Below are 144,179 nucleotides of genomic sequence, written 5' to 3' on the forward strand. Positions count from 1 at the left end.
GAGGTTGAGGCTGTACCTGCTAGCGGTGAAGGCTTAACAAAAACCACTGCAACTAGCCAATTTCACCATGAGTCATAAAGGTTGTGGGTTGTCCGTCTCTATCTTCCAAATCACCACCTCCATTAACTGCAAACCAATCAAACACCGCCTCAGAAGGATGAAGGTTCAGTATATGATGGAACATATAGCATTGCAAAGCCCACAATGAAGCCATCCATGCAGAAAACGCTTCTGAGAGATGAAAGTATGGGCAAAAGGGGAAAATATAAGAAAAAACAGAGACCATTTTAAAGCTGGGGTTACCTGGAATGTTTACAGTGTGAAATGTGTGTTGCCATGAATCAATAGCACCTGCTTTGCATGGCGGCCAGATGTTCAATGTAGTTTCCATATGGATGTAGTATTTTAACAACAACACCGGTGTGGACTTTCATGTTCCATTCACTGTCTGTGGAAAATTGTCCGATAAAAAAATTGGTCCATTGAATATCGCAAATTAAAAAATCGTGTCAATTGAAATGATGAGACACCAACTTTCCTCTTTTCATAGTTTTGACAGATATCGAAGTAATGATAAAATTTTATAATTTTATTTTCAGCGTAATTTTTCAAATATATGTTATAAATCAGTTACAATATTTTTTAATATTATAGATTAAAAATGAAATTTATCATAATTTGTCATTTATTTTTTACTTTTAAAACTTGTGTAAAGAAGCAAAAATCCATTTTTAAGGATTGAAAACTAAATCTTCATAAAAATTGATGAATAGTGCGAGCGAAAGTTGGATGGAATAGTTTCTTAATTCATTAAATACTCAGGTTCAGGGCTTCCTGTCTGCAGGAAATATATTGAAGTAACCAAAGCATAGACCAGTCACTATTTAAATAATACTTAAATTAACTTAATATTAAAAAAAAATTTATTTAAATATTTTGTTTTTCAAAACATACATTCATATATAATATTATTTTTCTAATAAAATATTCATTTATCCATTTAATTTTCTATATTATTATATGTCTTAATATTATATAATATTTTTCTATAATAAAATATTTTTCATACAAAAAAATTTATTCCTATTTTATAAATTATTTTATTGTAATTAATCAAATTTAATTAAATGTATTAAAATTTATTAATATAAATAATAATTATATCTAAATAAACAATATTAAAATTTAAATATTTTATCTTTAATTTAATTAATAATTAAAAAGGGAAAAAACAAAAACAAAAAACTTTTTAATAATTTCGTATATATATTAGCATTTTATTTACCATTTTAAAAATAATTCACTTACAACTTATATATTATCATTTTATTTAAATTATTTTTAACATTTTATATATATTAATATGGTGTTATATTATTTATTTATTTATTAAAATAATAATAATAATAATAATAATAATCCTGTTGAGAAATTCAATGGATGTTTCTCCATTTATGGATAGCATTTCTAAACAAATTTATTAATGTAGATGAGTGCACTTGACCAAAAAAAATTACAACTTTTCCATGGTTTAACATTACAAATTGGTTTTATTTTTTATTTTTTCATAGTATGTAAATTTAATTATTTTAAATGTAATTGGTTCAACTGTTATTTTGAAATGATTACATTTGTATAGGTTAGTTCACCATATTTTAATGATGTGTACATTGTCACTTTGATGTCAACCAAACACAAACACAAGTACGGAAATTCATGATTTAGCATTCGAATGGTTCACCCCTATTATAGATTGATGAATGAAGGCAATATGGTCATGCCTTCAAATCTATATGCCCACCTTCCTTAACGATGGCTATTGCCGGTTGATGCAAGGCCAGAAAGGTTGGATTTGGTGTCGCAAAGTTACTAGATGCAGATATATTTGTGATGTTTATTTTTAGCATATTCAGATGTATTTGTGCAATTGTAATATTGTATAAAAAAATAAATTGATGAGAGACAGTATATATATATATTTTTTGTTTGCAGTTTTAGTTGGCAAAATTCCAATGCAAGATAACATTGAGACTTTTAAGTTTAAGTACTAATCTTATCCACCTCACACATTTATCTTCTTGTTATTGTTGGCTATTTTTTAGCTATTATAAACATGATTGATGCGTTGTAAATTTCTAAGTAATGAACAACATTTTTTTCACATTTCAAAATTCAATAATTAAACTGAGCGGCAAGGAACACTAGCTATGCGGCCTTGTTAAGTTCTTGGTAAGAAAATAAACATAAACAACCTAAAAAAATCAACCTGTGTATCTTGAAGATGAACCAGAAGAAATCCGTGAAACAAATTGAAGTAAATTTTTCGAGAGGTGAGTCATGGTATCTATTTTATGCTTATTTTTCCCGCAAGTTCAATACAATGGGGTGACTGTGATTGCAGTACTGTAAAGTAGCAAGTTCACTACAATGGCGTGATTGTGATTGTAGTACGACTACTATAAATTAGCAGAAGTCACCATTACGAAATAAGAAGTGAAAGAAGGGAACTAATTATATTAAAGAAAAAAAAAATTAAACAATCTATGATATGAATCATGGCTTGTTAAACTAGGCTAATATGCAATAATATGAAACTAGAAAATATTTAATATATTTGACCTCAACTGCAGACCGAATGCGTAATCCTGCTAGACGAGTGAGACAATAAGTGCTAGTTATTCATTATTATGTCATGTGAGTTTCCCGTTGTAAGTGTAAATATTCTAGTCCAATGTGTGAATAATAACCATGACGATGGGACACACTTTTGTGTAAAGAAAAATAATAATGATAGGACGCATCTAATTGTCTAATTGTGAATAACGAATAATAATAGTTAGACACGGTTATATATGACATTTTGAAATAATTTTTTTCATATATATGTTTTAGATTAATTATTAAAGTTTGATTTGCAGTAATATGAAAATTTTAATATGGTGTAATTATTGTGTTAATTCGAGATATTTACGTAGATAGTTATTGAGATAGTGATATTATTATTATTATTATTATTATGATGATGATGATGATGATGGTGGTTGATTAAGTATATATTTTATACGGTATTTTTAAATTTTTTTCTTTTTATATGATTTTTATGTTTATATATATATAAATAAAAAGATAAACAAATATTTTTTAATTTAAATTATTATAATTTTTTCTTCTTATATTTAATAATAAGTTTTATGAAATTTGATTCATAATATTATAAAAATAATAATTAAAATGTTTATATAGATAATAATTTATTTATAAATAATGATTAATTTAATGTGAAAAAAAAATAATTTTTATTGCTATAAAATTTCTATTATAGATATTTTTGGTAAAAATATTTTATTATATTGATATATTTCTTTAATAAAATTTCTAAAATTTTAATTTAATTATTAATAAATATTAAGTAGTTATGTTTTTTCTGTCTTTTTAAGTAAATATATTAATTTAAAAAAAAATCTTATAAATAAGTGTGATATAAAATGAGTTGTGCCTTTTTGCACATGTGGTATTGATAGGTCAAGGTATTGTAATAAAGCTTATTATATGAGGTGAATCTCCATTTGTTCCAAGCTTTTCTAAAATATAAAAAGGTTTAACTCAAATATTAGTTCTTTTTATAAATAGTAATAAGAAGTTATAATTTAGTTAATTTTTATGTTTCTTTTCCCTAATTGGGGTGTTGGAATTTGGGACAATGGATGAGGGTGGCTGGGGGATCATGCCACCCAACCATCTCCCATCGCATTTAGGAGGGGGAGAGCGGTGATGTGGCGAACCTACTCCATGCATTCACACATGCAAACAACAATTATTACCTTTCAATCTCATGACATACTAATCTATGTTCGAGTGCTTTGGTTTGGCAGACCTTGCTCCCATGTCTTTTTTCTATGTTTGTGACATCTCCCTGTCGCAAGTGGGATAATTCATCTATGCAACAGGCAATGTGGGGCTCGTATCTGGCAACGAAGAGTCAAGGTTGTGTGGCAAACTGTGGGTTTCCATTATGGTGTGGAAGACGACTTATCTCCATGGCCATGGCTCTAGATACACGGGAATTCCTAGAGGCTTAGCTTTTGGGTATGTGTATCTCCAAAGCACATGTTGGTTTTTGAGCAATATTGAGGGGAGAATACAAAGGATAAAGTGGTAGCACTCTCTTGGACGTTTGTGACAACCACAATGACAACCATTGTAAATGGAGGGATGCAACAACCATGAATTCGCTCCCATGATGATGTAGGTTCATGCTTGGAGGACCGACCAGCATTTTTTTTTTGTAAGCAGGCATTTCTAAATTATATTAACTAAACAAAATATACATCATGTACAACTATGAGGTCTATCTATGCCTTAGTGCAAGGAAACCAAAGTGAATGACCAGAAGATCTTTGCCCTTAAGAGGGGAAACCGAAGTTTACATTTTCCAGAGAATTTAGCAAAAAAATTGTAGCCATTTGAGTTAAAAAGGAGGGCTAAGCCTCGCGGCGCCTGGACAATTGACTAAGGAATAGGGATAGTGGCGAACTCCAACGAGACTAGGAGCTCCTCAGTCCCAAACTTGGCGCTCTTAGGTCGAACAGGAAGGGTGTTGTCGCATTGGTGGTCACTGAGCCAAAACAAGATTATTTTGCAAGCCCTCAACCAAAACGAAGGAGAAGAAACTGACCTTATGTTGCTCATATCTTCAGTAGATAGGACATGCCACATCATTGCCGAGCTGGGGCCTCTGTGAGCCTGGGTGTTGCCTCGAGCCTGCATAGGGATGGGGGCTACCGGGAGATCCTTTAAATGTAACACCCGTATGGACTGGGTCGAGGGTGGGGTGGGGGAGAGAGGGGGAGCATCATTCGTCGATGGGGAAATGAGGGGCGCAATGAGAGAAGGAGGAGATTTGCGAGGGGGGAGGGGACGAGCTGGAAGGAGGGGAGTGAGGGAGATATATTAGGGGAAGGGACGTTGGGAGGGTAGACAATGCAGAGGTCTTTGGCCAATCTTTTCAGTGAGGAGGACGAATGGATAACATGCACGAAGAGCTATACAATCCAGTTGGTAGCCTTAGATTTTTCCTCTTCCTTGTCCTTCAAATGTTGGGCCAAGATCTTACGGAGAGCCCAAAGGGACAAGCGTCCCCTGCGGGTCTCCTCTTCTTCCATAACCACTACCTTTCTGTAAATGTTCTCAGGAATGTTGTGGTCAAGCAAGATGGCAATGGAGGTGTCATCTAGGGTGGTTGGGGGTCGTCCACGACATTTTCCCCAACCTGGGCGATGCCCTTGCCCTTTGTCACTGTTCATGATTGAGTTGCACAGGTTGGGACACATAGGGTTAAGGTCAGAAGGAGCAGTGTGGAGCCTGGAAGCAGGCAACTAGAGAAGGAATAGTCGAGATGCTAGACAACTACAATATATAATGTCATGGTTGATAAGGTGCGTTCCACATTCCAAGGGGATGGGACGAGTGCAATAATGAGGACGGGTGTCTGCCATGTGATGAAGGATGCACTCCACGTGCTTGCTGTCATCATTTTGCCAAGGAAATCGACGTCTAGTCACCCAAATTTACAGGGCGGAGGTCTCGCTGCTTCAATTGTAGGCATTGAGGGAATCAGTTTGGGAGGATCTCAAAGGTGGGAGGCCAACATGTCTGAGGTAGATGGTCTTCGATGCCTTTGTTGGCTAGAAAGTCAACAAGTGCATTAGATTTTTGTTTAACATGAGAGAAGATGATGGCTTCCTGGTGGGATAAAATATGAGCCAGATGTTGAACATGATAGTCGATACGCCAAGCAAGGATCTGCTTTGTAGGAAGAGAGTCATTGATGATTCGACTAACCATTTTGATTATAACTTGGGAGTCTCCTTCAACTATGAGAGGAAGGAGATTATTTTTTTGAGATTTTTGAATTCTTTCAGTGAGTGCCTTAATCTCGGCCATGTTGTTTCTCTTAAAGTCCAATGTGATCCCTATAGATTCCAACAACTTGTCCTGAATTATCTCTCAAGACTCCTCTAAAGCCAACTTCACCTGGATTACCCTGAGAGGCACCATCAAAGTTGAGTTTGTAATAGAGGGAGGGAGGGGGACTCCAGGAGGAGGGGGGGGCTAGAGGTGGGTGGGGGAGGGCAGTGAAGGAAAGGTTGGGGGTTTAAGGTTCCACCAATTGAGAATTTCCTTTTCAGATGGAGGGGCAAGAAAATCCTGGGCAGTCCAGTTGATGAGAGCAATATATTCCTCCAAGTGCTTATGCATGAGAAGCTAGACTCCCTCCGGAGGTTTACATATGTTATTAAAGATTCAATGATTGCGTTATTTCCAAATTTCCTAGGCCAAAAAGAGAGGAGCCACAATCCAAATGTAGGTTAGGATGGGATTGATGGAGGGGGGGGCTAGCCTAAAGGATTTGGCTATGTGGTCAATTTCCACAATGGATCTGAGGAAACTTGCTCAAGTTCATGCCACAAGTTTTTGGTAAATGGAAAAAAGAGGAAAAGGTGGTCCAAGGTTTCTTGTTTTTCACCACAAAGAACACACCAGGAGGGCCCATGAAAGCCTATTCTGATCAAGTTGTCCCTGTGAGGACTTCGTGTCTGGATAAGAGCCATAGGAAAGTTTTTATTGTGTTCAGGCTCCAAATCTTGGTCCATAAGGGGTCTTGTACAAGGAGATCAGGCTAGGTGAGAAGGTTGTAAGCTTCTTTAACAAAGAATCTTCTTGAGTTGTGATATCCCCACCGGAGAACATCATTGCCATCTTTTTGTTCTATTATTCTTTTGGCCAATTCTTGCTACAGGAGGGAACGAGTATGATCATTTTCTTCCTCTAGGCATAGTATGTTTTGGGCCTAATTGCAACCATTTAGATCATCAAGATTTGTCCAGAATTGAGAGATGGAGAGGCGACCTGTACTGAGGGCATGAGCCTGGATGAGAGGGGTGGGGGGATAGAGTTTATGCTTGGTTTTTGTTGCTAAGAGTCGTTCCAGTAGTCCACCAAGTGTCCATCTCAAACTTCCCAACAATTGTGTGACTGTATCAAGTGTCTGTTTTGATTGGCCAACTGCCAAATTAGAAAGTTTAAGGAGGCATGAGATAATCAAATGAATTCTTGATGTGGCAGATCGCTTGCATATTTGGAATATCAGAGCTTTGCCCATGGTTCCTATTTGTGTTTAATTCACTTCCATCAAATCTTGGCCCCCTTAACTTTTTCAGGATCTCAGATTCCCAACCCACCAAAAACCTTAGGAAGGCACAGGATATCCCATTTGACCAACGATCATTTGTGCTTAAGATCAACTCCTCTCCAAAAGAAGGAGCGTCCAATTTTCATGATGGCTTTGAAGTCCCATTTGGGGGCATCTAGAACTAAAAAAAGGTAGAGAGGCATGGCTTGAGGACATATTTGAGAAGAATGAGTCAGTTGGCTAAGTTGAGGGCTTTGTGGGTCCAACAATTGAGTTTTGAGGAAAGCATGTTTAAGAGGTCTTGCCATGAGGAGTGCTTGATAGCGGAGTCTGTGAGGGGGGCTCCAAGGTATTTGGAAGGGAGGGAGGCAATGCAGAAGCTAAGGATGTGCTGGATGTTCCTCTAGGTGATAGTGGGGGTATTGAAGAAGAAGATTTGGGATTTGTCAAGGTTGATATCAGTGCCTGAAGCCATGGAGAAGAGGTTGAGAACAACTTTGATTTCCCTGACTTCCTGTACCAAAGGGTGGTTCATGAGGAGCTTATCATCAAAAAATTGTTGGTGGGTGTGGGTGGAATCATTGTGGATGGTGAGGCATCCCATGCATTTTTCCATGAGGATGAACAGAAATGGGGAGAGGGGGTCTCCTTGTCTGATGCCTCTAGATGGGAGGAAGTTGTTAGAGGGGGAACCATTGACAAGAATGGAGAAGAAGGGGGTAGTGATGAGTGACATGACCCATTGTGTCCATTGAGTGCAGAATCTGTAAGATCGAAGGGTGCTTTCAATGTAATCCCAACTTAGTTTATTGAAAGCTTTGGACACGTCCAATTTTAGCAACATGCCGAGTTTCTTGAGGGATTTGAGAGAATGGATGAGTTCATGGGTGAGAATGATGCCATCAAGGATTTTCCTCCCTTCAATATAGCCAAACTGCTCGGGGGAGATGAGGAGGGGAAGGAGGGGAAGGAGGGGAAGGAGGGGTTTGAGCCTGTTGGCTATGATTTTGGATGTAATTTTGTAGATGACATTGCACAAGACTATAGGTTTGTACTTACCTGGAAAAGTCACATTGTCCTACTTAAGGATGAGGGTGAGGAAGATGGCATTGAAGGCCTAGAGAATAGATCTGGTGGTTCTGGATTCTTCCACAATGTCATGGACTTCATTGCCAAGGAAGTGCCAACAACTCTTAAAGAAGGATATTGTGAAGCCATTTGGTCCTGGAGACTTATTGTCTACCATTTGAGAGAGGGCTTCTTGGATTTCAGCTTCTGTGATAGGTCTCATGAGAGCGGCATTGTGATCATCGGTGACTAGATGAGGGATGTTGGAAGTAATTTGAGAGATTACTTCTCTTCATTGAATAGGACGCTCTTAGAGCATGCTGGAAAAGTGGTTTACCAACTCTTGCTAAATCTCCTCTTGAATTTCCACTATATTGCATGTTTCCATTATGAGGAGAGAGATCCTATTACCGGCTCTATGCTAGATAGTAGATTTGTGGAAGAAGGAGGTGTTGCACTCTCCTTCTTTGAGCCAATGGATTCTAGATTTTTTTTTCCAGTAGATTTATTCCTGCTTATATCATTCCTCTAGTTGTTGGAAGAGGTGAGATTCTTGAACGTTGGTGGCTTTAGAGAGACCATGGAGAATGATTTCTTGTTGAAGGGAAGTCGTGGCCTTTTCAAGAGCTTCTTTCTCTTGAAAGATGTTCCCAAATTCCTCCTTGTTCCATTTTTGAATACATAGCTCGACTTGTTTGAGTTTCTGCTAAAAGAAAAACGTTTTGGAGCCCTAGTAATGGATCATCCCCTCCACCAGCCTTCTATTTTGGAGATGAGGTTAGGGTCAGTGAGCCAGAACTGCTCAAATATGGAGGGTTTCCCCATGGGTTTTCTTAGGGTTTGCCAAGAGAGGGCAATGAGCTAGTGACCAAAGCTAGAGGAGGGGAGAATAACGGCAAAGAGCTCATGTCCTAGGACCAAGATATCCTCGAAGACCAGGAATCTGTTAAGGTGGGTAGAGATTTTGGCTTGTCCGCTTCTTTTTTTGTTCCAGGTATAGAGGCCATTGGTGGTTTTGATGTCAACCAGTTGGAGTGATCCAGGTGGATATTGGTGGCCGCCTGCCAAATCCACTTAGACCCCCATCATTGTTCTTTCAACTTTTCAGTTTCCTTAATTGTAGCCCAATTAACTATTTTTAGCAGTTTTTTCGGGTCCTGAACTTCCGGAGCCGTTTTGAGGCCCTAAACGACCCATGTTGCTCTTCCCAAAGTTGTAGATAGATCTTTCTAACGAGATATTGTGCACGTCAAACGAAGATCGTATGCCAAAGTTACGACCCTTAGAAGTTGATGTACCAATTTACCCAAACGGGGCCCACAGTTTGGCGTTTCATCTTCTAGGGTTAGGTTTTGGAATGTTAAGGGTTTTCCATTGTTTCTCAACAATAAATAGGCCTTCGAGCCTCATTGTAACACAGTTCAGAGGCAGTTAGCCGCCACATCTCTTCTCAGAGATAAGCTACCATCGCCCTAGCTGGTTTATTTCCAACTCTGTTTGTAAGCATATTTCAGTATTTTACATTAATGAAATGAAGTATTATTTCCGCTACATCTCTGTGTTTATGGTTATCTTTGTAATTTGTTGCATTCCTGTTTAAATTCAGATCAGTGGTATCAGAGCGGTCTGCTTTTTCTCTGTTTTTCTTTGCATGTCCCCAACGAGGTCGGGATATAAGGAGTTAGGGCTTGAACTAGTCGAACCTTTGCAAGACCAGCCTCACAAATCTCAACGGCCTCCCATGGCGGATGAAAAGAAAGATGAGTGGGCAGGAGATCCTATCAAAATCTTTCTCGAAGAAGCTCTCGAGTGACAAAGGAACACGACGATGGACAACTTCACCCAGATCCTTCAGCGGCTACCCAGGGGCGACACATCGGCTTCCAACAGCTACTCTAGAAACACCACACCATTTAAGGTACAAGTTAATTTTGAAATCCCCATATTCGAGGGTCAGATAGACATAGATGTCGTCGATAAATGGTTAAATCTGCTAGAGGGTTATTTTTCTGTTCATGATTTTTCCAGTCGAGAAAAGATTATTTTCTCTCTTCTCAAAGCAGCCCCCCACGTCAAGGACTGGTGGGAAACCTACTGCGAGTAGAAGGATGAAAGTACAGGCTCACTGCTTTCAACCGCACCCACTTGGGATTCCTTCTGAGAGGCCATCAAGGGCCAGTATTACCCTGTCGGAAGCTATGAGGATCAATACATAAAGTGGACCATGCTATGGCAGGGAAGGGACCAAGACATGCCGGAGTTTACTAATATTTTCCATACCATTCACACAAAGTTGGGTATCAAGGATTCAGAGCATCATTTGATACTCAAATACCGCGGTTGCCTGCACAAGTACATCCAGGAAGAAATAGAATTCCTGAACATCCCCTCGCTCGGCACGGCATACTGATATGTCGTCAAGGTTGAACAAAAGTTTAAATAGAAGAAGCGAGACTTTGGATCTGCGAATCCAAAGCAAGGGAAAGGTATCCCCAAACCGCAGAACAAAGGACAAAGCCAAGGCGGGGCGGCCCAAGAAAATCCGCCAAAGTTGTAAGCAAAAAACAACGTCGTGAAGCCGAAAAAGGACACAGGAAAGTGGTGTGAGTTCCATAAGAGCTCCACTCACAACACAAGTGAGTGTTGGGCCAAACAGTCACTGGTGGCCGAGCTAAAGGTTTTAGAATCAGATGCATGTTCCAACTCTGAGTCAGAACCCGACAAGGGGAATGACAAAGGGAAGAAGATTATCGATGCGGAGCCCAATGCCACTGTTGCCACCATGAAGATCCAGAAGGAGGAACCCGAAGATCCAGAGGAGGAGGAGCGTCTCTTCCACTCCCAGATGTGGGTAAAGGGCTCCCCGCTACAATTCATTGTCGACAGTGGGAGCCAAAAGAACCTCATTTCGGCAAAGGTCGTGAAGCGGCTGGGCTTACCAACCACAACACATCCACAATCGTACACCATCGAGTGGCTTCACCAAGGATGGGATCTTCACGTGAGCTGGCAATGTCGCCTTCCATACAACATCAAGCCCTTCACGGATGAGGTATTGTGTGACATTTCTCCCCTTGAAGTTTGTGATGTATTATTAGGACAACCTTACTTGTGGAAGCGACATGTTGTGTATGAATCAAGGCCCCGTGCTGTTATTGTTACTTTGGGAAATAAGTTGTACAGGATACCAGAGGTAGCACCGCCTACCACCATCTCTTTGATTACTGCAAAACAATGCAGTAAGCTCATTTCCAAAACCGGGAAATTTGTTTTCCTGATGATACGCCCTCAAGGAACGAAGAAGATGGTGGCCACGACCTCCAGACAGGGCCCCTCCACACGACAACTACAGATGGACAAGGTCATGGAGGAGTACGAGGATATCTTCACCTCCCCCACAGGGGTTCCTCTACACTGTCAGGTCAAGCACTCCATCGATCTGACCCCAGGTGCACCACTGCCCAATGGACCAATCTATCGGCACTTTGTTCTGGAGAATGATGAAATCAAGAGGTAGATTCAGGAGTTGCTACAGAAAGGTCACATCCGTCCAAGTTCATCGCCCTGTGGGAGCCCGATCGTGTTGGTACAGAATAAGGATGGGACTTGAAGACTCTGTATTAACTATTGGGTGCTGAACAAGATCACTGTCCGTAATAGGTACCCGATCCCATGGATTGATGACCTCTTGGACCAACTGAAGGGCGCAAAATATTTCAGCAAGATCGATTTAAAGTCAAGATATCACCAGGTACTAATCAAACCCTCTGATGTGTGGAAAACTGCCTTCAAAGCCAAGGAGGGCCTTTTCGAATGGTTGGTTATGCCTTTTGGATTGACGAATGCTCCTGCAACCTTCATGAGGCTAATGGATGACATCTTGCGGCCATTCACCAACTCATTTGTAGTGGTATACTTGGATGACATCCTGATATTCAGCCATAGTTGGGAAGAACACCTCCACCACATCCGACAAGTTCTCCAGACACTGCGGCAACACAAGTTATGTGCCAATTTGGAGAAATGCACTTTTGGCATGACCCAGGTTCAATATCTGGGATACATTATTGATGAACAGGGGGTACATGTGGATCCATCCAAGATCCAAGTCATTCGAGATTGGCCATCTCCAACCACTCTGACAGAGCTTCGCAACTTTCTAGGTCTTGCCAACTTCTACCGCAGGTTCGTGTTGGGATTTTCTCATATCACTTGGCCCTTGAGTCAAGTCACCAAGGGAGGAGCGAAAGCCAAAAAAAATTGGTCTGAATCTCAACAGAAGGCATTCACAGAGTTGAAAGATCGCCTCTGCACGACACCAGTACTCACATTACCAGACTTGCAACAACCATTTGAGGTCGAGACAGATGCCTCTGACTATGCTATTGGGGCAGTCCTCACTCAACACGGGCATCCAGTGGCATAACACAGTGAGACACATTTAGACACTGTCCGGAAGTATCCCACTTATGACAAAGAGATGTATTCCATTGTGCAGGCCTGCCGACAATGGAAGCATTACATTTTGGGGAAGGAAACGGTCATCCACACAAACCACCAACCCCTGCAATTCATACAGACCCAAGGGAAATTGCAGAATGATCGCCATTAGAAGTGGTCCACATACCTGCAACAGTTCCATTTGAATATCAGGTATAAGAAGGGTAGCACTAATAATGTTGCAGATTACCTTAGTCGACCACCGATCATGGCGTTAACCACTGTGTTCAACTCTTGTGGGCACGAGACTTCTGATTGGCCACTTCTCTACAAAAGTGACCCAAAATTCGGCCACACATACCAGACACTCTTGGAGGGTCAGCATGTTCCAGATTTTCACCTCCAGGATGCCCTGTTATGCCACCTGGGTCACCTTTGTGTTCCTTCAAGCGAGCATGCCAAGATGATTTAGGAAGCACACTATAGTCGGGCTGTTGGGAATTTTGGGGTCGAGAAAATGGTGGCAGTACTGTAGAAGTATTTCTATTGGCCGAATCTTCGACAGGATGTCAGGAAGTACATTAGATAATGCATTGCATGTGCCATTTCCAAACCAACCATCAAGAAGCAAGGCCTCTATACCCCGCTGCCTACCCCTAGTCGACCTTGGGAATCCATCTCCATGGATTACATGTCAGGCCTTCCTTCCACTAAGCATGGAAACAACTATGTTTTTGTGGTCGTCGACGGGTTCTCGAAGATGGCCATTATGGCTGCTTGCATGAAGAATATCACAACAGAAGCCACTGCTAAACTCTTCTTTGAACAAGTGTGGGTACACTTTGGGATCCCACAATCTATCATCTCAGATCGGGACAGCATGTTTCTTAGTACATTTTGGTCCAGTCTCTGGTCGATGCTCGACACCAAACTCACTAAGTCCACAGCCTTCCATCCTCAAACTGATGGCCAAACAGAGGTTGTCAACAGGATGATCGTACACATTCTGTGCAAGTACAACTCAAAGCATCCACACACATGGGACGAGAGCCTCCCTTATGTTCAGCATAGCTACAACCGGGCTCTCTACAGCTTGACTAGCCACAACCCTTTTTAGGTGGGCTTGGGATTCCAACCACTATGTCCCATTGGTGTGGCCATGCCATTTATAGCTACTCACACAGATTTGGTTCATGTCCAGTCCGAAACAGATAAGGAAAACAGCTTCATTGAGCACATCCAACATATTCGCCAGCAGGTCCATGACATTCTGGAGAAATCAAATGCCAAGTACAAGTAGCGACATGATCAACATCGGGTGCCACACAAGTTTCAGGTGGGTGAAAAAGTCTGGTTGCATTTGCAAAAGGAACGCCTTACCGGAGCCTATCAGAAACTCAGACCACTTCGATATGGTCCTTACACCATTACCAAGGTTGTGGGAGACAATGCATTTGAGCTCAGTATTCCCCCATTCCTTGGTCTGCACCCAGTGTTCAATGTGGACCGCCTTTGGCCATACTTTCCACCATTACTAGACACATCCGACATTGCAGAACAACTCACACCCACAGATTTAAATCCAGATTGCATGGAACAAGCTGTAGTAGATCAGATCATGGACACACAGATCAAGCACACTCGCCAACAGAATATCCAATTGTATCGAGTTGTCAAAGCAGGCCAACTCCTTCACCAGGGCAAGTGGCTCACCAAGGACCAAGTTCAACAGAAGTTTCCTCATCTCATGGAGGAACTCAACGCAATGGGGACCATTGCTTCCTAAGGGGGGAGGAATGATCCAGGTGGATATTGATGGCCACCTACCAAATCCACTTGGACCCCCACCATTGTTCTTTTAGCTTTTCAGTTTCCTTAATTGTAGCCCAGTTTACTATTTTTAGCAGTTTTTCGGGTCCTGAACTTCCAGAGTCGTTTTGAGGCCCTAAACAACGTTTTTTGGGAAAACTGGGAGCGACAACATGTTGCTCTTCCCAAAGTTGTAGTTCTCAGATAGATCTTTCTAACGACATACTGCGCGTGTCAAACGGAGATCGTATGCCAAAGTTATGACCTTGGGAAGTTGATGTACCAATTTACCAAATGGGGCCCACAATTTGGCGTTTCATCTTCTAGGGTTATGTTTTGGAATTTTAAGGGTTTTCCATTGTTTCTCAGCAACAAATAGGCCTTCGAGTCTCATTGTAACACAGTTCAAAGGCAGGTAGCCGCCACATCTCTTCTCAGAGATAAGCTACCATCGCCCTAGCTGGTTTATTTCCAACTCTGTTTGTAAGCATATTTCAGTATTTTACATTAATGAAATGAAGTATTATTTCTGCTGCATCTCTGTGTTTATGGTTATCTCTTTAATTTGTTGCGTTCCTGTTTAAATTCGGATCATGGAGTCCTCAATGAAGGTTGAGAGTAGCTCAAATTATTGATCTAGTTGTCTATGCCCTCCATTTTTCTCTTGAAGAGAGGTAATAATATTGAAGTTTCCCCCTATTTGGAAGGGTTGAGATGGTTCTTCAGGGAGGTTAGGTGTTCTAGCATTGCTTGTTTTTTGGAAGGGGCCTGGGGCCCATAGATATTGGATATGGTTCCTCAAAGGTTGGTCCCTAAAAGGTGGAAAGATAAGGAAAGAACAACAAAAGGGAGAGAAAGGGGTTCCATACCTATAATGGAAAGGTTCCAAGAAATACCGAGGCCTCCATAAGCTCTTTCTGCATCCACCGCTAAGCCTTTCACATGTCTCCAGATCTTGGAAATTATGCTTGCAAAATCTATGTTGGGGCATTTAGTTTCTTAGATGAGAAAGATGGTAGGAAGTTCCTGTTGGATCATCCTATGAAGAAGACGATGCTTTGAGGGGTTTTTCAAGCCCTTAATATTCCATGAGATGATCTTCATGAGGAGAGGTTTGGTTGGGTGGAGTAGGTCTCTGAGATTTGCTTATATTGGCTAGATTCCACTAGTTTGCACCCTAGGGTGTCCAACCATTGTAGCGTGGATTTCCTCCCTCATTTCTTAAATTCCTTGCCACTTTTATTGCACATCCTTGTTGGTGATGGTTTTCACTCTAAGTTGCATTTTTCTCTCTTTTTGAAGAGTCGCTACCAGGAGATGGATTTGTTTGTCAAGAATCAAGTTGGTTGCATTCTGGCAACAAATTTCTTCCATGGCTATCAGGTTGAGACCACCTAGATCAGCGAAGTCCTCATGTTTTGTCATAGGAGTGTCTTCTTCCTGAGGTTGCAAGTCTTTTGGGTCTGGGTTGTCCATGGGCTCTGAGCATTCCTTTTTATGGGGCCGCATGCAACTCTTCTGTCATGCTGGGTCTCTCTGCTGCTTGTCCTACGGTATTGTTAATGTTATCTTCCATGAGGTTTTCAAGCACTTTGAAGCTGTTGCTGGAAGAAGGTTGGCTAGGTTATGGGCTAGCGCTTTTTCTTCATGTGCCTTTGCTTGGTGGGGACTTTGGTGAAGCCATCTCCATCCATTGGACTGGTTGATCCAAGTGCATATTGGTGGCCACCCACCTATTCCACTTGGACCCCCACCATTGTTTCTTTTCAATTTCCTTAATTGTAACACAACTTATTATTTTTGGCAATTTTTTCGGGTCCTAAAATTTCGGAGCTGTTTTGAGGGACTAAAAGACGTTTTTAGGGAAAATGGAGAGACCGGAAAAGTCCCAGACCAATTTATTAGATTTTTTTTGGCCCCCTTCTTGAGATCTTCGAAACAAGGTATTATTATAGCCAAACAGAGATCGTATACCAAAGTTACGACCCTGGGAAGTTGATGCACCAATTTAACCAAACGGGGCCCACATTTTTGGTGCTTCATCTCCTAGGGTTAGTTTTTTAGATGTTTAGGGTTTTCCAATGTTTCTCAACAATAAATAGGCCTTTGAGCCTCACTGTAACACAGTTCAGAGGCATGTAGCCGCCACATCTCTTCTTAGAGATAAGCTACCATTGCCCGAGCTAGTTTATTTCCATTATGTTTGTAAGCATATTTCAATATTTGATATTAATGAAATGAAGTGTTATTTCTGCTGCATATTTGTATTTATGGTTATATCTATAGTTTAAGTTCAAATCATTGGTGGTGTTGATGTTAGACTTGGGATCGTCGAGGTGGAAGTCCCTGAACAAGTGGTCATTCTGGTGCCATTTTCTGCATCTAAATGACACATGTTCATAATCCAACATTTGGGGTCAGTCCTTGTCTTCAGATTCTAGGGCTATGACCTCTGGTCGGGAACCTGATATGTCCATGTAGACACACATTTGCGAGTATGCAACATAAATTCCTTGGTGGGTTTGTTTTGAGAGGTAGACAAACTTGCCTAGGTTGTTCCCTATGTCGTGGAGGGTTTCAAGGTCCCAGTATTCATAGGGGAGGGAGTAGAGATCCGATGCCCAAGAAAAATCCTCCTTCTCTAGGATGAAGTGGGGAGTCCATTGTCAGATGTAGATCCCTACAAATTTGAGGAAGTAAGGGTTGACCTTCTAGGACTGACTTGAGGTCATCTTGGTGGGTGAAGATGTTAGAGAAGAAACCCTTGGAGCCCAGTTTAACGTCATAGTGAGACTTGGGCTTCCACCTGAGGGAAATTCATTGGAGGGGGGTTTTTTCAGTAGGGTGGACTTCGATGAATTTGTTGATTAGTGCATAGTCCTGCATGTATTGAATGCTGTTATTCAGTCTTACTGGGGGAATGTGCAACCTGTGAATCTTTTATGATTTGGTTTTGCAAGTGCTCGTGGTCCTTTGTTCTAGTTCGAGGTTGTCCAAGGGTTTCCTGCATAACTGCATTTGCAGATTTGTCATTTAGTGGTCTATCTTAAGGGTTCTGAGTGGTGCAAGTTAGAGGCTATGGAAACTGACTCATGATTATGGGGATTGGAGGAGTCTGGGGCTCCTCTCCCAACTTGAACCATGAGCGGTGTGCTCAGTCACCGCGGGTGTGAGAGGCAACACGAGAGGAGGGGTGTAAAAGAGGAGGGGTGATCAAAGGAAGCCAAAGCAAGGGGGAGCGCAACATAGAAGAAACAACTAACCAACTACAACATGACGTGCAGTGTTGCAAGGGGAAAGCAACATTGGGTAGCTCTTCCTATGTTTAATTCCTTCTGCTTTGACAACTTCTTTATTGGTTTAACTTATGTTTCATGGTTGCTAGTATGTAGTGCTCATAACACAATGGGGGAAAGTGCTAGTTTTGGCCTTGCTGACTCTCGATGGTTATTGGACCTTGCTCGAAATCATTTTTTTCCTCCCCTCAATTGCTCCATTTCACTAGAAGTCATCACAAACTTCCCTAACAATTCATTTCTCTCTAGGATTTGCCTATATTTGGCTTTCTAATTGACAATCCTCTTGGTTTTTGGGTTCTCTAGATGATATTTTTATCTTGGTCCCTAGCAACATGGTGCAACATGCCCCGACAAAGGATGCGCTACCACTAAGGGTTTTGTGGAAGAGGTCCTCATGGTTGACCGTGAGCCCAAACCCAAGTTCAAGATGCAATAGCCATTTTTCACTCCTCCACTCCTCCGTAAATTCAAGAGGAAATTCCTCAGCTTGAAACCTTGACCACTGATGATAAAAAACCCTGCTTAGATTCAAAAATTCAAGATGAAGTAGCCAATTGGGTTCTTGATCCTAGACATACTAGGGGAAGATGGAGCCAATACTTGAATTCCATTACCCTCCAATTGCAGATGAAGGCACTCTTGGGTAGAGTCTTGAAGGAGAAACATGAAGATCACAATGATATAATATATCTCTTGAACGAAATCCAATGTGTTCAACGTTACCAATGCTCCTTGTTAGGGTGGTTTAGGTAACTTGACACGATCAAGTTATCGGTGGTTTTCAAGCTCCAGTTATATGAAAACTCATGGTTTTTCCAATGGTATTCATCTATGATGTAGCCTATTTAAACACCGATCAAACTCACGTTAATTCGTCCTGCTAGCTAGTGGGATCAAGCAACAATGTCATTAGATACCACCACTTCTCCCAATGCTCTGTTATCCTAACATTTGGTATCAGAGCAAAAATTAATGGAAACATTCTTGAGATAAGCAATGTGATGGTCTATGGAGTGGTCTGTAGAAGAAGTTGATCTGATGTAGTGGTGATTTGGCATAAGGTGTAGTGTCACAATAATACGATAAGAATCTGCAACGAAGCGATGGTGAGAAGGGCCAAAGTAACCATCAATGGGTAAAGATCACAACTGATCATGATAATCAAGAAGGAGAAAATTTATGAACATGATATGTGCACCAAGTCTAAAATCTGAGCCCTTTTGGACTTGATTTGCTAGAAATTTGTGTGCAATAGAGATGTTGCACTGTTGATTTACCAAAGAGCTGTAATTTTTGAAGTTACAGATAAGAGTCACTCCACACGTGTTGAGTGAGTCAAAGGAGGTGGTGAAAGTCTCTGAACCTATGGATATAAGAGGAAACTAAATCGAGATTTGACTTCCAAGTTAGGTGAAAAGAAGCAGATAAGACAGAGGTTGTGTCTTGGAGTTCTCATGGCAATGACAGAATAGAGGAGCTTGTAGTACTCATATTGGACTCCTTGCACAAAGAATGGAGGCTTGTGGTGTGAACATGTTCATCCATAAAGTGTTGAGTGCGTAATGGAGTGACCTACAAATTGCTTAAAGAGGAAATGAGAAGACCAAAGGAAGCAACACAATCATTGAGTGCAATGTTGCTATAGGTATGGTGTTTGAATGGGAGCTAGGAGAATAATTAGTGTTAACATGATCTTGTTTTTTTATTATTTGTGTAAAGCGTGCATGCCTGTTTTGAATAAAAACCCTCATAGAAGTGGAAAGTGGCAACTACAACAATGATTTGACTAATGATTGCGGGTGAAAAGAATGAAAGAAAATTATTTTAATGTCCACAAGGCTAAAGATAGCCTATGGGACAAATTGCTTCTTCATCTAGTTGATGTATTCAACCCTTTTCCTATGTAGCCTCACAATAAATGATCCCATCTTCTCGATAAAACCTTTGCTAAATAGATTATCCCAAGAGCTAGTTGCCAAAATATTTGCATAACTTTCCCGTTGTCTTTGAAGACCTCACATTCTAAAATGAAATGCTTTTCTGTTTCCACTTTTCCGAAAGAACAAAAATACATACTCTTTCCTCCCACACTTCTTTTGGCCTTTTCGAGTGCCTTGTTTCACAGTGGTTTCACAACGGAGTTGATGAGAATTAGTCCTTAACTGAGTAACACGAATTTTGGATCTCCAAGAAATATTGGCCTCTATGTACACTTTTTGTTGATGAATACATCCAAAGACACTTTTTGTTGGCCAAAATGCTCTTAAGAATACATCCGATGGATACCACGCGAAGTTGAACATGGGTGGTATATATATCAGAACCAAGGACAACACTGTGAAGGCATAAACTATGTTCATGCAATGTAGAGGGGTGAGCGATGATGAAGACAAAGGAAACATTGTTGTTTCAGGTTGATTAAATATAAGTGCACTCCCAAAGGTTGTGATCAATAATAATAGATTGATTAGGGATTTGAGGAAGAGTTGGTCACCTCTGTGCAATTGAGCAAGGGAATTATGCAATGTAGCTAGGAAGTGGTGCATGTATTGAATGGAGTACCTGGCTGTAGAGATAAATCAAGTAATGAAAAGGCAAGTGAGCATGCAATAGAAGTGTCTAGAAAGTACAGAAAAATACAAGCAAGATAGAATGGTCCATGAGGAGGCTTGAAAAAGGCACTGAGAAATGGTGCAATTGAAAAAAGAAGATGAAATTATGACCTAAGAATGAGCCGTTGCGATGTCTAGATATACGAGAGCGAGGTTAATGCATAGATTGAGGAGAACCCAAGGATCGTGAAGATCATGATGCAGACGCAGACCAGTGATGCAATAGAGAAGCTACCAGGAAAGCATTGTGTGGCTATGGTAGACAAGATAAAAGAGAATGACAAAAGCTATGAGTACAGGTTGTGTTGCAAAGCCAAGTCGAGGTATGGATCAGATAAGATAAAGAAGTTGAGAGAGTGGTCACATGGATGAATAGAACAAAGATAGAGTAAATGGTGCTGATGTTTAGTGAAGTAGTTGGTGTACGATGTGTGAACACCCTAAGGGTTTTGGTCCAAGGCATTTCCTTAGGAGGTTGTAAGACCTGATGTTCAGGCAGACATGTCGCACGAGAGAATCCAGTGTTGTAAGGCCTTAAGAGTTTGCTTAGGAATACATGTAGTGTAGTGGCACATGAAGTCATCAAGTTGTGGAATAGACCACGTGGAGAGGTACCAAGGTCGTAGGTGTATTGGTATCCTGGCTTGAGGGGGGGAATGTGATATCTCATGTTAGATGGTTGCTGAACCATATATGTGAAAAGGTGTTCTAGATAACTAGCTGATACAACGACTAGTTACCCATGTAATTCGATAGACATTTTATTTTTTATTTTTTATATGGACTTCAAACGAAAATGGTTAGGACTAGATTAATCTCCCTAAGTCAAGTTTAAGGGGGGATTGTTAGGGTGGTTCAGGTAAACTTGACTTGGTCAAGTTATTGGTGGTTTTTCAGGCTCCAGGTATATGACAACCCATGCTTTTTCCCATGGTATTCATCTCCAATGTAATCTATTTAAAGATAAAACAAACTCATGTCAAGTCGTTCTGTTGGCCAATGAGATCAAGCGACGATCTTATTGGACACCACCACTTCTCTTGGTGCTTTATGATCCTAATGCTCTTGTCTTGCTAGTTTGGATGCTTGGATTGCTCACGTAGAACACCATCTCTAATGTGGTCTGAAGCCTCCAACACCAACATGAATTAGTGATCTAGATTCGTCCTTAGTTACTTCATCTAATTCTTATGTTCTCTTTAACCACTTGATGCTTTTCTTTTACTTATTGTAGTCCAATTTATGTCAGTTGTTATGAACTTCATAGTGATAGTTGTTGACATTTTGAAACATCTAAACTATTGTCCATAATCAACTATGATCAAACATAACATAAACAATAATATCTAATATTGTATAAAAATATTTTGAAACAATATAATTTCAAATTTACAAAATATATATATATATAAATCTTAACAACAAATAAATATTTTGATGCTTATAATATATTCATGTCTATTAACCTTTATTATACTAATATTTAACTCCATTCCAATAAAATTTAAACAAAAATCTTATAACCATATTATTATACTAATATTTAACTCCATTCCAATAAAATTTAAACAAAAATCTTATAACCATATTAAAAAATACACCAATAATTTTACCGCACTTTAAATTGTCAAAAACTAACTCCAATTTTCCCTTTCAAAACAACAGATCCTCTTCGTTTGGTTTTGTATGACAATACTTCGAACTAAGAAAAAGCAGGCGGAAGAAAAATTCTCTCACTTCATGGCTCTCAGGACTTTCTTAACCCGGCTTCCTATTCGTACCAAATCCCCTGCATGCCCCGGCTTTCTTCAGCTATTCTCGCCATGGCCTCATTCTTGGAAGTTCAGAAGAAGCAGTAGCATAGGATCCCGACTCAGTACCAAAGCTTCCAGCAATGCAATCGATCAGGCTGTGCCGCAGCATCTCTCTCTGTCTGAGTTGTGGCGTCTCGGTTACATCCCGGAAGTAGAAGGAGCCGAGAGGGCCAACGAGTCGCAGGAAGAAGGTAGAAGCGTAGAAGAAGACGGTCCCGACCAATGGAAGCGAAGAGGAGCCGAAATTCGCCGAGAGATTCTTCCCATCACGCGCTTTGTCAAGAACATCCTCCATTCTAAGAGGCAAGCCCTCCGCACCTCCTCTGCTCTGCTGAATTTAGCCGTTTAGCAGTAATATTTCTTCATGGTGGGAGAATGTGCGGAATAGACTATAAAATGGTGTGATGGATGAGAATTAATGCGAAGCCTTATTGACAAACTTCTGCCAATGTTTTGCATTTTCATGGGATTTTTTAATTTCTTTAACGGTAGAATTCCAACGTTGGGGTTTCTAGGTTGATGGTATCTGCTCTCTTGGTTCCTTCCAATTGTTTGTTGTGTGTCCTGGAGTGTTTGTGTTTGAACATAAATACCTTTTTATTCAGAAAAATATTATTTCACATTGGTTGATAGAAGTAGTCCAGGACCACATATATAGTTCTAATATACTATAATTCTTATGCTATTGAGGGCAACCACAAAGGAATGTTGCCTCCTATAATGAAATGATGGATTGTTGATTCATGATGGATTGGCTGTGGTGTGATTACGCTTATTGTTAAGCTCATTAGCATGCCAAAAATTTAAAAATTCTCTCATTAACAGTACTGCATTGTAAACCTTGAATGAGTTGGCTCTTCAAAACATGGTGCCTTTAGTACAAGAGATAAGGAAATTCAATTAGCCTGGGCTACATAAATGGATTGACGAAGAGTGTGGTGCACATTCCGTCTCTGCCTACATCAAAATCAAATCAACCAGGTCAGACAGTGAGATTAGATGCATCCACAAATTTATGAAACATGGTGATTTTAGTACAAGAGAAGGAAATTCAATCAGCCTGGGCTACATAAACGGATTGATGAAGAGTATGCTGCACATTCCATCTCTTCCTACATGACAACCAAATCAACTAGGTCACATAGTGATTGGGCACTCTTTACTTGTATTAGATGCATCCACAAATTTATGAAACTTGGTGCATTTCAAATTTATGAAACTTGGTGCATTTAGTACAAGAGATAAGGAAATTCAATTAGCCTCTGGGATGTTGATTTTTTGTGTAGCATTGGGAGGTATTCCCACATGCCAAAAAGGCCTCCCAATTCAGCCAAGGAAAATTATGAAAATGGAAAATTAAAATTTATATGGTCGGGCTTCATGTATGCCCAAAAGTGTCAAGTCGGCCCCACAAATGAGTGGGTGTGACTTTTAGTCAAGACCCACCCATTTGACAAATATAAATACACAGAGACTACCTCATTTTGACCTCACAAAACAACATATCTTCCGAAGCAGCTGTAGAGAGGAGCAGATTAGAGGATGAATTGACCAAGTATGACCATATTTGAAGTTTGAATAGAGTTGACCATTGACCTGATGTTTGATCGAGTTGACTGGCTGTATTTGACTGAGATTTATGGCTGGCTTTGACCGCAGAAAAGAGCCTGAGTTTGACCACAGTAAAGGGCAGTTTGACTGTAGGTCTGAAGTTGACCACAAGAGATAGGTTGACCAGGCTGAAAGTTGACCAGAAGTAACTATTTTGGGGTTTGACCAATGTTGACTAAATTGGAATTTTGACCAGGTTTGATTGGTATCTTGGACTTGGATTTTAGCATAGATTTCTAGAATATTTTTGAATTGTAAATATCGCTGAAGAACAATTTCTCCTTAGAAGAATTGTTGCTGGGTTTTTCCCTAGGTTGGGTTTTCCTAGGGTAAATTTTGTTGTCTCTATTATGCATGACTGTCCCTTTATGATCCTACTGTTTTCATTGCATTACTGTTGAGATTTTCTGTGTATAGTTGCTTAATAATATATCACAAGATAACTTGATTGGAAATCATTGGAATGTAATTACCAGATCAGAAAATCAGTTTCTACTGTGCATTGTTGTATAAAATTCAACGTGGTATCAGAGCCTTGATAAAGGAACAACCATTGAAATATCTTGAAGAGGCTGAGTTTAGGAGAAGCCAAGTAGAAGAAGAATGACGCCTGGTCTGAGCCAAAAATTTCGGCCCTCCAGAGGCCTGTTTGGACCGAGTTTTTAAGGCAGCCAAAAAGCTTGTTTAGGGCACAGGAGGTGGCAAATTGACAGCAGAAGGAAGGCTGAATTTTGATGGATGTCTAGGCCAGATTACAGAGATCATTAAGGGCTTGTTTAGAGGGCAGTTTGAGGACCTCTTGTGATGCATTTTAAGGGAATTTGAAGGGATGATTAAGGTTGGTTGCATGGCACCTCCAAGGGCAGAACTCAGGAGCCAAGGAGGTATTCTAAGGTGGCAGAAAGTTTGACAAGCATGACCAGACTTCCTACAAATTAATTTGAGGTATGAATCTTTTGTTGAATTGATACTATAAAAAATAAGGACAGGTACCTGAAATTGATCAATGGTCTAATTCCAGTCTAGGGATAATCCGCTTTTGTGGAATGACCTGAATTTTGAGATTATGCTTTAGACATTCTATAGTATGGATGATAACTTATTTTCAAGCATGACATGTGGTGTGATGACAAGCAAAATCCTACATTTGACATGTAATCAAACCCTTGTTTATTCTTCATGTTAGATATGGCTAACTTGATTATATGGAATTTAACTAAGTACATCTCTCTGATTTGTCCACCAAGGAAGAGCCAGAGGGAGCTGAGGAGAAAGGCTCTTTCACCTACTTTTATAAAGCAAGAAAAGAGCCTATCATAACTCTTGTATTAAAGTATGTGCCTCTCTTTGCAATCTTTATGGTTGTATGGTATAAGAGTTGGAAGACTTAGGGTTTGTAAACCCTAGAAGACTTGGAAGTTATGGCTTGTATTGAAACCTTGGATGAAAATGTCCTAGGGTTTGTGAGATAAATCCCTAGAGCAAGACCTAGAGTGTTGGATGCAAGTGGATTTGGTGTGATAGCACGAGGATGAATTGGTATTGATGCTAGCTCGCTGTTGGGCCTTTGGTATGGCTAGATAACTCGATGAATCCACAGGATGAAGAAACCCTAGCTCTTTGCAGAAAAAGGAAAGCAACATGCATCAAGTTTCAACAACTAATGTTGAGGATGGGGATGAGCATCCACCTTAGAAGAAGACAAGGAATTCAAGCTTGATGAGATTGCAAATGGACTTCATTGATTTTTGCAAGAGGCAAGGATCAAGAGGGAGCCAACAATTCCATACAACTCTCAACAATTTAATCAAAAGATAAGTAATTCATATCTTTCTCCCTTGATTATTATTATTTTTATTTAGTTAGCTTCTTGTCCTTTCATTTTTTTTTATATGGCCTTGATATTTCTTTTTTACTTTCATTATGAATTTTCTTTTTCCATGACCTCCTGAATGAGGTTTATGAAAAAAAATAGGTCCATTGCGAACACTGCCATTACATAGGTGGTAACATCAAGAAGTACAAGGCAAGGTTGTGACAAGAGGGTTCTCCTAGTAAGGGAGAGTGGACTACGAGAAGATTTTTGCTCCTGTCACAGATGGTCGTATTTTTAAGAATGTTTAGAAGAAATTGTACAGATTAACATCCAGGATCATGTTTGACAATAGGAAGAGCTTCTTGTTCCAAGGGAGCTGATACTCAGGTAAAGTGGAAGGAGCAACCTTCCAAAAAGATATCATGGGATTGATATTGTCAGACTAGATGCATAGAGACAGGTCTCTAGGAGCAATGTATTTTCCCAGAGTAGACCTTAGCAGAAGGACTTGCTTGCGTGACAGAAGGAGCAACAATGGTAGGAGTATTTACTTCCATGATAGAGGGAGCAACCAGGACTACCACAAGAAGACCTACTTCATTGTCAGAGGGATTTTGGCCTCAGAGATTGAAATGAAGGAAATTGGCTGATACACTATTTCTTGGGATTGGAGGTTCAAATTTGGTGAATCTCACGATGTACAAGCATTTGCTTGGATTCATGATGTACTTGGTTAACAATAGACCATATATGCACTTTGTAATAAATACCTTGAACCAGCTTATGGTTGAGCCGAGGCATATATAGTGGGTAACAACAAAGCATGTGGTACCTATGTTGTACAATTGGATGCGATTTGAGATATGTCTAATGAGGTGAAGTGAGTATTTGCAATATCACAAGTCATGAAGTAGTGAGGCTTCAAACGCTTAAGGTCATGGTCGGGTCACTTCATCTGAGACATGATGCAAAGAGAAGCAATAGATTTCCAATACGTATTGTTAAATTTAGGTATGTTCTATGCTTAGCGCAATTTACTTCAATTTTTCATATTAGCCCGATGACAATATTCAGATTAGCAATCACATCAGCATGATAGTAAAGTGCAAATAGAACATAAACATAAACATCAGAAGACAAGCCAACACAAGAGGACACAAGATGTGGCACCAACCAAGGACAAACCCCAATGTGGGGAAACCCTTGATCAATTCTTCTTATATTCTTCAATAGTTCAGCAGAGAGAGAGATAGTACAAATACATTTGAAGTCAACACTTTGACTTGCCAAAATAAGAGATCAGACATCAGAGATCTTCACCATGAAGATGACACAATGAGGTTGTAGATCTGATGACAAGGACTGCAGTTCTGAACTCAGGTGAAGGCATACTTATCAGTCCTCATTCTTCAACTGATTCTCCAAGGTGATTCCATCACCATGCTGCACCTTGCTAGCTGACTAATCCTCAACGCAATAATACTAACCCATGACAATAGCTCTGTCCATCTCATATTACAGCAACATCATACAACCCTCCAATAGTCATCAAAATAGCCTTAGATCTCAGCAGTATTATCTCACAAGACAACTCCTAGATTATGCTGAAGATCTGGGCATATATAGGCCCTCATACACTCATACGAAATGCTTGACTGTGGTGTTATGGCCTACGGCCTAACACACAGTCTTCAGGCAACATATTCATTATGCTTGTCCCTTTAATAACACCCCAACAGGTCTGATACTATGCTCCTCTAACTCTGTCCTCTTGCAAGAAGAAACCAACCTTGTACTGTCATAAAAGAGATGTGCAAATCATGCCACTTTCATGTTGACAACCTGCTGGGATTAGGGTACTTTAGGTCTCGGTTAGGCCTTCTCTATACAACGTATAGGGGCCTCTTTGGACAATGATTAGGTCCACCTTTAACTGTTGATTTAGGGCCTCCTCATTACAGTGTATAGGGCATGTTTCACTACTGATCAATCCTCCTTTCTCTGCGGCTAGATTGCTCCTTGATTGGACAGCGAATGAGGGCACTTCAAGAGCAGCAAATCAGGCCTGCGGTTAGGGCACTTAGGACTGCGGATATGAACCTCCTTTTAGGCCTCCTTCACTATGATTAGGATAGTGGCTAGATGCTCCTCTTGGTTGCGGATTAAGGCCTCCCCTTTTACTGCGTATAAGTACCTCCTCTTGCTGCATACAAAGTTACAAACTCTCATTCGTTGCGGCTTAGGGCACCCTTAAATGCTGCCGCTAGGGCACCCTTAACTGCAGCTAAGTCTCTTCATTATCTGCGTCTAGGGTAAGACTAGTATCCTCCCATTAGGACTACGGCTAGGGCTCTTTTGGAGCTTCCTTTGGCAACGTATAGAGGCTCCCTTAAAGCTTCTCCTTGCTGCGTAGAAGAGCTTCCTTTAGGACAGCGTAGGAGCCTCTCTTCATTGTGATAAGACTCCTCCATGATTGTGTCTATAGGTCCCGCGTCTAGATGTCTCATCACTGTAATTTAGGGCAGCGTAGAGATCTCTCCATGACTGTGGCTAGGGCACTCCCTCTAGATCTCTCTTTCATCAAAACCCAAACAAAATGAAGAGAGAGATCACAAGAGGTGTGTGTGCAAAATGACTTGAAGACCTCTTCTATTTATAATAAAACGTTGAGGATAGATGGGGGTAATTTGGTTGCTGGCCGACCTTGACGAATTGTCACATAACACAAATAAATTCATATCTCCATGAATACATGTCGGAATCGGATGATCTTTAGATCAATCCTACACCTCTCGACGAGAGGAATCCAAGAAAAATATTAGCTGCCATAAATAAGATGACTCGCATGGAGTTTGGCCCTAGTTGCCAATTTTAACACATATCCACAATTAAGTAGATTTGTGGACAAATACGAGCTTAGTATGATGCTGAATGTGTCCCTCATTAGAAGGGAATGATGAGGTCTTTGCAGGATTGGGCTAACCATCTCCTAAAGCCATAAAGGACTTTGGTTGGGTCATAAAGGACTTTGATCAAGAGGAGATGAATACATTCACCTTTAAATCTAGAAGGACTTGGCTATGTCATAAAGGACTTTGACTAGAAAGATGAATGGCCCAAGGTAAATTATGGGGGAAAATTGTAGGATACATTCACCTCTGAAGCCAGAAGGACTTGGTTAGGTCGAGAAGAGGTGAATGTCCTAGGGAAATTATAGGATTGGACATATCTTTTCCTTAGAAGCTAGAAGGACTTGGCTATGTCGACCCAAGGTGATAGATGTAATTCACCTTTAAAGCTAGCTAGGTCATAAAGGACTTTGACCAAAACCATGAATGTTCTAAAGGAAAATTCTCTCCTAAGAAACTAGAAGAACTTGGATGCCAGAAGGACTTGGCTAGGTCATGACTAGAGGAGATTGATACATTTGCCTAAGGAGCCATAAAGGACTTTGGTCAAAAGCTGTGGATGCTTGTGTACATATGAGAGAGTTACATTGCCCACTCCATGATGGAGTTATTTTATAGACATGCATCAACATGACTAGCTCATGAACTTTTCTTAAGGAAGGAGAAATTTCAACAAGGGAAATCTGTTGTAGAGAATATCTCCCTCACTAAGAGTTGATTTTTTGTGTAGCATCGGGAGGTATTCCTGCATGCCAAAAGGCCTCCCAAGTCGACCAAGGAAAATTATAAAAATGGAAAATTAAAATTTATATTTTTGGGCTTCATGTAGGCCCCAAAGTGTTAAGCCGACCCCACAAATGAGTGTCAAGTTGGCCCCACAAATGAATAGGTGTAACTCTTGGTCAAAACCCACCCATTTAACAAATATAAATACACAAATGCTACCTCATTTTGACCTCACACAACAACAACATATCTTCTGAAGCAACTACAGAGCAGCAAATTAGAGAATGAATTGACCAAATTTGACCATATTTGAAGTTTGACTAGAGTTGACCATTGACTTGCTGTTTGATCAAGTTGATTGGCCTAGATTTTTGGTTGACTTTGACCACAATTATAGGCTGATTTTGACTGTAGAAAAGAGGTCGAGTTTGAACACAATAAAGGATAGTTTGACTGTAGGTTTGACCACAGGGGTTAACCAATGGTCCGAAATTGACCGCAAGAGATAGGTTGACCAGGTCAAAATTTGACTAAAAATAACTATTTTTAGGGTTTGACCAGCGTTGGCTGATATGGAATTTCGACTAGGTTTGATTGGTCTCTAGGACTTGGATTTTAGCACAGATTTCTAGAATATTTTCGAATTGTAAATATTGCTGAAGAACAATTTCTCCGTAGAAGAAAAGTTGCTGGGTTTTTCCCAAGATTGGGTTTTCCCAGTGTAAATTTTGTTGTCTCTATTATGCATGGCTGTTTCTTTATGATCCTACTATTTTCATTGCATTACTGTTGAGATTTTATGTGTATAATTGCTTAATGATATATGTGACATAATATAACCTAATTGGAAATCATTGTAAAGTAATTATCATATTAGAAGATCAATTTCTACTGTGCATAGTTGTAGAAAATTCAACACGTGACATGTTTAACGTTATACAATAGCCTAAGTGAGAAAAAATTTCCAATGAATTAGCTATTCAAAAATGGAGTAAACAACCTCCACATCTTGCTCCAATGGCCTACTTGTTCAGAACTATGGCCTAAGATATTTCACCCTTTCAAGCTTTCTTGTGCCCTCTAGCATCATGTCTAAACGATGGGCTACATAAGCGAATTACGAAGAGAGTGGTGAACATTCCATCTATGCCTACATCACAATCTAATCAAGTAGGTCATACAATGATTGGGCACTCTTAACTTGGATTCAATGCATCCACAAATTTATGAAACATGGTGCCTTTAGTACAAGAGATAAGGAAATTCAATAACCCTCTAGGGCATGTTATGTGTTAATTGTCCAAGAGTTTGAGCTTGGTGGTAAGCAAACCCACACATCATCATCATAGGATATTTTTTCTAGAACAAGATGGAATGTATAGTGTTCAATGAATTCTTCTTTTTCTTCATAACCAACATCCCAACACTTCTAAAATTGTATGATCAAACTTGCAACTAAAGATATCATCCCAACACTTGCAAAATTTCATGATCAAACCTGCAAGTCAAGATATCTCCTTTGAAATACAATCATAAAACCACTCCAATACTTCATTATCCAAGGAACAAACACATGTTTTCATCATGACATGCTCATGAATAATGTTAAATATTGAAATGAATTCAAAAGATGTAATATGTAGTGGAATAGAATCGATATGTTTAGGAAACTTTGGAATGTGCTTGTCCCAAACTAGATCAATGAATTGATTAGGATACCTCCGGATATTTGAGAAATCTAATGGATCAAACTATAATTTCACCTGTCATTCTTCTAAGAATGTCATACTTCTTTACTTCAAATCTTCAATATGATACATTGATATGAAATTTGAAAAACATATAATTATCACATTTCATTTCCATAGGAGTGGAGTTACTAGGTGAGTCTTAAAATGCTTTCAAATCTATTGGATTCCCTCACCTCTACAAATGACAAGTTCACTTTATATCTCTTGGAAAAGGGCTTCACTCCTTCGTGGAGTCTTTAGATGAGAATAAGATCTTCACTTAAGTGCCCTCATCAAATTACAACCAATCTATTGAACCTTGGGAATTGGACTTTGTCCTTTGAAATCACACCAATTTGTTACCTCCCAGACCTGGACTCAAAGATATTCAAGTCCTTGAATGAAGTGCAACCTTAGATTCACTTAGGAATATTTCCCATTGTCACCACAAGAATGCTTTCTCTTAATCTAGGCTAGTGTAATGTCCCTTTCCGGAGAGGGATATTGATTTAATTGTTCAGTATCACTTAAGAAGAAAAACAAAATTATAAAATGAAAGTGAATAATTAAAGATAAATTATTTTATATTATTTTATTATTTAACCAATGTGTTGATATGGTAAAAAAAGAGAATATTTTATTGATGTATTGATTCGGTCAAGGAAGAAAATGTTATAAAAGGAGATTGAAGATCACTCCTTGATCATGCATTGGTTATTGATTTTGATAATTGTTTCAGGAGCTCTAGTAGCTTACTGTGTGAGGGGAAACCCTTGTGGAGATCCCAATTTCGGTGGTGAAACTATCCACCCTAGTTGGTGGTGATTAGTTTTGGTGCTAAAACATCCATCCTAGCTAGTCAAGAGGGAGAACCACTTCAGGTTCTTCATTGTCCCTTAACGGAGGAAGGAGGATAAAATCACAGTAGTTTCTAGAAGTTCAGAGAAATAAATTTGTAGCAACTCGCATCACTATGAGTGGGCTGAATTGTCTTCTAGGGGACAATCTACCAAGTTTTGTCAAATAATTTAATGTAAATCTTTCTGAGTATTTTAATAAAAGTTGGTTGGGTTTTTGGCTTTGGTATTTTTCTACAAAATTTTGTGAATCATGGTTTCCCAATTTATTGTTGGAATTTATAAAAATTTCAGCAAAGTTATTTCTAGCAATTTTTTGAAGAAACTTTTGGTAGGAAAATTATAAATTAATAAAAGGGATATTTCAGTGGTATCAAAATTGTTTTTCCTGCCATCTTGTGGGGTTTTTAGTATAGAAAAAAATGCTTCCAAATTAGTGGTAGTGGGAGTTAGTTTCCAAAATAGAAAATGTGAAAGTAGAAATTTTGCAAGCCTTAGAAAACTATAACAAGAACCTCACAAAGGTGATAGAGTAGGTTGGAGCATGGGCATTATCAGTTGAGACTAGCAAAAGGAATTATTACAAGGTAGGAAATCATAAAGACCATGCAATAATAAAGAGAAGAAAAAATTGTAGGTCCAAAAGCGATAGAGCTGCAACTAAAGCCCATCCTTTGGATGAAATTGAGGCGTCACCTTCTAAGGTTCGTAGAATGGGCATTCCTTGTACGCTTGAAATTGAAGTAGCCCAGGAGGCATTTGCATTAGTTCTTAGAAGGGCATACTCAAATGAGAAGTGTTACAGTCTTGATGAAAAGATTCCCAACTCTATTTCTGAAGAGACTAAGGAAAGAATCAAATATCTTACAAAAGGCCTTTTTGAACAAAGGAGAAAATCAAGATGCTTAAGGAGTCCATATTATAGCAAGATCACAAGCTTAAGGCCTATGGCTCTAGGAATGCGAGGACAATTGCTAGCCTTGCCAAATTTGAGGGACATTTAGAAGTGCTAAGGAGGCAACAACAGAAATCCACTTTTGAGTTGTGGAGAAACCCTCTTCAACAATACATAGACAAGGCTTGCAACACCATAAGTCCACATGAGTGGTTTTCCAACCCACATATAGATGAATTGATGACACATAAGAGTGGGATGGATGGCTGGTATGAGGAAGCAGGAGCCCAATATTGAATTTGCTTCTACAAGATGACTATATTAGTATTCCAATTATCATTAGAGTAGCGTAGTGGAGGCATGATGGAATTCCAATCTGGCAATGGGATCCCAGTGGATTACTGCACCATGTGACAAAGTTTGACAAAGTGATCAGGGTTCACTATATTTTATAGATGCAGCAGGGATTCTTCAAATTCATTTGGGATCTCGGAATTGACACACATGTTCGGATTGCCTAGGGACAAGCAATCTCGGGAAGGGAAGGTTGTAATGCTCTTTTAACCATCGAAGCTAATCGCCACTAGCTAGGGTGTATAGTTTCAACATCGAAGCCGGGAATTGCACAAAGGTTTCCCCTCGCTCAATAAGCTACTTAAGCTCCAAGTAAATTCACAATCAATTCTCACATACATTTCCTCAACCCTTCGCCTTATTTTATAACTTTTTTCCTCCTCAAAATACCATGGGTGGTTATCAATACCATGGGTCACTTTATTTTCTAAAGTGACTTACCACCTTTCATTTAATTATTAAATCAATATATGATAATTAGTTGGTCGACCCCATTTTTTCTTAACAATAACCTACGAGGATCAAATAGGTTTTTGAGTCATCTCCCTATTGCTATGGATTGGAAAGGGACGTCACAATCATCCCTTCCCTTTTGCTTGTCCTCAAGCAACTACAAATTGGGATGCTGCAATACCAGTTCGCCTTCCCAAGTGGCTTCTTCAATAGGTAGGCCGTTCCATTTGACTAAATATTCCTTGATAGTCTTGCTCCTTAATTTCCTTTCCTTGGTGTCTATGATCTCTTTGGAATTAGGACCAATTGCCCCTCTTTGTCCAATTAAGGTAGTTGGAGAACGTAGAATGGCATTTTTAAGGAATGTCCCTCAAATGGAGCTAAGAATGGGGAATCACACCAATCATGACTTCCATGTGGTGGGATTAGTTGATACCAATGTGGTGTTGGGAATCTAATGGCTCATTTCCATAGGAAAACACTGGAATAATTATTGCACTATGGAGATGGAGTTCGTCACACTAGCCAGACAATAGGTGCTATTGAGAGGGACTGATGATGCTTCGAGAGTGGTCACAACCAAAACTATGGAAGGTATAATTCGACATGTTGACATAAAATGGGCTGCACAATGCATGGTAACAAAGTAGAAGCTCTTAGATAATGGTAGGCAATACCCAGTAGACATTCAAGCACTATTAAGCAAGCATCAGAAGGTATTAAGAGAAATCCCACTAGGTAGACCTCCAGACAGGGGATTCGAGCATACAATAGAACTGAAAGATGTTGAATTTCTACAAGATGTACAGTAGAATACATTTTTCCTTTAGATAATTACTTCCTAATGATTTCCAACCGTTATTTTATGCCACTATTATCATTGAGTAATTACACTTCAGAAAATCTCAATAGTAAATACAACAAAAACAATAAAGATCATAAAAAGGCAACCATGCACAATAGAGACAATATTTTACCCTAGAAAACCCAACCTTGGGAGAAAATCCAACAACTTTTATTTAGGAGAAATTATTCTTCAGCAAGGTTTACAAATCAACAAAGTTTGTGCCAATATACTAGTCAAACCTAGTCAAACAACAAAATGACACTGGTCAAAACCAATCAAACCAACTCAGTCAACCCTAGTTAAAGAGTCTAACTTTGAAGTCAACTTCGGCCCTGTGGTCAATGGTCAACAAACATGCGATTAACTTGCACGTGCGACCTTCTTGTAGTCAATCGACGGTTGGTCAAACCTTCAGTAAACGCTAAACGGACTACGGTCAAATCTTAGGTCAAACAACTCAGTCGAAGCAATTCAAAGTTCGGTCAAACTTGTCTTCCCTCTCCACACATGTGGTTGTTCAAGAGAGATAAGGGAATGGTGAAGAGATAAGGGTTTTGATGGCACCCATGGTTTTCAATGTTCATTACAACTGAGGATGCTGTGAGAGAGTGTATTTTTTAATTTTTCCTCCTCCAAGCTCCATCGTCTAGGGTTTTAGTGTCCGCGACTCCATGCAAGCTATTTTGAACTCCAGGCTTCCAACGCCACTAGAGTTCGAAGTTGATTACTATCAAACTTAAAACCATTTACGAAGGGTTTGTCACCACATTTTGAGTAATGATTTTTGAAGTGATTCTCAATGTTGACTAGCATTAATTTAGGTCTAAAACTTCTAGGTGAGATAAGTGGCTAGCACTAGTTCAGTTCTAAAACTCCCTGTTGAGGTAAATGCCTCGTTCCTTGTATACATGTGTTCAGTGACATATATTTTCATTTTTACATTTATTTATTATACACTTTTTAATTTTTTTTAGTATATCGAATTTAATGCCAAATTTTATTACAATTTTGTTAAAATTGGCAACTAGGGCCAAACTCCACATGGGTCATCTTATTTATGACAACTGATATTTTTCTTGGATTCCTCTCTCCGAGAGGTGTAGGATTGATCTAAAGATCATCCGATTCTGACATGTACAAATGAAGTTATGAATTTATTTTGATTATGGTCAAATTGTCAAGGTCGGCCAACAAACTTATGTAGGCTCAAAAGCCCAACAATCACGTCTATTCATCCTCAACGTTGCATATAAATAGAAGGTGACTTAGCCTCATTTGGACACACTCATCTTCACACCTCTTTCTCTCTCTCCTCATTGATTGGGTACGGATTTCTGGGCCTCTCTCTCTCTCCACACGTTCGAAATTTCAGGAGAGCGAAATTTCAGGAGGCCGAAATTTCAGGAGACCGAATTTCTGGACAGTTTGACCAAGTGTTGACTAGCATGCGTTGACCTCTTTTGATTACGTTTTTGTGAGGGCTATCTCTGTTTGGGCAGTGCGCATTTTTGGGCACAGAAATTGAGGCTAAACGTTGACTGTTGACCAACGTTCACTGCAACTAGGGCTGACCGCAGGTGGGCTGTTTGACCAAACTTTGATTGGGCTGAATTTGACTGTTTTGAGAGTTGTTTTATCTTGCTGTTTGGAGGTCGAAGTTGATTGAAGTTGATCGATTTGCTGAGCGTCAAATCTGCCCTGTTGACTAGCATTGACTTTTCTGGTTAGGGCTCTTTTGCTGCTGTTATAAATTATCATATTTATAAATTGTACTCTCTCTCTGCTGAACTATTGAAGACTAAAAGAAGATTTAATCAAGTGTTTCCCCACATTGGGGTTTGTCCCTGGCTGGTGCCACATCTTGTGTCCTCTTGTCTTTGGCTTGTCTTCCATTGTTTATGTTTATGTTCTATTTGCATTTTACTATCATGTTGATGTGATTGCTAATCTGAATATTGATACTGGGCTAATAAAGAAATTGAAGTAAAATTGCTCTAAAGCATAGAACATACTATTGTTTCCTAAAATTAACATGGTATCAGAGATGAGGTGAAGACAAAGCCCAAGCAAGAGTGAAAAAGAATCACCAAAGACAGCTGGACAAGGACAAAAGGTTCAATGGGTTCCTGATCCTACTTCTCGGCTGAAGACAAACTCCATGATAAATCTGACTATCATAGATGGAAGATGTCTCTTGATTTGACCTTGGAAGAAAAATAAGTGATGGACTATGTGGAGGGTAAAATCCCTGAATCTCCTTCAAATGCATCGACTGCTGTGAAGACCAAGTATAATAGGGCTGAAGTCAAAGCGAAGAATATTATCAGGGATTCCATTGACAAGCATCTGGTGGCCTACATCTTCGAATTGAAGACCTCCAAGGAGATCTATGATAGGTTGGTCGACATGTTCAAGGTTAGTAATGCTAATCAAATTCTATTTCTCAAGAATAAGTTGAAGGATATTAAGAAGGGCAAGGAAGAGGATATTCAATCCTATTTTTTGAAGATTACTGAGATCAAGAATGATCTACTCTCAATTGGAGAAGTCATTCTTGCCAGGGAACTTACTCTCACCACCCTTGGAGGACTCCCACTTGAGTGGTATGTATTTAGAACCACCGTCCTCAACAATGATTGAATTCCAGGGTTTGAAGAATTGATGTCGAGATGCATTCAAGAAGAAACAAGAATGGTGGAGCAAGAAATGCCTTCTAATAGAAGCAACCCCACTGCATTCTCCGCTCATGCCAAAAGGAGAAATAATGCAGGGTCTAAAGGTCATTTCCATGGAAACCCTGGATCTAAGGGAGGAAGGAAGGGCAGGTGCTTTGTTTGCAATAAGTTTGGCCACTATGCAAGGGAGTGTCCAAATAGAAGGGACACATCGCATGATGATGATCACAATCATTCCAGGGGAAACTTCAACAACAACGATCAAAGGAATGGCAGGTCCAATGGCAAAGGAAAAAGGAATGCAGGACATCAAGGAAATGGTCGACCCTCCAAGAAATCAAGGAACTCCAGGTATGAAGAATCAAATGTTGTTAACAATAAGCAAAAATAGTACTATCTTATATCAGCCCTCTCCACTGCCTCTCCTCCAGACACTTTGGGAAATTGGCTGATTGATAGTGGTGCCTCAAGGCACTTCACCGGATACAAGGAAGCCCTCTCTAATTTGATAGAAAAGGAGACAAACTTGGAGATCATCCTTGGAGATGATGCCACCTATCTCGTGAAGGGAGTAGGGAATGTTACCCTTCAATTGAATCAAGGTAACACTATTCATTTGCAAGAAGTACTATATGTACTTGATCTCAAGAAGAACCTAGTGTCCATTTCAGCCATGGAGGACAAAGGATTCAAGGTGGCATTCATCTATGGAAAGGTACGTGTTTGGAAAATAAATTTTAAATATGCTTTTACTCTTGGGTTCAGGGTTGACACTTTGTATCAAGTTTGAGGAAGTCCATTGGGAGCCATGTCTTGCGACACATCTCTACAATCTGAATTATGGCACCGGAGGTTTGCCCATCTTCATTATAAGATCCTACACGATGTGAGATAGATGGTGACAGGTATGCCTAAGTTCAAAGTAGAGCATGAAGATGTATGTCTGGGATGTGCCAAAGGAAAACTTACAAGGGGACCATTCCCCTCATGTAATAGCAAGACCACAGATATATTGCAATTGATCCACTCCGTCATATCTGGTATGATGCCTGTAAACTCTTTAGGAGGATACTTATATTATCTCACCTTTACGGATGATTATTCTCGCAAGACCTGGATCTATTTCTTGAAGAAGAAGGATGAAGTGTTCACCTGGTTCTGACACTTCAAATCCTTGATCGAAAACCAATCCGAGAAGAAAATCAAGATATTGAGGACTGATAATGGGACCGAATACGAATCTAATGAATTCTAAGATTATTGCAGAGAAGCTGACATTAAGAGGGAGACTACAATTCCATACACTCTTGAGTAGAATGGTGTGGTTGAAAGGAAGAATTGTTCTATTGTAGAAGCAGTTCGTGCCATGCTTCATGATTAAGGCCTTTCGAAATTCCTATGGGCTGAAGCTACAAATACCGCCGTGTATGTTCAAAACCGATGCCCTCATCAAGCATTGGATTTCAAGACTCTCGAAGAAATGTTCACTGGTAAGAAACCCAATGTCTCTCATTTTAGAATTTTTAGAAGTCCCGTATATATTCATGTGCCGAAAGAGAAAAGAAGTAAATTGGGTGCATTTGGGAAGAAATGAATCTTTGTGGGCTATAGTGATAAGTCTAAGGGATATAGAATTTATGTGGTTGGTCAAAAGGAAGTTGAGATAAATCATGATGTCACCTTCGACAAAGATATGGCCATCAGGAAGATAAACAACCTTCCTATCCCAAGGAAGGAAAAAGAAGCTGACACCAAAAATCAAGGTGCAAAAGACAAAATGATGCCTGATGTTGATGAAACTATGGATCCTATTGATGGTCCTCCTCATGAGCCCTCCTCCTCCAAAAGGAGACCCTCATGGCTTAGGGAGACTCTCGAAGATGCCGAGAGACACATTGCAACAAGGGAGACTTTCCGTGAAAGCAAGAAGCCAAACAGGTATCAAGGATATTTGACCGCGATGAGCACTATCATTCAAAATGAGCCTTTATCATTCGAAGAAGCTATGAAGCATCAAGTATGGAAGGATGCTATGAATGAAGAATACAAGTCAATTATGAAGAATGATGTCTGGGATGTGGTCCCTAGACCCTAGGACAAATCGGTTGTCACCTTTAAGTGGCTCTACAAAATCAAGCATGGCGCTGATGGAAGTGCAAAAAAGTTCAAGGCTCGCTTTGTTGCTTGAGGCTTCTCTCAAAAGGAAGGTGTAGATTACGATGAGATATTTGCACTGTTCCCTGATACACCACCATCCGCTCGATGATAGCCCTTGCTGCCTCGCAAGGATGGAACCTACATCAGATGGATGTCAAGACCGCTTTCTTGCATGGTTCAATCAAAGAGGAAGTATATGTGGAACATCCCGAGGGGTTTGAGGTTCATGATCGAGAATCTTATGTATGCAGGTTGAAGAAAGCTCTGTATGGATTGAAGCAAGCACCTCGGGCTTGGCATGAGAAGATCGATAACTATTTGATGAAGTTGGGATTTGCTAGAAGTGAAGCTGATCCGAACCTTTACTTTAAGATTGAAAATGATAAACCTCTCATTCTGGTACTTTATGTCGACGACCTCTTTCTGACAGGTGCAAACCCTCTCATTCTAGTACTTTATGTCGACGACCTCTTTCTGACATGTGTAAACTCTCTCATTCACAAATGTAAGAGGGAGTTGGCTTCTGAATTTGAGATGGACCTAGGACCAATGCACTATTTCCTAGGGTTGGAGGTCTGGCAAAAGCCAAGTGAAATTTTCTTTTCTCAAGGAAAATATGTTGTGAAGATATTGGAAAGATTTGGGATGGTGGACTGCAAGCTTGTGACTACTCTGATGGAACTTAACTTTAAGAAGTTATGTGGTAGTGTTGCTGGACCTTAATTGGGAAATGCTTTTGAGTATCATCAACTCATAGGGGCATTGATGTTCTTGGTGAACTCCTGTCCGGACATATGTTTTACAGTTAACACATTGAGCCAATATATGGTTGAGCCTCATCATATTCATTGGATTGGTGCGAAGAATCTTCTGAGATATCTTCGGGGCACAGTCACTCATGGATTGAGATACATTGTCGGAGATGTGAGGCTGCATGGTTATTCTGACGCTGATTTGGCTGGTAGTGTGGTGGATCGCAAGAGCACTTCTGCTTCGATATCCTGGGTGAGCAGGAAGCAGAAATTGGTTGCCTTGAGCATCGTCGACGCCGAATACATAGTTGCTAGTATGGCCGCCTCTGAAGTTGTCTGGTTGAGGAAGCTCTTCAGTGCGCTGTTTGGACATGTGCTGGATACCACCGTGATCCTTTGCGACAACCAGAGTGGGATCCGATTATCAGAGAATCCTGTGTTTCATGATCGCTCCAAGCATATAGATATCAAGTACCACTTTATTTGGGATATGGTACAATGAGGAGCAATAAGGCTCCATCACATTGGGACTGATGAGCAGGTCGCCGATATTTTGACAAAGCTCTTGGGGAAGGTCAAGTTCTTGGCCTTCCGAGAACGACTTAGAGTCATGGAGAGACCCTCTTATGAGGGTCCTGTATGAGATGAACATTGAGCTCTGGGAGCTCCGGGGGGCTTGGGGTACTTCTTGGAGCGATGAACAACCATAGGGTGAGTGGTTCAGCCTTCCCTTGCAATACCCTTGGTAACATGCAGGTAGGATGAGTGGTTCATCCTTCCATTGCAATACCCTTGGTAACATGCAGGTAGGATGAGTGTTTCATCCTTCTCCTGCTGAGACATCTTATCCATGCAGTCTAGGACTCATGGGAAGTACCTTTCATCTGGCCAATGAGTAGGGAAATGAGGATAGGGACCATAGTACTACGGATGGATGTATCGTGTACTACCGTACTCCCTATTCTAGGGTGAGCGATATTGATTTGGGATCAATTGGAATTGACTTTGGGTCAGTAAGAGTGGTATGACACACTCTCCTTTGATTGAGACTGACTTCGGGTCAATAGAGAATGGTATGATACATTCTCGATCACTTCTTCTTCGTCATAGTTCAACAGAGAAGAGCAGTGCATTGATGTCAGAGATAGTACAGATTGGCAGATGGATTAGCAGATGGAGTTCTCCCTAGTTGAGAGGGAGTGTTAAAATTGGCAACTAGGGCCAAACTCCACATGGGTCATCTTATTTATGACAACTGATATTTTTTTTGGATTCCTCTCTCTGAGAGGTGTAGGATTGATTTAAACATCATCCAATTCTGGCATGTACAAATGAAGTTATGAATTTATTTTGATTATGGTCAAATTATCAAGGTCGGCCAACAAACTTATGTAGGCTCAGAAGCCCAACAGTCACGTCTATTCATCCTCAACGTTGCATATAAATAGAAGGTGACTTAGCCTCATTTGTACACACTCATCTTCACACTTCTCTCTCTCCACATGTTCGAAATTTCAGGAGAGCGAAATTTAGGAGGCCGAAATTTCAGGAGGTCGAAATTTCAGGAGACCGAATTTCTGGACAGTTTGACCAAGTGTTGACCAGCATGTGTTTACCTCCTTTGACTGCGCTTTTGTGAGGGCTATCTCTATTTGGGCAGGCCGCATTTCTGGGCATAGAAATCAAGGCTAAACGTTGAATGTTGACTGCAGCTAGGGCTGATCGTAGGTGGGCTATTTGACCAGATTTTGACTGGGTTGAATTTGACTATTTTGAGGGTTGTTTTATCTTGCTGTTTGGAGGCCGAAGTTGATTGAAGTTGACCGATTTGCTGAGGGTCAAATTTGTCGTGTTGACTAGCGTTGACTTTTCTGGTCAGGGCTCTTTTGCTGTTGTTACAAATTATCAGAGTTGTAAATTGTACCATCTCTCTCTACTGAACTATTGAAGACTAAAAGAAGATTTGATCAAGGGTTTCCACACATTGGGGTTTGTCCCTGGCTGGTGCCACATCTTGTGTCCTCTTGTCTTGGCTTGTTTTCTACTGTTTATGTTTATGTTCCATCTGCATTTTACTATCATGTTGATGTGATTGCTAATCTGAATATTGATACTGGGCTAATAAAGAAATTGAAGTAAAATTGCTCTAAAGCATAGAACATACCATTGTTGCCTAAAATTAACAAATTTATTTTCTTGTTAAATTTGATCAAACTTCAAAGTTGTCGAACTTGAATTCAAATTCGAACCAGATGACATAACCTATATTACCCTAGATTTCTACAGCTTTAAGCCTAAATCTCTTTAGCAAGCATCCAGAAGTAATTATTGCTTATTTTATTCCATTTCCTAAAGTCTTTAGAAGGTTAAGGTGGGTTTGTAACTTTGTATACTAATCTTTCTAATGATGAATTGTTTAGTCTAAATTTAGCACCTTAAGGTTATGTATGGTACCCGAATCCAATGGTTGGCAGATATGCGCTTTGCCTAAATGAAAAACAGTCATATGTGTTTCAAAGACTGAGCTGGTGATATGGAGTCTCTGCCTTGGTTCGCAGCCAAGCTTCTTCAAGCGAGCATGAGATCAATCTTGGTTAAGGTTCCTTGTGTGCACGCTGTTAATGAGACTGCCCTTCACGTTGTAGAGTGCCTCTAGTGCCATTCTAAGTTTGTTTATATGATTAGATGGGTTCAGAGAGGGCCGATTCGATTAGTTGTCTTGTCTAATCCTGATACTTTGTTTCACGGGAACAAAGGGACTGGGATAATCCCTATAGCTGCTCTCTTCCATGTTTGTACTCACTTTGTGATATAAATTGGGGGCGACGAAGGAGAATAGGGTTGTTGTTAGTGTTGTCATAGTTATTGAAGAAACAATGTAAAACCACTTGTGTGAGTTATTGTTGTAATGCAATGTTATTGGAACTGGCTGGTTTGATTGTTTTGGGGGAAAAACTGATCCGAACAGGTTCAGAGATCGGTTCCGCCGGTCTGGGGCCGTGCGACTCAGGCATTAAAAAAATGCGGGGGTTTTTTATTTATATTTTTTCTAGTTTCTAACGATACTCTAGCCCCCCTAAAGCTATTTAAACACCCCCACCCCCTCTATTTCACTCACACTATTCGTTCGAGTCTCTTGCAATTCTTGCGCTGAGGTCTGTGAGGAGAATTCAAAGAGTTTTTTGTAGGGTTGTTATGAGGGAGATTTTTTGCATATTTGAAGAGCTGATTGGAGTCTTGGAGAGTTGTTGGGTTGGCAAATTTTTGAGGTACTTAAAAGATTTTTTCCCCTAGAGATCTTTGGGTTTTCTTCAGTGGTTTTTGGAGCTGGTGGAAGGTTTTATTTTTTATTTTTTGGGGCTGCTACATAGCTGATTTCAGAGGATTTTGGAGCTGATTTTCTCCAAAAAATTTAGAGGGTAAATCAAGGAAATTTTTGCCATTTTTTTTGTTCCATTTTTCTCCAAAAATCAATTTTTTTAATCTCAAAAAATAAAAACCCCAGTGTTTTTATGCAAATTTGTAGGGGCTGCTCCAGAGCTGATTTTGGAGGATTTTGGAGCTGATTTTCTTTAGAAAATTAAGAGGGAAATTCAAGGTATTTTTTTCAACCATTAATGTTCTATTTTTATTCAAAAATCTATTCTTTTTTTCCCTAAAATTTTTTAAACTCTAGTGTTTTAATGCAGAATTCAGATTTGTAAGTTTTTGTTGGAAAAAATTGTGGCCGTTATTTTCTTCTATTTTTTTCAACAATTATTGAAATTTGCAAGGCTATTTTGAGGGATTTCGTTGGAAATTTTTTGAGGGAGATTTTGGAGCTGATTGAAGAGTTTATTTTCAGATTGGTTGGAGCTTCTTCTTTTCTCAAAATTTACAGATCTTCCCCAGGTATTTCATTGCCTCTACTCTTTTATTTTTCTCTAAAAAAATGTCATAGAATTCTAAAAACCCTGGGGTTTTCTATGCAGATTTTTCATTTCTTCTTCATGGCCCCCCAAAACAAGAATGATCCAGCTTGGGTTCACTACCATTTAAATGAACAAGGGATAAATTTCTACAAATATTGTGGGAAAAAAGTTAAGGGTGGGTGGATCCATAGAATAAAAAAACACCTAGCACATTGGAGAGGGTAGGTAAAACCTTGTGAAAATGTTCCCGATGATCTTAAAGAAGAGATGCAAGGTTTAATTGAAGCCTACAATGAAGAAAAGGGGAAAAACAAAAGAATTAAAAAGGATATAGGCAAAAGTCAAAAGGATGATGCTATGCTTAGTGACCTTGATTTTGAAGAATATGTGCCCAATTTTGAAGATTCCTCTAGTTTTCTTGCTAGAGTTGGAGAGGGTAGTCCAAGTGATTTTAACTTGAAGAGGACAACAACCCGTAAAGGGATTGACTCCTCCTTTGTATCCCGCACCACCCTTGGTTCTCAACCAACACTTGATGCTAAATGGAAGAAGATAGAGAAGGAGGCTGCATATGAATGCATTACTAGATGGTGCATCATACCTTTTAATGCTACTAATTATGCAAATTAACAACCTATGATTGATGCTATAGCTTCATGTGGAGTAAGGCTTTAAAGACCCTAACTTTCATGATATCAAGGGGCCATTTTTACCAAATGAGGTTCAAAGAATACAAGAGTACCTTACAGAGTTCAAACAATCATGGACCAAAACATGATGCACAATTATGTTTGATGGATGGACTGATGGTAGATCTCGCACCATACTGAATTTCTTAATTGCTTGTCCAAAATGTACTATGTTTATCAAATCTATTGATGCATCTGATCAAGTGAAGGATGCACAATTGCTATTTTGTCTTTTGGATGAAGTAGTTATGGAAGTAGGGGTTGAAAATGTTGTATAAGTTATCACAGATAATGCCTCTAACTATGCTGCAACGGGAAAGATATTGGAGGAAAAACACCCTACCATTTGGTGGTCTCCATGTGCAACCCATTGTTTGGACCTCATGCTTGAGGAAATGGGCAAAATTGAGTGGGTGAAGAATTGTGTGGAAGATGCAAAATCCATAACCAGGTACATCTACAACCACTCATGGGTTTTGAATCTTATGAGAAAGCACACGGGGGGTAAAGAGCTTGTTCGATCAGGCATCACACGATTTCCAACCAACTTCCTTTTGTTGCAATCCATTGTTCAACAAAAATCGAACTTGAGGAAGCTGTTTTCACGAGATGAATGGAATTCATCTCAGTGGAGCAAAAAGGCTGAAGGGAAACATATGATTCACCAAGTATTTGACAAAAGATTTTGGTCAAAGGTAGAGGAGATTGTGCTATTTAGTGAGCCTCTTGTCAGAGTTTTGCGGATGGTGGATAGTGATAAACCTGCCATGGGTTTTGTTTATGAGGCCATGGATCAGGCCAAGGAACAAATAAAGGCAGCATATGGGGATAAAATACAAAAGTACATTCCTCTATGGAGAATCATTGATGAAAGATGGAACAAACAACTCCATAGACCTTTACATGCAGCTGGACTACTTAAATCCAAGGTATGTAATTTTGGATTTCAATGCTCATTGCTTATAAGTTATAAGTTTTAACTTTTAATTTTGTTGACTTGATGAATATGTTTTTGTTTTCTGAATTTTGAAGGTACCATTACACTACAAATTTTGAGGCTAATGGGGAGGTTTTAGGGGGATTGTATAAATGCATTGAGCGCATGGTCCTAGATTCCAAGACTCAAGATCAAATTCATAACAAGCTCTTGAATTTCAGTGAGAGTATTGGTACCTTTGGAATTTCTATGGCTATAAGAAATAGAGCAAAGAGTCCCCCAGGTAAGAACTGTCAAAATTTGCGAATTCTTATATTAATAATTTACTCATTTCAATTTGAATTTTGCAATTGTTGAGCCCAAGTTTCAAGTTTCAAATTCATTTGCTAATGCCCTCAATTGCAAAAATTTGCAATTTGAATTTTGAGCCAGACATGTAGTGCCTCAGGGTGTGAGCAGAATTAGAGTGTGCTTGAGTGTATGCACACTAAGAAGAGGAACCATTCGGAGCAAAATAGGTTGAATGGCATGGTTTTTGTTCAGTACAACCTTAGGTTGAGGTGCAACTAATTGCTGAATAAAACCCCTGAATCAAGCAACATTGTTTTGGATGACTTTGATCCAACATCAGAATGGGTTGTGGAGAGTCAAGCACCAACTTTTGGCAATGAAGACCTTTCTTGGTTGGACTTGGACCCACCTCCAAAGGATGTAGAGGCAAATATATCAGAAGCACTAGTAGCAGCTTTAGGGCCAGGGGAATCAAGCCATAATCCCATTGCAAACTTGGATGCTACTCATGCATCAAATGAGGATGAAGAGGATGATCATGAATTGGATGATGATTATGATGATGAATGATGATTTGATCATTGATTTGCTATAGCTATAGCTTGTAGTATTGTAGGTTGTAGTATAATACTATGATCTATCTTGTTGTTATTTTGGACTATAAAAGCCTTTTAAAGCCTGCTTGTTGATGTTTGTAGCATTTTTGGTTCAACGATGTTTTGCACTAAGTGCTTTTTTGGTTATATGCACTATTACTTGCTATATAAATGAGAAATTTTGCATATTTGTGTATAAATGGTTTGGATTCATATGGATGCATATGAATATATTTGTTTTTTCTTTAAAATATGAATATTTTATGTGTTTTTTGTAAACCTTTCTTTTCTAGTTTTTTTTTTTTTTTTTTTGGTTCCCGGTGACGGTCTGGTCTGTCTGGTTCCCGGTCCACAAGGTTTTCTGGTTCGATGACCAGTTCGGTTCTGATAACACTGCTGTAATGTGATATGTGTAGATTGGTGATATTGCTATAATATGAAGAGACCTTTTCGTAATATAAATTTGAGTTTTTGATTAATGGTATTGTTGCGATTATTTTCTTATGCTTGTAAGTAGATAGTTTGATGCCTAGTTGGGAAGGGCCAAGGTCGCTTCATGTTCTAGTTGGGAACATGAAGCGACCTTGTATTTTTTTTACTTAGTTTAGTTGTAGTGCTAAGTTATGGTTTCACTTCTCTATAGTGTATAAATCATTCCAGTTGACTCATTATAGTGCATTTGATCACTATAACAACTCTGTGTGCTTAGATCGCTTGCAATATTTACTTGTTTTGTTCTTGAGCAAACAGATTTGAGTTTCACATAAGTAATATGCTGTTCCTTTAATTATTTTTCTAGCCCCACTTTGATTAGCATGAATTGTGATTGTTATACTTGTTATTTGGGATCTGGATTAATCACTTTTTACTAGTATAGAAGCATACATAGAGAAGCTGTACTTTGTGCCTTTGTAAGATCAGGTCCACAAGGACTGATAGCCAATTTCATTGTGCTCTTTAAATACTCTGTTTCAACGATATCTAATTTTACATTACAGTACTATGTCTTATTTGATTACAAGTAGCACTTAGAATTCTCTGGTATCTAAGTCTAGCCTTCCTTTTGATGACAAGAACACATGAATGAATTAAGTGAATGATTACATATTGAGCCTGTAAGGAGATTTTGAACAGAGGACTAATCATTGGTTTTTGAAAGTGATGTGTTCCTTTGCATTTTAGTTTCTTCCATGCACAGATAGCCTAAACATTTGCTGACCAACATTTAAAGATAAGACTAGGTTGATCTACAAGTTAAATAATTTGTGACATGATATAGAAAGCTCTTGAATCCTGGTTGTGCTCAATGTAAGTTTTGTGAACGAGTAAGACTGTCTGAGGTTTCTTCTTTGAAGTAGTTTTCTTTGATTTTAATAGATTATAGAAAAGTTTCTTCACTTTGCAAGTGACTAGGGTAACTTAGAATTCATCCCTTTGCCTGCACATATTGTGTTTACAGATCATAAGCTTACGAACCAGATTGACAAATAAAAGGTTTATTGAGTAATAATTAGATAGCCCAACAAGTGGCAGCCCACCTTCATTCAAGAAGAATGCCATATGGTGCGAGGTGCATGACCAGATGCAAATGGTGCAAGAATGTAGCATATCATCATCCTTGAGCAATGTGTAGGGCTGTTGGCTAGCTGGCTAGCTGGCTGTCCAAGATAGGAGAAAAGGTTTTCTCCTATAGGATTACCCTTTTTGGTGGGTAACAGGGACCAATTTAAATAATCTAATAATCTGTAGGCTCTTCATGCATGGATCTATCTTGATCTAATTTATGTTTTGTCTGTAAAATATTTATCGTTATCTTTGTTGGGGTTTTTCCGTAAAGCATATCATTTGAATAAAGTTGTATATTTTATTGAACCTTTTTGCAGTTAGAATTATATCCTTGTAATGGTTCAAATGAGTAATATTAAGTTTGCAAATTTACAAATGTTATAAATGCGTTTTAATTATGTTTTTCATTCTAGATGCTTAAGAATATATGTTAAAAGTTTCATGTGCAACAAATGATTTGTTTCAGTGTTTTAGGACAATCTCCTCGTTTGATTAATATATTCAAGTTAAATTTGCTATATTACCAATTTTGTAAGTGCATTCAAGATAATGTGTGCTACATATTTAGTTATCAAGATTTATATCTTACCTTTATGTTAATGTCTTTGACATATTCAATAGTTGGGTTTGTCTCTGATGGCAGGTATAAAGATGGTGATGAATTAACACCTGAAGATGAGAAGAAAGTAGTTGAAAAGCTACTTCCACATCATCCATCTTCGCAAGATAAGATTGGTTGTGGTGTTGATGCTATTATGGTATGTCTAAATTTTCAACAAACTTTTGGCTTGTCATTTTTTGTGTCACTTCCTAAAATTTTTGTTTAATGTTTCTCTTTTGACTCAAGAACGTGATATTTGAATCAAATCCTTGAAGAAGTATTTTCTCATACATGCACGTTCTCCTTCCCCTCTTTCGTGCACACTGACCTTGAGATTGGGTGTGAGCCCTTGACCCTATGTTAGACCTAACCCTAGGGTTGAGCGCTCAACCCTACCCTTGGGTTTGAGCCCTCAACCTTGCACATTGATCCTCACATGTTTAATTCATCCTTGTTTTCTCATCTTTCTTGGACTTGTGCATTTTCCTTGTTACCCACCACTTGCGGGTAACATATATAGGAGAATTTTTTTTTCTCCTAGATGGTCTTCAACTAATAGTTAGCAACCCCTTGCAGCCACTAGATAGCTCGATGTGCCATTATCTCCGCCACTTGAGCCAACCATGTGGTCCCTCACCCACTTGTTATGATTGTATGTTTGAAGGTGGGCCTCCTGACCCTGAAGGTATGGCTTTTCATTGGTATAGTTGAGTAATTTTTCTTACTTGTCATGAGCAATTTTGGGCATGGATTGGTGGGGGGTTTGGCAGAAAGAGTGGGCTAGATTTGTATTCTTGTCTCCATTGCTTAATTCTGTGGTTAACCTTGTATCCTAGTCTTGTGGGATCTCCTTTAATGGCCACTTGCTTTGGGGTTGGCATGACATAGGAAATCTTGATTTTGATTGCGTGTTTCCGCTTCCTGACACCATATACATCATCCCCACCACTCATTCTAGCCCCATTCATCTATTTTCCCATTTGGGTCCACAGTGTCCACTGGGTCCACATAGGGTTAACTTCCCCCTCCCCTTGTCCACACCTTGGTTCGGGCCTGGAATGATGCCCCAGAAGCATAATTTGGCCCCTCTCAAGAGGAAATGTACCACAAAATGCAAAAGATGGTAGGGACATACAAATTTAGCACGTGGGCAAAAGCCAAACACAAACTCTACCCTATATCCATGGCCATCACTGTAATATCCCTTTTCAGGGATATCCCTCAAACACAAGCAAACTCCAACCAGAGATGGATTGGGAGGGCGTTTACCAGATATATCGCCTCTGAAAAGAGGACGAGATTTGGAGGCTACTTGGCCCTTTTTAGACTCTATCTAAAAGTATAGGAGAAAAACACACAAGTGGTATAGTAGCTGGGAAGCTCAAAGAGATAAAAATAACAGTAGTGCAACATGCAATAACGTATACATGGAATATAAGCAGATACTCAAGAAATGCAGAGAGAAATGCTAAGCCATTTTATTATACTGAGTAATGGACAGAGTACAAGAGGTGATCAGAAAGATAGCACCTCGACTTGCACAAAGCAAGTGAAGAAATACACTCAGAATGGTAAGGAAATGGCCTCTCTCTGAACTGCATCCAAGCTGCTGGAGAACTGCTGTGCTGCTGCTTCTGCTGGAATCAAGTGAGGATTTGGGGCTGTTCCCCTCATCAGAAAATGCTGAAACTCTGGAATCAGCCTCTGCCCAATAAACCTAGAAAAGCCCAGAAAGCTTTTCCAAAATAGCTGACCCCTGAACATCACCCCCTTGAGGATCTACACTATTCCTCAAGGCTCTGCACTGCCACTGAAGAGAATCCTCCAAAACTCTGCCCGAGACTCTGCCAAATCCTCCAATACGCAAGGGCTGATCCCTTGCTTAGCCTCCAAGCTCAAATCCTACACATAAACCCATTTTGGAGCTCCTACCCAAAGAGACTGCGTCCTCCTCTCTCAAGACTGCACAGTCATAAAAAATGCTCAGCTCCTCCTCAACTCCAAAAAATCGATCCTCCTGCAAAAGACTAATGAAACTACCTTGCCCGAGCAGGCACTCGAAGTCCCCCGGGGCTAAGGGTGAGATCTTCGAACGGAGACACTCGATGCACTATACAGTGCTATAGACAGGCTAAACAGCCAACGTGCTCTAAGTCGAAGTGACTAGCTCAAATGCAACATAATCGAATGCCAAAATGAGGAGGCTCCTCTCTCCTTTATAGCATTGGCCTCTCTCAAAACCTTAAGGCCCACCTCCTCCAACGTAGCCTCTCTCTTGCCACGTGCTCCTCTCCATCTGCGCAGTCCCTCCAAGTGTTTACATGGGCCCCCTTCTCTACGTGGTCCTTTGGCCCCCTTGGCTCCCTTTTTAAGTTACAACGTTGTGCTACTAGGGAGTGACTTTATTCAAAAAGTGAGTTATGCCCCCTTTCTTCACCTTTTTCTTTATAAATAACTATAGAAGGAAAAATTGAGCAAAATCGAATATTCGAATTAGCCATGGCTAATTAGGAATGTTATAGTCTCCCCCGGCAAAATGTTGCTTGTCCTCAAGCAACTGAAGTGATGGATGCTGCAAAATTTTCTCACTCTCCCAAGTGGCATCCTCATCCGGTAAATTCTTCCACCTCACCAAGAATTCTCGGACCGTCCTGCTCCGCAGTTGCCTCTCCCTAGTATCAATAATAGCCTCTGGCTACAACACCAAATGCCCCTCATCATCCGTGGGTGGTAGCTCATCTGTCACTGTCACCTGCTTCCCCAATGCCTTCTTCAGGCATGATACATGAAAAACGTTATGAATCTTGCTGCCTTGGGGCAACTCCAACTCATACATAACCTGTCCAATCCTGTGTATCACCCTGTATGGCCCATAAAAGCGGGGCTTGAGCTTCTCAGCCCTCTTCTGCTTCAGTGATGACTGTCAGTATGGCTGTAATCGTAGGTAGACCAAGTACTCTACCTCAAACTGTCTCTCCACCCGACCCCTATCAGCATATAGCTTCTGCTGGTTCTGTGCTGTAGCCATATTATCCTTGAGAGCTCGGAGAATATCCTGACTGTCTTGGATCCAAATCTTGGCTCTCGGAGCCTTACTAGCACCAAACATCACGTCAGCAAAAGATAAAGGTTGATATCCATACAAAGCATAGAATGGTGACATACCAATGGACATGTGATGTGTAGTGTTGTAGCAGTACTCCCCCAGATGCAGCAACTTCAACCATGCTCGCTGTTGCCCACTGACATAGTTACGCAAGTAGCCCTCCAGCCACTTGTTAACTATCTCTGTCTGCCTGTCCGTCTGTGGGTGATAACTGGTACTCGGTGTCAACTTCGTCCCCACCAACCGGAAAAGCTCCTGCCAAAACCTGCCCATGAAACAACTGTCCCTGTCACTAGTGATGGTCTTAGGGAGACCATGCAGCCTGAAGACCTCTCTGAAGAATAGCTCGGCCACCTGCGATGCTGTGTAGTGTGCGGATATGGCGAAAAAATGTGCGTACTTTGTCAGTCGATCAACGACGACAAAGATACAATCCTTGCCCTGTACCATGGGCAACCTTGTGATGAAGTCCATTGAAATACACTCCCATTTCCCCTCTGGAATGGGAAGAGGCTGCAACAATCCTGCGGGATGGCTCATCTCCCCCTTGTTCCTCTGGCAAATATCGCACTCTCAGATATGCTGGAGTACGTCCTCCTTGAGGCCCTTCCATGAGAACCTCTCTCTAATGGCCCTGTAGGTTTTGGTAAACCCCTGATGGCTGGCCAATGGTGAATCATGTGATGCCTGAAGTATCTTCTTCTTGAGCTGAGATCCCTCAGTCAAGAAGATCCGGTCCCTGTAGTAGATGATCTCATCGACCACCCTGTACCTGTCATCCGCCACCTGCCCATCCAGAACCTCACATGCAAATTTGTCCTTGGAGTACTCTACTAAGAGTCGAGCCCTCTAGTTTGTGTCCAAGCTCATAAGAGACAACGTGGCTGGTCTACGTGAAAGGGCATCTGCTACCACGTTGTTCTTACCCTTGACATACTCAATGTCAAAGTCATATGCTTGGATCTTACTGATCCACTTCTGCTGCCTCTCCTATAGCTGTTTCTGCTCTAAAAAGAACTTGAGGTTGTTGTGATCAGTCCTCACCCTGAATCTGTTACCCATTAAATACTGTCGGAACTTGGCCAATGCATGCATAATGGCCAGCATCTCCTTGTCGTATATAGAATACAACCTCTCGTGCGGAAGGAGCTTCCGACTCTCAAAGGCTATAGGGTGACCTCCCTGCATCAACACTGCGCCGATCCCCTCTCCCGACGCATCACACTCCAAAACAAATGGCTGCGTAAAATCCGACAATGCAAGCACTGGGCAGCTACTCATAACTTCCTTGAGCCTGTCAAAGGATCGTTGTGCTGTATCCGACCAACTGAATGCCCCCTTCCTCGTCAAATCTATCAGGGGTGCAGCAAGCTGTGAGAAACTCTTGATGAACTTCCGGTAGTAAGTACAAATGCCAATGAATCCCCGAAGTTCTGTCACGTTCCTCAGCTCCGGCCAATCTCTGATGGCCCTGATCTTCTCCTTGTGGACTCTCACTCCGTCCACCCCTATGATGTGTCCTAAGTACAACATCTCCGTCAACCCAAACTCACACTTGGAGAGCTTGGCATAGAACTGCTGCTCCTCCAAGATGCGCAACACTGTCTCAATGTGCTGGAGATGCTCCTCCCAAGTCCTGCTGTAAATGAGGATATCATCAAAGAACACCAACACAAACTTCCTTAAGTGACTGTGGAAGATGTGATTCATGCAGGACTGGAATGTAGCTGGGGCGTTGGTTAGCCCGAAGGGCATCACCAAAAACTCAAAGTGCCCATAGTGACACCTGAAGGTGGTCTTGGGAATGTCCTGCTCCCTCACACGAATTTGATGGTACCCAGATCTCAAATCAATCTTTGAGAAGAACCGTGCTCCTCTCAACTCATCCATCAACTCATCGATCCTGGGTATGGGGTACCTGTTCTTCAGTGTCTTCTTGTTCAGGGCCCTGTAGTCAATGCACATCCTCAATGTGCCGTCCTTCTTCTTCACCAACACCACGGAAGAAGCAAAAGGACTCGTGCTCGGCCGAATGTGCCCAAGAGCCAGCGACTCCTGAATGGCCTGCTCAATCTCATCCCGAATCCCGATAGGCCTTGGGATGCCTATAGGGGTTAGTAATCACTGCTTGTATGCCCTGCTCAAGCTCAATGGTGTGCTCAAACCCCTGGTTCGGTGGCTATCCCGACAGAATCTCCCCAAACACTGTGGCATAGTGGTCAAGGATGGACTATATCTCTGGGTGCACCGTCTGCCCTGTAGTCCCTGCCTCTGATGCACGCAACTCTACTGCCCACTCTACGTCTCCCTTCCGGAAGACTGCCTCCATCCGATGAGCGGAAACAGTCTGAGGCGGATATGTGTGCTGTCCCCATATATTCTCATGCCTCCCCATCTTCTCATCATCCCAATCCATCTCTAGGGCCTTCCAATCTGTCGTGACCTTCCCTAGAGTGATAAGCCATTGAACACCTAGTATCATGTTGGTGTTCGAAATATTGACCACGAAAAAGTGGTCAGTCAGTGTGTAGGTGCCCATCGTCATTGATAACTCTGGGACATAACGAGCACACACCATGGTCTGATCTCCTGGGACCAAAACTGAAAATCCATTGAAGCTCTCTGTTTGTATACCTCTCCGCTCAACCATCTGTGCATCGATGAAGTTGTGGGTTGCCCCATTGTCAACCAAAACTGATAATCGCTGGCCACATATTGTCCCCTGTACGCGCAACGTCAAATACTTAGGAACTCCTTGCAATGCTGCAAGGGCCCCTCCGGTAGGTGCAAAAGCTGCACCACCTACTGGTGGTGGTGGAGGTGGCAAAGGATCCTGCGTGGCATGACTATCTCCTGCTTCCACATCATCCTCCTCATCCTCTTCCCCGCTGCTCTCGGAGAAGACCTCAATAAAATGTGTTTTGCCAGCAGCGCATCTATGTCCCGGTGCCCATGACTCTTGACAGGTAAAGCACAACCGCTTCTTCTTCAGCTCCCTCTTGGCATCATCATCAATCTGTGCTCGTCCTGGATTCCCCTTTGGAGGCGGAATCCTCACATCCTTCCCCTTAGGCTGGAAAGCCTGTCTCTCGGGGTAAGGTGTCCGGGTCTTGGGTAAGGCATCTTGTAAGTCTCGGGTCCTACTAATAGCATCCTGGAGTGTGGTTGGTCTAGTGGATCTGACTAGACCCCGAAGTGGCTCTGCTAACCCCTCAACAAACATGTAGATCCTCCGTGCCGTAGATAGATCTGGCACCATCACTGAAACCCTCAAGAAGTCTGCAATGTAGGTCTCTGGGCTCCTGGTCTGTTTGAGCCTCGTCAGCTCAACAAAGTGCTGTTCCGGATCCCTCCGGTCAAACCTCTCTATCAATCTCCTAGTGAACTCGACATATGTCGTCACTGTGGAGTGTCAGAGTGTAACCAATCCATGGAAACACTAGTCCTGGGCCTCGCCATCCAAATGTAATGTCGCCACCTTGATGGCCTCTGTCTTCGACATCTGGTTAAGTTGGAAATAGATGTCCAGCTTCTCCACCCAAGACTTTGCCAAACTGCTTGATGAACCACCAAACATAGGCAAGTGGAATCTACTAGCTGTGCAGTGGGTGTCTCCATCATGATAATGCCGGTATCCTCTGTGATGATCGCGGGGTCTACTATCCCGCTGGAGCTCAACAAAGTCTTTGAATGAGAGAGCATCCCTAAACTCTTGCCCATAGGCCTGGTACTCTGCAAAATAATCGCCCATATGATTTGGCTCTGCCTCCTGCTGGGCTTCGGCTCCCGTGTCTGCTCCTAGGAAAGTGGCCATGGTAGAGCGTGTAGGGGCATGTGAGGCCATCTGCTGAGTAGTATCATGCTGAGTGGCACCCTGCTTTGGGAAATGGCGGGATGTACCCGATCCCTCACCAACCTGGAAAACTCGTGGGTTCTCATGCTGTCTAGCCTCCATCGCCGTGAATCTCTGCCCCATCACCTCGATCTGCCTCGACAGATCCTGTACTAATTTGAGGAGCATGTCTGCAAATCTCTTCCCGTCCTCATCTGCCATCGGATCCTCCTGCTCTGCGTCCACCACAGGCTCCTCCTGTTCTGTGTCCACCACCCGAACATAGTTTCCCTCTTCGTAGGTGTTCTCCAACCCACGCTCAATATCTTTGTATTTCCTACCTCTGTAACAGATGTAGGGCTTCTCCCTCGGTGTCATAGACTGCTAGCTCCACAGGCTGAGCCAGATCTATGCTCTGATACCACTGTAATATCCCTTTTTAGGGATATCCCTCAAACACAAGCAAACTCCAACTAGAGATGGACTGGGAGGGCGTTTACCAGATATGTCGCCTTTGAAAAGAGGACGAGATCTGGAGGCTACCTGGCCCTTTTTAGACTCTGTCTAAGAGTATAGGAGAAAAACACACAAGTGGTATAGTAGCTGGGAAGCTCAAAGAGATAAAAATAATAGTAGTGCAACATACAATAATGTATACATGGAATATAAGCAGATACTCAAGAAATGCAGAGAGAAATGCTAAGCCATTTTATTATACTGAGTAATGGACAGAGTACAAGAGGTGATCAGAAAGATAGCACCTCGACTTGCACAAAGCAAGTGAAGAAATACACTCAGAAGGGTAAGGAAATGGCCTCTCTCTGAACTGCGTCCAAGCTACCGGAGAACTGCTGTGCTGCTGCTACTGCTGGAATCAAGTGAGGATTTGGGGCTGTTCCCCTCAGAAAATGCTGAAACTCTAGAATCAACCTCTGCTCAATAAACCTAGAAAAGCCTAGAAAGCTTTTCCAAAATAGCTGACCCCCGAAAATCACACCCTTGAGGATCTACGCTATTCCTCAAGGCTCTGCGCTGCCACTGAAGAGAATCCTCCAAAACTCTGCGCATGGGCTGATCCCTTGCTCAGCCTCCAAGCTCAAATCCTCCACATAAACCCATTCCGGAGCTCCTACCCAAAGAGACTGCGTCCTCTTCTCTCAAGACTGTGCAGTCATAAAAAATGCTCAGCTCCTCCTCAACTCCAAAAAATCGATCCTCCTGCAAAAGACTAATGAAACTACCTTGCCCGAGCAGGTACTCAAAGTTCCCCGGGGCTAAGGGTGAGATCTCCGAATGGAGACACTCGATGCACTAAACAGTGCTGCAGACAGGCTAAACAACTAGCGTGCTCTAAGCCGAAGTGACTAGCTCAAATGCAACATAATCGAATGCCAAAATGAGGAGGCTCCTCTCTCCTTTATAGTGTTGGCCTCTCTCAAAACCCTAAGGCCCACCTCCTCCAACGTAGCCTCTCTCTTGCCACGTGCTCCTCTCCATCTGCACAGTCCCTCCAAGTGTCTACGTGGGCCCTGTTCTCTGCGTGGTCCTTTCGCCCCCTTGGCTCTCTTTTTAAGTTACAACGTTGTGCTACTAGGGAGTGACTTTATTCAAAAAGTGAGTTATGTCCCCCTTTCCTCACCTTTCTATTTATAAATAACTATAGAAGGCAAAATTGAGCAAAATCGAATATTCCAATTAGCCATGGCTAATTAGGAATATTACAATCACCTTGGTTCCTATGGGCCCTAGATGAGCCCTTTCCATCATTAAAGAACCCATGATTGTCCCAACCCTTGGTGGGCAATGAATCGCCTCACTTTAAGGGAGTTTCCACTACTATATACTACACATCATGCTCTCATCCCCTGGAGCCCCGAGAAATTATGAAGAAAAATCAATCAAAGGTAGAAGGTATATGAAGAAGGGTGGAAAAACAAAAGTCAGGGTAACTCATGTACCATGATTTGCTCCCTCCTACACTCATATACCTAGGCGTGAGCTTCCCCTATTATAGCTACCCTTCCACCATGACATGTGGTCTGGATGATTCCCCTGATCCCCATTCCATTCCATTACTATATCATTTTCCACCTACCACTTTAAGGATGTACGATGGACATGTCACCCCCTTTAAAGGTTGAAACCACCTAATAGGATCCTTGATTAAGCCCCTATTGAGCTTAGAGACATTTTTATATGCCAAAGCCCACTATGGAAGGGCATGCCATCATGAAGAGCTGGATTGGTTCCATGACTTGTAAGCTCTTTTACTTGATTATTCTGATGATTGGTTGTATTGGAGGAAAAGGGAAAGCATTGGATCTTATGCAGGGTTGCAGGTGGGTCTCCATTTGGGGTTTGGTCTCCCTATATGGGGTCTTAGCCCTCTAGAGGGCCACATTGGCACTTGTAGGGTGAGCGTAGAGAGCTATTGGACTCTACCATAGTAGAGTGTACTTCATAGATCCCCAACACCACTTGTTGATTGCTTGTGTTCTACCTTTTGGATGACGATGATGCACCTGGTTCACCTTGCCCAGTCAAATCCACATATGTACCATAAACTTGGCAGATGTTCCAAGGTCCAGAGGGTGTCTCTCGCTCCATTTGGAGACCCATGAGGATGTCCTTGTGCACCCACACTCACTTGGGAGCATAACAAGTTCTTGCTTGGAAAACAAGGGGCGAACCCCTTATTTACTATGTTTGGAGTCCAGTTCTACATCATGGCACCCCTTGGACTTCATTAGGCCTCCTCAAAGGCCCAACGACTCACTATGTTGATCATTCAACCCTCTAGAGAGGCTTATTCTTATGTTATTGTGCTATTTGGTGGGCTTGTCACCTTTTTGTTATCATGCACATTATTTTATTTTAGGGGCATTATTAGTCCAAATTAGGCCATTCGAATCCCTTAGAGGATTGTATAAATAGAAGTGAGATGATTCATTTTGATCATCATCACTTGGATTTGGATCATTTATATCTCTTGAGATTTTCGCTAGCCTTTTGGATGGATGAATTGGAGAACTAATGAATTTCGATGTTTGGAAGATCTTGATTTTTCTATCTTGGAGTTTTGTTTTTCTTGCACTTGATGATTGGAATAATTTCAATATACATTGTGAATACTCTTTTCATGCTTATCTTGTAATTTTGTCTCATAAAATGATTTATGGAATGTTTTTGTTCATGAAGATGGTGTAGCTGCTCTTGGGCTTTTGCGAAGTTGCTGACCTTGTCTTTGTGAGGGATTTTTCATGTTGATTGTTGAAATGTATGGTGGATTATTGTCCTAGAGATACATGATTGCTCATGCATTATCTTGATAAGTCATCATTTGCACATAATTAGAAATGTAAATTTCCCTTGTAACCTAGTTGTTGCCTTTGTTATGCAAAGTTGCTGGGGAACTCCTTGATTGAAATTAAGCTTCTTTAAACATTTTTTCTACTAGACTCCATTCTCCCAATAGGCTAGGCATTGATCTAGTCCAAAGGTGATCATAAAAGAGCATTATTCTTCACCTTTTCTTATTTTTCTAGGCCTAACCCTAAAGGTAACGTAGGGCATCAAGTAAAATCTTTTGTAGCCATCCAATCACCTTGAAAATTTGTCCACAACTACTCTGGAGTTTTCTCAAGAGGTCCTCCAATTTTGAGCTCAATTCGACGATGGAATCCCGAGATATTGTAAGGCCTAACTTGAGGACCGTTTCTTTCCCTAGGTTGATTTGGGTTAGTGTCCTCATTTGGATCATTGAATTCAAATTTCTAAAGAAAATTAGTCCTTTGATCCTATTCTCCTCCCTAATTAGGTCAAACCTCACTTTGAGTGATCAACTCCATACCCTTGACCTAGTTTGGGTTCACTTGGATTCTTTGTGGTCTCACAACTTTACAACTCAAAAACCACGAAGATTTACATAGAATCCATTCTTCTATAAGGATCCTTAAGTCAAGGAATCCCCTTGCCAAAGCATATTCCCAAAACCTAGGCTCAAGTAACCTCTTAGCTCTTCATAGAGAGCCCATCACCTTGCTTTTGAAGCAAGCAATCTATCTAATTGAGCCTCTCTTGTGAACAGGCCTTAGGAATTACTCTCTATCCATTCAGTGATACATCCTTTCTGGTGATTCCCTTTATACTGGGTCTCCTCCCATCAGTGAAAGTTCGTGAAGAGCAAGGAGCCTTAACTGAGGTGACAGTGGGCTATCACTCAATTGTTGCCGCTTGACCTAGTAGTTGCTCTATAGGACCCCTACTAGTTTGAGTGGTAACATTTTGGCACTGTTTTCGGGGAACTAAGACGCGTGTTTTGTTCCCCATATGACATATTGACATATCATTATTGGCGACTCCATTGGAAGAACGAAGCCCTAGTTCTTCATTGAGCTTCAAAGTTAATGCTTGTAGGGTGAAGCAAGCATCTATCAAGGCACTTTAATTCACCCTGGCGACTCCATTTTAATCCTAATATGCAAATCATGAAAAATGGACTATTGTAAAAGAGAGATTAATCTTGGTTCTACATTTGCAAAACTCAATGACCAAGACATTCAAGAACTGCAAAAGGATGTGGATAAATATGCTGAATTTTATCAAGATTTATTGGAGGATATGGATAAGGAATTCATGCTCAGGTTTCATAGGTCAACACAAAAGCAACTCTACATAATGAGGTGTGCCTATGAGAAGGATCCTAGTCGTCTCCTTGACTTTGCTGGCCTAACCTGTGCTTTTAATATTCTGACTGACCTAATCAATGACAAATATTATAATCAGTCGCAAAGCCCCACAAAAGGTAATCAATTGGATGATCAAGGTGACATTGAAGAAAGTTCAAGTGTGAAGGATCATCATCAAAGTGAGGAATATATGGAAGAGTGGAATCAATCTGACGAAGTTGGAGAGGACCTTGGGGACCTAAATAATGAGCAAAAAGATGAGTCCTCCTTGGGTCCACATGATGAAAAGGATGATTTTGTGAACACATGTGTTGGGGAAGATGAGGCTATGGAAAGTGAAGTTGAGGCTGACCTTACCTTTCTCAAGGATATTACTCCTGATGACTCTCCTTTTGAGAACCTTGGGGAAGGTGATCCCATTAGCCCCTTGGAAGATTACATTGAAGATTACTTCTGCATTGAAAAGGGGAAATGGGAAATTGTTGGTCCTCAATTTGATCTTGCTCCCATTTATGATACCGATAAGGAGGATGATGTTGAGACTGGTCTTCCATTTCTCTTGAGCATTATTTATGATGACATATCTATTGATACCCTTGGGAAGGAGAATTATTATTTTCCCTTGCATGAAGAGGGGCAATTGGAAGTAATCGATTCTCCTTTTAGGAAAGACCCAATCTTTGATACTAATAATGATGAAATCGACAAAGCTCCCACCTATCCTCCTTATGATTCTATATTCAAATCACTTGAGCCTTTAAATTATGATTTTGAGGAGGAAAAATCGATTGAATATGAGACTTCACCCTCCCCTTTGCCTTTTTCTCTCGTTCATCATCTTGAGTCTTCCACAAGTGATTCCCTCACCCCTTTTCGTATGATCTCCAATGACCATGGGCCCTTTCACCTCCCTAGGTATGATGTTGAGGAAGAACCATCCACTAGATGCATCCCTCCTTCCCCCTCATACCCTCAGGGTTGTGAATACAATCACTCCATTGAGCAACCAATATGTTGTCCCCTTCCATGTCCCAAGTCTCCTTTCTCTTCCCATCATGACCTTCCGAAGCATAATATTATGAGCAGTGATTGTGATAGGGAGTTCTTAAGGGTGATCATTCATTCCACCATTGTGTACTTAGAGGGAAAGCCCCACACTTTTGGATTGACTTATTTTCCTTCTCCTACGGCTTCCTCTTACCTCGCATGGAAATCATATTTTCCCACCTCCCACCCACTTCATCCTCCATGTGATTGTCTCTGCATTCACATTGGGATTTGTTACATAAGTAATCATATAGGCAGGCATGTGCTTATTGAATTGATGATGGATTGGTTGCACTGAATTTATGGTTATACTTAACTTTAACTTTGTTGTATGCATGTTAGGGTAGGATGCATTGCATGCTCATTTTCTCATTAGAACTAACATCATATGATATTCTCATGATAGATTAGTTGCATCTAGATTAAATTTGCATTTTAATTTCTTTTTGATTTTTACAGCCTAATACTAAGCATGGGTGATCATAAGACAACAAAAAAGCATGCTGCCCCGTGTGCTTGGTCTTTAATATGTGTAGGTAACAGGTCTGCGGTACCAAGAGATTGTTGGTGTTCTCATGCAACAGATGCGGGAGTGGGGAGCAACATTTTCAAAAGCTCCCGGTTCGGGAGTGAAGTTTTATATAATATACATTTTTATATATTTTGATGCATATATGTCAACAAAAGCATGTAGAATGATGAATTTGATATAAAAAGCATAAAAACATAGATTGAACCATATAACATCAATCATCTAGAAGTTATAATCTTCATCAACCATGTCCACAAGTTAGTAACATACAACATATCAAGTCTCATGATTCATCAATCTTAAAGTTTCAAGCGTTCAAAACTCAATACATAACATTTATCATCATTGATCACCAAAATTATATAAAAATTCTAACATGAAATGAAAGGCTATAAAATGAAATGAAATGAAACAACTTTCAACTTTCACAAAGCATCATATTCATAATTCATTACCAAATGAGTTATAATTGCCAACTTCAAGCTTCAAACTTAAATTATCATATATTGTTTACAAAAAATATCATAATAAATATGAAAGAGTCAACAGATATAAAAACTACTAGAAACTAGAAAAGACAAGTAAATCTATCATCTATTGCTTCCTCTTGCCACAAGAAATGTCTAATTTCTGAGCAGGTCGTGGTGGTCTTCTAGGAGTCTCCTCCTGCATAGTTGCATGACCAGAACCAGAAGGCACATGCCCTCAATGTGAGGATGTAGATGGAGGCGGTGACAACAAAGGAACAATTGTTGGAACTTGAGCACCATTACTGGATGGTGGGGTGGCATGGCTGTTGTTGCCTCATCATCATCTCTCAAAAGTTCTTCTTCCAATTCTTCTAGATGTATAGTTCCATCCTCCAAATTATCGTCCTCTGGGTTGTTGTTCCAAATTTTATATGATGTATTCTCATAAGCCCGATCACAATAATGACTCAACAACCTCAAGTTTTAGTGCACATAAACCAAGCTTTCTTCCCGGTTTTCATTGAGTCCGTTTCTTCTCACATTATGGATGAAGCTGTAGGTGCTCCAACACCTCTCTGCAAAAGAAGTATTTATAACCTGTGAGAGAACTTTTTTTGCCAATTTTGGCAAAAGTCCCATGCTGACATATGCTTCCCACCGTGTGAGAGCATCAAATCTATCTTTATCTTCCATTGTATGCAAAGAACCAAAGGAACCAGTGCAACTAAAGTATCTGCCTAATTCAAGACTCAGATTAGCACTCTCCTTCTTGTCAGGGAGCAACTTGTCTACTGCTGCCATATATCCTTTAGATACCTCTGGATCTATATGGGGTTTGATCTTAACCCCATCCCCAGGTGCAGGTTGGCCCAACCAAGATGGAGAGTAGTAATTTGGCAGAAGGATATATGCCAAGGCATGTAGTGGAACATTAAGTTTATTCCACCGTGCATACACACAATTGTGAATCATTGTATGCAAGTTGGGATCATTTTCCTAAACAATATCTTTTATTTGCCCCAACATGCTATCCATTTGGTCATACACCCCCTAATCACTGGTTTTTCTGTATTTGCAAAACGAATCATACTATAAATGGGCTTGGTGAATTGCAAAACTCCCTCACACATGCCCAAAATAGACCATCAAGAGCGGTCTCCTCCACCTGTTCCATGTCCTTTAATACTTGCCAGTGTTGACTTGATACCATGCTAGCCAATGACTCTCTTATCTTCAAAAGGCACCTAAAGGTGAGGTAATAGCTAGCAAATTTAGTCTTCACAATCTTCAAAAACTCCAATCTTGAGTGATTGCGGAAAATCCCATGGGTATTGCTATGCTTTGTAATAAATATTATCATTTTTCTGCCTCTCTTGTACAAATCACCAATCCATTTGTATTGATGGTTTTTGTTCTTAATAATATCATGCACCAAAAGGTTTAGTGTGAACCAAACACCCAGACCAAAATATGTTGGAGTATCTATCCTCAATAATTGCTCCCACTGCCTTACAATTAGCAGCATTATTAGTGATGACTTGGATGACATTGTATGGCCCAATGCGTTCAATTGTTTCAAGTAATGGTTCTGTAATGTTGATGGCAGTCTTGAACTTTTTTGAATAATCATACGCTGAAAGGAAGATTGCACCATTAACAGACACAACAATAACACTTATCAATGGCTTGCCTTTTACATTTGTCCATCCATAAGATACAATGGACACCCCATGCTCATTCCAAGAATTTGTCATTTTACTCAAATAATGTGCTATTTTTGCTTTTTCATGATCAAGTCCCACGGTTCTAGATTCGTCATACCCAAGGCTCTTGTATCCTTTGGGGGCATTATTAATGGAAGAAACCATTTCATGCCAATAAGGTGAGCGAAGAACATTGGATGGTATCCCACATGCATAGAGAAACAGGTAACTTTTTGAATCCACATCATTCCTACACCCTTCGTCAAGGAAACCTGATATGGTTCTACACCTTAAAGAGATGTTTGTCCCTGTGCTTCCATATCCACTGCCATGGGAGGATGCCGATGAATTTCTTTGTGCATGTGATTGTGGGCTATGTTCAAAGACACCCTTTGATCTTTTAGATTGTATTGGGCTTCCTCCCTTATGTATTTGGCTCTTTGTGTTGTTGACACACTTACACAAGCTCTTATTCCTATTTGTTTATCTCCATCCCATGGCCTTTTCCCATAGAGGTGCCTTCTGGCACAGGTGTATGAACCCATGTAAGTGTTTTTGCAATGGAGGCATGTAAATTTAGTGGTTCCACCCCCTTTCCCTCCTTCAGGCCTAGAAACATATTTCCACAATGGGGTTTGGTTTAGTTTGGTTTTTGTGCCCTTATCTCCACTCTCCTCTTCCACCTCACTAAGGTACTCCTCTTCAGGGATTTCATCAAATCCACTAAAACCCACTTCTTCATCCTCTTCATCATGATCAACCCTCCTTCTACTCTCCATCACCATAATAACAAAAAAGGAACCAACAACAAGAGAATGCCAAGGCATATAGCCATGATGTTTGAAGTTTTTTTGTTAATTTTAGGTATGTTCTATGCTCACAAATCTTTCCAGATTAGCAATCACATCAACATTAGAGTAAATTGCAGATAGAACATAAACATAAATCGTAGAAGACAAGCCAAGACAAGAGGACACAAGATGTGGCGCTAGCTAGGGACAAACCGCAATGTGGGGAAACCCTTGATCAATTCTTCTTATATGTTCTTCGATAGTTCAACAGAGAGAGAGAGAGAGAGATAGTACATTTACAACAGAAGTCAACACTTTGACTTATCTAGATAAGAGCATAGATCATCTCTAAGAAGATGATACATGAGATCAATTGAAGACAAGCTGTTTCAACTGATTCTCCATTGTGCTGCATCTCATCATCATGCTGCACCCATTCACTGAGCTGCTCTTGTCAAGAAAATGCAACCAATCATGGTTGTACCCATACATGCTGCTGTACACACTGCTTCCACTATGCAACAATTGTACCTATACTTGCTGCTGTACATATTGTCATCACTATGCTGCAATCATTACATGTTGTTGTGCATACTGTCCACTAACTGTCATGCTACATATAACTGCTGCATCTAGATGAATAGCTCCTCAGTCTTCATTTTTCAACTGGTTCTCCAAGATGATTACACCACCACTCTGCTCCTTGCTTAACTGATTGATCCTCAATGAAATACTTCTAACCTTTGACAATGGCACTGTCCATCTCTTATTACAACAGCATTATACAACCCTTAGTACAGGGCTGAGGCAACCTTTCTGAAGGACCATTCCATCCTTTATGAGTTCTCAAATAGCTCCCTCTATCCTCAGCCTTCTAGCAGGATACACAACCTCCTCTTCAGCCCTTCAGTCTTCCTTTATTACACAAACACCTACAATAAACACACTGTCCCTTCCTGTACCTTTAAGACACTTTCTTGCTGCGTTCTAAGGCTACCTGTGTTGCGTCTTACGGTCTTTACATGGCTGAGTATTAGGGCTCCATTGATAGTGGCTTTAGGCTTCTTTGATTGCAAATATAGAGCTTCTTAGGACAACGGATTTATGGCCTCTTGGGACAACGAATTAGGGCTACCTGTTTGCTGCGTATTGGAGCTTTCTTGACAGCAAGTAGGACCACCCTTGACAATGTTCTAGTCTCCTTTATGACTGCGGATTAGGGACTCCCTTTAGCTGTGTTTAGGAGCTCTCTTTATAGCGGATTAGGGCCTAAGATTAAGGCACCTTTGACCTGCGGCTAGGGCACTTTTAGGACAGCACATTAGGGCTTCTCCTTCAGCTGTGCATAGGCGTCCTTTACTGTGGCTAGATCTCCTTGTTTGGACAGTGGATATGCTTCCTCCTTGAGCTGCGAATATGTCTCCCTCTTGACAATGAATAGGGGCTTCTTTGAGTTGCGTATAGGTCTCCTCTAACCTGCGAATGGATCTCCTCATAAGGCTGTGGCTAGGGCTCTTTAGTTGACTGCGTCTAGGGATCTCTAAAAAGACCCTTTCCACTACGTCTGCTTTGAGAGAGGACAACCCAAACAAGTGGAGAGGAGAGATCAAGAGAGATGAGAGTGTGTTATCACATGATTCAAGGCACCTTTATTTATACTAAAACGTTGAGCACAAGTGGGGTATTTGGTTGCTGGCCGACCTTGACAAATTGTCCATAACACAAATAAATTCATATCTCCATGAATACTTATCGGAATCGGATGATCTTTAGACCAATCCTACACCTCTCGATGAGAGGGATCCAAGAAAAATATCAGCTGCCATTAATAAGATGACCCACATGGAGTTTGGCCCTAGTTGCCAATTTTAACACTCCCTCTCAACTAGGGAGAACTCCATCCGCTGATACATATGTCCGACAGTACTATCTCTACCATCCGTGCCCTGCACTGCTCTGCTTTGCTCTACTCTGCTCTGCTGAACCATGAAGAAGAAGAATTGATCGAGAATGTCTCATGCCATTCTCTACTGACCCGAAGTCAGTTTCATTCATCCCAGATCAATATCACAAGAGACTGTCTCAAACCACTCATACTGATCCCAGATCAGTTTCATTGATCCCAGATCAATGGAGGTCATCCTAGCATACGGAGTATGGTAGATACAACGATGCGTCCATCGATAGTACTACTATGGTCCCTAACCCCATTTCCCTGCTCATTGATCAGATGAGAGGTACTTCCCATGAGTCCTAGACTGCATGGGTAGGATGCCTCGATAGGAGAACTAATCATCCTGCCCATAGGGGAACGAATCATCCTGTCCTGCAGTTGCCACAGGAGAACTAATCATCCTGGCCCATAGGAGAACTAATCATCCTGTTCCATAGTTGCCATGGGAGAACTAATCATCCCGACCCATAGGAGAACTAATCATCCTGTTCCATAGTTGCCATGGGAGAACTAATCATCCCGACCCATAGGAGAACTAATCATCATGTTCCATAGTCGCCACGAGGTATCATAGGGAAAGGTTGAACCTGTCACCCTGTACATAGCGCACCACTAGGGGAGGGTGAGTCGCCCTGTGGTCGTATGTCGCTCCAGTAAGTACCCCAAGCCCCCCAGAGCTCCCAGAGCTCAATGCATGCAACATGCAGGACCCTTATACGAAGGTCTCTCAACGACTCCAAGTCGTTTGGGAAAATCACAGATTTGACCTTTCCCTGGGGCTTTGACAAAGTGTCTGCAACCTATACATCAGTCTCAATGCGATGGAGCCTCCTCGCTCATTGACTTACCATATCCCAGATAAGGTAGTATCTGATGTCTATCTGCTAGAGCAATCATTGAACACAAGATTCCTCAATAATCGAATTCCCCCTGGTTGTCACAAAGAATCACAATGGTATTCATCATGTGTACAAACAACTCACTGAAGAGCTTCCACAACCAGGCAGCTTCATACGAGATCATACTCGTAGCTATGTATTCGGCCTCGACAGTGCTTATAGCAACCGACTTCTACTTCTTGCTCATCCAAGATATCGAAGCAGAACCCAAAGAGAACCAACACTAAGAAGTGCTCTAGTGATCCTCCACACTACCTTCCCAGTCAGCGTTCGAATAATCATGCAACTTCATATTTTCGGTAGTGTATCTCAATCCATGAGAGATTGTGCCCTGAAGATATCTCAGAAGATTCTTGGCACCAATCTAGTGAGGATCAACCAAATATGAGCTCACTATGCTAACTGCAAAGCATATATACGGACATAATTTTACCAAGAACATCAATGCAGATGGGTTTATGAAACTCAGAGGCATTTCCCAAATCTGGTCTGGCATCACCACCATATAACTTCTGAAAGTTTAAGATCCTTGAGGTAGTCACTTATCTCAATCCATGAGAGATTGTGCCCTGAAGATATCTCAGAAGATTCTTGGCACCAATCTAGTGAGGATCAACCAAATATGAGCTCACTATGCTAACTGCAAAAGCATATATACGGACAGAATTTTACCAAGAACATCAATGCAGATGGGTTTACGAAACTCAGAGGCATTTCCCAAATCTGGTCTGGCATCACCACCATATAACTTCTGAAAGTTTAAGATCCTTGAGGTAGTCACTGGCTTGCAGTTTACCATTCCATATTTGGAATCCAACTCCCTCTTACTTTTGCAAGTTAGAGGGTCTGCACCTGTCAGAAATAGGTCGTTTCTCAAAAGGTGCTGGTATGAGAGTTCTATCATCCACAACCTTCAAATAATTGTTTGGATCGGCTTCACTTTTAGTGAATCTCAACTTCATCAGATAGCTATCAATCCTCTCATATTAGGCCCGGGGTGTTTTACTTCAAGCCATAGAGGTATTTCTTCCACCTGTATACATGAGATTCCCAATCATGAATCTCAAATCCCTCCGGTTGTTCCAAACCTTTGGACCTGCTACATGAGGGGAATGGTCCCCTTGTATGATTTTCATTCGGTACATCTCAGACATGTACCTTCATGCTTTTCTTGAATTTAGGTATTCGAGTCACCATCTGACTCACATTGGTTAGGGCCTCATAAAGTAGATTTCAGGTGTTATAGATGAGATATGTCATGATCCCCAATGAACCATCCTGCAACTTGACACAAATTACCAACACTGAACCCATGAGTAAAAGCATCTTTGAATATTTCATTTTCAAACATGTACCTTTCCATCGATGAATGCCACCCTGTAACCTTTGACTTCCATTACCGAAATGGACATCAAGTTCTTCTTGTGATCAGGTACATAAAAGAGATTCTGTAAATGAATCGAGTTACCCTCATTCAATTGCGGGGTAACATTCCCTACACCCTTTCCGGGATAGGTGGCATCGGCTCCAAGTATAATCCCACAATTGTTTCCATCTCTACCAAATTAGAGAGAGCACTCTTCTATTTGATGAAGTGCCTTGAAGCACTATAATCAATAAGCCAGATTCCCAAAGAATCTGAAGGAGAGGGCCAATACAAGATAGCGCTTCTTTATCTTATGAGAAACAACATTTGATTCTTCATACTGGGGTTCCTTGCATTCTCTGAAGAGTCAGCCGTTTCCTTGATGACCTGCATTACCCGTCATTCCTCTGGCCATTGAAGATGTCCCTGGAATGATTGTTATCATCATCAAGTGATGTGTCCCAGCCATTCGGACACTCCTTCACATAATGGGCGAACTTATTGCAACCAAGGCATCTGCCTTTCCTTCCACCCTTAGATCCGGACTTACCAATGAAGTGATCTTTAGGTAGGCCATCAGAAGCTTCCGCTGCACTATTCTAATAATATTCTTTGCTTTGATTTCACCCTTGGTGAATTTGAAGAGGGATAAGGAATCCACTGATCCTTTTGTCCTTTTTCAACTGTCTTCAGTGATTGCTCTTTCACTCTTGCTTGGGATTTGTCTTCACCTCAGCTCCGATACCATGTTAATTTTAGGTATGTTCTATGCTTAGAGCAATTTATTTCAATTTTCACATATCTTTCCAGATTAGCAATCACATCAACATTAGAGTAAACTGCAGATAGAACATAAACATAAATCGCAGAAGACAAGCCAAGACAAGAGGACACAAGATGTGGCGCTAGCTAGGGACAAACCCCAATGTGGGGAAACCCTTGATCAATTCTTCTTATATGTTCTTCAATAGTTCAACAGAGAGAGAGAGAGAGAGAGAGAGAGAGATAGTACATTTACAACAGAAGTCAACACTTTGACTTATCTAGATAAGAGCATAGATCATCTCTAAGAAGATGATACATGAGATCAGTTGAAGACAAGTTGCTTCAATTGATTCTCCATCGTGCTGCATCTCGTCATCATGCTGCACCCATTCACTGAGCTGCTCTTGTCACGGAAATGCAACCAGTCATGGTTGTACCCATACATGCTGCTGTACACACTGCTTCCACTATGCAACAGTTGTACCTATACTTGCTGCTGTACATACTGTCATCACTATGCTGCAATCATTACATGTTGCTGTGCATACTGTCCACTAACTGTCATGCTGCATATAACTGCTGCATCTAGATGTGTAGCTCCTCAGTCTTCATTCTTCAACTGGTTCTCCAAGATGATTACACCACCACTCTGCTCCTTGCTTAGCTGACTGATCCTCAATGCAATACTTCTAACCTTTGACAATGGCACTGTCCATCTCTTATTACAGCAGCATTATACAGCCCTTAGAACAGGTCTGAGGCAGCCTTTCTGGAGGACCGTTCCATCCTTTATGAGCTCTCAAACAGCTCCCTCTATCCTCAGCCTTCTAGCAAGATACACAACCTCCTCTTCAGCCCTTCAGTCTTCCTTTATCACACAGACACCTACAGCAAACACACTGTCCATTCCTGTACCTTTAAGACACTTTCTTGCTGCGTTCTAAGGCTACCTGTGCTGCGTCTTAGGGTCTTTACATGGCTGAGTATTAGGGCTCCATTGATAGTGGCTTTAGGCTTCTTTGATTGTGAATATAGAGCTTCTTAGGACAACGGATTTAGGGCCTCTTGGGACAGCGAATTAGGGCTACCTGTTTGCTGTGTATTGGAGCTTTCTTGACAGCAAGTAGGACCACCCTTGACAACGTTCTAGTTTCCTTTATGACTGCGGATTAGGGACTCCCTTTAGCTGTGTTTAGGAGCTCTCTTTACAGCAGATTAGGGCCTAAGATTAAGGCACCTTTGACCTATGGCTAAGGCACTTTTAGGACAGCACATTAGGGCTTCTCCTTCAGCTGTGCATAGGCCTCCTTTACTGTGGCTAGATCTCCCTGTTTGGACAGTGGCTAGGCTTCCTCCTTGAGCTGCGAATATGTCTCCCTCTTGACAATGAATAGGGGTTTCTTTGAGCTGCGTATAGGTCTCCTCTAACCTGCGAATGGATCTCCTCATAAGACTGCGGCTAGGGCTCTTTAGTTGACTGCGTCTAGGGCTCTCTAAGAAGACCCTTTCCACTATGTCCTCTTTGAGAGAGGACAACCCAAACAAGTGGAGAGGAGAGATCAAGAGAGATGAGAGTGTGTTATCAAATGATTCAAGGCACCTTTATTTATACTAAAATGTTGAGCACAAGTGGGGTATATTTGGTTGCTGGCCGACCTTGACAAATTGCCCATAACACAAATAAATTCATATCTCCATGAATACTTATCGGAATCAGATGATCTTTAGATCAATCCTACACCTCTCGATGAGAGGGATCCAAGAAAAATATCAGCTGCCATTAATAAGATGACCCACATGGAGTTTGGCCCTAGTTGCCAATTTTAACACTTCCTCTCAACTAGGGAGAACTCCATCCGCTGATCCATATGTCTGACAATACTATCTCTGCCATCAGTGCCCTGCACTGCTCTGCTTTGCTCTACTCTGCTCTGCTGAACCATGAAGAAGAAGAATTGATCAAGAATGTCTCATACCATTCTCTACTGACCCGAAGTTAGTTTCATTGATCCCAAATCAATATCACAAGAGAGTGTCTCAAACCACTCATACTGATCCCAGATTAGTTTCATTGATCTTAGATCAATGGAGGTCATCCTAGCATAGGGAGTACGGTAGATACAATGATGTGTCCATCGATAGTACTACTATGGTCCCTAACCCCATTTCCCTGCTCATTGATTATATGAGAGGTACTTCCCATGAGTCCCAGACTGCATGGGTAGGATTCCTCGACAGGAGAACTAATCATCCTGCCCACAGGAGAACGAATCATCCTGTCCCACAGTTGCCACGGGAGAACTAATCATTCCGGCCCACAGGAGAACTAATCATCCCGGCCCACAGGAGAACTAATCATCCTGTTCCATAGTTGCCACAGGAGAACTAATCATCCTGGCCCACAGGAGAACTAATCATCCTGTTCCATAGTCACCACGAGGTATCACAGGGAAAGGTTGAACTTGTCACCCTGTACATAGCGCACCACCAGGGGAGGGTGAGTCGCCCTGTGGTCGTATGTCACTCCAGTAAGTACCCCAAGCCCCCCAGAGCTCCCAGAGCTCAATGCATGCAACATGCAGGACCCTTATACGAAGGTCTCTCAATGAATCCAAGTTGTTCGGGAAAATCACAGATTTGACCTTTCCCCGGGGCTTTGACAAAGTGTCTGCAACATGTACATCAACCTCAATGCGATGGAGCCTCCTCACTCATTGACTTACCATATCCCAGATAAGGTAGTATCTGATGTCTATTTGCTGGAGCAATCATCGAACACGGGATTCCTCAATAATCGAATTCCCCTCTGGTTGTCACAAAGAATCACAGTGGTATTCATCATGTGTACAAACAACTCACTGAAGAGCTTTCACAACTAGACAGCTTCATACGAGATCATACTCGTAGCTATTATTTGGTCTCGGCGGTGCTTATAGCAACCGACTTCTGCTTCCTGCTCATCCATGATATCAAAGCAGAACCCAAAGAGAACTAGCACTGAGAAGTGCTCTAGTGATCCTCCACACTGCCTGCCCAGTCAGCATTCAAATAATCATGCAGCTTCATATTTCTGGCAGTGTATCTCAATCCATGAGAGATTGTGCCCTGAAGATATCTCAGAAGATTCTTGGCACCAATCTAGTGAGGCTCAACCAAATATGAGCTCACTATGCTAACTGCAAAGCATATATACGGACGAAAGTTCACCAAGAACATCAATGTAGATGAGTTTATGAAACTCAGAGGCATTTCCCAATCTGGTATGGCATCACCACCATATAACTTCTGAAAGTTTAAGATCCTCGAGGTAGTCACGGGCTTGCAGTTTACCATTCCATATTTGGAATCCAACTCCCTCTTACTTCTGCAAGTTAGAGGGTCTGCACCTGTCAGAAATAGGTCATTTCTCAGAAGGCGCTGGTATGAGAGTTCTATCATCCACAACCTTCAAATAATGGTTTGGATCAACTTCACTTTTAGTGAATCTCAGCTTCATCAGACAGCTACCAATCCTCTCATATTAGGCCCGGGGTGTTTTACTTCAAGCCATAGAGGTCTTTCTTCCGCCTTTGTACATGAGATTTCCAATCATGAATCTCAAACCCCTTGGGTAGTTCCAAACCTGTGGACCTGCTACATGAGGGGAATGGTCCCCTTGTAAAATTTTCCTTCGGTACATCTCAGACATGTACCTTCATGCTTTTCTTGAATTCAGGTATCCGAGTCACCATCTGACTCACATCGGTTAGGGCCTCATAAAGTAGATCTCAGGGGTTATAGATAAGATATATCGTGATCGCTAATGGACCATCCTGCAACTTGACACAAATTGCCAACCCTGAACCCATGAGTAAAAGCATCTTTGAAAATTTCATTTTCAAACACGTACCTTTCCATCGATGAATGCCACCCTGTAACCTTTGACTTCCATTGCCGAAATGGACATCAAGTTCTTCTTATGATCAAGTTCATAAAAGAGATTCTGTAAATGAATCGAGTTACCCTCATTCAATTGCGGGGTAACATTTCCTACACCCTTTCCGGGATAGGTGGCATCGGCTCCAAGTATAATCCCACGATTGTTTCCATCTCTACCAAATTAGAGAGAGCACCCTTCTATCTGATGAAGTGCCTTGAAGCACTATAATCGATAAGCTAGATTCCCAAAGAATCTGAAGGAGAGGGCCAATACAAGACAACGCTTCTTTATCTTATGAGAAACAACATTTGATTCTTCATACCTGGGGTTCCTTGCTTTCTCTGAAGAGTCAACCGTTTCCTTGATGACCTGCATTACCTGTCATTCCTCTGACCATTGAAGATGTCCTTGGAATGATTGTTATCATCATCAAGTGATGTGTCCCAGCCATTCGGACACTCCTTCACATAATGGGCGAACTTATTGCAACCAAGGCATCTGCCTTTCTTTCCACCCTTAGATCTGGACTTACCAATGAAGTGATCTTTAGGTAGGCCATCAAAAGCGTCCGCTGTGTTATTTTGATAATATTCTCTGCTTCGATTCCACCCTTGGTGAATTTGAAGAGGGATAAGGAATCCACTGATCCTTTTGTCCTTTTCCAACTATCTTTGGTGATTGCTCTTTTACTCTTGCTTGGGATTTGTCTTCACCTCAGCTCCGATACCATGTTAATTTTAGGTATGTTCTATGCTTAGAGCAATTTATTTCAATTTTCACAAATCTTTCTAGATTAGCAATCACATCAACATTAGAGTAAACTGCAGATATAACATAAACATAAATCGCAGAAGACAAGCCAAGATAAGAGGACACAAGATGTGGCTCTAGCCAGGGACAAACCCCAATGTGGGGAAACCCTTGATAAATTCTTCTTATATGTTCTTCAATAGTTCAGCAGAGAGAGAGAGAGATAGTACATTTACAACAGAAGTCAACACTTTGACTTATCTAGATAAGAGCATAGATCATCTCTAAGAAGATGATACATGAGATCAGTTGAAGACAAGCTGCTTCAACTGATTCTCCATCGTGCTGCATCTCGTCATCATGCTGCACCCATTCATTGAGCTGCTCTTGTCATGGAAATGCAACCAGTCATGGTTGTACCCATACATGTTGCTGTACACACTGCTTCCACTATGCAACAGTTGTACCTATACTTGCTGCTACACATACTGTCATCACTATGCTGCAATCATGCTGTGCATATTGTCCACTAACTGTCATGCTACATATAACTGCTGCAACTAGATGTGTAGCTCCTTAGTCTTCATTCTTCAACTGGTTCTCCAAGATGATTACATCACCACTTTGCTCCTTGCTTAGTTCACTGGTCCTCAATGCAATACATCTAACCTTTGACAATGGCACTGTACATCTCTTATTACAACACCATTATATAGCCCTTAGTACACGTATGAGGCAGCCTTTCTAGAGGACCGTTCCATCCTTTATGAGCTCTCAAGCGGCTCCCTCTATCCTCAGCCTTCTAGCAAGATACACAACCTCCTCTTCAGCCCTTCAGTCTTCCTTTATCACACAGACACCTACAGCAAACACACTGTCCATTCCTGTACCTTTAAGACACTTTCTTGCTGCGTTCTAAGGCTACCTGTGCTGCGTCTTAGGGTCTTTACATGGTTGAGTATTAGGGCTCCATTGATAGTGGCTTTAGGCTTCTTTGATTGCGAATATAGAGCTTCTTAGGACAACGGATTTAGGGCCTCTTGGGACAGCGAATTAGGGCTACCTGTTTGCTGCGTATTGGAGCTTTCTTGACAGCAAGTAGGACCACCCTTGACAATGTTCTAGTCTCCTTTATGACTGCGGATTAGGGACTCCCTTTAGTTGTGTTTAGGAGCTCTCTTTACAGCAGATTAGGGCCTAAGATTAAGGCACCTTTGACCTGCGGCTAGGGCACTTTTAGGACAACACATTAGGGCTTCTCCTTCAGCTGTGCATAGGCCTCCTTTACTGTGGCTAGATCTCCCTGTTTGGACAGTGGCTAGGCTTCCTCCTTGAGCTGTGAATATGTCTCCCTCTTGACAACGAATATGGGTTTCTTTGAGCTACTTATAGGTCTCCTCTAATGTATCTCCTCATAAGATTGCGGCTAGGGCTCTTTAGTTGACTGCGTCTAGGGCTCTCTAAGAAGACCCTTTCCTCTACGTTCTCTTTGAGAGAGGACAACCCAAACAAGTGGAGAGGAAAGATCAAGAGAGATGAGATTGTGTTATCAAATTGTTCAAGGCACCTTTATTTATACTAAAACATTGAGCACAAGTGGGGTATATTTGGTTGCTGGCCGACCTTGACGAATTGCCCATAACACAAATAAATTCATATCTCCATGAATACTTATCAGAATCAGATTATCTTTAGATCCTACACCTCTCGATGAGAGGGATCCAAGAAAAATATCAGCTGCCATTAATAAGATGACCCACATGGAGTTTGGCCCTAGTTGCCAATGTTAACAGTTTTTCCTGCAATAAAATGGAGGAATGGGAATGGGAAAGAGAGAAGAGAACATTTTCATTTATTAATGGACATATAAAAAACACAAATGTTAGATTAGAGTGTAGATCCTACCTCTTTGGTCTTCAATCCCAAGCTCTGGTCTCCCTCCTCAACTCAAGCTCCAAGCTTTCTCTTGCTCTCTCACAAAGGAAAATGATGAATAATGGGAGGGGAAGAGGGCCTTTAACTTTTCTCCTCCCCTTCCATCTCCATCTGCCGCGTGACTTTTTCGCCGACGGGAGTGAAAAATTAAAGGAGGGAGCTGTCGGGAGCACTGCGGGGGAGCGCACCCCACCCCCCCTCGAATCTATTCCTGAATTGCGCTCCGCTCGGGAGCGGATGGGGAGTGACCTCAGGAGCTCGCTCCCGAATTCTCTCCTTGCGGAGCGAAAATTAAAGGAGGGAGCAATTGGGAGCGTCCTTTAATTTTTCGCTCCCTAAATTGCTCTTTTAAAAACAAGGAGGATAATTTTTTTAAGGGAGCGCGCTTCCGCAGGGAGCAAATTCGGGAGCACTCTCCTGAGATCGCTCCCCATCCGCTCCCGATTGGAGTGCAATTTGGGAGTGGATTCGAGGGGGGGGGGAGCCCTCCCTTGCAACCCTGTTTTGGTTGACTTCACTGGGGTATATATAGTGGTTTGAGTGTCCTTTAATAGGTCGACATGAGTAATTCATAGGATAGGTGGCTATCATTTGTATGAGAAGGAGCTGACTTGGTGGAGGAGATTCTTTGACACAAAATAATGACTTTGACTTAATAAGAAAAATCCTAAAGCACACAATGGGTGCTATGACGTATGAATCATTGACCCAAGCATGAAACCCATGCTTTAATAAGTCAACTTAAATAATAATAAAAATATCTTCTGACAAATATATCGCATCATTACTCAAGTACAATTATGAAGACTGACACTAGTTACATTCTTCAACAATCCCTCTTAACTATGGAGGTATTCATAATTACATGTATATAGAGGTACATGGAAGATCTCGAAATGAACTGCGAAGAGTTTTAGCACACTCAGTGCTATGGATTAGATACTTGACCTGACTTATCTATCTGGGTGGGACTAAGATGGACTAAAGTTTTCAGTCAGTCTAGGTACCATCAGGCTTACTAACCATCAACCCAGGGATCTGGGTGTGTATCCAAGGTCAAAGCTCCAAGACAAATGCCACCCTCCCTCTTCGGGATTAGGACATCAAACACACATAGGCCGGCCATATGTCTTCACAAGCATTTGTGATTAGATGCTTCGACTCTCCTAATACACCAGATATATCCATTTATCCAAGCATGCTTCACAAGTGATCATCTTTCTTCGTGGAGAGATTTACCTGTACAATAACCCCAATCAATAATAAACTCTCAAACATACAGGTAAACACAAACCATCGGGGTCCTCATTCATTTGGATGTTGTTTGTATCATCATCGAGTTATTCAAATACATCTTGTTGGAAGCTTTCTTCTACCACTTCTTCAGCAGCACCGAATGTAGCCTCAGTACTTCTCAAGTCTTTTGTTTGCAACTCCATGAATCATGAACATTTATCGATAGTACTTTTGCTTATTTCAAAGTATTCACTGTCATAATATGCCCTCCCTCTCAACTGGGGAGATATACTCTTTTCTTCTATCTAGGATCCCTCTTAACTTAGTGAGATCCACTACTTTCTTCTTCTATGACATTAGAGAAGCTTCAACCTTTCATTCCTTCATCAAGGTCATCATGATCATGCTCATATGGACATCATGTGTACCTGCAAAATTTTAATAGCAAATACAACCAAATATATATAGAAGCATGAAGTTAATAGTATCAAAGTTATGTCAATATAATGGAACCATCAAAACAATCAAATACTTTAGACATCAAATACCTAAACCTAGTTAGGAGACATATACTTCTAAACTTCAACTTCTTTGCTAGGGTTTTGTTACAAACCCTAGACTACACCATAAAGTAACTTAGATCAGTCTCATTCTATCTAGGGCCTCAATATTACTTCCAAAGATATGAGAAAGTCTCTTCTATAATTATTGCAAACCCTAGCCTTAAATATCAGTAATTCAATCAAATAACAATCCTATTATGCATCTAATGTTTCAACAATGTTAGGCTTTAGTAAGGTTTGATGCAAATCTTAGACTAAATCATATCGAAAACAATATCATCATATCCTAGAATATCAATCTCTACTAGGGCTTTGTTACACACCCTAGAATTTACATGAGCAACAACAATTAGGTTAGCATACTCGAATATACATATCTAGGATTTCATAGTCATGCACAAGCATACAACAATATCTACTAGATAAACCCAGGACACAAATATCAATACATTAAAGTTAGACATACAACAATTTTGACCAGGCTAAGGTTTCGATCAGACGAACGAACATACACCTAGGGCTTCATTCCCAGGATCTTACTATAGATAATATAAGGGTTTTGCTCATAAACCCCAACTTACTAGACCCTAAAGATCTAGGGCTTCAAACCTTAAAGAACTAGGGTTTTTATAACAATACCAAAACTTAATATGAATTCTATATTTCATCAACAACCCTATGTAGACTAGGGTTTCATAATCAATAATGACATACCCTTAGCAACGAGAGGTTAGGTTTTTATAGTGAACCCTAAGAGTTTGGGTTACACAAGAATGATCGACTAATATCGCGAGGGTAGATTCAATCTTATGATTAATCACCCTAACAAGGATCATTATGATCCAAAATCCTAGACATGAAAAAGTTAGTTACAAGTTTTACAATGATCCCAACTTGTAGAATGAAGAAGAATTATAAAATTTTTATACATACCTTGAGTTACCTTTTACAAACCTGGTAGTTTTCTTAGTGAAAAGGGCTCCTTAAATATGATAGCATCTTCATTTGTTAATAAGTCACCATTCTTGATATGTCCCTCAGGATTCCATACCTTTGTCTTTTTATGATTGATTATTGTTTTCCTTTCAATCTGCATACACATTTGTTAGAAAACTAAATCATAATATTATTACTTACTTGAGATATTCTACCTTCGAGCTGCTTCTTCCAATGCTGTTGTTTCAGGAACAAAATACAATATGCTACTGTTCTTCTGCGACAGGCCTGTAGGTTCTCCACTAGTCTTTTATATAGACTTATCCTTCTGCTTCTGTTCTTGAATTCTGGTTTCCTTTTTAATGATTTCTATTGTCCTTTGGTTAGATCCTCATAATAGAGATTGCTTTGTTGACTGTAGACCTTCCAAAGAAGAGTTGCTATAGATTACTATTATTTCCACTGTATAGGATTGTAGATTAACTGCAGTGACAGGTTTTTGGCTTCAGATGCACACTTATGCTCAAAGTCTCGGTTCCTTCAGAATGTACTGTGAATTTGGTCATTCACCAATGTGCAGAGAATTTAGATTTCTGAGGTGCAATGTTAGTTCGGATCCCATAATATCTATGCCCAAGACCTTGATCAAGGAACTCGGTCTTGAAAGTAGGTTGCTCAAGAATGAATTTAGGTCCCTTGACTGTAGATAGAATTTGCAGATTTTTTAGATGACTTGAGGTTAAATCAGACCTTATACGTTATGTGCAAACCTTGTTTTCCTCAAAGATCTCAGCCTTGACTGAGCTGTCTTCTTACCCTTTCGGCCTTCCAAAACAATGCTCCTATCCTTCCAATACTTCTTCACTATCCAGGTATAATCATGCGGCCTAGTCACTGTAATCTGTGCCCAGAATTTGGAGACTTGTCTTCTTTTCTTATAGACAAGGTCTAAGGAGACTCGTTTTTTTATTTTTATTTTTATAGTGATAAGGTGAATCTTCCAACCAGTTCTATAAACACTTAGCTTGCTTGATCATAAAGGTTATTCCTTGATTACAGAAAGCACCCAGAAATTCGGATCTCTGAGATAGCACCATATTTCAGACTTCTTTAAATGATGATTTCAGTTTTTGTTTAATATGCCCAGGACTTCGATCCTAGGCTTGATGGACTCGGCCTGCTTTGGGCTGATTAATTATCCTTTTCGGTCCTCTTTAAACAAATCTTTTAGGCCTTTTCTTTTTACATATATGTTTGTGATCCCATTACAGTGGTTAGGGCTTATTTGTAGTGCCCAGATTTCTGCTATACTTCTTTTAGTAGCTCGGTAGCCCTACCAGACTTCTTTGTCTTGATTAGTAGCCTTTGTGATCTCCTTCCTGCCCTTTATGCAAATGAACCTCTCTCTGATACCATGCTGAGAAATCTAGGGCAAACCTGATAGGGCTTCTTATTAATTTGATTTGTCTATTACTTGACAATTTCTTGTGATTAGGTATTTCTTCTTCTTATTAGTTATTATATTATTTTCATCAAGAGAATTGTCAAAGCACAAAAACACAAGAGAACACAAGATATAGGCACTCAGCTAGGGCAAAACCCCTAGGTAGGGGAAAACCCAGTCAAGAACTCTTCCTTCAGTAGATTCAATCACAGTGAGACATTCCTAACCGTAGACCAAAGACATAGACTTATCCCATCCACCAAGCCAGCCCTTGCAACTTGTCAAACATATTCTTGTCTTCTGCTTCTCTGCAACTTCTGCAACTTTAAATTTTTGGCCCCTGTAATGTGCCTCAGAATTACATGAGGATTTTGGTTTTTATACTTGTGAAGAACTTCGTCTTTATGCTCCAGCACTTTTCTATCTAGAAGGTAATCCAAGGACCGAACTTCTTTGCACCTTTTTCTTCACTCCTGCAGTCTATCCAAACTTGTTTTTCTGCACCTCAGTTTGGTCGACTTCACTGGGGTATATATAGTGGTTTGAGTGTCCTTTAATAGGCCGACATGAGTAATTCATAGGAGCTGACTTGTCAACTTGTTTAGAGGCGGGCTTGTTCTCCTTTCATTAATTGTTTGGAGGCTGATTTGAAGGATAGGTAGCTATCATTTGTATGAGAAGGAGCTGATTTGGTGGAGGAGATTCTTTGACACAAAATAATGATTTTGACTTAATAAGAAAAATCTTAAAGCACACAATGGGTGCTATGACCTATGGATCATTGACCCAAGCATGAAACCCATGCTTTAATAAGTCAATTTAAATAGTAATAAAAAATATCTTCTGACAAATATATTACATCATGACTCAAGTACAATTATGAAGACCAACACTAGTTACATTCTTCAATAGAAGGTTGCTAGTATTTGGAATATAACACATTGTTTTGAGTTGGTTGAATCACATCTAATAAATTCCCTCACTAGAGCACTCTAATCTCAAATCACATTGTGTTGAATGGTTCAAGTTTCTTTGGGCATCTTGATCTACTTGTTCCCTTAAGTTATTGACATTGAGAAATCTAATTGGCATTATTGTGTTGAACATCTATTTGTCTAAAGAACATTGCTAATCTCAAAAGGAATCATCGGATAATAGCTCTTCTCTTTCACCATCATTGGTTTGTGGTTGTTTTGAATCCTTGGCATATTGTTATTTACCTGGTCTAAATATCTTGAAAGGTTTCTAATTGATTCAAGGAATCATCATTGGAACATCTTGAGTAATTGTTACTGGCATCTTGTATTGAAAATCATTGGTTAATTGTTAAGTGGATAAGTGCTCTAAGTTTCCTTAATTGCTATAGTTGGTATTGGTTAATATCTTGAGGAGGATAATTTTATCTTGAGTACTTGAAAGGATCTCTTGTTCATGTTTGGCACTTGTTAAATTGACATTTTCTTGTGGTTAAGATTGTATCTTATTGATAAGTACTTGTTGATATAACTTGGAGTCAAATCATAACTAAGTACTTAAAAAATATTTAACCAATCTTACCTTAAGAATCACTCAATCCATCTTGCATTGCATTCTAAGTCTAGTTGCATTAATAACTTACCTCCAAGCATAAGCTTTGTTGATAGACATTTAGGGCCACCCTATCTCAATTTAGCTTTAGGGGTTTAGCACCTCTTTAGTGGTTAACACGGTGATATTGCAATCGTCAGAGCCACAGTCTTTGCAGCTCGGAGGCATTGGGTGGTTGGAACACAGGGGGAGGTATTTTTAATCAAGCCCTTGCTTGCTTCCGTTGGCTACCATTCCACAACCTACTTTAGAGACTAGTTCCAAAATAGTTAAGAGAAAGGTTACATTTAGAATAAGCATATAACTTAAAATCAACTAAGATTTTGCATTTCACCTAGCTTGTAGGAATTGCACTTCATCTAGGTTAGTGAAGCATCCAAGCAACGATTGTTCATTCGGTTACTTGGCATCTAATTAATAGCAAGCAAGAAGTTGACTCCATAAGGCACTGGTCTCACATTCAAGTCTAATTGAATCTTTAAGTCTTTCTAAAATTAACCAAGTAGCTAGGCCATTCAATCATGTCTCCCGGACTTGTTGGTTGCCAACTTGTCCTTTATCTTCACATTTCCATGTGGACTACCCCCCATAGCTTGTTGTTGGGAGACAACTAGAACGGAGAGGTCAGTGATCAAAGTGACAACCCTCGACCTGAGTCGTTGTCGCAGTGCCTGTACAATCTGAACGACAACATTTATTGGCATTGTTGTCAAGGACCAATTTATTGGGCTTTGCTTTACGACAATTATCATCGCTCTTCTTAATCTCCTAACTAGTTTCATCTTCCTTATCCCTGTTAGTTTTTGTAGCATCAGATGTGTTCTAGCCACGAAATTTGGTGGAGAGACTAGAATACATGTATTCTCCAAAACACAAAAATCGTATATGGAAATTCCACCTAGAAACGACTTAATTAAAATAATTAGTTAGTTTTTTAATATTTCCTAAGTCTAAACTTAGGAAATATGATTAATTAAAGGGTATTAATTAAGTCACGGTGAGAATCTTCTAGAAAAAGACTTGGATCGAGTTCTAGTTAATCTTAGCCATCGATTAAGTTTTAATCATGGCCGTTGATGTCTCAACGAGAGATTATAAGAAGAAACTTGATGGGGCTTGGAGAACACACACCAACAATTCGATTTCACTAATAGATTGATTTCCAGAGTAGCATCGTTGAGTTGTCGGAGAGAGAGCTAGTGAGCTCGAAGTAGTGAGAGAGGGGCAGGGATAGTAAGGTCGAAATACATTTTTCTAGTTCTGGTGAGTGCACTGCAGAGAGGCAGCGTAGTGCTTCAGAGGGGATTGCATATATTGCTAGGGAGAAGCAATGATTCAATGCCAGAAGCCAGAGACAAGAGTCTAGAGGCCAGGAGGATCCATTTCCGGACAACAGTTGATCAGATTGTGAGAGGATAAGCAATTTTGAGTTGTGAGGACGTAGTATTGCGTAGGCTGACGTAGTGATTGCGCAGAGGCAGCAAAGAGTAGCTCAACTTGAGCCAAGGTCAGTGTTGGATCGCTTGTGGGAGTGAGATTTTTCTCACTAGATTTATTGTCAGTCATTTCTCTGTATGGATTGCTAGATTTGAGCATCCATAGTCTTGTACTCAAATTTACTACTGCATAATATTAAAACCCTCACCTGCTGCACTGGTTTTCCTGAGTTGGGTTTTTCTAGGGAGTTAGTCCAAAAATAACGGTGTATTTTGTTTGTGTGCATCTATTTCTTCCAACGTTTTTATTTATTCGCAATATTTGTTTTGTGAAGGTTGCACTATATTTGTTTCGATATTTTCCGTAGCACACAACAAATAATTTGTTTTATTAAATTAACCAATAGAAGAAATAACATCAGTTACTGCAATAGGATTCAGGATTAGCTGAATTTTCACATGGTATTAGAGCACAGATGATCAGTCAGATAGCTCACTAGCCAAGAAATAAGGAGCTTCATTGTTCAGTGTGGGCAACAGATCGAAACCCTAGAGGGCAGCACAGTCACTTTGTCGAGAAGTTGAGTTTCTTGAGGAGATTCAATTTTTCTGAGTGAGGGACACAAAAAATTGATCTCTCCAGATTGAGGGATTCCAGAGGTAGAGGGAGAAACCTAGTAGTTTCGCAGAGCAGATCTCTAGCTAGACACAGTAGTTTTGCAGCAGTTGCTAGAGTAGAGCTAGCGTCGGGTGGAGGAAGAGCACACACAACAGAGGGAAAATTTCTCTCAGGGGATCTCGAGTTTTAGAGATCTAATTTTTCCAATTGTAGATTGGCAGTAGTTGTGAGCAAATCTTCTCACTCCAGAAGGGAGTGCGAGTAGCAGATCCAATAGCCGAGCAACAGGAAAGAGGGAGATTTTCGAGTTTATTTTCTCCAATTTTGAGTCTCATAGATTTTGTAGCTTTGCAGGGATGACTGTACGAGATTGCTAGAGGAGACCGTGCGAGTTAGCCAGAATGCAGATCTAGGCAACATATCGACTTCCAGTTGCCGTAAGAAGTGCGAGTTACAAAGAAAAGAAGAGTCCTAGCTAGGGACTAGGCTCAAAAGGAGATAGTGAGGTACCAGATCCAGGAGGAGGAGTATGAGACACCAGTGTGCTAGATGGGAAGGATTCTTGAGGAGTTCCACCTCTTGAATTAGAACCTTGCTACAGGAGCCCACAATATTTCAGTAGCAGGATGGATCAGTGGCAGTGGATGCAGTCAGATGCCAGAGTGACAGATGCAGAGTCTAGTTGCATGTTAGATGCTGGGAAGCGCAGTGCAGAGTTGGCAACAATGCAGTTGGCATAATGCAGAGTCAGAAGCAACGTAGATGCCTCAATGACAACACGGATACTAGCAGCAGTCAGAGACTTGGGTGACAAATGCATTACACAGATCACAGTTGATTCAGTATTTTGGATGATTTTCAATTGTTGCAGTTGCAGCAACAACAGATGGAGAGGGAGTTGCAGTGCGGATGCAGTTCAGTAGGGCCAACAACAACACAGATGCAACGTATATAAGAGTTGAGTAGTAGTGAGTGGGCAGCAACAGCCAGACATCGGCAATGTGACAGGAGGTGATGCAGAGATAGAGTGTTGCTTTAGTAGGTTGCAGCACTAGACCACATTCCTTGCTAAGAGGGAGTGTTAGCTTTTATAGCATCAGAGGTGTTCTAGCCACAAAATTTCGTGGAGAGGCTAGAATTCATGTATTCTCCAAAACCCATAAACCGTTTATGGAAACTCCACCTAGAGACGACATAATTAAAATAATTAATCAGTTTTTTAATATTTCCTAAGTCTAAACTTAGGAAATATGGTTAATTAAAGGGTATTATTTAAGTCATGGTGAAAATCTTCTAGAAAAAGACTTGGATCGAGTTCTAGTTAATCTTAGCCATCAACTAAGTTTTAATCATGGTTGTTAATGTCTCAACTAGAGATTATAAGAAGAAACTTGATGGGGCTTGGAGAACACACATCAACAGTTCGATTTCACTGGCAGATTGATTTCCAGAGTAGCAGCGTTGAGTTGCCTGAGAGAGAGCTAGTGAGCTCGAAGCAGTGATAGTAAGGTCGGAGAAAGTTTTCCAGTTCCGGTGAGTGCAGTGCAAAGAGGCAATAAGTGCCACAGAGAGGCAGTGCAGAGCCACACAGAGGCAACACGATGCTCCAGAGGGGATTCCGTATTTCGCTGGGGAGAAGCAGTGATTCAATGCTAGAAGCCAGAGAGAGAGTTTAGAGGTCAGGAGGATCCATCTTCCAGATAGCAACTGATCAGATAGCGAGAGGGAAAGCAGTTCCGAGTTGTGGGACACAATACTGCATACGCTGACCTAGTGATTGCGTAGAGGCAACAAAGAGTAGCTCAACTTGAGCCAAGGTTAGTGTCAGATCGCCTGTGGGAGTGAGATTTTTCTCACTAGATTTATTGTCAGTCATTTCTCTGTATGGATTGCTAGATTTGAGCATCCATAGTCTTGTACTCAGATTTACTACTGCATAATATTAAAACCCTCAACTGTTACACCAGTTTTCCCGAGTTGGGTTTTTCCGGGGACTTAGTCCAAAAATAATGGTGTATTTTGTGTTTGTGCATCTATTTCTTCCATCTTTTTTATTTCTTCACAATATTTGTTTTGTGAAGGTTGCAGTGTATTTGTTTCGATATTTTCCGTAGCACACAACAAGTAATTTGTTTAATTAAATTAACAAATAGAAGAAATAACATTAGTTGCTATAATAAGATTTGGGATTAACCAAATTTTCACAATCTCGCCAATGCCACAACATTTTGTGGCTCCGTTGCTGGGGATACCTTATTCTCGGCGCCTCAATGACAATTTCTAAATCTTTTCATCTTTCATCATTCTTCATCTTTTCCTACCTTATCCTTTGTTTTCTCACTAGTATTTTCATCTCTTCTATCCGCACCTTTAGCACCTGGACATTTTGGTTGGTTTCTTGTTTGGGTGGCGACTCCTCTTATTCATCCATTCACAAGAGCTTACTCTAGAAGGAATCTTGATAGCTTGGTTAACCTTGCTCTCAATCCTAAAAAGGTTCTAAGAGCTCGGTTAAACAAATTATTTTCTAGAAAGCATTTAATATTTCTTGGACAGGAAGCTCTCCCTGATATCCATTTGCTATTCCCTAATCCTATAAATCAATACTTCATGGCTGATTACTTCAGTCCTCGCAGCTTTGCCAACATTCAAGGGTATCCTCATGATCTTCCAGAGGGTTCTACCATGCACAAGCTTTTGACTTTCCATGGGAACAATGCAGTCAATGTTATCGATCACATAAAAAAATTCAAAACTTTTATACAGAGATATGCTCATGCAATCATGAAGATGTTGGAATGAAATTATTTGTCCTTTAATTGGAAGAAGCCGCATTGGATTGGTTTCAGGACAAGCCAGATAATTCTTTTGATTCTTTGCAAGCCCTCATTGATGCATTCAAAGATAAATTTGGGGACAAAAGAGAAGGAAAATATTTGGTCAAAGAGCTTAATTCCATTAAGAAAAGAGAAAATGAAACAATTGAGGAGTTTAATCAAAGATTTAATGGTCTTTTAAAGGATATGACTCAAGACTACAAGCCTCCTAATAAAATAGTATTAGAACAATATCTTGAAGCCTTCAATGTTGACATTCAATATGAGATAAGACATGCCAAGCCTGTTACTTTAGCCACTGCTCATAATTTTGCTAAAGAATTAGAAAAGGATAAGAAAGTTTTGGGTAAGTCAGAGATTCGTGGTTTTGAAAGAGGTCTAGTCAAGAGTAAAGGAAAAGGAATTAAGGAAGAAGAGCGTGACTCAATCAAAGAATTAACTCAAATAATTAAAAAAATGAGAATTGAGAATGCTAGACAAATGTAAGGACCCATTTTAAATTAATAGGGACATAGAGATATTAGCATGCACACGAGACATGCATATGATAGCTACATATGCATGCATCGCCTACACTGCACTAGTATATAACTAATTAACTATTGAAATGAATACCTAACTTATAAGAATATAGTAGGGTATATGATATACGTATTACCACCATAATACACATATATAATTGTACTATATAAAATTAAAGATAAATGTAGTATAGTGAACTCACAACAAAGGAAGTATGTACCCTACTACATACAAAGGAACTATACACAAAAGTATTATGTACAAAAGAGTTATAATATACATATTATTCTACAAAAGAAACAACATATTCTATAAAATCAAAGGAAAGTATATATATATATATATATATTAAATAGTGAATGTAATAAAGAGAAGAATATATAAAACCGTAATACTATGAAAATCGATTTAAACAAAAGTGAAACCTAACATTATGATAAAGGAGATATTTAAGAGTGCATGGTCAGCAAATTGGAAAGGGAGAAGGCGATGACAGACTCTACAACTTATGAACTTATCAAATTAAAACACAAAAAGAAAGGGGAAGCGGTGGAGGAGTTTCTGAGGGCATAAAAGGAGGAAGGGTATTGTAGAAAGGGGGATTCGGGGAGACAGAGGGAGGCAGAGGAGGAACTAATAAGAGGAAGATACAGAGATTAATGGAGCTTGAGCAGTTGTTCTTGAGACTTTTGGGCATGGGGGCCAAAATACTTCGAATTTGAAGTATTTTGGGGCTGGGTACTGAGACTGTACCTAGCTTGGCTGGGAGGTTTTTGGTCTTTTGGTAATGGGAGTAGGAACTGGAGCAAATCAGAAGCATCTTCAGCGAGGTAGGTACTTAACATCAGGTTAGTACTCAACTGCAAATTGATAAATTCTTATATTTGGGACAATTATATCTTGTTAAAAATTTTAGGGATCTACATTTTGGTATCAGAGCTATGTTCAAACTCTCGGATCTGTTAAGTTTGTTAAGATAAGGTTACATTTGAATTCAAAAAAAAATATTAGTTGGATAATTACACTGTATTGATTTATCATTTGTAGGAATTCGTCCCAACATAAATAACACGTGAATTTTTCACAAACATGTGATATATTCAGTTTGTAATATGCACAAATGATAGGATTCATTGCATTTTATTGTACGAACTTGTATTTTTTCATTTTTCTATTTGATTCTCATGATTCTCAACAAAAAATAAATATAAAACTTCTTATGCAATACAATTACTGTCATCTTTAAGAAAACCACATTTCAACACAAACTCCAATGCAGTGACATGTTGACAGAACTTTCAGAAAAATATTCACTCTTCTGGAAAATTACATGGCTAGTATAGCAGTACAGTTTAGGTCAGCATTGTCAGGCTGGTATTCTGCGCATTAAAAAAAATTGTGGGAAGAAGGTTTACATAAAGTGAACAGAGGTCCCAAAACCAAGTTAGCAATTAAATAGCCTTGGTCAGAAAAAGAGGTCAAGCTTGTGAAGAGTATCCTCCAATTTCAACCTCAACTATTGTAGTGAAAGGATTTAGCAAAGGAGATACTAGTGATGACAAGAAGCAGGAAATTATCTGGATAGTCGACGAACCTATTCAAGTATTAGTGGAGCTAGCAAACCCATGCACATTTGAGTTGTCAATTGAAAGCATATATCTTTCTGTTAATTCTGAGAATTTTGAGGCATTTCCTATGAGTGTGACTCTTCTACCCAATACATCCCAAATAATATCATTGTCTGGGATTTCCACCTCTGTTGGTCCATTGATAGTTGAAGGATGCATTGTTCATTGTTTTGGTGTAATAACTGAACATCTTTTAGAGATGTTGATGATCTTTTACTTGGAGCAGGACAAGGTCTTGTCTTGGTTGATCCTTTTCGAAGTTTTGGATTACCCAAGTTAAGAAACGTTCCCAATCCAAATATATCGGTAGTGCCATCATTGCCACTCTTGATTCCTCATGTGGTTGGAGGAGATGGATCAACAATCTTATATGAAGGAGAGATCTGGGATATCCAGATAAGTCTTGCAAATGCTGTTCCTGTGGTGGAGGCAAATATTTCACTTTCTGGGAAGCAACAGGGAAACGCAATTTCTATTGGGTATGAAATAGTCAGCTCTTCCTTTGCAGCCTGGTGCATTAGTGATTATACCTGTTAGGCTACAAGTTGGGCAACTGAATTTGGAATTGGATAATGTTGGTAATAGAAATGGTCCTGGGAATATTGGAAGGATATTCAAGAAAGGAAACAGTCTTTCATTGGTGATTCATTACGCAAGAAATGGCCGAGCTGGTGTGCAAGACACAGTTAAATCTCTGAAAGCATTTGATCAAATCGTATTTTACCTGTTCTAAAATAGAGGACAACCTTTAAATCTTTGCTTAATAGAGGAAGAACCTAGGACGAGACCTAGTTGCCTAGTCTGAAACCTCTATTCCGAGCTTGATCAGGTCTGTGGAAGCTGAGATTTATCACTTGTCTAGCAGTCATTACTGTTAGTCCTCTGATGTGAAGACCGAGCATGGGAGAAGGACTAAGGCATACTCATCTGAGTTTATAATACGAAGTAAGTGAAGTTTTTGATGACAACAAAGGAATTAAGGTCACTTTATTTCTGCATATCATCATACAAAGAAGAAGGCATACCATTTGAGGCTTGTATTTCTAGTGTTGGCTTTGCCTCCATACCTCTGTGACATTGATGAGAAGAAGGAAACTTGTTTCTATACAAAGGAAACTGAGGATTGAAGCTGTTATGAATGAGACTTGTTATTTAAATTTCTCTGAAGTTCAAAAATTGCCTTCATATCTATGTTATGAAGTCAAGATATGAGCCATCTCTGAGCTACACTCTCATGATCAAGACTCAGTAAAGAACCTAATCATTCTTTGAGAACTTTGAGAGATATTATGTCATGGATTGATATATCTACTAAATCTTCTGGATGCACTGCAAGGAGCCGACCAAAGGAATGAGGAAGAGGCTTATGTTTCGAGCTGTAAAGATATTTGAAGAACTCTGGATGGTCAATACTAAGATTGAACCAAATATGGGAACTGAATTCTCTCAAAGGTATATCTGATGTCAAGACTCTATTGTGGAGGAAGGATTGGTCCATAGATTTGATGAACATTGAGGTTCCACAGATTTGATAAACATTGAGGTTGTATTAATCCTTGATAATCTTAGATCTTAATGAAAGACTTCTATATGTTATTGTAGATACAAATATGAATAATCCTCAAGGTTTGAGATGTAAGTGAATAATAAATGACCTATTCTGAAAGAAGAACATCACTGTCAAGAATCTTGACTTCAATGAAGAGAAAGGCCAAGTCCCTGTGTTATTTCTATGGAAGGACAAAAGTTGCAAGATGTTTAAGTCTGCCACAGTAAGCTAGCTACAAGTCTGAGACACATAACCATAAAGTCTTTAAAAGACATTGAGAAATGGTCAAAGTTGGAAGTCTGGTATATATCTTAAAATGAGAAGCCTTCACATAGTTGTGTAAAACTGAATGTTGAAACTATCATTTGTTGTTGTGGAATTTGATGAAGTCATGTCTTCTAAAAAAAATAAAAAAATGGTCTAAAGTCACTACTATTACAAAAAGGGCCATATCCCCTCAGAATAAAGATCAAAGATCATTGATGCCATCTATTCCTATTTGAGATATTAAAAGACTGAAAGTCTTGGATTGTTTTGAAAACCCTAGCAAGGGTTTGATAAGTAAAATCCAATGGTTCAAAAAAAATCCCTAGGACTGTTGGATACAAGAATGAATGTCTAGAGTTGGTACACTCTAGACCAATCTTGAAGAATTATCAATTTGCAAACTCTAGGGGTTGGATATAAAAGCATAGGGCTTAGGAATTAATTGCTTCCGCTTAAAAGAAACCCTAGCTCCTAGAAGATTTGACATTTTGATGGTTGGATGCAAGAAATCTAAAGATTAAGAAGGAGCTCAAAAGATAAGTATCTTGTATTTTTGAATGATGTGGACAAGGTCGATAAGGATTTCTTGTCGATGATATGGACTCCTTGATGATGTGGACTTCCTGATGATGATAATATGGACAAGATTAACTCCTTGATGAGTTGAACGAAAGGGAGTTGACATATTCTCTAGAGATAAGTACTTTCTTGATTATTTTGATATTATTCTTTTAATTATTATTAGTCTCTTGTATTTATATATTTTGCTTGGATGGATTCGTTTTTCAAATGCTCTATAGCCTTAATTTAATTAGCATTGTTAGGATATAAATACCAACATGAAACTTGCTATAAAATCTAAATTATGAATTATGTTATGAATTAAGATATTTTTAAATTTGTCTCATTGATGCATATGGATATGATTAATGAGCTAGAAATAAAAGAATAATTACAGGTTAATATGAAAGCTAATGACATGAGTTGAATATGGCCAAGTATGTTATATTGTAGATAACATGTATGAATTATACTGAAATTGTTTATTTGATAATGTATGGACAAGTGTTTATGTTGCAGATAACATCGTTACCAAAATGACCACATGATGACAAAAGTTTCAAGTACAATTGAGGCTCAATAAGATTCCATGATAGGGTGATAACTCTGGTCCTACAGGGAGGGGTGGAGGTGTTACTCACCGTTTATCCTCCAAAGCCTAGAGTCATGGGAGGACTGTGCGAGCCACGCTCCCCTAGATGTGTGATGATGACTGCCGGATGCCTACTGAGAAATCAAGTCGATGTAGTCGACACAGATTAGTATAGCTGAAGCCATGGCATACTCCAGTAGAGGAAGGATAGGATGGGAGCGGAAGAGATTAGGAAGGATAGGATGATTTTAGAATAGCTTGGGCACCCGGCTAGGACAAAGCATGAATATTGAAGTTGTAAAAAAAAAAAAAAACTATAAGTTTTCAAAATATAAATTTTAAAGTGTTCTCACATTAAACGAAAATCCAATTATAAAACATAATCCTTACATGATTATACTTATCGCTAAATAATTACTAATACTTTATATACCCTAACTTGGGGACGAAGTTTTCTAAAGGAGGGGTGTATGTAAGGACCCATCTTAAATTAATAGGGACATAGAGATATTAGCATGCACACGAGACATGCATATGATAGCTACATATGCATGCATCGCTTGCACTGCACTAGTATATAACGAATTAACTATTGAAATGAATACCTAACTTATAAGAATATAGTAGGGTATATGATATACATATTACCACCATAATACACATATATAATTTTACTATATAAAATTAAAGATAAATGCAGTATAGTGAACTCACAACAAAGGTGTAGGAATTTACAGGGTAAGTTCCTCAGAAAGAACACCAAAAGGACACCGCTCACAACCAGATCTCAAATCAATACACCAGTATTTTTGACGTGGTTAAAACCCTCAAAGTGCAAGGAGGGAAACAGTCCACGGCCTGTCCCAACGTGGGTACTACAGACAATTTATTAATCAAAGAATGAAAATTTACATAAGCTTCTCTCATGCACGGATTACCCGAACAATGACCCTCCATGCGCTTTAAATAGAACTCATGGACCAATCGGGTGTCAAGCCACGGATCAAGTGTCGGTAATACCGAGGTGAGAGTGAACCGTCGGATCACTACATATCGTGACCGTCGGATTGTAAGTTACAAAATGTACAACGGTAAAGAAACACACTTTACCTAACTCTAACCTAACTCTATACTAGACCAAGTTGAACTTAACTATATCCTATGTGTCGGAATATCCTAACATCCCCCCTTAAGAACAACTTGGGATAGGATTGAAGGATTTACAAATATGACACAATAGGAGAAGGAAGGAGGCACTAGAGCCTATCCCCCCTTAGTGACAACTTCCTGAACTCCAAGCATATATCGAAGTTTAGTGAACTTCGCCTCTGTGAGAGCCTTTGTGAAGATGTCTGCAACCTGATCATCTGTTGGACAATATTGCACTTCAAGAACATGGTCATGAATGAGCTTTCTGATGAAGTGCATGTGTAGTTCAATGTGTTTGCTGCGCTGATGCTGGACTGGATCTTTGCATAGCTGAATGGCACTTTGATTATCACACCAAAGTGTGGTTGGATGCTGCTGCTCAAAGCCAAACTCTGATAGGATCTGACGAAGCCACAAGGCTTCCTTACTAGCTTCCACGGCACCACGATACTCTGCTTCTGCTGACGAAAGAGAAATGGCAGCCTGTTTCTTACAAGCCCATGTAATAGGTCCTGAACCAAGAGTGAAGACATAACCGGCAGTAGACTTCCGATCATCAGGGTCACCAGCCCAATCAGAATCAGTGAAACCAACTAACAGAGGAGCTGCTTTGGCACTGTAATGAATCCCAAACTGTACTGTACCTCGAACATAACGAAGTATTCTTTTAGCTGCTTTCCAATGACTTTCACGGGGGTTTTGCATAAAACGAGCAACAAGGCCAACAGCAAAGGAAAGATCAGGACGAGTATGGGTTAAATACAAGAGTTTTCCGACAAGTTGACGGTATAAGGTAGCATCAACTTCAGGAGAAGTACAAGAGACTGAAAGTTTGACTCCAGACTGAAAGGGAGAAGGGGCTGGCTTACAGTCTTCCATGTGAAAATGACGAAGAATATCACAAGCATACTTGGACTGGGAAAGGAAAATACCCTCCTGGGATTGCAAGACTTGAAGACCGAGAAAATAGTGTAAGTGTCCTAAGTCTGTCATTTCAAATTTCTTTTTAAGGCTGGACTTCACATGGTTTATAAGGTTGGGATCACTACCAGTAAGAATAAGATCATCAACATAAAGAACAAGGATGATAAGAGAGTTGCCCACTTTCTTGGTGTAGACAGTATTGTCAGAATGACACCTAGAAAAGCCAGATTCTAAAAGAAAGCTATCCATTTTGGCATACCAAGCCCGAGGAGCTTGCTTGAGGCCATAAAGGGATTTCTTAAGTCGACAAACAAGGCTGGAGTCTGTTTGTATGAAGCCAATGGGTTGTTCCATATAGATTTCTTCCTGCAAGTCCCCATGCAAGAAGGCAGATTTAACATCCATCTGATGGACTTCCCATTTTAAAGAGGCAGCAAGGGAAAGAACAAGGCGGATAGAGTTCATTTTGGCAACAGGGGAGAAGGTTTCAGTGTAGTCAATGCCTTCAACCTGTGAAAAGCCCTTAGCAACGAGACGAGCTTTATGTTTATCAACTTTCCCATCTGGTCCATACTTGGTTCTGTAAACCCATTTACATCTAACAAGTTTGCGTCCCTTTGGTAGAGGAACAAGATCCCATGTATCATTTGTCATCAATGAATGATATTCTTCATTCATAGCTGCTTCCCAATGTGGATGGCCTGAAGCTTCTGCAAAAGTGTCAGGATCATGATTTACTGGAGCTTGAGCCAGTAAAGAAGAGGCTCTTTCAAACTGAGAACGTGTACGTCGCTGATCTGTAGGATCACCGGCAAGATCACCTGCTGCATCCCGAGTAGCACGGACCCATCTTGGAAGTTGAGGATCCTGAGAAGGTGGGGGAGGATTATCATCCTCGCTTTCATCATCTGAAGAAGAAATGTTTTCAAAAGTAGAAGAGATAGGAAGAGGTGGCACATCCGCCGGACTAGGCTCGCAGGCCGATTTATTTTCATCAAATTTTACATCTCTTCTAATGATAACATTTTTGGACTTAAATGGAATAAGTCTATAACCTTTTACATCTTCAGAATATCCAACAAAAGTACATTTCTCACTCTTAGGTTCTAAAGCTTTATGCTTTTCATCTGGAATATGGGCCCATGCTTCACTTCCAAACACACGAAAGTGACTTACATCTGGTTTAATGGAACTCCAAGCTTCTTCTGGAGTGATATTCTCTAGAACCTTAGTAGGAGTGCGATTGATTATATAATTTGCACAATTAATTGCTTCGGCCCAAAAACTAAGACTGAGTCCTTTAGATTGCAGCATACAATTAGCCATTTCCTTTAAGGTGCGATTTTTCCTTTCAGCTACACCATTTTGTTGTGGAGTGTATGGAACAGTATGTTGCATTTGAATTCCATTTTCGGTGCAAAAGTTGATGAATGTGTTTTTAACATATTCTCCACCATTATCAGTTCTTAGCTTAAGAATTTGATGTCCAGATTGTTTTTCAACAAAGGCTTTGAAGGCCAAAAAGGTGTTAAATACTTCGCTCTTGAGTTTTAAGAAGTATACCCAAGTGCGTCTGGAGAAATCATCAATGAAAGTTAAGAAGTACTTGCAGCCAGAGAATGAAGCAACAGGAAGAGGACCACATAAATCACTGTGCACAAGCTGTAAAGGGGCTGAGGCGTGCCAAGAGGCACGTTTGTCAAAACTGTCCCGATGATGTTTTCCGAGTACACATCCGGAACAAACACCATCTCTGCAAGATACCATAGGAAGACCTGTCACCATATTTTCTTTACATAGATGCTGAAGGGAGCGATAGTTTAAGTGACCAAATCGCTCATGCCAAAGTTTGCTCACTTCATCATTATGAGCAACAAATACTGAGGGAAGATTTGATGACCCAAAGTTGTGAAACTTATACAACCTTTTGGAATCATCAGCAAGACCAGTAGCTAGAATCTGTTTAGGATCTTTTAGATCCTTGATTACAACATCATGAGGTGAAAATTCAACAATTTTACCTTCACCTGAATGAGTTATCTGATAGACAGATAGAAGGTTGCAGGATAAGGTTGGAACACATAATACATCATTAAACTGACCATTGTCTAGATGAACAGTTCCAGTCCCTACAACATTAAGAGATCTATCATCACCAACATATATATTTTTGGTGTTACAATCATTTAAAGAAGAAAACATGGCTTGGTTTTTGGCCATGTGACAAGAGGCTCCAGAATCAATGAGCCACTCATGAGAATGAGAAGAAGAAGAAGATACATTTAATGCATAACCAGACTGAGATGATTGACAATGACATGCAGAAAGTGCCATTCCGGAAGTTGAAGTTGAAGTAGGCTCCACATGGATGTTATGTTTCTTCATTGCGGCTTCCAAGGCTTCCATCTTCTTAAAGCATTTAGATTCTAAGTGGCCATCTCGATTACAAAAGTTACAATGTCTATCAGTCTTCTTCCATTTGTTTTTATTGGTCTTATCATTTTGCTGAAATGATCTTTCATTTTGAGGCTGAGATGGTTTAGGACCATTCTTTTGAGGATATGACTTCTTAGGATTCTTTGAATTTGGTTGCTGCTGGGCGGCTAACGCTTTCGTGGAAGAGTTTCCAAGATTAAGAAGACCAAGGTGTAAGAGTTTTTCTTGTTCTCTTATTAAGGAATCACAAAAGGAGTCAAAGGAAGGGGCCTTGTAGTCTTTTCCTTGACAAATGAAAGCTTCCCTTGTAGAATGGAAAGTGGAAACAAATACAGAGTAGGCTGGTCCCAACTTAGTAAGGATGGAATAAATAAGGTTACCATCTTCTTTCTTAACTTTAACACCTTCCAAGAGATATCTAAGGGTCTTGAATTTGGACAAGAAATCTTCAATGCAAGAAAAATTATTAGGATCCAAAGTAAGCAGCTCATTTTCAAGTTGATGGGCTCTAATTTCATTTTTAATCCCAAAAACTTTAGCGAGTTTTTCTAATGCTTCATGAGGAGTCTCAAGTTCTGCAATGTGGAATCTAAGATCAGGAGAAATAGACATCCCTATCAAACCACGTGCTTGATCTTGTCTATTTTCCCATTTTGCAGCCTTGTCTTCATCTTTTGGTTTTTTCTCTTGGTCTGTGGCTATTCTGAAGAGACCTTTACTTCTAAGTAAATCTTCCATGTAGGCTACCCATTGGAAGTAGTTAGTGCTGTCAAGAATGACTTGGCATGGACTTTCCATTTTAAAAAAAAAACTGAAGCTGAAGATGCTGAAAGTAAGTGTTCCAATGGATAGATCTCGAAAAAATAGGCGGTTTAAAAAAAACGGCTCTGAAAAAGGCTTCCGGATGAAGAAGTTATGGCTTTTTGAAAAAAAATTGTTGACGTTGCCGGCAAAGTGCGCGAATGTGCGGGAATGAAAAAAAAATCCGCCCCCACAAAATGGAGACTTGAACCCAAGACCTCTACTCTCTTAAAATAGCTTTGAACCAATTGATCTATACAAAAAATTTGAGAGAGAGAGAGAGAGAGAGAGAGAGGGGGGGGGGGCCTTGGTTTGCGTGCTTGCCTTGAGAAAGCTCTTTTTCCCTACAAAACACAAAACACAAAACCCAACACGAATATGCAAAGAAAAACGAACTTGCGGCTCGAAGTTAGCTTTAGCCAAAAAACTAGAAATTTAAAAAAAAAAAATCTCAAAGTTAGCTTTAGCCGAAAAACTAAATATTTTTCTCAATGTTTCTGATTTTCCGAGATCACACTAAGGTGCAGGGAAAAGAGCATACGCATGAGAAAAATCCTTCCTTTCTGTTTCTGATTTGCCCAGATCGCACAGAGTCGCAGGGCAAAGAGCATACGCAGAAATGAAAGGTATAGATCCGGTTAAAAAAAAGGCTAAATAAATTGAGACCGAAATAAGCAGAGAGAAAATAACAGTAAACTGCAAAAAACACTGTATACCTCCCGATCTGAAAAATGACGCAGCTAGGGCTACCGGAAACCTTTTCGCGTGAAACGAAAGGGGTTCCTCACTGGAACAGATGCTCTGAACGCAACAGAGCAGTCCTCTCGGCCCGAAAGCAGTCAGAAACAGCAGATCTAGGAAACGACAGCCGCATGCAGTTCTACCGGCTTCAGATTTGGATCACCAACGGACGCGGCCCTCAAATAGCTCTGATACCATGTAGGAATTTACAGGGTAAGTTCCTCAGAAAGAACACCAAAAGGACACCGCTCACAACCAGATCTCAAATCAATACACCAGTATTTTTGACGTGGTTAAAACCCTCAAAGTGCAAGGAGGGAAACAGTCCACGGCCTGTCCCAACGTGGGTACTACAGGCAATTTATTAATTAAAGAATGAAAATTTACATAAGCTTCTCTCATGCACGAATTACCCGAACAATGACCCTCCATGCGCTTTAAATAGAACTCATGGACCAATCGGGTGTCAAGCCACGGATCAAGTGTCGGTAATACCGAGGTGAGAGTGAACCGTCGGATCACTACATATCGTGACCGTTGGATTGTAAGTTACAAAATGTACAACGGTAAAGAAACACACTTTACCTAACTCTAACCTAACTCTATACTAGACCAAGTTGAACTTAACTATATCCTATGTGTCGGAATATCCTAACAAAAGGAAGTATGTACCCTACTACATACAAAGGAACTATACACAAAAGTATTATGTACAAAAGAGTTATAATATACATATTATTCTACAAAGGAAACAACATATTCTATAAAATCAAAGGAAAGTATATATATATATATATTAAATATTGAATGTAATAAAGAGAAGAATATATAAAACCGTAATACTATGAAAATAATTCGATTTAAACAAAAGTGAAACCTAACATTATGATGAAGGAGATATTGTAGAAATAAGAGTGCATGGTCAACAAATTGGAAAGGGAGAAGGCGGTGACCAACTCTACAACTTATGAACTTATCAAATTAAAACAAAAAAGAAAGGGGAAACAGTGGAGGAGTTTCTGAGGGCATAAAAGGAGGAAGGGTATTGTAGAAAGGGGGATTCAGGGAGACAGAGGGAGGCAGAGGAGGAACTAATAAGAGGAAGATATAGAGATTAATGGAGCCTGAGCAGTTGTTCTTAAGACTTTTGGGCACGGGGGCCAAACTACTTCGAATTTGAAGTATTTTGGGGCTGGGTACTGAGACTGTACCTAGCTTGGCTGGGAGGTTTTTGGTCTTTTGGTAACAGGAGTGGGAACTGGAGCAAATCAGAAGCATCTTCAGCCAGGTAGGTACTTAACATCAGGTATGTACTAAACTGCAAATTGATAAATTCTTATATTTGGGATAGCTATATCTTGTTAAAAATTTCATGGCTCTACAACAAATAAGTGACATGTAGTCTAGGATGATTCAAATGGAAAGAAATCAAGTGCAGAATGTGCAACCTAGAAATAATAATAATAACAGAGGCAACAACAATCCTTGGCCAAGAAGGAACTCTCCTAATGATCAAAGGCCTCCTACCCCACTTGAGTCTGCTAATGTTGTTGATCAACCTATCCCTTTTTGCAGACCTTGCGAAAGTTTCCATGAAGAAAGTGCATGTGCTTTTGCTAGAAAAATCTTAGAAGAGGGAAAAAGTCAATAGATAAATAATGTGAGTCAAGATGCTTCTAAGGAAAGTCACTGTGCAGACATGATTTCTTCATCCTTCGCTATCAATAACTTCAGTGACGAAAAGGATCCCATCATCAGGCATACGGTGAAAAGCCATCTCAGGAACAAATTTTGGAAATTGCTAGAAGTAAGGGTTATACTTATCAAAGGAAAGGTAAAGAACAAAGTCAGAATAAACAAGTTGCATCCGAAAGATACAAGCTGGGTTTAAAAGTTGATTGGGCGGCATGGATTAATAGTATTAAGATGTCAGTCCTAGTCTTGGAACTTTTGAAGATATTGTCACAAAGAGCTTCATTCTTCAAAGCTTTAGGCATTGCTCCATAGGAAAATATTGACACATACTCTAAAGACGAAGAAATCAAGTTAAAGGATCTAAATTGCTACATGACTAATGAGGATCATCAACCTCTCTTCCTGACCTTGGATATTAATGACCATTTGCTTCATAATTGTATGCCGGATTCTGGTGCTTCAAGAAATGTTATGACTAAGAAGGTTCTCGATCAATTGAACCTAAGGATTTCTTGGCTTTATCACAACATTTGTTCTACGAATTCAAAAATTATTTAAGTCCTTGGTGTGGTCAAAGACTTACAGGTTTCCTTAGCTAATTATCTATACAAGATCATCACCATGGACATAGCTATCATTGATGTACCAGATGTATGGAGGATGTTCCTCTCACGAAAGTTTGCAGCTGATCTAGGGGGATGTATTCAGATGGATTTATCTTATGCCACTATTCCTGTAGCAATAGGTGGTATGGTCAGGTTATACAGGGAAGTAGAAAGAAGATACCATGTCGAAGTTCCAAAGAAACTGGAAAATGGCGAAGAAGTTGTACCATAGGATCATCCATCGCTGTATGAGGCAACATTCATTCAACCAGTTTATAACTTTTCCTCGTCTCCTCTGCCATCCTATCTTTTGAGAAAAAAAAGGTGGTTTCAAATTGACAGAGATATGCACCACAACGATCACACGCTTCGTTAGCCAAATAGGGTCAAGTTTCAACGAGGGACATCTGATAAGCAACTTATTGATCTACCTATCAATGAGAAAATGTTTTAGTTTGTGCCACAGAGATAACATCTGATGCCATTGGGCATCTTTTGTATAGTATCTCTAACCCTACTCCTCTTTATTTATATTGTTAGCTAGTTTTATTTCACGCATTTAAGTTATATGTTCTTTCATTTCAGTTTGTTAGATTAGATTTTTTCTATTCTAGTAGATATTCTATGTATGCATGATGATTTCGATTTTTAAATGGATCTCTATTTGATGGACTTCCGTTTTTTTGGATACAAGATTATGGATCCTCACATTGCTTCATTGAAGCAACGTGTCCCCATATGGAGCCAAGTGTTGCACCCATTTTTTCAACATTCCAAGGAAGCGGGATCCGAAAGCTCGAAGGAATCTTTTCAAAGTTCAAAATCATCAACCAACAATTCTTATGTCATTGTAAACCCATTATGCAAGTTTGTAATGTAAATGATGCTAGTAAGACTGTGTATTTATGTAACAACCTAGGTAAGTCTATTATTTTGGCGACGAATTTCATCCTAGGAGGTTTTTCGTCTCATTGATTATCTGTGTTTCTAAACACGAATAATTGACAGGGTTTTTCCCTCCAGCCTCACCCCAAAGCTAGGGTGGAATTTATTAACAAAGTCTTAGGTGAATCCTAGTGTTTTAGTCGAGTCTATTATAAAAGTGATTTGAGAATAATTTAAGCTAATTGGCTAAATTAATTTATTACAAATCACTTGGTCTACTAAATCATATTGTGTCGCAAATTTGGGTATGTTTTATGAGGGTCTATAAAGAACGGGTAACCCCTTTGAGGGTTGAATTTGTAAACTCTTACGTAAAAAATATTTTAGTGCATGGTCCCTCATACTTAGACACTATGACTAAAATATTTGAGGGTGGAAAACATATTTAATCCCCTCATGAGTCAATTAATTATTTTTCTGGCCAAAATAAAATTAAATCCTAAGTCAGAAAGTTAATTAATTTAGAGTCAAAATTAAAATGTTAGAGAAATAGTTTTTTCCAAGTGGAAAAATTCGTGGGTCTAGAAGAAGATAATTTTTGGAGGTCCCCCACAAAGGAAATATTGAAAATTTCAAGAAAATTTGGACCTTTGGACCTTGGTGGTTAAGTCGAAGTCAAATTTGTGAGGAAATTAGTTCAAAATAATTATTTTTGAATTAATAAAAATGTTTTTATGAGAAATTCGAAAATTCCTCAAAAATAAGTATTTTTGTTGGCCGAGATTAAAAGTTGATCAATGATTTATGAACGGTCAAGATTATTTTGATGGGGATCAAGCCAACTCACTGTTATTTTCCACTTGGAGGAATTTCTCTATAAATAGAAGACATCTTGCTTCTATTTGATCATGATGATCTTTGAGCAGATATAATTTTGTAAACATTGGTGTGAAGCCACTATTCTGCTGGGAACATTTGAATCTCATAATAAAAGACTTTGGGTTACAGTTCATGGTGTCTTTGTCTCATTGATCTGTGTTAGGTATGTGCTTTCCTATACTAGGTATGGTATCATTATTTCATTTGTAGATTATAGGAACATTCTATTGGTAAGTTTTAGGCTTACCTTAGGTGATCGGATTCATTTATGTTCTAACGATTTTTTCTTAAGAAAATATATAGAGTTTGCAGGTTCCTCGGCTCTTGGGATCCAAGTTCATATACTGTGGGCACGGGATGGCCTTGTTTGGATCTTGAATATTTTATGTGATTTTCTTACTTCACTAAGGCTGTGGTTGAATATCTATCTTTTGAAATACATCTAACCATTGTCAAAATTTTATTTAAAAAAAATTATTCTTCAAAACTCTTTAAAGCATTTGTACATTTGTATAATTTGTAAATTATTTGTTGCAAAATAATTTTTGTAAATAAATTTTATTTTATTTTTCTAATCGTTGTTTGTAGCTGGGGTTTGGGGTTTTGCAATTTTTGTATATATTGGGGTTTTGGGCACTTGTATTTTCATTTGTGCAGGTCAGATCCAAGTGATTCAAAGAGATCTGCTGGGGTTTTGAGCTAGATCTAGGCCCTTGATGGTAAGATCTAGTCTCTAGAATTTTTTCAAGGCTAGCTATTGAAGAATTTTGCAGTGAAGTTGAAGATCTAAGCAAATTCAAATTTTGGCGAGGGTCTGAAAATTTTTAGGGCCTCCAGGCCCAGCATCCCCCTTAGGGCCTTTGCGTCAGGCTTTTCTAGCCTCCCAAGGCTAGCGCATGCGTCTAAAGGCCTCGACCTGCCCTTGTGACCCTTTCCATGGCATTTTTTGGCCTTTTTAGGCCTAGTTGTAAGGCCTAAGGCCCTTGGCCTCTCCTCTTCTCCTTTGTCACAAACCCGAAAAGGCCTTTCCTCCCCTCCGCTCAACCCTTTTCCTCCTCGTCCTCCCTCCTTATCCCTCCGTCTGCCCTCGGCTCCCTCTTCCTTCTCCTCCCGCTCTCCTTTTCTCCCTCTTCTCCCAAGCCACAACCCTTAAGGGCTTGTGGCAGGCCTCCAAGGCCTTTTTCCTTAGGCCGTAGTCCTTGTGGGCCTTCCCTTGCCTAACAACATGCCTATTAGGCCTGTTGCCTTTGGCCGTGACCCCTCTTGGCCTTGGCATCCCTAACGTCTAGCCTTTTAGGGTTTGTCTCTCTTTCATCTTCACTATTTTCCCCTCATTTTGTCTCTGTGGTAAAAATTCGATTTTAGGACTGAATATTGGTGTGTTTTGCAGAGGTATTTGGCGCAAATTGTGGTGTTTGCAGGTGATCCAAATCTTGGAAAAATTGTGGACAAGTTTGGCAATTTCTCCAAGGCCTAGGGCCTTTGGTTTGTCCCTCTAACCTTTACTCATCTCACTATTTATCTACAACAGTCCTATCTCTCTTAGCAGTGGTGAAAACTTTCATTTAAGTGCCATAATAATCATACATGAATTGCCTATGATATTAAGGAATTTACTGCATCAATTGGACACTCATAATTTGGCGTAATTCATGAAAAATAATTGACTCTCATATACTTGCTGAAGTCTGATCGTAATAGTGATATAATTGTCCTTTCATGGTCTAGTTCTTCATTTAGAGTATTTTCAAGGAAGCAAGTAACCTGGGATTGTTTGACACACTTGGCATAAGGATAATAATAAGTAATGCTACTGATATCATAACATTCACTTGTTGCTCATTTGGGAAACATGGGGACATAAGTAACATAAGTAATTTCCTTGCTTACACTCTTGATAATAATTGTTACTTGTTTTCATGATTTTATGAGTTATTGTGAAGAAGGTTGCTAGCATTTGGAATCTAACACATTTGTTGTTGTGAGTTGGTTGAATCACATCTAATAAATTCACTCACTAAAGCACTCTAATCTCAAATCACATTGTGTTGAATGGTTCAAGTTTCTTTGGGCATCTTGATCTACTTGTTCCCTTAAGTTATTGGCATTGAGAAATCTAATTGGCATTATTGTGTTGAGCATCTAATTGTCTAAAGAACATTGCTAATCTCAAAAGGAATCATTGGATAATAGCTCTTGTTCTCTTTTTCCATCATTGGTTTGTGGTTGTTTTGAATCCTTGGCATATTGGCATTTACCTTGTCTAAATATCTTGAAAGGTTTCTAATTGTTTCAAGGAATCATCATTGGAACATCTTGAGTAATTGTTACTGGCATCTTGTATTGAAAATCATTGGTTAATTGTTAAGTGGACAAGTGCTCTAAGTTCCCTTAATTGCTATCATTGGTATTGGTTAATATCTTGTGGAGGATAATTTTATCTTGAGTACTTGAAAGGATCTCTTGTTCATGTTTGGCACTTTCTTGTGGTTAAGATTGTATCTTATTGATAAGTACTTGTTGATATAACTTGGAGTCAAATCATAACTAAGTACTTAAAAAACATTTAACCAATCTTACCTTAAGAATCACTCAATCCATCTTGCATTGCATTCTAAGTCTATTTGCATTAATAACTTACCTTCAAGCATAAGCTTGGTTGATAGACATTTAGGGCCACCTTTTTTCAATTTAGCTTTAGGGGTTTAGCACCTCTTTAGTGGTTAACATGGTGATATTACAATTGTTAGAGCCACAGTCTCTGCAGTGCCAGAGGCATCAGGTGGTTGGAACCAGTGTTGCGAAAATTGCGACTTTTTTCGCTGAAATGATTAAATCGGCCAATTAAATCAATGATTTTTTCATTTTGAAGAAATCGCGATTTAATCCCGATTTAAAAAAAAAATCTTGTTTTTTGTATTTTTTTAAAATTTTGCTGATTTATCCCGTTTTTTATGAATTTTTTTCCAATTTCAGACCCTCGCCCATTTAATCCCGATCGCGATTTTCGCAACATTGGTTGGAACACAGGGGGAGGTATTGTTAATCAAGCCCTTGCTTGCTTCCCGTTGGCTTCCATCCTGCAACCTACTTGAGAGACTAGTTCCAAAACAATTAAGAGAAATTTTACATTTAGAACAGGTATCTAACTTAAAATCAACTAAGATTTTGCATTTCACCTAGCTTGCAGGACTTGCACTTCATCTAGGTTAGTGAAACATCTAGGCAACGATTGTTCATCCGGTTACTTGGCATCTAATTAGTAACAAGCAAGAAGTTTACTCCATAAGGCATTGGTCTCACATTCAGGTCTAATTGAATCTTTAAGTCTTGCTAAAATTAACCGAGTAGCTAGGCCATTCAATCGTGTCTCTCGGACTTGTTGGTTGCCAAGTTGTCCTTTATCTTCACATTTCCATAGGGACTATCCCCCATAGCCTGCGGTTGGGAGACAACTAGAACAAAGATGTCGGGGATCAGAGTGACATCCCCTGACTTGAGTTGTTGTCGTAGTGCCTGTACAATTTGAGCGACAACATAGTGGATCAAATGTTTGTTTCCTGTGTGAGCCCATGACACCTCCTTTGCTAGTGACTTAATCTTGCAAACACCCCACGATCTACCCCTTTGCAACATGCTATCTTGGTGGTTGTTTTGACCTTTTGCGAGTCTGCAACGGCCCGGTTGTTGGCTCAAGAACCCTGCAGCAGCTATCAGTGGCCCTTTTTTCTTGTGATGGCTGTCTCTTTCCTTTGGTGGCCTTGTTTGTGTCACACTCCACTGCCTTGTCTCTACGTACTTTTTCTAAATGTTAGCTAGTGGCTCTACGGATGGTTCCTTTTTTATTATTGAATTTATTTTAACTTTTTCTCCTACCACATGTACGTGTTGTCATCTTGTTTGACTATCATTTCCCTGTGTATGGTGAATGCCCCGACGTCTTGCACTTTTTTTTGGTCTTGCTGACGGCTGGCCCGTGTACAATTGACCTCATCTGTTGCAACTTGCATGTCCGGTCTCGACTAGCGGCTGCTCCCTCACTTGACCACATACAACTCTGCTTGTATGGCCTTGAAGTCTGTGTGTCTCTGCCTACTATCAAATCTGGCTCCTTTTTGTAATTCTTCAGAGATTGGTTTCTTAGAGGCTGAGCTCTGACACCATGTTAATTTTCTAACCCCAACAACTTGGTTAGTTATTTCCTACCAGATGCAGATCTGCTAAATAATAAACATGAATGAGATTTTAACATATAAAGTATGGATAATAATGGAAGCAAATTAAAACACCCATCTCATACACATGCAGACAAGATTTCTACCCTTCAATATCTATTATTTCATTAACATTGATAATTTGCAGCATACAAGGGCTCCTTTCTTGGGATAATGGCCCTTCGAGTAAAAAGGCATACAACAATAAACCTAGAAATGATCCAGCTGATCAAACCCTTGACCTATCCTTTGATTTGCTGGATGGTCTAGATCCCTCCCTTGCATCCCCTTACACTCTTCCTTTAATCCTGAACACTTGGATGAAAGTCCTTCACTCAATCCCTGAGATGTCACTCTCAAGGTGTCATGTGCTCAAAGATGTGTCTTCTTCCTTAGTCTATTATTCCTTTCATAAGTTTGAGTTATTGACCGAATCCACAACCTTATTCTCCATAGTGATTAATGGTTGAGATTGTATTTCAACATCACTTGAGATCAACGGTAAAAATTCATTTAATTCATTAGTGTAAATAACCTTTACATTTCACTAGATTAACTCATCTTTTCTTGGAAAAAAATTACTTTGATAATTCTTTTAATTAAAATAATTGCTATGGTTAAAGGTCAATTAGGCGACTTCTACACATCTAGACAAGACCTATGCAAAAGTACCTGCGTGATGCTACAAAGTTACAAATATTAACACCTCTCTGTGTCATTCCCCATTGTGATCATCCTGTTGTCTGATTTATTTGCTTATTATTGTTTATATTTATATATTTTTAGAATAATTTTGTCCCTAGTCTTCGCCTTTCCCATTTCTTTGTGTTTTTATTTTGGCTCACGTTCTTTCATTAGCAGGTACCCACCGTATTCTAACTTTTTATTATTTCTAGTGTTTTTTTAAGGATAATTTCCTTGGTCTTGTCTGCATATGTTTTAAATTTCCCTTCTATTCTCATTTTCATTATTTCTCACACTTATTTTCCGTATCTCTTTATTATGTTGTCCTTTTCTTAACTCTGATCTATTTATTTGTATCTTCCTCTCCTTTGAATGGACCAGTCCCTTTCATATTTTTTTCAATTTATTCGTCAATCGTTTATTAGTGCATTTTGCAGTTTGTGTATATATTGGCGCATCTTCCTCTTGTTGCAACATCGTCCGTTTTAGCTCCCTCATGAAAGGTGTATGCTAAATGCATTAGGGAAAAAATGTTACACACAGCAAACCCAAAATCACTTGGTAAACATGCAGTTCGAGCCAATTTAATCCCCAGCATCAGTAAACCAGTGGCAATTGGACAAACATGTTACCATTATAAATTTATAAGCACATCGCTTCAATATTGTACTGCAATAAGATAACTTTATTTACTGTTATGTCTTAATTCCATTGGGACAAAGCATCTCAAGATCAGGGGTAGATACATAAAAGAAATTCGAACATTTTGGTATACCGATTTGGGGCTTTAGGGGGTGGGAATTCAAGGCTTTTCATGCTTGCAGAGGACTTTTGGCTGCTGGTATCCAACAGTTAACATGGAAGTTACAAAAGGAGATTTAAGGTTCTATATTTTAGCTTTCTTATTTCATGTTAAATTCTTCTTATTTCTGCTACGATGTGTTTTTTAATGTTTTAGGCCATGAATGATGACCATATTACTAAATTGGGACCTTAAAGGGAATTTCCTAGACAAATATGAAGATTTTTCTTCATTGGAATGATTTAGACCACAAAAGGCTGAAGTCATTCCTTATAACTGAGATCTCAAAATTTCTTGAAGCATGCAGACATATGCTTTAGTCGCAGGACTATGGTGCTTCCTTCAGTGTGGATTATGTCCATACTTTTAGTATAGCAGAGGATATGGCTACCTCTTTCTCTGGATTCATGTTCTTTTGCCGTCTTTGTTGTATGGTTTCATTTCATAGGCATAATGGTGTCCAATATTAAAAGCTTGATAAATACGTTTGTAATTAGGTCATTCGAGCACCTATTTACCGTGCATTTAATCCTATATGCTGGATTGAGTAAAAGAAAATGGTTATGAATTTCAAATATGTTTCATTTTTTTGTTTTCCTTGCAGTTTAATAGTAAAATAAGACACTCTCTTCAAAGGTAATGTAGAGACATTGAAGGTGATTAGCTTGTAATATTTTTATAATATTTCTGTTTACAGGTGGGCAGGCACCCAAAATATAATTCCAGCCGTTGCTTGTTTATTAGAAGAAAGGACGGACAATGGACAGATTTTTCATATAGAAAATGTTTGATTGGGTTTATTAGGACGAAGTACCCCTTCTCTGCTGAAGAGTTTATAGAACGGCATTTTCGGGTCCTTTAACTAGCGAGGTTTTGTACATGCATTACTTAGATGGGAACTACCATTTCCACTGGCTGCATAAGAAGAATTTCTCACGTTGCGTTCATTTGGTTCCTGGCAAACGTCTGAAGTTATATTTATTATCGACTCTGGGTATGCATTATCTAATCAATCTGTGTAGTGACAATTACTTCTGGAGAAGTTCTCCAATGACTGTTTAAGACGTCGGCATGCAGCTTAAGGTGCACTGGTGTTTGAGCTTGGCAATATTCAGTGCCTTAGTTTAAGAACTATGCAGAATTCTATAGCTCACGAGACCATCCAATTTTCAGAAGCTGTTCTTGAGAACATACATCGATCAATTTCCATCTCAGTTTGTATCATTTGTATCCGTACAAATTGTATCATTTGTATCTGTATTTTTTTTTCTTGATAGTTTTTTTGACGGTATCTTTATCATGTTTAATATATCATTTATATCACCCCGGATTGGAATTGAACCAGTAATTCACATTAAAAAAATCTTTAACATAACACCCAATCATCCTCTATCCAAAACCCAGACCCCGTAGACAATTCTTGACATGTTAAAATAAAATAAAATTGAAAATATAATGCTCTCTACTGGTAATCATCCATTTTTTTCAGAGAGAAAATCATCATGGATTATATTAAGTGAATATAAAGATCAAAATACATGAGAATCGGTAAAGCATAGTCAACATACTCTCTACTGGTAATCATCCATTTTTTTCAGAGAGAAAATCATCATGGATTATATTAAGTGAATATAAAGATCAAAATACATGAGAATCGGTAAAGCATAGTCAACATAATTACAGATTGTATCAGATACTATCACCGATGATCAGACAACATATTAGCCAGAGAAGAACAAACACATATACGCTTCACAAAGAGGAAGTGAAGCCAACGATCAAAATAGATTTAAAATGTGCAGTATCAGCAAGAGCCGCAAAATAGAAAGCATATGGGTCCAAAAAGAGCTTGCTAAAAGCAGACCAGGATCTGAGATTAATCCGAAGGAGGCATGAAACCACCTTTATGGAGCCTTGGCTGCTACTCTCCATATCTAAAGGTTGCTTTAAAGAGCCTATTGGTACCATTTAAACACCAAGCTCAGCATCATCCAGCACCATGTGCTTCTAATCAATTGGTGGTTGTTCTACCTTTCCACCTCATTCAAACGACAATTATATATAGTGAAAAGCAGTCCAAATTCTTTCTCACATTTTTTCAAATCCTAGCATAGCTCTCATCTCCTGGTCAACATAGTTAGGTCTTGGTCATCCCTTTGGTCCTAATTGAAAAGCCAATTTTTAGAAAAGTTCATTTTGAAAGATCTTACTTGATTAGTTCATAATGAAACGTCAACTTGCAAGGTCTGTTATGCATTAATCAAACTTGTAGATTTAATCATGTGTGGATTTTCAATAAAATTCTCAATCACCCAAAACCTTAATTACGCTAATGCAAAATTTCGCAGCTATCATGTTGTGTGGATTTTCAATAAAATTCTCAATCACCCAAAACCTTAATTACGCTAATGCAAAATTTCGCAGCTATCATGTTTGTTATGGTGAGACAATTTTGTTTTGTATTTTGTATTTTTTATTTAAAAAGAAAAAAAACAAAGTAGGCTTAATATTTTCTTCTAGTGTTTTCTGACAATGGGTTTTCAGGATATATCTATGTTCAATGTATTGATTGTATGTTTTTTATTTTTAGTATTGTATTTTTTTTTAATTATGACTTTATTTTAATATTTTGAGCAATATATATGTAATATTACATTTTATTTTCAAGAAATCGTTACATAATTTTACAATATGTACAACCAGTGTAGATCTATTTTAAGCCCATATTTAGCATGTATTAAGAGGATTAAATCTTTACAGGTGTCGAGTCTCTTTTTCTCTCTATATATAATTTTTCATTGTTTAAGATGTATTTTTGAATGTTATATAGAGTATATACCATAAATATGTAAGGTCAAAAAACCTTTGTTGAATTTTAGGGAAAATTGACAAAAAAATATACCTAAAAAAAAGAACAAAATGAAAAATAGACTACTAACTATAAAAACATATTTTTTTTCAATTATATATATATATATATATATATATATATATATATATATATAATTGTCATTAAAATAGTTTATATAACATGTGTATTGAGACATTTTATCTATGGACTACATTGTCCAGGTTAAAATGGTTTTTTTGTTATTAATATATTTCATGTATATGTGAATATTACTTGATCTTGCATATTAAAATATTTTATTGATGATCCACATTTAAATTTTTTATTATTATAAATCTTTTGAAATGGCACATCTTAATTTTATATTAAGAATTGAATGAATGACACATCCTCCTCTTATTATACTCATTAGGAAATACTTGATATTTTTTAATTTTATTTTGTAATTCAATTACTGTTTTTCTTTAGACATTGAATATTTTATTTAATATTTTTTTTCCAAATATATATGAATTTCATATAAACTTAAATTAGTTCACTTAGATATTCAAGTAGTTTATTTAAATCTTGAGTTGAAATATTTTTGAAAAGTAAAAGGTTTAAACATCTTACACCTTTTCTTTATATATATTTTTAATTACTCTATCTTTTTAAAGTTGGTTGATATGATCAGCAACAAATCTAGGAGATTGAGATTATTGATGTTTTATAATGCTTTTAATTAAAACTAAATAAATATGCATATTCATTTTTGCTTTTTATTATAGCTGGCATTGCTTTTCTATTTAGAGAATATTTATTTATTTTAAGTAAGACACATCTCAACTTTGCTGGAAAATACATCTCTAGATGCAATACAATTTAAAATTTTCTAATACAAATTATGTAATAAAATATTGATTTCATTTTATAAATCAACATCTTTCTTAAAACCATAAAATTTCCCATCAAAATTCTTATAAAAAATCCATGTTAATTCGATATAGTTGCATTATATGATTTAAGTGACAATCTTAAAATTTACCTATGTTATAGCATTTCTTATTATTTTCCTTATATTTCTTTTTATCCTAGTGTTTAATTGAACCAACCATGGTTTATTATAATCATACATTATTATTACTGCTTTAAGTCAAATCTATGATGAACTCTAGCACTCGTCATATGAATAAAATAATTAGTAAGCTCTCTTAACTTTTAGTGTTGTCATTGTATTTTAATTATAAACATGTCAACCTTTAGACGGACATCTATTTTTGATACCTTAGCCACATTTTCTACTTTCTACGTTGTGTACGTGGGTTGTCAAAATTTAATTGCTTGCATTATAGAAGACCATAAGATAGTGAGCCATCTGATTCGAGCAAGCTTCAAAATTATAATAATTATCAGTCTATTTGCTTAATGCAAAATATTGATGATATGTCTCAAGATGTCATCAAAATAAAAGAGCATTCAACATAACTCCATCCTTTGATTCTTGCTATCAATAGTCAACAAGAAAAGGTATCAAAAGATATACATGGAAATTTGGAAATTATTTTGGAAGCTCTTACAAATCTCGAGAAATCCCTTTTTACATTGTTTAAGCCTAGTTCTCCTATAGATTATTTGGAATTTGAAAGACAAACTTTCAAACTCCATTATCCCGAGTCTGGAGTGAAGCATGAGGAAGGTGAATCTTCAAGGAAAGGGGAGCATAATGGCTTTGAAAATTTTGATATTAAAATTCCAAGAACCTTTGGTCAAGATAAAGGCTAAGAACCCTTTGAGTTTGCTTGGCAAAAATGGTGTAAAAGCATATATGGATATGATTAAAAGAAAGTTTCTTTTGATCCTTTGAATACATAAAATTATCCTGTTTGGAACAAAGAAAGCTACGATGCTGCTCCAATGATTAATCTAAATTGCAAATCAAAGGATGAGGTTCTTATGATTATTAAAAAATTGAATGCACAGGCTTTAACAAAGAAGGCCCAATACAAAAATCATGTTTCTTGGCAAGAATTTGCCTTAAGAATCACATGGGCTTTTACAAGAGTTGTCAAAATGTGGCGAGATAGATTGAAACATGATGATAAAATTGGTATAGTGGAGTTAGAGAGGCTTATAGAACTATCTAAAGCCTTATCCAAAGAATTTTATGGTTTGACGACTCCACCAATAGATCATTTTGCTCAGCTATATATGTCTCAATGATTGTGCAACATAGAACAACTTCCAGAATTTTATTGCATAATGCATAATCTTTTTTACTAGATTCCTAACCCAGACAATGTTGCATATCTAAGGCACTATCTTGCATCTATACTTGGAAGAATCCCAGATCTTGTTCGTGAATATCTTGATTTGAATAAACTACATATTGAAAATATGTCATTAGCGAGTCTACATGATATTATCCTAGAAGCCCTACCAAAAGCCCGTTTATCTTGAAAATCCATAAAAATATTAAGCAACTAGTGTTTAATCCAAAAATTTGTGAAATCTATACCGAAACTGTGAAAATTTACAAGTCTCGAATAAATCACACTACAATTTTTCACCATAAAAAATACTGCAGAAATAAAATGTTGGAAACTGAGAAATATGGTAGCACACACATAAAAATGACAATTATTTTTGGACAATTGCTCTTGGAAAAACGTAATGTGGGAAAACTGGTGCAACAACTAAGGGTTTCATTATCATGCGATAATGAAATTATGAGTACAATTTGGATGTTGAAATTAGTAATATGATCTAAGAGAAATGCTAGCAAACATCAACTGAGGGAAATTTCCCTCTCTCTCTTGTCCAATCTTGTAACGAGCTGCTTCAGAAACTGACGTCCAAACCTTGTGCAAGGCCTTTTGCGCAAATGTTGCATAGGACCTCACATGTGTGGCTATGTTCTACCTCTGATAGTCGTCATGCATGTCTCTGCTGTTGGAAGTGACTCTCCAAATCTCTAGAAGACTTTCCCGGCCTTTGGAAGTTGAATCAACTTCATCTCTAACTAAATTGATCTGCTCTATTGAAGCTTCTGCGCAGACCCTGCACAACCTCAAGTGGAAAATTTTTGTCACTTGCTATTGCCTCTCCGAAACTGGAAATCCTCCTCCAGACTCACTATTTCAGCGCCCCCTCTTTGGCTCAAAGTTCTCTCTATTGAATCACTACAGTTGGGAAAGTTAGCCTCCGCTAAGGAATTCGCTCTCCAAGTGTATTCTCCTCCAACCCCATCGACCTCCTCATATAATCTCCTGTTGAGACTTCAACGACCAAGATTAAATCTTAATCGATGGCTGAGATCATCTCTAAGTCGATCCATGTGAGTTTCTAGTGAATTCTCACCTTGCTGAGATCATCTTTAAGTTGATCCATGTGAGTTTCTAGTGAATTCTCACATTTCTCAATTAATTCTTATTAATTAACCAATTTTCCTAAGTTATACTTTGGAAAAATTTAAATGATGGTCAATTAATTTAATTGAGCTATCTCTAGGCGGAATTTTCAAAAACGATTTATGGCTTTTGGAGATCTCTTGTGTTTTAGCCTCTAAAAATTTTGAGACTAGATCACCATCTGATGCTACAAAAACTAACACTCCCTCTTAGCAAGGAAGGTGTTCTCTAGTGCTGCATTGCTACAATACTGCATCTCTACATCATCCTCCCATACATGTTGTTGATGTCTGACAACTGTAGCTGCTTGCCAATGTCCATCAACTACTAAGCTAATTCTGATTCATCTGCAACCTATTGTAGCTGAAACATGTTGCATCTGTGCTATTGCTAACACTGCACTATAGATCTTGTACTGTTGCCAACTCTGCATCTGCACTGCAACCCAACTAACACTCCCTCTCACTATTGCTGCTGCTACAACTACTTCAACTAAGAAGTATTTGAATCAACTTTGTCATTGTGCTGCAACTGTCCCCTGAGTCTCTGACTGCTACTAGCCTCTGCACTATCCACTAGGAAATCTACATTGTTGTTGACTCTGCAATGTGCCTGCTACATTGCTATCAACACTGTTTTGTGCTCCTCAGCGTCTCATTGCAACTAGTGTGCAACAATCACTCTGGAACTGACTATATCTACGGACATTGATCCTCCTGTTACTGAATGATGTGGGCCCCTGTAGCAAGGATAATGATCCATGTGAGGAGTAGACTGCAACTGCTACTCCTCTATGGACCCTGCCTAGCTCTGCACAACTTTGGAGTCTATAACTTGATGTCTCCCCACCTTTCTCCTAGAGATATAACTGCATAAAAGGAAAATTGTTCCTCCAACCTGGAAGACAATTGATCTATCTCTGTCGAAGCTATTGCTTGCTCCTGCTTCTCCTTCTTTTCCTTCTTCCTATGAGGACATTGAATACTATAGTGACCGAACTCACCACACCTAAAGCACTTGATCTTTGACAGATCCATCTTATTTTTCTTCTCTCCCTATAAGCCTTTTCCGTGACTGAGACCCTTTGTTTTCCCTTTTTATGTCCCTTTTGATGCAAGGGCCACATTTTCTTCCTCCTTCACACCCTTCGATCCTTTGTTGCTACCGCCGCTGATGGAGCTCTTTATTAGAGCTTGCCTCATCTCCTCTTGTGTGAGATCTACCCACATCCGGTCCCACTTAGGCAGTTGATCTTGTCCTAGAATGCCCCGACAAAGGTCTCCCATTCCTTGGTGACACTATTGAGGGCCAAATTCACAAGTTATGTAGCTTGAGATGATTCTCCTACGACTGGAAGCTCATCCCGAATATCTTGAATTCTGGTGAGATACATATTGATGCCTTCACCCTTTTGCATTCAAACATTCCTTTACTTTTCCTCTAGTAACATCTTCTGCTGCTTGAAAGGATTTTGATATAGTGAGAAAATAGCATCCCACATTTCCTTGGCCGTATTCTTGGTCGCAATGTGTGAGACGATATGATCTCAAACGCCATCGAGAATCAACTGCTTTCACCTTGGCCATCTCCTTATTGTAATTTGCTAACTGATCAACATTTGTAGGTACAAATTCAAGTCTTTCTGCATACATCTTCAGATCATATTCATCTAGCAGGAATACCATCTCGACCTTCCAAATGCAATAGTTTGATGCACCCTCTAATTTGTTCTGATCTCAGAGTCTTGTTGGAGCCATTATTTCAAAAACTCGACCTGGAATGGAAATTTCCCTCTTTCACCTACTCGACTGCTAGCATTGCTACTTGCACTCTTTCATGGAGTGAGAAAATATGCTTGTTTCTACTGACTGCTACAACTAGAAATTTTGGATTTCTGAAACTAGAAATCCTCTGAGAGAAGCTTCCTGTGTGTGTGCGATTTCTCTTCCACCCAGCACTGATTCTACTACTCCAAACTACTACAAAAAGTTACTGCATGTAGACAAGAAACCTGCTTTGCAAAAATGCTAAGTTGCTCATCTACTCCTTGCTGAAATCACTTCCTAGACAAATTGACCCTTCCTACACTTTGGAATTGGAAATTCGACCCCTTGTCCAACAATTCACACTACCTGGTTAGGCACTGCGCAACCCTTGGGAAATTTGCGCTGCTACTCCCTCTGAGTCACAAAATTCTCCCTCTTCGTCTCTGAGCCTCCTGTCTATTAATTGTGCTCTGATACCATGTGAAATTTACAAGTCTAATTGTAGCAACTGAAAATTTATTCTTCTAACTGTAAATTAATTATGCAGTTTATCTGCTACGAAAAATATCAAATAAATCACATTGCAAATTTTCACCATAAAAAAACTGCAGAAATAAAATACTGGAAACTGAGAAATATGCTATCACACACACACAAAAATGACAATTATTTTTGGGCAATTATCCCTAGAAAAACCAAATGTGGGAAAACCAGTGCAACAACTGAGGGCTTTATTATTATGTAGCAGTGAAATTATGAGTACAATTTGGATGCTGAAACTAGCAATCCAATCTGAGAGAAATACTGATAAAAATCAACTAAGGGAAATTACCCTCTCTCTCTTATACAATCCCACAGCAAGCTGCCTTAGAAACTGGCTGTCCAAACCTTGCGTAGGATGTAGCGACAAAACTTAGAGTTGTTTGTGCTTAAATGTAAAATACGCAAATGTATTGTAGATATTATTTTATTAATAAGATTAATTGTACATGGGATGATTGAATGTTACTATGAGACCCGCTTATATATCTAAGCATGTGATTTTGGGCATGTCTTTTAGACACACCTTTTCCTTTAACTAATGACTATTAAAATAATAATCACTTTGATTATTTATTATTTACATTTATTTCTATTTATTTTATTTTATATAAATTATATTTGTGACATTACTCTTCTCTTCTGAAAGCTTTGTCCTCAAAGCTTAATTGATGATTTTTTTTCACCTTGTCCACGTCATTCCAGCATATATAAGTGGTATTATTGGCTTTATCCAGTATACTCTCGATTTATTATTTATTATTTATTATTTTGTAATTATTATTATTATTAAAGTAACTTTATACTTTTTTTTTTTTATAGTATAACTTTATAATTTAATAAAGATAAAATATAATTGTTTTAATAAAGAACTTTATAATAAGTTATTTGTTAGAGTTTATATATATAGCGACACAACTTAGAGTTGTTTGTGCTTAAATGTAAAATACACAAATGTATTGTAGACAATATTTTGTCAATAAGATGAATTGTACAACAGATGATTGAATGTTACAATGAGGCCTAGTTATATACCTAAGCAAGTGCTTTTAGGCATGTCTTTTAGACACGCCTTTTCATTTAATGAATGACTATTAAAATAATCATTACTTTGATTATTTATGATTTACATTTAATTGTATTTATTTTATTTTATATAAATTATATTTGTAACACATGCCCTTCTATGCCAATGCTCTGCAAACCCTCACACATGTGGCTCTGTTCTGCCTCTGATTAGGCCGTCCTACCTATCTCTATTGTTGGAAGTGACTCTTCGGACCCTAGAAGACTTTCTCGACCTCTGGAAGCTGAATCGACTTCCTCTCTAGCTAAATCGACCTGCTCTGCTGAAGCTTCCGCGCAGACACTACGCAGCCTCAGGTGGAATACTTTTGTCACTTGCTTTTGCCTCTCCGGAATTGAAAATGCTCCTCTGGATTCACTGTCTCTGCGTCCCCTCTTTGGCTCGAAGTTCTTTCTACTAAATCACTGCAACTGGGAAAGTCAACCTCTGCCAAGGAATTCGCTCTCCAAGTGTGTTCTCCATCAACCCCACCGACCTTCTCTTATAATCTCTAGTTCAGAATTCAATGACCAGGATTAAATCTTATTTGATGGCTGAAATCATCTGTACGTCGATCCCTGTGAGTTTCTAGAGAATTCTCACCTTTCTAAATTAATTCCTATTAATTAACCAGTTTTCCTAAGTTAGACTCAGGAAAAATTTAAATGATGGTCAATTAATTTAATTGAGCTATCTCTAGGTGGAATTTCCAGAAATGATTTATGGGTTTTGGATATCTCCTATGTTTTAGCCTGTGATGTTCCTACTTAGCAATTTTGCTAGCTAAGATTTTGCACAATTTTGAGTTTTTCTATGATCGACTTAGGAAAAGTGGGTTAGGAGGACCCCACTTTGCAATTTTGCGCTAAGGGAGGCTCCAACATAGGAAATGGGTAGACAAATCGAAATCATAGTGGATCGCAGGGGCCACCCAAAGAGGAATACACACCCCTTGGAGAAACACACACTTGTGGGGAGAGAGAGACAAGAGGGGGGTCGATGTATGGGACCCACATGGAGAGAGAAGGAGCTCAATGATAAATAATAGGAGAATGCATCATTTTGGGGTTTTTTGATCATATGGCAATTGAACTCTGTTGTATGCTTGAGCTGTTGAGCCAAGTCTACATAGTACTGTTGAGTACACGAGATTTCCAAGGGGAGATCTCACCTCCATCTTTGATGGACTTTGAGTGCCACCCTAGGGGAGTTATTACTACACTTTGGAGCTGTTTTGGGAAATTTTACAGTGGAATTCAAGCCATTCTCAAAGCAAAATGGGTGCAGATTGGCACACACACTCTTGGCGAGAAATATCTTCAATGCAAACCTGGTACCATGTTTTAAGGAGCACACTTCCATGGTGTTTTATAGTAGATTTGCAGTGGTTTGGAGGGCTAACTTGGTGGCCTTTTCTTAGGCCAAATTTCTCTATTTCTGGGCATGCGTAGAGGTGGACTAGCTTGGCCTGCACAGTCCCTTGAGGAGCGAAGTTGTTGTGGGAGGCTTGATTGAGTGCTTGAGGCTGAGATTTTCCAAGAGTCATAAGGGGAATTTTGGAGGGATTTCTTAGTATTTTGGAGGCCCTTTTGGTAGTAGATTCACAGGTGGTGCAAATAGATAGTTGGAGGAGCGAATCACATTATTTGTGGCTTTCCCGGGAGGTTGGAACGAGACCCAACCCTTTCTGGGTCTTTGTGGGTTTTATGAGGAGAGCCTACAACCAATTTTATAGAATTTTTTGAGCATTCTAGAGGGGTCAAACACCAGTTCCTTTCCAGCTAACAACAACAAAATTTCTGGGCTAATGCATGGGTTGAAGGAGAAGTACTTCTTAGCGTCCATGCAACCCATTTTTCTCACCTGTGACTTGTGTAGCTTGCTTTAGCAAGCCCAGGTGCACATACTCCATACATATATTGTACTCTCCTTGATTTGATAATAAAATGGCTCAGCTTGGCGCAGATTTTGGGAAATTTGTGGTTGTCTAATTGCATGTTTGGATTTTGTGTTGCATATTGTGATTTTGCTTGATTATCACTATTAATTTCCTAGTAGGAATATTATAGTGGTATCAGAGCACCGGTCTTGGCTCAGCCGTGGGGAAAATCTTCTATGACCACAGAAGAAAAGCATAACATTACCTACAGGAGGCATAGATACAAAAGTCGAGAGAGGGAGTTGGAGATCACACTTGATTATGAGACCCTAGAACAGGAGGTAGTGGAAACAAGCATGGTGGAACCAGTGAACAAAGAAGATGCAACACTCAATAACCTCTTGAAGGCTTTGAATGACCTAGCAAAGGGGCAGAAAGAAATGTTGGAGGAGATTAAGTGGCAGAACTATGACAAGAGTGTCCACCCAGATTTCTTTTTCGTGGAGACCTTAGGGGCTTCCCATCAGTAGGACCACCATTCTCCTTTGACTCAGCCACACATTTTCAGTGGGCCAACTAGAACCACATTTCCCACGTTTTTACCTTAAGGAGCTGGTGCGCAGTCTGGGAAAGATGAGATTCCCATGGGAGAGTATTCCAGGAATCGCAGTCAACGGGGGAGGAGTTTCGAGCTACATTGAGTTTCCGAGACTTCTGCCAACTCAAACATAATGAGAAGGGAAAGGGTGAAGGAGGTTCAGGAACAAAAAACTCAGAATAACAGCGTAACATTGGGAAGATGTATCTCCCCACATTTGATGACTCATCCAAGTGCACGACTAAAGCGTGGGTGGAGAAGTTAGATACATATTTTCAACTTACCCAGATGACAAAGGTGGGAGCCATTAACATGACTACCTTTCGCTTGGAGGGGGAGGCACACAATTAGTGGTTCCATGGGTTGACCACATTAGGGCATTCCAACGTGACCTCCTACGAGTACTTCACATGGAGGGTTATGGAACATTTTGACAGGAGGGATCCAACGACACACTTCAGAGAGATGACCCAACTCAAGCAGACAGGAAACCTCGAGCATTACATAGTAGAGTTATTGAGGGTGTCTGTGATGGTGCCAAATTTATCAGAGGCCAGGAGGGTCTACAAATTTATGGAGGGTTTGGTTTAACCCTTACGTGGGATAATGAGGGCAAGCAATCCCACTAATATATAAGAGGCAGTGAATCACACATAGGATTTGCAAGATGCAATTCCTAAGACTAGGGCAATAGTTCCACCATGAGCTCCTTGACCATGGAGGGCCCAAGACACTAGAACCCCACTGTAGAGAGATGTTTAGGGGTTTGGGAAGCTGGACGATGAGACCATGAGAGACCTCCGTAGGAGGAAGCTGTGCTTCACTTGCTAGGAGCCATGGGAATCCAGGGATAGGTGTACTAAGGGAAAGGCCCATTATATAGAGGCATTTTCTGACAACGAGCTAGAGGATGAAGTAGAGCAAAAGGATGATGTAGGAGGCGGTGAGTTGTAGACCATTGGAGGTAGTGGAGGAGGAGGTGCACCACCCCACCTGATGAGGTATGGCTCTAATGTGATATCAAAAATTGAACTCAACTACTGTATATTGCTATCAATATGCGAACACTACTGAACACTGGACAAAATCATCAGAATACTGAAATCTCATCTTTGAGCTTCAGACGCAGGGAGGAGGAGTTGTGCGAGCATCTATAGCAGCCCTGGACGCTCTCTAAGAACTGCATGCCAGCGACTGTGGCAACCTGAACGCTCCCATACCATTATGCGCATGCATCCAGGGACCAACTAATCAGATCTACTAAAAAACCCTTGGTCGCTCCCTTGAAGTTACCGTGCGTGCTCCCGGGATGCTCTCAAGACCACAATGTGCCAACGTCTTGGGACCGACACATCCAGATATTCTTCTGAAGCCCTGGACGCTCCCATAAGCCTCTGTGCCAGCGTCCAAACCTCTCTAGACTTTGTCATGACCACTGTGTGCCAGCATCCAGGGGCTAAAATGTCTTGTTCTGTGCTAGTGTCCAGAAACTAGAAAACCCTAACTCAGAGTGAACCTTACGCCTGTGATTTCAGACCCTTATGCGAACTCCTTCCGTCGAACCTGTGTGAACTAAGACAAAAGAGAAGAGAAAATATCTTTATCCAATGTGTCCAAATGAGCTTGAGGTCTCTTCTATTTATAGGCTTTCCTGAGGGTCCACTTGGGGTTAAGGCTGACCCAAACAGTTACACATGTGGTTAGGGCCAACCCATTCCATAATACATGTATGAATAAAATAATTCATAACTCAACTTATGCTTGACCAAATTGGGTGATATTTAGGTCGATTTTGGTCCTCTAGAAAAGAGGAATCTAATGAAATCATTATCTCAGCCATTTAAGCCATCCAAGTTTGAATTTGACTGTAATTGAAAAATTAACACTCCCTCTCAACTAGGGAGAATTCCACCTGCCAATATCTGTCCATCTATCAATATGCCATTATGGAATCTTCAAGTGTCACCACGTATCATCATGGATAATCTCTTTCATGTAGTCAACGTGCCATGTCCATCATCACAATTCATCATTGTACATATCGATCTATCCTTTGCTTATTCCTGCTTATCTCTTGATTGTTCCTACTCGTATGTTGAACATTCTCAGACCTAGAAGAAGAAGAATTTGTTATTGGAGGGGAGCTCAAGATAACACCCTCTATCCATTCGGCTTCTGTTGGATACCTATACCAATAGGTTTCATATTTCATGATTGGCAAGGGAAAGTCCAAATATGATCTGCTTTGATATCACAAAGATCCCATATTTCCTAGAGAACAAAAGGTGTGTAAAGTGTTTCAATGTTGATGACCTTATTTCAATTTTGGTGGATGATCCAACAGTTTAATCTGGATTATGCCATGTTTTCAATTTTCAGTTATAGAATAGAGAAAGAAGTCTGTCCAAAATGCTTAATCTTGGCAGACAACTAGTTCAGGTAGAGAAGAAAAGGCTCCCAACAGCTTAATCTGGGACCTTGGAAGAGATAAGGGTAGAAGTAGATAGAAAAAGCAAAAGAAAAAAGCCAAAGAAAAGAAAAGGTAAGTAAGGGTCTGCAAGTCCAAGTGCACCCTCCAAGAAGAAATAAAAATGCTAGGCAAGTAGCTGGGTAAGTAGTTGGGGTTGCAGAAAGGTTATCCCTACCATTGCGGAGATGGTAACTGTGGGCATCAAAGCAAAGTCAATTAATTGACAAAGGTGTTCTTCTTCATCAAATCGCAGCAGGAAGCCTGACTAATTTCCCTCATTCCCCTCCAATTTCATTTCTAACATCCCCCCATCAGCTAAGATTCATGGAAGAGACTACGGTTTCATGGTGGTTCTTAATCTTTATAAGCCACATTTCTTGTCTAAAAATCTTTTCATTTTGATCTACTCTTAAAACCAAGTTTGTTTCACATAAACTTAATGGTTTCCCCTCCACTTACCCTCTCATCCATATTAACTCTAATTTTACTATGTAAATCCCCTATATTACCTTTCCCCTATTAGTACTAACACCATGGTGTATAAACCCCAAGCATTATATAAATACCCCTCCCCTTGGCAATATAGCCAATAAGTCCTATATCAGGGATCAAAGTGGCATCTGGCCACTTGGATGAACCTACAACTCATCTACCCTCCCTTTCCTCAAGTCATTCCACTCACCAAACCATTATTTGCCAAGAGAAACCTTATAAAAACCCTTTTACCCATGAAAACCCTTTGAAACTGCCAAAATTCCCAAAAAACCCACTTTCTATTCCCTAACCAAAGTTTGCGCATACAATTTGATTTTTGAAATACATTGGAAAAATCTTTCAAAACACGTATTTATGCTTCCGCCCGCTGCCGTATACACTGGTCATGTCACCTTCCCGATGATTGTCCGATCAAGCAATTCCAGATCCGACGGCCCTTATCTCATCGGACCCCTTCCGACGCCCGATCATTAACTGTACTATCCTCCTATCGCGTCAAGCTCCCGATGGCCGTTGGATCAGGCCCTCCAGATCCAACGGTCAGCATCCATATCGGAGCAGATCCTCTGTCCGGGCGATACCTTCCGACGACCGTATTTTGGGTACGTCACTCCGCTGCCACGCGCCCTCGCCACAGCGCGTCGGAGGTACAACTGATAATTACCGCCACCGTACCGTAAGCGGTGCGATACGAAACCGCTGCCGGTTTCCGGTTTCCCCATTCCGCTTGCGTTACGTCCTCGCCGCGTCAGCTCCCCGTCGCCTTACGTCACCGCCACCTATGCCGCCACGTCAACTTTCGCTCCAGTCATTGGCCGATCTGTCCCGCCACCTCATCATCCCCGTGGGCCAATCAGGGCTCGCCACGTCACCCGATGACGTCAGCATGACGTCATCCGACCTTGACCCCACCAATGACGTCATGCTGACGTCATTGCAAAAAGGCGCCAAATTGCTAAAAGTCTATATTATGGCCAAAAATCGCATTCTTTACGTTCTTTTTCATTCATTTTTCGTTCTCTCTGCTGCATGCGGTTCACGTCCGAGCTTGCTGTCAACCTGCTAAATCGACCAGGAGACCTCCAGCGTACGAGTCCAGCCTGCATATACGACCTCTGCTCACTGTTTTACCAGGTATTCTTCATCATTTATCCTCCGTGCGCCTGCAATTCTCTATAAATCACTCCGAAAGCTTAAAGGACGTTAAAACTTATAAATTCACCAGTGGATTCCTCTGCAGAGCTTCCAATTTCCAACTACCACCTCGAAAAACACCAGCCGAGCTTTGTTCTACCTACATTCTGTTGAAAAACTAAGTTCTGTCTGCGCAATCGCGGCAGGCCCATTTAAACCAAATTTCACCATTAAGAGAGACGAGGAAAAGCCAAACATTGGTCCTAGTTGCTATAAATAGTATTTCAACTGCTATTTTCTAGAATCCCTCTCTGTTCCTGATAATCTAACCTCCCTGGTATAGAGGCATTCCCCTGTGCTGTCCTGCTCAAAACAAAATCCCTTTACACTTGATTCAAAATCCTCCTGTGTAATGGAGACACCTGTAGTGCTAAATGTTCAACCTCTGAATGCTCCTCAAAAGGACTTGAAATGGCAAGCCTTAGCAGATATGGATTACCAAATTGAGGAAGAGAAGCTTATGAGCAGCAAATTCCACCTTCATTTGCTAAATGAATTAAAAGCCAAGCATGAAAATGGGACAGATATACTGGGCTTATGGGACTCTTTTCTCCCTATCTTTAAGCTCCCTCAGGTCAACCAGTTCCCTGAACTAATCCACCTCTGTGCTGAACAATATGATGTTTCTCAGAGAGCTGTTGTTGACCCATCTGGTGCAGTACTTTTCTATGTTACCCCTCAAGCAATCAGAGACATGCTTTGCTTCAACCCTCAGAAGAAGTTGGTTCCTTTATCACTGATAAACCTGATAAAACAAGGGGATAAACTCACAGATGCTCAAATTGTTAAATTCAATCAACTATACATCAAAACCAATATTGTAATGGCCCCTCCAATTCTTCATGTATACCTCAATGAGCTGGGCAGAGACCTTGCAGATATGATTTCTCCCATCTTGGGGTATAGTTCAGTCGAGCATATTGATACAACTGTGCTGGTATTGATGCTTATGTTTGCTCCTGGCAAGTCACCAATCTGCTATGACTATGCCACCTACATATCAGACAAGATTCATGAGCAAGGGATGAATTTAAGGAAGCAGAGCGAATGCTTGAGGCCCTTGGCCTGCAAACCAGTTTCGTATGGGTACCCTATGACCCTAACCATTTCATAACTACAAGGAAGCTCAAATATAAGTTGTCTGCTTATGATCACCATAGCCTCCCTCACATTGAAAAGTATGCAAATCAAGAGAAATGGAAGAGAGGGACCTTAGAAGAGCCCTTGTCACAAGAAGAGCTGAACAACAGGGCACTAAGGAATCAGAAGAAGTTGGCTGACCTTGAGCTTTGTCCACAGGTATTCACACTTCCCAGTACACAAACGGGAGCGGCTGAATCCTCCTCAACTGCCAAGCAGCAAAATACCAAGGTAACGGAGAATATATCCAGCAGTGGCAAAGAGACGGAAATGGAGACAGAGCCAATAAATAAACAAGAGTTACAGCAGCAGGCAGAGTTACAGCAGCAAGCAGAAGGGCTGCAGCAAGGGCAGCAAGAAGAATCAGAACAGCAAGAGCGACAACGTCAAGAAGAACAAAGGCAGGAGCAGTCTGCCCAGCAAAAGGAAACAGTGGAGACTCCTCAGACCACTGAAAGAACGGTGCCTACAAGACAAGACATTACCTTTGATGCCTCGGTCCTCCAAACCCCTCAAAAGGAGGATACATTTGTCTTTAGAAAAAGGGACAGAGAAACTCCCCTGACATCTTCTATAAACCAGGGAGAGAAAAGGCAGAGACTAAATGATTTTCCAGAGGAGGATATAGCAATAAGAGAGGCATTGGGCATGGGCCCACCCAGCAGAGAAGCTTCAGCAAGTTCCTTCCAGCAGGAACAGGACAGGACTATGGGAGGGGAGGTCAGCTCCTCCAGCCAGCAAAAAGAAGGACAAGTAAGCATCAAGCAGCAATTTATAGACATCAAGAGGAGGAGTGATCCTATCAAAGTACAACTGTACAATCACCTGCTAAACATGGCTCCTTCCAATCAGCAGAGACTTATGTCTGCCTTTGATGTAGGTGAAGGCAAAATGATAATGAGCCATTTCATGCCTACTGCATTACAACCCCAATCTACCTCGGATTACCTCAGGACTAACCTGGAGGTCATGGCCAAAGACATACACCCAATGGATAAAATCGAGCTGCATAAACAAACTGGCGAAATGGTGTATGCCTCATTAGCAGATGAAACATTGGAAAATTATAAGCTAAAAAGCAGTCTCAATGCCACAGCCTCTCAACTAGAACTGGAGAAGGCATCATCCCAGGCAAAGGACAACAGAATAAGGTCCCTGGAAGACATAATCATTGAAATTGGGCATGATCCCAAAGATCTGTCAGGGGTACAGGAACTCTTGAAGTTGAGGGATGCTGACTTGGCCGCCATGAGGAAGAAAATGAAACTCCCAGCCACCATGCACCCTCAGACAGATGAGGTAGCCAAACAAAGACAGGAGAAGGACACTACAGATTTACTGATTTCTATTTATAAACAACTCCTGTAGACACAAGAGAAATTAGGAGAGTCTGAGGCTACTCAAGCGGCCTTACAAGCAGCACTAAAGCAAAGACAAGAGGGTCAGACTTCTCAGCCTCCTCCTCAAGTTATCAATCTTGAGGATGCTGCTCCTATCACTGTGCCTCCACCTCAACAAACTGAACAAACAGCTACATCCACTTCAGCAGCACCTACAAGTACAGAACAGGCACAGAGCCTAGACATGCAGAAATTAAAGAATGAAATACAAATCTTGGAAGCTCAGATGACAGAGCTGAATGAAACCAGAGATAAGTTGGCCAAGGTCAATGAAAGGCATGATAAGACAAAAAGAGAGGTGGGAGAAAAGGCCAGGGAAATCAAAGCCCTTAAAGATAGGATCAAGGAGCTTGAGAATGAGCTCAAGCTAGATAAAATCATATCTGAGATCAGAGCAATGATATGGTCCAATATTGGCCAATCCATCAACAACCAATGGCCATATATCGAGACAATCCATGAGCAACTAGAGCTCATCCCAAAGGCACAGAAGGAAATCCGAACATCAAGGGCCTTATTAGGAAATATGCCTGAAGTTGCTACAAGAATGATCAATGTGCTTAACCACAAAACAAGTTCTCAGTTAGCCACCATTGGAATCACAAATAGAACTGAGACTATTCAAATGATCAAGAGGGTTCTTACTCTTAGAAACCTGGTGCAGACATTGGACAGAAGAGCCCAGGATATGCAGACAGAGGTAAATAGGTTCATGGAGAAATTTCAGATATTGCAGAGTAGAGGACTCCCTATCTTACTGAACAGCGGAGGGAAATTATTCACCCATGAACAGTATGCTAAAAGAGTAAATGTTTTTGCCTCAGCACAGATCAATGAGAAGGCCAGCACTTCAGAAGACACAGGGCCTATTACAGGACAGGTTTTCTATAGTAAGATAGAAACTCTATTTTTTATAATGAATGAAATTAATCACTTGTTTGATGTGGCCCCAAATTTTTTCAAATATACAGAAGCAGAAGAGACAATGGAGGCCATCCTCAGGCATCAGCTCCCTACACAGGAATGGTGGACAGATGCAATACAGAGAATTTTGTAATCAGTAAGGCATTCACCAAATTTCTGTTTTATTACAATTTTTTATAAAAAGCACAGTTCAGCAAAGTCAGCATGCAGCATAAATCAAAGCTGAGCCAACTCAGCGGATGTAGCAGCCAACAAAGCAGAAATAGAAGACAACAGCTGGCAAACCCGAGAATGCACTGCGCAGCCAAAAGTAAATGCGTATTTCCAGAATTAAAACAGAGTAATGCAACCGACTCAGTGACTCTCAAAAGTCAAAACAATCCTCTGACAGACATAAAGGGCATTTACGCTGCATTCAAAATTGTAATAACTCCTTGCCTACTTTCTGAACATAATAATGAAGATATTTTCTCTCTCAGATGACTCAATGCCTGAGATATTTTGTATACGCATTTCTATAAAGTCCCCTTCGCATAAGATTGCAAGGGTTGTTGTTGATTTCTCCTGAAGAAGTTCTTATGCTGTAATCCTTTTCAGAAGTTAATAGAGCAAAGCAATGGAATTTCTCGGATTTCTGAGGTGTTGGATGTGTTCTGGTGTCTGTTGATAACTACTGGATCCCTGTGTATTTCATCATACAATAAGTCTCTGTATCTCTCTCTGTTAATTAGTTGTTTTGTTAAAATACATATATGTTATCTGTTTTCAATACTAAGCAACAAGGAAAAAGAATAGCTTTCAGGATTTATTCACTGAGTACCCTGAGTTCAATCTGTGTTGTTTATCAATGTTTTCTTCAGCTGTAATCTAGTTAAGTGTAATTCTTAAATGCTGCACTTTCAGAATACATCTATCACAGTGACCTTTGTCACAGGAATTCAAGTTTTGCTCCTGTGCAGTGTGCTCACCTTCACCCACCAGCTCAATAGAAAATTCTTAATTGCTTTCTGTTGGTCGACATACATCACCATTTGATCTAGTTTGTCTGTTTAAAATACACAATAGGCCCTGCAGTTTGAACACCACCAAACCAGCGTATCAGATCATTTCACAACTCCAGACTCCATTGCCCAATGGTATTATACTATCTAAACACTGCATCATAAGACCTGAAAGACATCCTTCAACCAAGACATAAACCAAAACCTGAGCATAATAGCTAGCCTAAAACACCATCATAACAGAGACAAATCATAAAGAGAGAGCCCTCTCTGGTTGTAGTTAGGCTAGGAACTGTAACCCAAAGATTGGTTAGTGGTTACCCCGGCCGTATTCCCTTGGGAGTCATAGGGAACAACCTGGGTGTTAACATAATTGGCGACTCCGCTGGGGAGTTCTTACGATTTTTCAATTACTATCTGTTTTCCAAAGCTACCATCAAACCTGAAACCAGCCAAGAGGCCTTAGAACTGTTTCTGCATCACATTAACAGCTTTAAGGAGGAGCTTGTTTGGGGAATCTTCGTCTTAGCTTTAGGAATATATAGCCATTCCAAAATCTTCATCTAGTCCTTGCAAATATAAAAACTTCCTACAAAATCCCAAAAAACAAATTGGAAGCTGGCTCCCAAGAAAAATCGACGGCATACTAGGGCAAATCCTGACCCTAATCCACCCATCATTGTTGATAATCCAAATACCATCCGAAGAAACACCCGGAGACAGCAAAAGCAGGAGGAGCCTGCTGATGCAAATATAAGTTCAGATCATCCCAGCCTCATTCCCACTCCTTGCAAAGTTCTTTTCTGGTCCACCCCTAGTTCCCCTAGTTCACCATCAACATCGCAAGTCCTCCTCTCACATCTTCATCCACTGCACATACTCCTTTAACCAGTCTCCCACTAGCTACTCATCCCATTAACCATGTTATACCAGTGATCCCTGCTGTCCGGTTTGTTCCTATTAACCCTCTGAACCTCATAAATATGGCTAACAGGTATGCACCTCTGCAGATACCAGCTAATGCTGCGGCTTTACCTCAAGATTATCAAAGCAAAATCTCATATTTTGACTCAAATGGCTCTCTAACAGCTATCCAGCATGCTAAGAAGATGCAAGACCACTTTGAGACCTATGAAATAGATGATGACAGTGTCAGAATGAGAATTTTTGTTCAAAGCTTAACTGGGGATGTTAGAACTTGGTTCAGATCCCTGAATGCAAACTCCATCACAACCCCTGATCAGCTCTACGAAGCTTTTACTGACAGATGGGAGAAGAAGAAAGATCCTCTCCACGTACTTGGTGAATATGACACTATTAAGAGAGGTCCCCAGGAGACAGTTTTGGAATATTGTGCTAGGTTTAACAACGTGTATAATGCTATCCCACAGAACTTAAGCCCCCCTCCTGATTTAGCCCTGTATAAATTCCCTGATGGTTTTGACCCTGATATGGCCTATCAATTGAAGGAAAGAGATCCTCCAACCCTTGAAGAAGCTCAAAGGGTTGCTGTCACAGTGGAAGCTAACCTAATTGCCAAAAGAAACAGGGCAAAGTTGGAGAAAAGGACTGCCTTCAAAGAAGAACCCTCGGGCTTTGATCAAAAGCTGGATGCAATACTAAATAGCATGAAGAGATTGGGTGAAAGAGTGGAATCGGTTGAAAGAAAATCATCATGGGAAGCACCACAAAACAACCCTCCTAGAAATCCGAATTTTAGGAGAACTCAAAACCAAAACATTGGTAGGACAAGTGCTGACCAAGACATTAGACCCCCTTTCCAAGAAAATTATGCAGAAACTTCAACATCAACTGAACCCAATGAAGACCCTGAGATTAATCTAATGGGTCTAGATGGTAAAAGCCAAGTTTTCTTAACACAAGAGGATCATGAGGATGATGAAATCAAAATATTCCAAACTAAATCTGGAGAATCCTTTGATTTTAAACAAGGATATGATAGTGCTGTCTATGAAGTTCATAAACAGTACAAGCTAAGGAGTAGGACTGTAAATGTAAATCAGCCTGAAAAGATAAAAGATAAACAGCAGTCTAAAGGAACCATAGTCACAGAACCTGATGACAAAACAAACTTGCCTACAGAAGAAGTAGTGGTTGAAGAGGTCACCACACTTTTGTCACCACTACATCAGCCTATGGCAACGTCGTCCTCTCACCCTGATTTAGATATTACCCCTCAAGACATGAGTAAAAGGGGCAGGTCTCAAAGTCAAGATGAAAGCCAACAAGAAGATTTAATGAGCAAAGAAAGTGCTGCTATCCATAACTCCAAAACCCAAGCTGATAAACCTTTTGACCTAGGCACAGAGATTGGCAAGCTAAAGATAGCAATTCCCCTCTCAGAACTAGCTAAGCATGACATCTATAAACAAAAGATTAAGAAATCCCTTCAACTCACTAATAGCAAAGATGATGTAAATGTGTTAGATGACACTTCGGAATTACTGTTTGGCCCAGAGGTAGATGGAAAAACAGCAGTTACAGGGATATTACCTTTTTATATCAGCGTGCATATTCATGACAAAATACTGCATAATGCGATGTTTGACTCAGGTGCCTCTCATAACCTCATGCCAAATGCAGTCATGGAAAGATTGAATTTGGATATAACAAGACCATACAAGGACCTGTTTTCCTTTGACTCCAGCCAAGTCAAGTGTTTAGGTCTAATAAAAGATTTATGTGTGTCTCTGGTTCAATACCCCAACAAAACCATTCTAATGGATGTTGTAGTCGCTGATATCCCACCTAAATATGGGATGCTGTTATCAAGATCATGGGGAGCCAAACTCCAAGGCTCCCTGCAATTAGATATGTCATATGCCACCATCTCTGTCTTTGGGCAACCAAAGAGACTCTACAGAGAAACACTCATGAAATACATGGTCAGCAGTGAGGAAAAGCCTCAAAACTTTCCTGTATATGCTGTCCATTCAGACATAGATTCGTTCATTCTCTTCAATGACAGCGCAAGCCTCTCAAACAATGACATTAGGACCGAAACACTCATGCAAGAACAAAACATTAATCAAGGAAGTACCACCCATAAAATATCGATCAGTCAAGCACTGGATACGACCCCTCCTCTAGTTGTCAAAGATTTTCAATCGAGTGATGAAACTGTCCTAGAACACAAGCCAAAGAAGAAACCCCAACTCCTGCTTACATTGCCATCCCATGAACAGATCTTTAAATCTCTTGTCAAGCAAGATATCCTGTGGGTCTTAGAATTTGATGGCTCAGTCAACAAGTTAGGGGAAGGAGCTGGAGTTTGGATACATAACAAAGAGAAAACCCATGCAGAAGGTAGAGCTTGTAGGTTAAACTTTAGATGCACTAATAACATGGCAGAGTATGAAGCTCTGTTACTAGGTCTCAAGCTAGTAAAGGCATTACAAGCTCCTACGGTTTCGATCATGGGAGATTCTGATCTAGTGATTCAACAAGTGAAAGGAAGTTTTGTCACCAATGACAAAAGGTTGAGGTCTTACAGGTCTGCTGTAATTGAAATATTGGACACTTTCTCTGAGTTCCTTATCACAAAAATTTCAAGGGGCCACAATCTCCATGCACACAGTTTGGCAACATTTGCCAGCACTTTCAAATTTCCACTGGAAACCAACAACTGCTTCACAGCCGAGGTCAAGTACAGACCCTCCATTCCAAACAATGTTAAAGAATGGCAAGTATTTGAGGATGATATGCAAATAAACAATTTTCTAACCTTACAACAAGAGTTTGCAGGATTAAATATTGACACTGACAGAGCAAGTCAATCACAAATACTTGAGTCAGCAAGTCAATCACAAATACTGTTTCAACAAATGGTTCATCCAATATCACCTAGAACAGCAAAACAATTACTGAATCCAACCATCTTCAACAACGAAAACATTCAGCAAATTCACCAAATTGACTGTGAAGAGGTGACCAGCGCTGAAGCTGAAATCATACAACTCAAAGACAATTTCCTTCCAACAGGCCTTACCCCGCTAGAGGACATTTTTGATTCAAATGACATCCCTAGGAAGCCAAAAATGCAGCCATTACATGCAGCCATTGAAGAATGCAATATTGGTACCATTGACAAGCCCAAAATAATAAAGCTGTCTGCTTCTTTGCCCCCTGATCAAAAACCCAAGTACATTGACCTCTTTAAAGAGTTCCAAGATGTTTTTGCATGGGGCTATGAGGATCTAAAGTCCTATGATACTTCTGTCATTCAGCATACCATTCCCCTCAAGCCTAATAAAAAACCATTCAAGCAGAAGTTGAGAAGGATCAATCCTATACTCCTTCCTTCCATTGAAAAGGAATTGCAAAAAATGTTCAAAGCTGACATCATAGCACCAATCAGATTCTCTGAATGGATTTCCAACTTAGTCCCTACAAGAAAAAAGACTGGTGAGATTAGACTTTGTGTAGACTTAAGGAACCTAAATCAAGTATCACTCAAAGATCACTACCCTTTACCCAAAATGGATCACATTCTCCAAAGAGTGGTGGGGGCTTCAAGGATGTCATTGCTTGATGGATTCTCAGGCTTTAATCAAATCTTGGTACACCCTGATGACCAAGACAAAACTGCATTCACAACCCCATGGGGAACTTTCAAATATGTAAAGATGCCCTTTGGATTGAAAAATGCAGGGGCAACATTCCAAAGAGCAATGGATATTGCTTTTGCAAAAGAGATTCATGACTTCCTAGTCATTTACTTAGATGATCTTACACCCTTTTCAAAATCTGACCAAGAACATCTGAAACATTTGAGACAGATTTTCCTAACATGCAGGAAATATGGTATTTCCTTAAATCCCAAGAAGTCATTATTTGGCTTGGAAGAAGGTAAACTCTTAGGACACATTATTTCAAAAGATGGCATAAGAATTGATCCAGATAGGATACAAGCTATCCTACAAATACCCCACCCAAGGAATGTCAAAGAGTTGCAGGGATTCTTAGGAAAAATCAATTTTCTAAGAAGGTTTATCCCAAACTTAGCGGAACTAATCAGATTATTAAACAACATGCTAAAAAAGGATTCAAAAGTAAAGTGGACTGTTGAAGCAAAGCAAGCCTTTGAAGGTATAAAATTGGCCTTGACTCAAACCCCAGTGTTAACCAATCCTCAGTTTGACAGAGACTTTATCATTTTCTCTTTCGCCTCCCAGTATACTATTGCAGCTGTTTTATTACAGAAAGATGACCAAGGAAATGAGAAACCAATTGCTTTCTTTAGCAGAGCCCTCAGAGATGCACCTCTAAAATATCAAATTATGGAGAAACAAGCCTATGCTTTGGTCAAAGCCATTAAAGACTTTAGGATTTACATCCTTTATTCCCATGTTGTGGCTTATGTACCAAGTCCTATTGTCAAAGACATTCTCACCCAAGAAAACTTAGAGGGCAGAAGAGGAAAATGGATTGCCAGCATACTAGAATTTGACATTGAAATAAAACCTACAAAGCTAATAAAAGGGCAAGGCTTGGCCAAATTAATGACAGAAGCAAATTTCCAAGCCCTAGATATCAATCAGCTGGACAGTGAAACAGAGCTGGCGACTCCAAAGATCAATGTAGCCTTTGAACAATCTCCTTGGTACTCTGATATCTGTTATGTGTTACAAAACCTGTGTGCTCCCCCAGGACTGTCCAGAACTAAGTGTAGGTTCTTAAAAATGAAAACATCAAGATTTTGTGTGATGGATGGAAATCTGCTTTGGAAAAACCATGAAGGTATATTGCTGCACTGTTTAATGGAAAATGAAACTAACAATATCATGCAGGAGTTTCATGCAGGACACTGTGGTGGACACTTGTACTGGAAATCCACTGTGGACAAAATACTGAGGGCTGGTTATTACTGGCCCACCATGTTCTCTGATGTCAAGAAATTCACAACATCATGTCATAAATGTCAAGTATTTGAGGGCAAAAGACAGTTGCTGCCACTCCCCTTAAGACCTATTGCAACAGAGAGACCTTTCCAACAATGGGGCTTGGATTTCATTGGGGAAATTCATCCTTCATCTTCAGGCCAACACAGATGGATTTTAACAGCAACAGACTACTTCACCAAATGGATTGAAGCTGCCCCATGCAGACAAGCAAATGATTCAATAATTATTCAGTTCTTGGAGAACAATATACTGGCTAGATTTGGCTGTCCAGACAAAATAATAACAGACAATGCTGCTGCTTTCAGATCCAAGAAAATGGTGAACTTCTGCCACAAATTCCACATCACTCTGGGCCATTCTACTGCATACTATCCCCAAGGAAATGGCCTTGCAGAATCATCAAACAAAAGCTTAATAAATATCATAAAGAAGGTGCTGGAAGAGAATAAAAGGAATTGGCATAAGAAACTAGTCAATGCTTTATGGGCAGATAGACTAACAACAAAAAGATCAATTGGGACCAGCCCATACGAGTTAGTCTATGGATTAGAAGCCAAATTTCCTTCATCACTAGGAGTGCCTGTTATGAAGCTTCTTCAAGAAAACCAAGCTGAACCAAATGATATGCAAAGAAGGATCAATCAGATAATTTGTTTACAGCAAACTAGAGAACAAGTTTTCAGCAGAGTTCAAGTTCTACAAGAAAAATTAAAGAAGGCCTTTGATAAAAGAACCAAGGCAGAAGATTTCAGTGTGGGAGACAAAGTCCTCAAGTGGGATGCAAAAAGAGAGGAAAAGGGAAAACATGGAAAATTTGATTCCCTCTGGAGAGGACCATTTGCTGTCCAAGCAGTACAAGGAAACAACACTTACTTCCTTAAAAGTCTAAATGAAACTGATTTGGATGAAGGTCCTGTCAATGGCAGGATGCTGAAGCACTATTTTGAATATCACCCATGAGTGCAACCTGAGGTTCCCTTGTATATATGCAGATGTACATATTATTTTCTGTTTAGATTGTAAAAATGCAGTTTCCAAGTTATTTGACTAACCAGCAAAAGGTAAATACAATCAGAGGTCTTCCAAGAAGGAAGCACAAAATTTGGCACATCAAAGCAGTAAATTTCAAGATGATATGGGCAGCCAAAGAGCAAGGCAATCTGACCTGCTGTTCTTGGTCTTTCAAAAGAAAAACCATCCCCATGTGGAGCCACTGTTGGATACCTATACCAATAGGTTTCATATTTCATGATTGGCAAGGGAAAGTCCAAATATGCTCTGCTTTGATATCACAAAGATCCCATATTTCCTAGAGAACAAAAGGTGTGTAAAGTGTTTCAATGTTGATGACCTTATTTCAATTTTGGTGGATGATCCAACAGTTTAATCTGGATCATGCCATGTTTTCAATTTTCAGTTATAGAATAGAGAAAGAAGTCTGTCCAAACTGCTTAATCTTGGCAGACAACTAGTTCAGGTAGAGAAGAAAAGGCTCCCAACAGCTTAATCTGGGACCTTGGAAGAGATAAGGGTAGAAGTAGATAGAAAAAGCAAAAGAAAAAAGCCAAAGAAAAGAAAAGGCAAGTAAGGGTCTGCAAGTCCAAGTGCACCCTCCAAGAAGAAATAAAAATGCTAGGCAAGTAGCTGGGTAAGTAGTTGGGGTTGCAGAAAGGTTATCCCTACCATTGCAGAGATGGTAACTGTGGGCATCAAAGCAAAGTCAATTAATTGACAAAGGTGTTCTTCTTCATCAAATCGCAGCAGGAAGCATGACTAATTTCCCTCATTCCCCTCCAATTTCATTTCTAACATCCCCCCATCAGCTAAGATTCATGGAAGAGACTACGGTTTCATGGTGGTTCTTAATCTTTAGAAGCCACATTTCTTGTCTAAAAATCTTTTCATTTTGATCTACTCTTAAAACCAAGTTTGTTTCACATAAACTTAATGGTTTCCCCTCCACTTACCCTCTCATCCATATTAACTCTAATTTTACTATGTAAATCCCCTATATTACCTTTCCCCTATTAGTACTAACACCATGGTGTATAAACCCCAAGCATTATATAAATACCCCTCCCCTTGGCAATATAGCCAATAAGTCCTATATCAGGGATCAAAGTGGCATCTGGCCACTTGGATGAACCTACAACTCATCTACCCTCCCTTTCCTCAAGTCATTCCACTCACCAAACCATTATTTGCCAAGAGAAACCTTATAAAAACCCTTTTACCCATGAAAACCCTTTGAAACTGCCAAAATTCCCAAAAAACCCACTTTCTATTCCCTAACCAAAGTTTGCGCATACAATTTGATTTTTGAAATACATTGGAAAAATCTTTCAAAACACGTATTTATGCCTCCGCCCGCTGCCGTATACACTGGTCATGTCACCTTCCCGATGACCGTCCGATCAAGCAACTCCAGATCCGACGGCCCTTATCTCATCGGACCCCTTCCGACGCCCGATCGTTAACTGTACTATCCTCCTGTCGCGTCAAGCTCCCGATAACCGTTGGATCAGGCCCTCCAGATCCGACGGTCAGCATCCATATCGGAGCAGATCCTCTGTCCGGGCGATACCTTCCGACGGCCGTATTTTGGGTACGTCACTCCGCTGCCACGCGCCCTCGCCACAGCGCGTCGGAGGTACAACTGATAATTACCGCCACCGTACCGTAAGCGGTGCGATACGAAACCGCTGCCGGTTTCCGGTTTCCCCATTCCGCTTGCATTACGTCCTCGCCGCGTCAGCTCCCCGTCGCCTTACGTCACCGCCACCTATGCCGCCACGTCAACTTTCGCTCCAGTCATTGGCCGATCTGTCCCGCCACCTCATCATCCCCGTGGGCCAATCAGGGCTCGCCACGTCACCCGATGACGTCAGCATGACGTCATCCGACCTTGACCCCACCAATGACGTCATGCTGACGTCATCGCAAAAAGGCGCCAAATTGCTAAAAGTCTATATTATGGCCAAAAATCGCATTTTTTACGTTCTTTTTCATTCATTTTTCGTTCTCTCTGCTGCATGCGGTTCACGTCCGAGCTTGCTGTCAACCTGCTAAATCGACCAGGAGACCTCCAGCGTACGAGTCCAGCCTGCATATACGACCTCTGCTCACTGTTTTACCAGGTATTCTTCATCATTTATCCTCCGTGCGCCTGCAATTCTCTATAAATCACTCCGAAAGCTTAAAGGACGTTAAAACTTATAAATTCACCAGTGGATTCCTCTGCAGAGCTTCCAATTTCCAACTACCACCTCGAAAAACACCAGCCGAGCTTTGTTCTACCTACATTCTGTTGAAAAACTAAGTTCTGTCTGCGCAATCGCGGCAGGCTCATTTAAACCAAATTTCACCATTGAGAGAGACGAGGAAAAGCCAAACATTGGTCCTAGTTGCTATAAATAGTATTTCAACTGCTATTTTCTAGAATCCCTCTCTGTTCCTGATAATCTAACCTCCCTGGTACAGAGGCATTCCCCTGTGCTGTCCTGCTCAAAACAAAATCCCTTTACACTTGATTCAAAATCCTCCTGTGTAATGGAGACACCTGTAGTGCTAAATGTTCAACCTCTGAATGCTCCTCAAAAGGACTTGAAATGGCAAGCCTTAGCAGATATGGATTACCAAATTGAGGAAGAGAAGCTTATGAGCAGCAAATTCCACCTTCATCTGCTAAATGAATTAAAAGCCAAGCATGAAAATGGGACAGATATACTGGGCTTATGGGACTCTTTTCTCCCTATCTTTAAGCTCCCTCAGGTCAACCAGTTCCCTGAACTAATCCACCTCTGTGCTGAACAATATGATGTTTCTCAGCGAGCTGTTCTTGACCCATCTGGTGCAGTACTTTTCTATGTTACCCCTCAGGCTATCAGAGACATGCTTTGCTTCAAACCTCAGAAGAAGTTGGTTCCTTTATCACTGATAAATCTGATAAAACAAGGGGATAAACTCACAGATGCTCAAATTGTTAAATTCAATCAACTATACATCAAAACCAATATTGTAATGGCCCCTCCAATTCTTCATGTATACCTCAATGAGCTGGGCAGAGACCTTGCAGATATGATTTCTCCCATCTTGGGGTATAGTTCAGTCGAGCATATTGATACAACTGTGCTGGTATTGATGCTTATGTTTGCTCCTGGCAAGTCACCAATCTGCTATGACTATGCCACCTACATATCAGACAAGATTCATGAGCAATTGATGAATTTAAGGAGAGATAGGGTGTTCAGATACACCTCCTACATTTACCATTTGATCTTATATCATCAACATCAGAAATTTCACTTTTCAATCAAAAGAATGGATGCCCAAGGCAATCCCAGATCAATAGTCTATTGGTCTTCTGTCTTCCACATCAGACCCGAGTCTCCATACACATACTGTGAATTCATGGATCTGTTCATCCATCCAGCCATGGCAATGCTGATGAGCTCACCCCCACCAAGACTCACTGAGGATATGCAAAGGATTCTTCAGCTGTCAAAAGCTTATAGCATTGGGGATTGGTACTTCTACCAAAACCACACTGTCATCAGGATATATGGGTGTGATCTTCCTCCTTTCAAACTACCCAAGTATGTGCCTATGAGGCTATTTGCCCTAGAATACTTTAGGCAATTTGGCAGAGTTGATGTGCTTCACTTTTCAGGAAAAGGGAAAAAAGCACAATTGAAGGTCAGAAGCCAACTTGGCCATATTATCTATAATGAGAGAGAACAAGGATGGAGGGAAGCAGAGCGAATGCTTGAGGCCCTTGGCCTGCAAACCAGTTTTATATGGGTACCTTATGACCCTAACCATTTCATAACTACAAGGAGGCTCAAATATAAGTTGTCTGCTTATGATCACCATAGCCTCCCTCACATTGAAAAGTATGCAAATCAAGAGAAATGGAAGAGAGGGACCTTAGAAGAGCCCTTGTCACAAGAAGAGCTGAACAACAGGGCACTAAGGAATCAGAAGAAGTTGGCTGACCTTGAGCTTTGTCCACAGGTATTCACACTTCCCAGTACACAAACGGGAGCGGCTGAATCCTCCTCAACTGCCAAGCAGCAAAATACCAAGGTAACGGAGAATATATCCAGCAGTGGCAAAGAGACGGAAATGGAGACAGAGCCAATAAATAAACAAGAGTTACAGCAGCAGGCAGAGTTACAGAAGCAAGCAGAAGGGCTGCAGCAAGGGCAGCAAGAAGAATCAGAACAGCAAGAGCGACAACATCAAGAAGAACAAAGGCAGGAGCAGTCTGCCCAGCAAAAGGAAACAGTGGAGACTCCTCAGACCACTGAAAGAACGGTGCCTACAAGACAAGACACTACCTTTGATGCCTCGGTCCTCCAAACCCCTCAAAAGGAGGATACATTTGTCTTTAGAAAAAGGGACAGAGAAACTCCCCTGACATCTTCTATAAACCAGGGAGAGAAAAGGCAGAGACTAAATGATTTTCCAGAGGAGGATATAGCAATAAGAGAGGCATTGGGCATGGGCCCACCCAGCAGAGAAGCTTCAGCAAGTTCCTTCCAGCAGGAACAGGACAGGACCATGGGAGGGGAGGTCAGCTCCTCCAGCCAGCAAAAAGAAGGACAAGTAAGCATCAAGCAGCAATTTATAGACATCAAGAGGAGGAGTGATCCTATCAAAGTACAACTGTACAATCACCTGCTAAACATGGCTCCTTCCAATCAGCAGAGACTTATGTCTGCCTTTGATGTAGGTGAAGGCAAAATGATAATGAGCCATTTCATGCCTACTGCATTACAACCCCAATCTACCTCGGATTACCTCAGGACTAACCTGGAGGTCATGGCCAAAGACATACACCCAATGGATAAAATTGAGCTGCATAAACAAACTGGCGAAATGGTGTATGCCTCATTAGCAGATGAAACATTGGAAAATTATAAGCTAAAAAGCAGTCTCAATGCCACAGCCTCTCAACTAGAACTGGAGAAGGCATCATCCCAGGCAAAGGACAACAGAATAAGGTCCCTGGAAGACATAATCATTGAAATTGGGCATGATCCCAAAGATCTGTCAGGGGTACAGGAACTCTTGAAGTTGAGGGATGCTGACTTGGCCGCCATGAGGAAGAAAATGAAACTCCCAGCCACCATGCACCCTCAGACAGATGAGGTAGCCAAACAAAGACAGGAGAAGGACACCACAGATTTATTGATTTCTATTTATAAACAACTCCTGCAGACACAAGAGAAATTAGGAGAGTCTGAGGCTACTCAAGCGGCCTTACAAGCAGCACTAAAGCAAAGACAAGAGGGTCAGACTTCTCAGCCTCCTCCTCAAGTTATCAATCTTGAGGATGCTGCTCCTATCACTGTGCCTCCACCTCAACAAACTGAACAAACAGCTACATCCACTTCAGCAGCACCTACAAGTACAGAACAGGCACAGAGCCTAGACATGCAGAAATTAAAGAATGAAATACAAATCTTGGAAGCTCAGATGACAGAGCTGCATGAAACCAGAGATAAGCTGGCCAAGGTCAATGAAAGGCATGATAAGACAAAAAGAGAGGTGGGAGAAAAGGCCAGGGAAATCAAAGCCCTTAAAGATAGGATCAAGGAGCTTGAGAATGAGCTCAAGCTAGATAAAATCATATCTGAGATCAGAGCAATGATATGGTCCAATATTGGCCAATCCATCAACAACCAATGGCCATATATCGAGACAATCCATGAGCAACTAGAGCTCATCCCAAAGGCACAGAAGGAAATCCGAACATCAAGGGCCTTATTAGGAAATATGCCTGAAGTTGCTACAAGAATGATCAATGTGCTTAACCACAAAACAAGTTCTCAGTTAGCCACCATTGGAATCACAAATAGAACTGAGACTATTCAAATGATCAAGAGGGTTCTTACTCTTAGAAATCTGGTGCAGACATTGGACAGAAGAACCCAGGATATGCAGACAGAGGTAAATAGGTTCATGGAGAAATTTCAGGTATTGCAGAGTAGAGGACTCCCTAGCTTACTGAACAGCGGAGGGAAATTATTCACCCATGAACAGTATGCTAAAAGAGTAAATGTTTTTGCCTCAGCACAGATCAATGAGAAGGCCAGCACTTCAGAAGACACAGGGCCTATTACAGGACAGGTTTTCTATAGTAAGATAGAAAATCTATTTTTTATAATGAATGAAATTAATCACTTGTTTGATGTGGCCCCAAATTTTTTCAAATATACAGAAGCTGAAGAGACAATGGAGGCCATCCTCAGGCATCAGCTCCCTACACAGGAATGGTGGACAGATGCAATACAGAGAATTTTGTAATCAGTAAGGCATTCACCAAATTTCTGTTTTATTACAATTTTTTATAAAAAGCACAGTTCAGCAAAGTCAGCATGCAGCATAAATCAAAGCTGAGCCAACTCAGCGGATGTAGCGGCCAACAAAGCAGAAATAGAAGACCACAGCTGGCAAACCCGAGAATGCACTGCGCAGCCAAAAGTAAATGCGTATTTCCAGAATTAAAACAGAGTAATGCAACCGACTCAGTGACTCTCAAAAGTCAAAACAATCCTCTGACAGACATAAAGGGCATTTACGCTGCATTCAAAATTGTAATAACTCCTTGCCTACTTTCTGAACGTAATAATGAAGATATTTTCTCTCTCAGATGACTCAATGCCTGAGATATTTTGTATACGCATTTCTATAAAGTCCCCTTCGCATAAGATTGCAAGGGTTGTTGTTGATTTCTCCTGAAGAAGTTCTTATGCTGTAATCCTTTTCAGAAGTTAATAGAGCAAAGCAATGGAATTTCTCGGATTTCTGAGGTGTTGGATGCGTTCTGGTGTCTGTTGATAACTACTGGATCCCTGTGTATTTCATCATACAATAAGTCTCTGTATCTCTCTCTGTTAATTAGTTGTTTTGTTAAAATCCATATATGTTATCTGTTTTCAATACTAAGCAACAAGGAAAAAGAATAGCTTTCAGGATTTATTCACTGAGTACCCTGAGTTCAATCTGCGTTGTTTATCAATGTTTTCTTCAGCTGTAATCTAGTTAAGTGTAATTCTTAAATGCTGCACTTTCAGAATACATCTATCACAGTGACCTTTGTCACAGGAATTCAAGTTTTGCTCCTGTGCAGTGTGCTCACCTTCACCCACCAGCTCAATAGAAAATTCTTAATTGCTTTCTGTTGGTCGACATACATCACCATTTGATCTAGTTTGTCTGTTTAAAATACACAATAGGCCCTGCAGTTTGAACACCACCAAACCAGCGTATCAGATCATTTCACAACTCCAGACTCCATTGCCCAATGGTATTATACTATCTAAACACTGCATCATAAGACCTGAAAGAAATCCTTCAACCAAAACATAAACCAAAACCTGAGCATAATAGCTAGCCTAAAACACCATCATAACAGAGACAAATCATAAAGAGAGAGCCCTCTCTGGTTGCAGTTAGGCTAGGAACTGTAACCCAAAGATTGGTTAGTGGTTACCCCGGCCGTATTCCCTTGGGAGTCATAGGGAACAACCTGGGTGTTAACATAATTGGCGACTCCGCTGGGGAGTTCTTAGGATTTTTCAATTACTATCTGTTTTCCAAAGCTACCATCAAACCTGAAACCAGCCAAGAGGCCTTAGAACTGTTTCTGCATCACATTAACAGCTTTAAGGAGGAGCTTGTTTGGGGAATCTTCGTCTTAGCTTTAGAATATATAGCCATTCCAAAATCTTCATCCAGTCCTTGCAAATATAAAAACTTCCTACAAAATCCCAAAAAACAGGTTGGAAGCTGGCTCCTAAGAAAAATCCACGGCATACTAGGGCAAATCCTGACCCTAATCCACCCATCATTGTTGATAATCCAAATACCATCCGAAGAAACATCCGGAGACAGCAAAAGCAGGAGGAGCCTGCTGATGCAAATATAAGTTCGGATCATCCCAGCCTCATTCCCACTCCTTGCAAAGTTCTTTTCCGGTCCACCCCTAGTTCCCCTAGTTCACCATCAACATCGCAAAGTCCTCCTCTCACATCTTCATCCACTGCACATACTCCTTTAACCAGTCTCCCACTAGCTACTCATCCCATTAACCCTGTTATACCAGTGATCCCTGCTGTCCCGTTTGTTCCTATTAACCCTCTGAACCTCATAAATATGGCTAACAGGTATGCACCTCTGCAGATACCAGCTAATGCTGCGGCTTTACCTCAAGATTATCAAAGCAAAATCTCATATTTTGACTCAAATGGCTCTCTAACAGCTATCCAGCATGCTAAGAAGATGCAAGACCACTTTGAGACCTATGAAATAGATGATGACAGTGTCAGAATGAGAATTTTTGTTCAAAGCTTAACTGGGGATGTTAGAACTTGGTTCAGATCCCTGAATGCAAACTCCATTACAACCCCTGATCAGCTCTACGAAGCTTTTACTGACAGATGGGAGAAGAAGAAAGATCCTCTCCACGTACTTGGTGAATATGACACTATTAAGAGAGGTCCCCAGGAGACAGTTTTGGAATATTGTGCTAGGTTTAACAATGTGTATAATGCTATCCCACAGAACTTAAGGCCCCCTCCTG

The 144,179-nt window shown here is 40.0% G+C and overlaps 1 protein-coding gene across 1 annotated transcript; it reads left to right on the top strand.

Annotated features, from left to right (window-relative positions):
• Positions 1-22,077: 22,077 nt before the first annotated feature.
• LOC149260998 (uncharacterized) lies at positions 22,078-109,147 on the top strand. Its single transcript, XM_089380983.1, has 3 exons — positions 22,078-22,537; positions 48,650-48,764; positions 108,654-109,147. The coding sequence occupies exons 1-3, from the start codon at positions 22,107-22,109 to the stop codon at positions 108,816-108,818; spliced, it is 711 nt and encodes a 236-aa protein (XP_089237109.1). The 5' UTR covers positions 22,078-22,106; the 3' UTR covers positions 108,819-109,147.
• Positions 109,148-144,179: the final 35,032 nt, after the last annotated feature.

This window comes from Pinus tabuliformis, chromosome 6 (assembly GCF_031772625.1).
Source record: "Pinus tabuliformis cultivar Carrire ecotype Pingquan chromosome 6, CPIR1, whole genome shotgun sequence".
Lineage (NCBI taxonomy): Eukaryota > Viridiplantae > Streptophyta > Pinopsida > Pinales > Pinaceae > Pinus > Pinus tabuliformis.

What these genes read in the sequence shown, in the direction of transcription:
- LOC149260998 (XM_089380983.1), top strand. Translation starts at nt 22,107, where the DNA reads ATGACAATACTTCGAACTAAGAAAAAGCAGGCGGAAGAAAAATTCTCT. An exon ending in AACATCCTCCATTCTAAGAG is followed by an intron (nt 22,538 to 48,649) that starts GCAAGCCCTCCG and finishes CTCTGATGGCAG; the next exon opens with GTATAAAGATGGTGATGAAT. An exon ending in GTGGTGTTGATGCTATTATG is followed by an intron (nt 48,765 to 108,653) that starts GTATGTCTAAAT and finishes TTCTGTTTACAG; the next exon opens with GTGGGCAGGCACCCAAAATA.